This window comes from Myripristis murdjan, chromosome 7, assembly GCF_902150065.1.
Source record: "Myripristis murdjan chromosome 7, fMyrMur1.1, whole genome shotgun sequence".
Classification (NCBI taxonomy): Eukaryota; Metazoa; Chordata; class Actinopteri; order Holocentriformes; family Holocentridae; genus Myripristis; species Myripristis murdjan.
The window spans coordinates 30,511,935-30,633,830 of record NC_043986.1 but is presented as its reverse complement, the minus strand read 5'-3'; the positions used below and the strand labels follow the sequence as shown (position 1 = coordinate 30,633,830).

The 121,896-nt window shown below is 40.3% G+C and overlaps 1 protein-coding gene across 1 annotated transcript; it reads right to left on the bottom strand.

The window, feature by feature from the left end:
• Positions 1–777: 777 nt before the first annotated feature.
• Positions 778–67,992, bottom strand: ctnnbl1 (catenin, beta like 1). The gene is made up of 16 exons (XM_030056321.1): positions 67,807–67,992; positions 66,026–66,295; positions 64,125–64,231; positions 63,547–63,686; positions 62,584–62,681; positions 59,100–59,193; positions 53,940–54,031; positions 53,190–53,262; positions 50,819–50,877; positions 48,345–48,493; positions 43,748–43,929; positions 32,053–32,150; positions 29,068–29,148; positions 11,296–11,433; positions 10,746–10,818; positions 778–1,719 (listed from the first exon to the last, which is right to left on the bottom strand). The coding sequence occupies exons 1-16, from the start codon at positions 67,834–67,836 to the stop codon at positions 1,631–1,633; spliced, it is 1,773 nt and encodes a 590-aa protein (XP_029912181.1). The 5' UTR covers positions 67,837–67,992; the 3' UTR covers positions 778–1,630.
• Between the last annotated feature and the right edge of the window lie 53,904 nt (positions 67,993–121,896).

The following is a 121,896-nucleotide window of genomic DNA, read 5'->3' as shown; positions in this document are numbered from 1 at the left end:
CCTACTAGTGTTATTAGTAATGCTGAGGAGCCCATGGTGAAAAAGGCATGATAATTGACAAGCTAATGAAATTAGGTGGCTCAACATTGCTGGCAAAGGTGCTGGAACTTGCCTTGCACCTGTCTCCCAGATTGGAACTCCACTCTATTTCTAAATGTTGGAGAGATTGCTGCTCCACTGGCAGTCTGAGTGTCAGGCTGAAGCCAAACATCAGACTAAAAGGTAGGTAAACCAGGCTTATGCAGGTTTATCCTCCACTACATCTCCATACAGGCTTTCTAAAAAGTCCTCTTTCTGCCTGTCTGCATTGATCTGTATTCTCTCTCACACACCCTTAATTGGGAATGTTCTTTGCTCCTAAGCAAACGGACACCAAAGACGCAGTGAAGCATGGAGCTATACTAACCCCCCCAGTTACCAGACAGGGAGAATAGCACAGTAGGTTTGTTTGTGCATGCAGCATCGCCATAATAATACTCCACAGTTGATGCATGCGAGCAGCTTCACAAAGAATGACGGCTGAAGGTTGTGAGCTTGGGAGGCTGCTGGGATCCGGCTTTGGGTGGGTTACAGCCACCGATGAATAAACAAGGACCAAGTCTGCCTTTATGTGCGGATGCTCTCATTGAAAAGGGAGCCGCAGATAAAGGTTTGTTGTTCCCTGTCTGCACCTTTGTGGAACAGTAACCAACTGCAGGCATAATGAGATTCACATGCACAGACGGTTATCAACGAGTCTCGCCAATCTCAGTCCCTGAGCTGTGACATTAATCAAACAAACCAAACATCCAATCAGGATTTTATTACCAAATGTTTTATTAGAAAATATTTTACATGTAAATCCCAAACAAACAAACCACACAAAGTAGGAAAGTCAAGGGAGAGATATCCATGTTAAGTTTTCACGTCTGTCCACAGCTGTCTTTATCAGCGTACACCGAGACCCCCTTTACACCAGCTATTAACATGCGTCCAGTGTCATCAGATAGTAACTGGAAAGCACTTGACCACATACAGACAGCTTGAGGATGAAACTGATCCGAATGCCCAAACCACCTCGGGAGCTGGTAAAGGATGTATAGTGACCACACTGAACAGAAGTGGGAATTCAGATTCGTCTCCAGTTCTCATCCAACAAATACGTCAGCGGAAATATGTGGGAATTGGATCTCAAAGCAGACACTGCAGACACATGTCAATACTGAGTGTAAATGTAGTCTGGCTGAATCATATCTAGCTACAATGGATGCTGCAGACATCTGTTAATACCATGTGTAAAGTGGGTCGATCTCATCTTCGTTGGATCTGTGGTCATTGCTGAGAAAGTGGTAACCCTGACATTCTAAATCAAGCTCCAACCTCCTGTCCTTCAAACTCCACTTCTACTGCTCCAGACATTTTTTAGCTAAAACAAAGACAAGCACTGCCATCTGGATCTTTTAGTGGATCAAGGTCATGACAACAATGTTGCTTAGATCCATCTTAAATTTGTTCTCTCTGCAATGCAGGAGATAGAGGATAACTAGGGGGGTCAGGGAGTGCTGGCAGATTGTAATTGTTGGTCAATTCTCCCTCAATAAGTAATTGTGTGTGTGCATGTGTGTGTGTGTGTGTGTGTGTGTGTGTGTGATTAGAAGTTATCTAGAAGGTCCATGATTCTCTTCTGCTCAGCCTCTTTGAACTCCTCAGTCTTGCCATCTCCGATGCTCTCAGCGTACTCTGCAGGAGACAAAGAAAGGTTGGCAGATTAGTTGAGTTGACAGCGCAGGCTTGGCTGCTTGACTCTGAGGTTAGACAAACCATCTCAGGAGCAATAAGATCGCAAGTTCAATCAGCGTTGAATGGAAGGTGAACACGAATGGGAAATTCAAAAATGCTTTACATTTTGCATGCCATTTTAGGCTTATGCCTGACGGTCTCACCCAGAATGACTTACAATCACCGCAACAGCAGAGTAACCTTCAATTCCTAGATCACTGGATATTACTAAATAAAATATGAAGTAAAAGGGGAAGGACCTTTGTGCCCTTACAATATGAAATGGTCATGTAATAGTGAGGTGGAGCTGAGGAAAGAGACATCTGCACGATGTGTTGAAATATATACATAAACCCTGCTTCACCCTGCTTATTAAAAACGGTCGAGTAACTTGACCTTGACACAAAATCCTTTATTCTTGCTAAGGGCCAGTGTGGCTCACGGGGTAGAGAGGTCATCTGGTAATTGGAAGGTTCCTGGTTCCATCCCCAGCTCCTCCAGAGAGTGTGTTGAAGTGTCCTAGAGCAAGACACTGAACCTCTAACCGCTCCTGATGGGCAGCTTGGCACCTTGCATGGCAGTAGCCATCAGTGTGTGAACGTGTGTATGAATGGATGAATGTGAGGCAGACACTGTAAAGCACTTTCAGTAGTCAGTAGACTAGAAAAGCGCAATAGCAATGAAGTCCGTTTACCATTTTGAAGTCAAGACATAACACTGGAGGAGGGGAGAGAGACCTGTTCTTTTAAAACAATGTTTTACTTTGTTAACGAATGAAATAGCAGTTAAATTAAGCCAATTCTTTGTAATTCTAAAGACAGTGGTGAGATTAATGGCACTTATTTTAAGAACTGCTGCATTTAAAATATTTGTAAAAAAAAAAAAAAAAAATCTTAAAATTAAACAGAATTTGAATCTGAATAATGACTCAGTTTTTAGTCTTTCCATCATCGTGTTGTTCTGTACCTCAAACTACAAAATCATGCAGCCTTTCCTCTGACAAACAGGTTTGATTATCATGAAATCCCAGGGCAGCGACTGTATTTAAATGTGGTGTTATGTGTCCTCTGGCTGTGAACGGCAGCTGCACCAGGTGTATACTTCGCAGTGCAGGTGTACATGTGCATGTACTTGATTGTGTGTGTCTTCACATTAGACTGTTTTCTTCATCTTGTGCGACTGCCTCTCACACGAGGCCTCGGAGACCGTAGAATGGTCGATTTGTAAGTCTAATGTGCAGAAAGAGGAAAGTTGCAGCTGCCGCAGCCTTGGCAGAGTCCAGGCATTCGCTGTCTCTCAGCCTCTGAGGCAGGGATTACACATTAAACCCAGGGACCTTGAGATAGAAGATGAAAAAGACTAGTCTTCTCTGGGAAACACAGCACAGAGCAGAGAATGAAGGGGGCTTTTCTGACAACAGCCCGAGGCTCTGGGAGTAGGAAACATGGCTGTCAAAGACACTGGGGAGACTGATTTTTTTTTTATTTTTTTGGGTTGTTTGTTTTTGTGGGAGGGGGATGTTTTTGTGTTATTAGATAGTATACAGAGGAGTGACAGGAGCCATGGGAAGGACGAGAAACCTAAGAGCTGCTGGGTAGAAATCCTACCAGGGAGTTTATGCAGCATTTTTTGCCGGAAAGACAGACATGTGGACAAACACTCAGACTCACATTTTCATTTAAGACATTTAGCTGATACTTAATGTGAGTGACAAACAATAAACAAATTCCTAGATCAACATTACAGCCAGGGCTCAAAAGCACAACCAGCCATGATTCTGGTGGAGGTGCCTTGGCTGATAAAATCAACAGTATTACCAGGCGCTTAGCCAGGAAACTGCAGCTCATTTATACAATGCAAATCATTATTTTTGGCTTGTAAAAATAAACCAGTGAACTTGGAAATGTAAAATTCCCTGTACCTAAGTTTCAAACCTTTACTACAACCTTCCAGTACCAAGGATTGCAAGGGTCGAAGCCAAAGTGCCTAGACAACAGATGTAACTATCATTCCTGTGTGCCTAGAAATGTTAGTGCATAATAGATAAGTGTTAAAGCAGTGGTTCTCGACCTTTTGCAGGCCAGTGACCCCGGGTCCCCTTCAATTAAACTTTGTCTGCCCTGGATATTAATGTTCATTGGAATTCTGTAGTAATTTCGTATCATTAAAAATATGTCAATGAATGCCAGACAACAGACTTAATGTCATTAGTTTGGAATAAAATTAATTAGGAGGAGAAAAAAAGCCAAGCTATGTGGCTATTACAATTATATGGTCTTAATAGGTGGGGATTACCATATATTTAAGAGTTTCTGTTCTGTTACTGTTTTATGTATAAATATATATGAGTGTTAAACAAGTACTAACAAAACTGAAACTCATACTTCATTGAAAAATATTGAGAATATATGGTGACTTGAGTGAATTCAATCAGCCTGTTGCTGGAACAGAGTTTGGCAGGATAACCTAATGTAACTGGGGTGATTCTGACCTCTAGTGTTTTCAGCTTGGCATCCAATTGGGCCTTAAATGGAAAGGACAGTACTGAATGATCGACTATTAACATACTACTAGAGATAAGGATAGGAATGAAACCCTTCAGCTGTGTCACAACTAGAAAGCTTAACAGAGCAGAAACCTTAACAGAGAAACTGCAATAGCCTGTTATCCATCAGGCCAGGCCAACAAAATCCTTTTTCATACCAAACAGTAACGCCAAATATGCCTTCACTGGGGAAACACGATGCCATGAGAGCACCACTGCTGTCATCTACAGCACAAACGTATGCAATGCAGGTAGATGGAGTGAACACACACTGAGTTGTCTTTATTTTCACTGATTCTTCTCCAAGGCTTCTCAAAATTAATGCAAGTTACCATTTAATAGGGATGGGCAGCGTGCCTGGACAAGCACAAACTCAAGCCAGGCAGCACTTGAGTTTCACTTGAGCTTCAGGTCAAGCTGCAAAGCATCTTGGGGGAGGCACATGTGTGAATGCACCATGTGGAAAGTGATCGTGCTACTTTTTGTGTTAAGTTGTGCTTCTCAAACAAAACTTTGAGAATTGAGATTACTGGCACTGGGGAAAAAAGTCTTTCAGGATTCTAGGACAGTCATTACTTAAGTGAGTAACAAAAGTGTATTAAAGCCTGTCACTTAAAGGACAAGTTCAATTTTTTGGAACCAAGGCCTAATTTGCAGATTATCTGGCATCATCCTCAGACGTAGTGACATCTTTTCACCAGTTGCTTCAGAATTGATCCTGATATCGATGTGCTGTAGGCTTCCCCTCGGCAACAACAGCAGTCGATGGGGCAATCGTAAATGGCTTCGAAAAACGAAGATAATATTGCTTTTCTGAAACGGAGAGCTTGGTGTACAAACAGCAACACGTTTGCCAATGGCATCTTACACAGTCCCTAACAGGAAGTTACAACGGCTAGGCTAACAACAGGCTAGCCATGGAAACTGACACCTTGGAAAAGAGCTTGATCTCACCATGGTTCCTCGCCAAGAAAGAATAGGGGAAAACTCTGCACTGAACCCAACAAGAGACAATTTTCTGTGTGGCTTCAATTCTAGTTTATTAATGTTAATTTTTGTAGTTTGGTGATGCAAGAGGTTGCCTAAAAATACTGTCATTGGAGGCTACACTGCTGCAGCGCAGTCTGTATTATATGCACGGTGTCTACAGGTATCAGAGACTGCTTTTTACAGTGTCTTTTTCTTACTCAAATGAGCATTTCAGTAAAATAAGTTCTATGAATATAGCTCAGTGCAGATATATTTTAGGTAAGAATGTGGTATGTTATGAACTAGATGATTCAATGAACTATTTCCAAGTATGTGCCCTTTAAGTGGTGCTGTAATAGATACAGCAAGTACTTTTACTACATAACCTGTGACAGGGAAGTGTGGGGACTTCCTAGGATTTTTCACTACACTACTGACAGGGATTTATAAAGTGGGTTAGGTTAGTCTACAATATCTGTTTTCTTAACAGGTTAGTGCAGCAAGTCAGTATAAAGGCAGCGTTAATGTCAGAGGATTTAGTTTTATAACTTCTGAAATGCTGACCTATGGGGTACAACCTGGCTAACTTTGAAAAGACAGACAGATAAAATTAGATAAAATGTGCTAAAATGGTGACAAAACATATCTATATAGATGACAAAACTGGAACTGAAAAAAATAAAGTTAAAAATATTTCTGCCAGCACCCGTTGACGTTCTCTGAACCCCCTGCAGAGAAAAACACTAAGCTGAAGTCAAGAATTATGAGTCAAACTGAATGTCTTTTTTTTCTGCTATAAGATAGCAGCAAGATCAGGTGCGAGGGGAGCAGGAAAGTAGGGAGAGGAGTACGTGAAGGGTTTCTTAAAGAGACAAGTTTTCAGTTCATGCCAAAAGACAGGGACTGTGTCTGCAGCCCAAGGTGGGGTAGAAAGGTCATTCCACCATTGTGTAGGAAGGATGGGAAAGATTTGGGTGGGATGGACGATAGTCTGCAGCTATACGACTGCGGCTCCCACAGCAGCCTTGTATGCCAGCACCAGGGATTTGAATTTGATATGAGGCAACCACAGGCAGCAGATACAGGGGATGGAGGAACGGGGTATTATGGGCCAGATCTCCAGTGGGCTGGGGTTTCTGGACAGGCAGCTATAGGACTGAACTGAAAAAAAGGCAGAATTTTAAGGTTGAGTGGGAAAAGCAGGTGAATAGATATCAGACACACAGAGAGAGAGAGAGCGCTTCAATGAAAGCATGAAAATGCACAGGCTCTTTCATCGCAGCCTGTCATTGTACCTGTGTGTGTGCATGCCTCCATGTCTATAAATGGCAGTGCAGTCAGCCACACAGACAGAAAGGTCAGACATTCGGTGACTCTTCAACTCTCTGCAGAACCTCTTCTTTGGCATGCTGGTACTCTCTCCTGCTGTCACCACGGCAACGCGGCAGAGGACAATACTGTACTGAGCATCACCATTACTCAGGTCACTGAATGGGAATGATCCACTATGAGCACAAGGAGAATGATTTCCTGGGCCAGAGACACAATACATGACTTTTAAGACTATTATAGTGTTGATAGCCTATGAATGCATGTGTGTATGTGTGTGTATATGTAATATCCCTCCATGACAGAAAGGTGTCAAAAATCTGCCAATTGTCAATGGTGTGATGTCAAGCTTTTCATGTCCTCTGAAGTCGTAGGTATACCTCCAGCATCCACATTAACTTCACTGATTAATATGCATTATCCTATCTCTTTATGACTTTTTCCTTGACTTTTCTAATGTGCATTATCATTAGCAATGACTTACTTTGAATACTTTGCATCCGCAGAGCTCGTTCTTTACATGTAATTACAGATTTCAAGGTTTTTAATCATTTGTCTTATCAGCTCATGGGGGAAATGGCGTTAACAAGGATCTTAAGTTAGATTTTTGATAACAAAAGTAGCAGTGAGACTGTAATAGTGGCATAAATGTCAGTGATGGGGTGGTGATGGTGTACATGACACAGGTTCAATGTAGAACCAGTAAAAGTATTCAAAAATTCTTTTTATCTTTTTATTGTTATCTGTCTAACTTGTTAATCTTACTTTGTGGAATACACCTGTTTTCCAATGTTGTTGGGAAGAGCAACAAACTGTAACATGATCACTAGAGAACACACTCTCATCTGAAATGGGTCTATTAGTGTTCTTAAGATGCTTAATAGCATTCCTGAAATGACTCAAGTCCAGGAAAGTTACCCACAACCTCAAAAGTCTAAACTTTATCAGTAGCTGAGGAGATTTTACATGTTTGCCAACACAACACAAGAGGGAAGGAAAATAATTAAGGAGAAACATTTTGGTTTTTACAAGTCTATGAAAGGAAAACCAACGTTTGATTTCAAACATTTCATCAACCTACTTGAGCTCTTCACTGGGGAACAATTCACACTAGACCGTCACCACATTAGAGAGGGCCATGTTCTTTCCAGTGCTGCTAGCCGTTCCTTGCTGCAGGTCTGCTTCTCATTCAGCCAGCTAAAGCCATTAAGGTCAAGGCACCAAAGCCACTGCTGCGCTCTGCATCTATTTAACCTTTTTCTGCAGTCTCACATTGACCGGGTGGGGCGCTTTAAATGGGATAGGGCACCATAGTGCAGCCTAATGGAATAGGTGGGAGTGCACACTAATAGCCACACACACATATATGGTTACACACACACACAGACACACGCACACACACACACACACACACACACACACACACACACACACACACACACACACACACACACACACACACACACACACACACACACACACACACACACACACACACACACACACACACAGTTGATCTAGCTTTGCACAAAATCCCAGATGCACACATGGGTGCACAGTTACAGACAAAATACACAGACAAACAATTCATTATGCATAAACAAATTTTTAAAAAATCACGTCAAAATCATGCAAGGACAAGCACACACACGCACACACATTCTTAAAGTACTCATGGAAAGAACACATACACACATTAGAAAATGCACATAAATATGTAAAGAGTGTCATGTAAAAACAAGCACATGCACAGACAATATGCAGATAGAATCACAGAGGAAACAGCCAAACATGTGCTTGTGTGCATGCACACACTCTCCCAAAGGTATGTTAATATGTAAAATGTTGCACATGCAAATAACGGGCGAATGAAAGTGTACAAGCTCATGTGTGCATATGAAGATATGCTGAGAGACTCAGGACAAACGCTGTATGCTTACAAAATCATGTTAGTATGCAAAAAGCATCACGTAAAGAACACAGACGTGCAAGGACATGCACCCACACATATGCAAATGTGCAGACAGACTCATAGAAAAACACAAACAAAAGAAACACATTGGCACGCTCATGGACAAACTCCCCCCGACACACACACACACACGTGCGCGCACACACAGAACACAGTGATGTGAGGGAATTGCCACGCTGCTGGCACGGCCATGCGTGACGGATGGCTCTATCTACAGTACTACATGCCACTGAGAGCCAGAGGGTGTGTGAACAGAGCGTCGTCCTCTCGAGCTTTAGCTGACAACGATACAGGAAGGATGGATGTCACACTACAGATAAATAACACACCTGCAAGGTGCTTTAACACAGACAACTATCACAATAAGACAGAAAACGATCACTAGGAGGGGGAGAATGAATGAGTGACAGTCTGTGCTCCTCTGATAATGATGATGGGAATCACTTACGATGCAAATTTACATGCCAGAACACAGCTCTGTATGTTTTTCCATCTGAACACTGTTAATGAAGCATACAAGGACATTTTGTTCAACCTGTATTATTTTTTTTTCCTGCATTTTTTTTTTTTTATACGGTGTTCGCTATTTGTCTCATTCTTACCTGCATTCTCCTCAGTGCTTTTATGACCATCTGTTTTCCTCATGAGGATCAATACAGTTTCATGCAATCTAATCATCTGTCCTTGAGCAAGACAGTGAACCCCCAGCTGCTCCGCTTGACCACCTCAGTGGAAACCAGTGGAGTAATGGTGCGTGACCAGTACTGGCCAGTGTGAATGTGTCAATACAAGCCTGTCCACAATGACAACGAGAATGTAGCCACAACTCTTATTAAGATATTTTTAAAAAGAATACTCAATCAACAAATGGTGGAGAGGAATTACATTCTTCACATTATATGAAACAAGTTTGCCCAGGCCTTAAAAATGTGTTCAAAAGAACAAAGGAAGAATAACATTATTCACTGTACTTAATTATATTCCAACACGACTGTTTTGGCAGGCGAACAGGGGACGCTTGCTATCAAACAACACCACAGCCAGAGAGCAGCGATTATAACAGCATTTTCCCCTGAAATGTTCCTCACCGGGGTGAACAGCACTCTGACATAGGATTTGGCACTAAAAATTAAAACTAATATGAGTTCCTTTTGGTGGGGAAGCAAGAATAAAGCCCTCTTTTTTCTTGTAATATTCTCTGTTGGAAAAGTCCAACAACCAGTTGAACTGGGAGAGACTTCTGCAGGCACTTCTTCAACATATTAATGATGATGCTTTTTAATACATAAGTGGTGCTTAATGGTCTCCACTGCATGATACCTAAGGCTGTAACGATTCATTCATTGTCCTGATAAAGCAATTTCAAAGCATGCCGATTCAAACAACAAACAAATCGATCAGCTGAAGAACTGATAGATTGAATGGAGCTAATGTTGGCCTGATTGAGATAATGGGCTTTCAACTGATTCTTCATTCTTAGAAAAACACACCAAATTGGCAAAGGGTAAATATTATTAAGTGCAAGTTGCTTCACAAGCCCCATTTTCCGTTACGCCAAGTGCCAGCCACAATGTAACACGAATATTTTGTCATATTTCTAGCTCAGCCGAACCTAAAATCCGAAGTCTGGGAAAATTCTGGCTTCCACAAGAGAAACGTCAGCCTAGACAAAGGGTTGTGCAGCGTGTTGTAAAACAGAAATCATGTACTTTGGAGACACAGCAAATCTCTCAAGCCACAATACCTAGCCGCCACCAGCACTTTAGTGAAAAGTACATTCCCCAGATGTATGAAGACATTAAAGAAGAAGTGAAAAGATCTTTGTGAAGCTGACTGAGTGGCATCACAACTGACAGCTGCTCAGCGATGGAGGACGTTACGATTAGAGCTCCTTTCGTTTATAAAAACTGGATGATGCGGACTGTACTTCTGCAAACAAGAGTGCTGAATTCATTCATTCATTTCACTTGTTTTTAACATAATAAGAAAACAGGTGTTTTTTTAAATCATTGCACACTTTTAACTGTAAGGAAAAGTCAAAAGGTTCCTTAGTTGTCTCGATTCATCCGGTCATGGTTTATAAAGGCAAACTGTGAATCAAATCATTGTTAAGAAGATGAGTCATATCCCTGTATTTTGACAATGACTATATATAGTAAAGGAAGTTCTCACCTCTCATGATGTGGCGCACCACTTTGACGGAGCCGCCTCTCAGGTTGAGAATTTGATGGACTCTCTGCTGCAGCTAAACCCAAAGAGGCAGAAAGCAGAGGGTCAGGAGCAGAGCTGAGGTCTGTATCATTTGGGAGGCAGCAAAAGAACAAAAACATCTAAACTACTGGATGATGAGTTTTGAAGGGGGGGCTGCTAGTTTTCTGACCACTTCTGCAGAGAGCATGAGCTGAGCAAGGCCAGAGTGCACGTTCTCAAACAGCATGTACAAAGTCATCTGGTGTCCAAAATGAAACAGCAAAAGTATTAGTGGAGAGGGAACATTTCCGACGATAGCCAGCTCTGGTTGCAAACTGAGAGAGTGACTTGGCTTTGTGCAGCGCTCGTGTTGCTCTGAAAAAGCTGCAAACCACAGCGAGCAAGTCTGCCAGCAACCATCTGAACTGCTGTCTGCTGCTACGGCTTGTTTTGATCAAATGTCTTACAATAATTCATCTAAGAGAATGTTCCCTTTGTAAGCCAGTGTGTGTGTGTGTGTGTGTTGGTATACCTGTGATATCCCTGAGTTGCTGATCTCCACCATAATGTAGCAGATCAACTGCAGGACAAACAGACCGGCATCTAGGCGACGAAGATAGAATTCATCCTCCATGCTGTCATCTAGGATCTCCCCACGACGGACCATGTCCTGCACACACACACACACACACACACACGCAAAATGGGTTAGATTGGGTTATATGCTCTTATGCCTGAAAGGGGTCAAATAAATAACAATTTATTGCCTTTTTGAGGTCTCCACAAGTAGAGCCAAGAAATAAGAATTAAAAAACAGATTCAACAAACACATGCACACACACACACACACACACACACACACACACACACAAAGTCAAAGAGTAAGTTTAATTTAGGTGTTGTTTTTCAGGCTTTTCACAAATCCATTTTCTCCATTGACCAGACACACAAATCAATTGATTTCACGACTGAGCAGCAAAAGGGGGTCTCCGCTGTGGGCGCTCTCGCACATACACACACACAAACACGCACCTGCATAGTTATCCATCTTAACAACCCTGTCAGAATGCCAATAACACAGTGCTGCCAATACGCACCCAGCCCACATTAATCATCATTAGAGATTAAGAAGCAGACCTGAGGGGGAAAGAGGAATCTGGAGTGTGAGCCGCTGAAGTGGCAAAGAACCACGGACGCTGTGTTTAGTCATCACACTGTTTCATTTCTACGTGTGCATCGTGAAATATGCAACTATAATGTGGGTTCAGGCCAAACACAATGCCATATAGTTGCAGTGACAAAAATAACAAAAGGTATAAACTATTCATTCAAGATTGCTTAGATCATACCAAAATGTGCCTGTTTAGACGCTACCAGCTCACTGACTGAGTGGCATTTAGATTTAGAAAGATACTGAGGTTTTATCAAACACAAGACACTGGATAAAAGAGATATAGGGTGAGTTTTGCCTATATGATCCATAACAAAAATGTATTGATTATTGGAGTAGACTTGACCCTATTAAAGTGTTTTGTCTCTTTTAGGATTAAGATGACAGCCCACCCCGAAACAAAGTCAGTCGACAGTATTCCAACAGGCTTACCAACTCACATGTCAGTTTTGGACCGCTGCACACATATTTCAGAGTACAGAAACAATCTGATCTCTGCTTACTGAAATCGGACAAGCGCATCCACCTAAACCAGTTCTGGTTGAGCAATTTGCAGCTGCATTTATTTTTGTTTTCCCAGCTCCTAAGCCTTGTATTAATAAGCAGTGCTACAGCCTGGATCCCCATGTTGTCAGCAAATAGTTGTTGAATGAGGGGAAAGTCATTGCTGTAGAGGTCATGAAAAGGTTAAAAAACAAACAAAAAAACATAGTAAGAGGCATTCAGTGCCAGACATGACTGCACTTTGCTGCATGGCTGACAAAGCAACTAGTGATTCAAGCAAAGAGTTTATGTACCTTCTGTTGGAGGGCCTTATTTCATCAGACCAAAACAGAGGTAGGTTACAGGAATGAGCCACAGATATTTGGTTTCAGAGCTACTTTGGCTTTGTTAATCAGTGGATTTGTTTACAGTTATACTGACAAAAGGGATGGGCTTTTTGGAAAGGCTGAGATCTGTCCAAGGTTGGATCTCAAATAGTTTTTGTGACTGCCATTAGAGGCAAACTTTACATGCAGCTAGCTCATTCAACAACAGCTCTATACAAATCTGTAATTGCAAAGTGTTTCCTATGGCTTTAAAGGAGGCACATTATCAGCAGCCACTAGCCAAATGCTGGAAGATGTTGGCTATATATCGGGTAAATCTGAATGATCCACCAGCCTCTTGCCACAGCAAGTAATCGACCATCATCGAGCCGTTCTTTTCATCCTACAATCCAGTCAAAGGGGCTGGCCTGTGAAAAAGTTAAAGTGGAAGTTCACTGCAAAACTATGTTTGACCCCAAAACTATACACAAATTGTAGGTGATGGAGATTGTTTTGAATGGGCTAGACGCAAGTTTTAAAGCACATTATTTTTGTGATGTTGGCAATTCCTGATTTTTAGTTGATGTGAAACTAAACAGAAAAGGGGGTTAGTTGAGCAGGAAAGTTGGATCAGATGCTGCAGAAGTTAATTAGCTGCGGTTTCCTCTTGGACTCCAGGTTGTACTTGGTGGTGCTTATGTCAAAAAAGCTCAGCCATTCCTACGGAGATGGATTAATGTAATCTGTGTTGCCATGAACAGGACTGTGCACAGTCCTGGGTCTATGGACATTGCTCAAGCGATGTTATTCTGGTCCCTGGAGGAAAAATTGGAGCAAACTCTGACTACAACGCCCAGGGACAAAAGTGTGTTAGCTAGTGAGCATTTTTTTTTTTTTTAATTAATTGTCCTTATATTTGTCTGTAAACAGGAAATTTGGTATTTCCAACCAAACTCCAATGATTATGGAATTTTGTTACAAACTAGACACAAAATAAAATGGGCTCTGAAGTTAAAAGGTTTCAAATGTCCTGCCCTGACTGCTTCAATTACACCTCCAAGTCAGATGATGGACAAACACTGGTCTTCAAAATTCCTAATGCTGAGTTGGATTCCCTCTTGAACATTCATCTTGGCTCTCCCTTAAAAATCTTTGACCTGTGTGATCGTTTCACCTGGTTACTTAAGTTCATGAAAAGGGACTGATGACTTATATATGAATACGTTTAACCTACATACTGCAAATCTATTTCAGACGAGTTTTAATTATGAAATCATCATGTCTGGCATACTTGCTATGAACAGTGACCAGGGCTTTCACCTGGATTCCATTAACAATGGAAAGAGCAGTTGCCCTATTATAACAAATGCCGGGCACTATGCTGTACAGTAAATCAACAAAAAGGGCATCATTTCTAACGCTTCCTAATGAAAACAAATAGCTTTCTGTGCGGAGCTAAAGGGTACCACACATGACATTTACACCCAAATGATTTAATCTGAGAGAAAATTAAAACTTTCCAAAGAGCTTGTCCTCAAAGATCAATTACACTGTAAAACCCAATTATAGCTGTGAAGTTCAGCTCATTAACATGCCTCAATCAAAGGGCAGCTCCTGAGGACTAAAGTACAAGACTATTCTGGGAAAACAATTCCAGCTTAGGTTGCAGACTTGGGATGCAAACAACACATCCATTTTCATGACAATTGATCCTGAACGCAGAGCATCTTCCCGCTTTCATCGTGGGAGAAGAAAAGGCACGCATCTCCCCAGTAAGACTTCAGAACAAAGGCCTACTGTACAATGTCAACTGTAGCCTGTTAAAGATGCAAAACAATGCAGATAATTAAAACAAGAACCTTTTATAAAGCCACTGAATGTAGGCCATTTGTCTCTTCCCTGTCCTCTGGGTAAAACATTGCCCCAGAATCCTCTGCTTTTTTTTTTTTTTTTACAAAGCCAATAGTTATCGCATAGTAACATAGTCCCCAAGGCTTGGGCATGCTACTGTCACCCAAAGGCCATTAAAGATGCAAAGGAATATGACAAAAAAATAAATAAACAACTAGATAAAAAATCTTGAAACAAAGCCTTTTGAATGTAAACCGTGTTTCTTCTCCCTCTACAAGCAAAGAGATTAGTTTCCAGAACAGTTCTGCTTCTTGCTTAGAGAGGATATAGAAGCATGTGGCAAAGTTAAACAAGTCTCACATTCAAATTACAGCAGAGATACAGCGCCAAGACACAGGATGTTGGCCTAAAAGGCAAGTACAACACCGTACAATAATGACATGTATAGTATTTCCACCCCCGAGGATGAGGAAAAAACAGCATACACGCACAAAGTCTTTCTGTCAGTCTTTGCATTTCCACTCTCTGTATCACAGCATACGAGACTATTCCCTGTCATCCTCATTACCGCTCATGGCCAGCGCTGCAAAGCAGAGCTGGAGGCATTTTCTGAGAAGGCCTTGGACAACTCAATTACATCCAGAAGCCTCCATTACAGCCGTCAGGCTATCAACTGCAGGAGTACGGGACTTTCTATCCACCATACAGAACGCTGTGAATGCCGGTTTGCCTGTGATGTGTGTAAAGGCAAGATTAGTGGAAAAGTACTGGGCTGCAATGTGCGTCAGCAATCAGAAATTAATTTTGGATAATTCTGCAAGGTGTGAGATGATGCAAGGCAACACAGGAAAAATAAGCAGAGTCTATAAAATATTCACAAGATCTTCCTTAATATTGATTTTGTTTTGCTCCGGCACAATTCATGTCTCAATCATCTCGAGGCTTAAGGGTCCTTGCGTAACCCCTGTACTTCACTTCAGCTACTGTACATCTCTAGTTCATGACCGAAGAAGATTTAATTGGTTAATCAATAGAGGGTGAAATAGGTTAAATCAATAGGAGATAGGGGTTTTCACTTGGGATTCATGTGGTTGGCCTGTTTCATAAAACGCAGATATGTTCCTGAATCCTTATGTACTATATAACAATATGTAATGGTTTTCAGGGAATATACCTGCAGTTTGCGCATCCAACTGATTTCAGATGCAAAATGGCCTATGTGTGACCGTTTAATTCCCTGTCAAAGTCTGGACTGCAAATACCAAATTGGAGTCATCATTATCATATGACTCCACAGCTAAAGGCACAATGGTGTATGTATGTATATATATATATATATATATATATATATATATATATATATATATATATATATATATTCTTGCTGCACAAAGGCACTGTTCTTTTTTTCCACCAAGGATCAGTGTGTCCAAATGACAACAGAAAGGAACATGGGATGGGGTTCACTGTGAAGAAAAAAAAAGTTTTAAGTGCTTTTTACCTCCTCTGTCATGGTCAGTAGGGCAAAATTTTATAAAATGTTCACTACATTTGATTCCAAGTATTTATAAGTAACTCGACAATTACTGTCATTGTTGCACAGCTGAAAATTTACAGTGAAGACATAATTATAGGCTGACATGAATTCCATGACTGTAAAATGATGCCAATTTCAGATGATTTCCACTAGCATTGAGGCTATGTGGTACTGATTGATTGGATAACCAGAGGACAAAAAACATTTTTTTTTCTTGAATGGTTCAAGATTTCATTCATCTAAGGACAAAAAAAAAGTTTACTGACTTAACCAGTGTCTTGCCATTTTCATCAATGCACAGTAAAAAAAACAATTATTATCACTTAGCAAGCTGATTTTCTGGAGAAGTCCCATTGACAGGTCCCACTTAGCCAAGTTTTAGCACTCTATGTCGCCCCCTTGAGGTGGCTTCAAAAACATTCTTGTATGTGGAACTTTGGTCTTGGTTATCCTGCACTACATTACAGTCCATACTGGCACACATGGTTGTTCCTGCGCTTAATACAATCAATTACACTGGTACAGAGATTGCAGAGGTTGTTGGGTTTTACGGTCTTGTTTTTATTCTTCTCTTGTATGTTCTATTTTGTTTAAACATAATGCTCACTGCATTGCATTTGACTGTACAAGATATGCTAAATTAATAAAATCTGGTCTGGTTTGACACTATACTGCTAGCCAGTTAGCTACATTTTCTTCCGGGCAACCTACTGCTGCTAGCTTATCTCACAGAGCTCATCAGCCAGCTCAATAAAGATGACTGACAAGCATGGTGGGGCATGAACTGACTGACTTGACTGTGGGGAGGGCACGACTTGCTGCCTTAAGGTGAAAAGTCAAATATTGTAGCTTTAAGGCGATGCCCTTGTGCAGGAGTTTTGACACGGTGCTCAATATCTGGCACGGCGGCTCAATCCCTATGGCAACAAGTGGACTGGCGAGGGAGGAAAAGGAAGAATAACATTTTCAAAAGGAGGGCTCGGACAAGTCAGTTACTGTCAAGCTCCCTTGAGGGGGCAACCTAACTACAGCTGAGTGGGGGGAGGAAATGTTCAACACACCAACATGGCGATTCAAGCCAGGCTTTTGAAGGTGGTGGTGGAGGTGGTGAAGGGGGAGGAGGAGGAGGAGGAGCACGGTGGTCTGGACAGCGACAAGTGCATTAAATATTCATTTTAGTGAGCGGTGGAAGTGGACGTTTGGGATATTAAAATCCGACCCACTGTGGGCGGTATGGCAGTTTTCATTACAGAGGGAGAGTTTTGTCCACTCCTGAGTTTTGACACTGCGGCCAATATCTTGTGTGTGTGGCAGCTCAGTCCCTCTGGCAAACACTGGACAGTGGAGGAGGAGAAAGAATAACGTGTTGAAAGGGGGGATTGGACAAGTCAATTACTGCACCCTCAGGGGAGCCTGGCAGCCTGGCTACAGTACAGACCCAGTAATAAGCAGTGATTTTCAGTCTCATTCCCTTTACTGTACCTCCGCCACGCTGTGTGTGTATGTGTGTGTGTGTGTGTGTGTGTGTGAGAGCTTGTTTGTGTGGACCAACCTTTGAGAAATCACTGTTCTTGTGAGGACAATTCAGGCTGTAAGAACATTTTGGATGGTACTAACAAAGGAAAGAGGCTAATTTTGGTTTACTGGTCAAGGCTGGGAATAAGGTTAAAACTAGGTTTAGGTTTAGGCTAAGGTTAGAGTTAGAATTAGGTATAGGTCAAGTTAGTAATGGCTGAGATTAGAGAAAGGCTGTAGGGAATGAATGTAAGTCAATACAATGGCCCCACAAAGATAGCAATACCAATGTGTGTGTGTGTGTGTGTGCTTGTGCCTATGTATGTACATTTGTACACCTAAAAAATCAAGTGTGTATTTATGCGTGCATGTGTGTGCATGCTTGATTGAGTGTGTCTGTACACACAGGAATCCCTCTGTGGGTGTGCACTTTTGTGTGTATTTGCTTGTGTGTTTCTAAGTATATGAAAGAATAAGTGGATGTGTGTGTGAGAAATTGTGTGTATGTATGTGTGTGTGTGTGTGTGTGTGTGTGTGTGTGTGTGTGTGTGCATTTGAGAGAGATTGCGCGTGTGGATGCTGGTTGTTATTCCTGTGCTTTCCGCTGGGATGCTTAGATGCAGAATTAAAGTGATTTCTTTGTCAGCACTTTGCAAAAACCCGCTGTGCCTCTGTGCGTGCGTGCGTGTGTGTGTGTGTGTGTGTGTGTGTGTGTGTGTGGTACGTAATGCTCTTTATGAGGCTTAAGCAAACACTCCACCAGAAAGAGAGGTTAGACATCCTCATTATAAACAGAGATACAGCAGTTGATAATGAGGGAAACTTTGAGGGAAAAAAATGGTAACTTTGTGAGAGCCGGAGACAAAATGCTGATTTGAAGTTATGATAATCTCCCGGAAAAGCAGCCCTGTGCTTTGGGCGCACATCAATTAGAGTTTGTTCACAAAGTGGGGCAAAACAAAACAGCGTTATTTCCAGTAGGGAGGAGCTGCTTGCTACCGAGAGCTCTATATCATTCAGTCTCAAATGATGTTGACATAAACCCGACAGTACAGATCAACGGTGGAGGTGAAGGAAAGGTAAAGAAAGATATGCAGCTCAAGTTATTGCTTTACATAAACCTATAAAATATGAAAAATATGTCCTCTCACTCATTTTCAGAGAGACTCCTCATACACACATGTATGACAAATATGTGCTGGGAAGCCCTTAAAGGCTCTCTATTTTTCATCCCTTGCCAGGCCCATTCAATCCCTCGGTACACAACCAAAAAAAAAAAAAAAACAGACTGCAAACACACAGGTATGGCTAATAGTAATCTCTAACACACACACACACACACACACACACACACGATAGACTTGTCTGTACAATCTGCAGTAATTTACCTGCTGTGGTGTTCACACAACATTTGTTCCTTGGCCCATATGTTGAGGTCACCTCCCCTCATCTTGACTCCAGGTTTGCCCTTGGTTTATGTTGTTATGCTGATAACAGACATCTGATAACGGTTGGCTATCAGATCTCAACATCCGCCTCCATATATATATCCATAAATCCATAAAACCTTGTGTTTTGGGGCGGCTTCCTGTGCTCGGCTCAGATTACGTTCTCACTGCTGACAAACCGCATCGCAGCTTGGAGAGGGACTAAGATTTGTGTTTTCGGGCGCCTTGGTGCAGCTCTTTGATGCCCGAACGGCTCTGTTCTTATCTGGCCAAACAAACCAACACGAAAGAAGAAAATTCTGCAGAGTAAATATGAGTAAACCGCCGATGCTCGGTGTGAACGCGCGCTTAGTCTTTGTAAAAGTCAAAAGGGAAAGGGCTGGGAAAGCTAAGCCGAGCAGTCGAGGCTCACTGGCACAAACTAACCTTGGTGAGATGGAAGGAGTAATTACTTCTCAATGCTTATCAATTTCATGACAATTTAGGGACCGCTGTCGGCTCCACCGCTGCATCCCACCTTGAATAGACGAAACGAGGCAAGGCGGGAGGGGAGGGACGGCGATGGGGAAACTGGAAAGAAGGAATTACAATTTTGGGTGTCAAGAGAATGGGGTATGAGGGAGGTGGTAGGGGAGCGGAAACAGGGATAATGAGGAAATGGAGGAAAAGGTTAAAGCAAAATTGGACTTTGGTAGAGTTGTATAGTTAGCTGGGCACTATGAGTCCACATTGTGGAGAAATATCCTCATTTGTTGCTCCCCTGGGCTGCTAATCCACAAACTGTAGCCTACTTGTATCCCTCTCCTTGGTAAAACAGCTCACAAAACAACACTTAAAGCCCATAAATCATCACCAATAACCATCATGCCCCGGTGCCCTTATCTCCAGTATCTCTCCGTTCACTTCGATCGGTCAGCAAAACAGCTCCCAAAATATCATTTTTAGCGCATAAACAAATATAAACAAAGTGCATTATGCCAAAATAACAACACTAATTTGTGAGAGTTGTATCAAGTTGTTCCTTCCTGGTGCAAAGTCACTATGCGGAAGCTTGCTGCCTGCCAGATCTACTTTCCAATTTTAAACAGGAAAATAACGAGAAGAGAGGTGTAATTTCCCCAAGAAATGGAAATGGGTACTGGGACTTGGTTGTTACAGTGGCATAATACCTTTTGTTCACATTCATTCATATGCTAAAAGTGTTACCAATACAGTATTGTGGATTAGCAGCCCAAGGGAGCACAGAGCAGCTAAAGAGGATATTTCACCGCCATGTAGACTCATAATGTCCAGGTAACTACATGACCCAAGACTCTACCAACGTTCAATTTTAGTTTAATGGAGGGACAGAAGGACAAAAGAGCAAGTGAGGGATGTAAAGGTAGGAAAGAAGGAGGCACGTATGGGGTGGGAGGGGGTGAAAGAGCAATGACGAGCAGAAACGAAGTCAAGTAAAGACTTGCTTGTGTATTTGTGTGTGTGTGTGGGTGTGAGAGAGAGAGAGAGAGAGAGAGAGAGAGCGAGAGAGACAGAAAGGGTGGAAGACATTTTAGAGAAGAGGAAACTAAATATAGCGCAGCCAGGTGCAAAACCAATTCCAACTTAACAGCGTTTTCTTTTAAAACATCTACTGTCAGCAAGCCGAAACCAACCCATTTCTGTCGCACTCTGTATCTACAGTAAAGTAACGGGAGTACACACACACACGCACACACACACACACACACGTGCACATGCAACAAACAACTCTTTGGGTGCTACGAAAGTGCACTCAGGCATTTTACAGTATTGAGGTCAGCCTAAGCCATGTTTTGCTTAGCTTCATCAATCTCCAAGAGCTGTTACAAACAAGCTGAGAGCAGGAGGAAGGAGGGAGGGAAGGAGAAGGAGGTGGAAGGAGGAGAGAGGGACGGAGCTGAAGGAGGGAGTCGAAGGAAGGGATGTGGGAGTGGAGGAAAGAAGAGAAGCTGAGTGACAGACGGGAGGAGCAGGGTGAGGATGAGGGAGCCGGGGAGCCGAAGGAGTCAGGGGAAGTGAAAGAGACAGATGGAGGAGAAAGGAAGGAGAAAGCGAAAGAGGAAAAGAGGCTGGAAAGAATGGGAAAAGTAGGGATGAACGGGAGATGGAGGAGAGGGGACATGAAAAGTGAGGGGAGTCAAGGGAGAGAAAAGTAAGATTAAGGATGCACGAAGGAGAGGAGTTAGTAACAATGTGGAGGGGTGAGTAGAAGACAGAAAAACAGGGATGATAGAGAGGAGGAGAGAGCGAGTGAAAAAAGAGAGCGAGAAGGAAGGTAATAAAAATGAAAAAAGAGGGAAATGGCAACTGAGGGCTAGAAAGAGAATCAGAGAGAGAGAGAGAGAAAGCGAATCAGAGAGAGAGAGAGAGAAAGAGAGAGATACGAAGGTGGGAAGAAAATAAGCGGCTTATTAAAGGGACTGGGATGGAGACGCGGAGAGAAAGCAGCGGCAGCTTTTCCTCTGCTATCCTCCTGAGAAATCTGAGGATAATATGTTGCAGAGGAAAAACATTTTGCTTACCGCCCCTTAAAAAACAGCCTTAACTAGGGGAAAGCAAAAGGCCCGGCAGAGAGAGATAAAGCTGTGCTGCTGACTGCAGGCGATTCAGGCGAGGCGCTGGGCAACACTGGGCCGGCGTCTTCATCACCTCATTTAACAAAACATGCCACATTTGGTGGGAGCCTGGATCCACGCGGGCTAACGGCACCATGAGGCCATTTACAGTCTGGGCTGTTGTCGTGACCGGCTCAGAGGCCACGGCAAACAACGGGAGCACATACTAGAGGTTACAACAGAACTCATTTATTTCAAAGAAACCAAACTAAGAGCACGGTGGGCGCTGAACCTGGTGTGTGAGCAATTACTATAAAACTATAAAAAGTCAACCTCTCTAAACATCAAACTACCCAAAAACTAGGGCCGGGATTTTATTTATTTTTTTTCTTTTTAAATTCAGTTACAAATCTAATACAAATTAGCAAAAAATTTAATTAGAATTTAAAAAAAAAAAAAAAAAAGGAAAAACTTAATCCAAACTAAATTGCAATACATTGTAATACATTTACTTAAAACAGAAAATAAATTCATATAGATTTATTTTTACAATTTTATTTCTCCTATTTCTACATTAATTACAAGATTTACAAATTTTTTAAAAAATTCTTAACTTTGTCCAAAGCCACAAAATCAAATCAAATTGCAATACTTCGCAATGCTAATAACTGCATCATATCTGGGACTCCCTGCCTTTTCCCATTCCTACTGAACCTGTACGTCATCATTTTGTGATATTCAGTCATATTGCAGAGAACTTTTTCCGGGGACACTTTTTGTACTCGAATTTCATCAATCCAAGAGATGACATGAAAGTTGAAGGTAATCATCCACTTTAACAGGTTTAACAGACGAGTGTGTGACAGGTGTTGCGTAAGGCTGAACAATTAACTGCAATACTGAAATTGTGATATATGGCAAAATGTAACATCCAAATCATAAGAGTTGCAATTTTTTTTGATAGAGTAAACATTTAGGACAAAATGCCATTATAAATGAGGCCCTTGTCTATATAAATTGTATTCTTGTTTGGTATACACCTAGCAAAAAATGACATCATCATTTTAATTTTAATCATTTAAATTTTTTTGTTGTTTTCAGTGAAAAGAAATTGATGCAAAAATTACTATTCTTGATTTTAGTATTCTAAAATTGTACATCTTATTGCAAATGCAATATCTGTAAAAAATAATAATCAAAACATGCTTTTTTTTTTTTTTTAGCTTTCTGGGCAACAACTCAGTGTTTTGAAAATGCTCCAAAACACATGGCCTGAGTCCACATGGTGGTGAAACCTCCTCCTGAGTTGCTCTGTGCCAACCTGTGCTACTCACTTACAATACTGGATCGTAAAAAATAAGTCCCGGTGCCATTTTGTTTTCACGTAATAATTATTTGCTCAAATAGGCTACTATCAGGTCGTTTTTTTTCTGGCACAAAGTTACAATCCTGAAGTCTCCAGCAGACACAACCTGCTGGATCTACTTTCCAATTCAAATAGGAAAATAAAAAGAAAAAAGACATTTAATCCCCTTGGAAAATGGGTGCCAAGACTTTCTTTTTTTTTTTTTTTTTTTTTAAATAATAATCTGTTTTGTTGGTGTTTGTTTATGTGCTAAAAGTGTTATTTTGGGATCTGTTTTTCCAAACTATGGAAGTGAATGAAAAGACATGAATACAGTACTGTGGATTAGCAGACCAGGGGAGCGAGGCCGACTTCACATGGACTCCCAGGTAACACCCAGGTATCTAAAACCCCAAGTTCAATTTTGATTTTAATTGCTTTTCTGAGTGGTCGTTTGTGTTTTTTTTTTTTTTTTTTTTTTTACCAGATGCTGCTAGCTTTAGTTCCCCAGACTGAGAACCGTTCATCAGCTCTGATGAAAAATGCTTTGCTGTGTAACTGAAGCACCAGCACAGCAGAACACAGCACAAGAAATTATGTATTACTTTCTTCAATAATTAGATCCAGACCCTCGCTGGGTTCACACCGCGCTTGATCGCATTAAAAGACAAAGGGCTGCAGTGCATGTAGTCTGATCTGGGATAGCTGGGTTGCAGAAAGGCAGCGTTTTATCACTTGGCCGTCTCACACGCTCCCGTTTCACATTATGAGTCTGAACTGGAGACGGCTAACCGTGTGGCTTCAAAGATAGTGGCAACGCAGGCAAGATGTCTTATCGCCAGGTTATCACGAGGTCACACTTGGTCTGTCTGAGAGAGAGAGGTGACAGTGAGAGAGGGAGGGACAGAGTGAGAGAGAGGGGCTGAAGAGGAGAAAGAGAGGGAGGGAGAGAAAATGTCAAAGTGTCTGGCCTTTTCTCAGCATTCCCGCCACGATGTCTGTCTGAGGAATTAATCTTCTGTCATCTTCAGATAGGGATCTCACACATTGCTCTCTCTCACTCTATGTGCACGTCCCTCTCCTTCTTTCTCCCTCTCTCCTGCAACCCCTCTCTCCTGGATTCCCCTCTACTGCTCCGTCTGCCCTTCGTCTTTAAACTCCACTTCCTGTCCTGCTCTCAATCTTCGTCTGTCTTTTTCTCCGGCCTTCCTCCCTTTCTGAGGACAGGATGCTCTTTCTCTCACGCTCTCTCTCTCTGTCAAAGCTATTATCCCCTGCCTGGCCACTTATCTTCCATCTGTATCCCTCCATCGGTCTGTGTAGCCCACAGCTGAACACACTGACACACACACACACGTGCACACACACACTGCTCAACAGGGCTTTCACACACAGCTATCAAGCTTTTCATTCTTCTGTAAACTGTCATATTGTGATCAGCAGGAGTGGCATGTTTTTTTCGGTCTTTCCCCCATGGTTTTGGATGTACACTGTTTGGAAATATATGACAAAAAGCAGGATTTTAAAAAAAATTATTAACAACCCTTTCTAACAGGGATTATAGCTGATATTTTAACTTTCATAATGCCTTTTTTTTTTTTTTTTTTTTTTGCAGTGAGTTAAGTGTAGTAGCAAAACCAGTGGGACTGCACAGAATCTGTGTGTGCTTGTTGTTCCCCTGTTTCTGGGCAATTCTAATGTGAGGCTGCTGTTCTTTGTATTCCTGAGCAAATCCATAAGACCAGGACATGCTCTTCAGTCTGAAAACCTTGTATTGCCTAAAAACAAATGAAAGAAAAATGTGCCAGTGGGCTTAGATAATTTTTTTTTTCTTTTTTTCTTTTTTTTGTTTTAGTGGCACATTTGAATAATCCATGGGTAAAGAGAGAAAAAACACTGAAAGTGGGAGATAATTGCAAAATTCAAAACATTCTATTCTATTCTATTTTGTATTGGATCCAATCTAGTTTCATCCCCTCTTTTGTGTTAAATACAGTCATGTTCCTACAAAATTAATGCATTAAGACATAAAATGGGGAATTAATTTCATATACACATGATAAGTTTTAAGGAACTGAAAAAAAATATGTGGTTGAATACTGATAATTGGTATCAACTAATTCTTGATTGATCGGAAGCGAAATATCAGTGAAGCCACTGAACACAACAACTATTGGTTCTTTACATTTCTTATTCATTTTAATTATTTACACAGCTCTGAGCCATTTCCTTTATAGCCCAGCATGACATTTTCCAGCTGGAGTGTAGCAATCAACACTGTTTGTATTTGTTGACATTCTGTGGGTTTCAGACACAGCTGAGACCCAAAAAAAGAAAAAGAAAAAGAAAAATCATGGCAGAGAGGTTAAAATGTTCAAAAATGTGGCCGAACACTACTAAAGCAGATGGGGGAAAAAATGATTAATACGGAACAGACGGAGGTAATTTATGAAAAAACAAGGTGCAAGTTGCACATGAAACACCTGCAACTCCACTGTGGCTTTCATTTGACACCATGTGCACTTTGACTGACCGCCTCAGCAAACTTTCTGCTGCTGGATGTGATTCCTCAAATCTACCGGCTCGCCCTGTTCCAGCCGAGGTAACCTACATTAAAGAAAATCAGCGAGTCCCGTGTTGTGTAAGTTGCAGCTGCAGCCCTCACTTGCTTATGTGGTAGTGTGTAGAGTCAAACTGCCACAGAGGACTTCATGCTCAAATGCTGCCATCCACACATCTCAGGAAAAATGTCGATTGATTGGTGTTCATTTAGAGAGCCAACTCTGAACTCTTTTTTTTTTTTTTTTTTTTTTAAATCTTGGTCTTTTGACTAAAATGCATTTCAGTTTTAGTCACATTTTTGTGATTTGAATTTTGCTAGAGTTTTTGTTTTGAGTTTTAGTCTCGTTTTTGTTGACAAAAACTTCACTGGAAGTTTCAACCTAATTCCACTGTATCATTTTTCATGTTTTTCTGGATAAATTCCTCATTGTCTTATTTGTTAGTGACTTTTCTACATAGATTAATCCACTCTCCTTATCACAGCTGTTTGTATTTTGTATCTAGCTTTTGTTTTTGTACTGAATATCAACAGTAATGTTTTACTCTCTTTTGTGTTTGTTGTATTTAACTATGATAACATACAATGACATTTTTTTTTAAATTGTATTTCATCATAGTTTTTGAGAACAAAGGTCAATTTTTGTTTAGTTTTCATCTCGTTTTTGACCTGGCAAAAGTGTTGCTGACAAATACTTTCAGTTACAGTTTTAGTCAACAAAACTGACACTGTTTTGTCACTGTTACGTGTTAATCACAGCCAATTATAACATCAAGTGATACTTTTTGTAAGCAAAAATCTGCAGTTATGAAATCACAATAACAACAATACAAGCTTAAATTATACAATGATGTATGCAATCATTTTGTAAGAGTGGTTCACATTTTCCAAATGGTGGCCATCTCAGTTTTTGCCAAACAACCAGAGAGAACTACTTGTGTATAAACCATAAATATTATTTCTCATGTAAACAGCAAACACCTTGGTACATATCAGAAATCACTAATATATTTATACCTAGGGATGGGTGTTGAAGCATTACAGAAGATTACTACCTCATAGTCACACTCCATTACATCAGCACAGTAGAGTATTGATAAGAGTACTGATACGTAAGCAGCGTCAGTCCACAGTATTGATCAAGCTGGATTTGGATCAAGGTCTCATTTTCTGCAGTGGTTCTTTCACTCCATCATTCACGCTTGATAATTCCCTCATTTAATCAGCTGCTGTCCGATTATTACGGTATTGCTATCCTGAAGCTCTACTGGAGACGTGTGACACCGCTACAAGCCCCACCTTGTAGCGGCAGAGAGCTGCAGACAGAGAGAGCTCACCTCTCTGTCAAACATGCAGCCAGTCGGAATAATAAATGAGAGGGAGGGCAAGGGGTGAAGAGGAGCGCTATAAAGAGAGAGGAGGAGCAGAGGGATGGATGGAATGATGGGCAGGTAGAAGGAAAGGTGGGGCAGAGAGGAGAAGAGGATGGATGGAGGGGGCGTGACATACATAGATCTAACAATGCTGTCTGAGATGTGGCCAATAAGAGAGAGAGAGAGAGAGAGAGAGAGAGAGAGAGAGAGGAGATCATAGTGGACAAGTGACCCAGGAACAGACACAAGTGGAGTTAAAAACCTAGCAAAGCTAACCTGGTCAAGTCAGGGCTGAGACGCAAGTAGAGCTGAAAGAATCTCTCAATTAACTGATCAGTCTATCAACAGAAAATTATTTCTTCATGATTTTGATAAACAACTTACTGTTTTAGTCATTTATCAAGTACAGAATACCAAACGCATGTGGTAGTTACAGCTTCAGAAATGCAAACACTCTCTTCCTTTTCTTAGTTTTATATCATTACAAAATACAAGCAAACAATTTCTGCACACCTGTCGTCTTTGTGCGTGTAGAAAGCATGTGTAGGAACAAAAATAGACCAAATGTAGAAAGGAGGTCGTCCTGCACTCTGCTGGAACTTGCAAAACTTCCAGATTTTACCCACTGTTAGGCTGGCTGCTTCTATTTTGCCTCTGATTCAATATATTACTTGATTTTGATGAATAAGATTCAAATCATGTCCAGGTTCTTGGTAAACTACAGATAGTAGCGTCAGATTCAGACAGGTCTTTATATTAGCGCAAAGCAACTTCATTTGTTTTAGTATCTGCTGCCAATTGGCAGATGTACAGACCTTGTTTGAAAATTTGGCTATTGATAATTGATATTTAACACCCCCTTTTAAAAATCTCCCTTATTTTGGGTATGATCGTATTGCCAAACCTCTTTTGCTTGCTTTCTGAGAACATAAGTGTGAAACACCAGTGTGTCTGTCTGCAGGTTTCACCACATGAAAATTCATGATTTTTTAAGAGTGCTGAGGTGCCAGTAACAGTGAAATAGAAGGCCAATTTCCCAGTTGAAACATGAAATACTGTTCAGTTCAGCATTCAGATGGAAAACATTGCTACAAAATACTGTTCACCTTATGTCTAACAAGGAAACTAGTTCTATACAACAGGGGTGGAAGTAACTACATTTACTCATCTCACTAGAATTGAATAGCTTTTTTTGTGGACTGCAGTATTTTTGGGTTGTTTTTTTTTTTAAGCCAGAAATTTTACTTTTACTTAAGTATGTTAGCTATAATTTACAACCCACCCTCTACAGATTTCAAATTTTATATCTTGTCTGTAGGCATCAGAGCTTTTCACACTGAAAGGTCAGTCAGCAGAGATTAGAGGATGTACTTTTTTGTTGCATCTTTTTTCATTTCCAAATTTCTAATATAAAAGCGTAGTTTGGACTTTGCAATTCTAAAAGCATGCAAATATAAAGAAACAATCGCATCTAACAATGTTACTGTTTCTAAAAAATAACACTTTTACACTGAAGTACATTTTTAATGAGCTTCTTCTCCTTAAGTAGATTTTTTAAGTATACTTTGTTTTTTTGTATTTCTCATCTACCTCAGCAACATCTATCTGCAAAGTAACAATACTTCTACTTAAGCAGCAATTTCTATGACTTTTTTCCACCACTGCTGCATAGTAAAAACTTGCAGAAAACACATTTTAAAGACTACTTGGAAAATACAGGATTGCTCAGATTTCCTGCTGTCCTTTATCACAAACAGGGAAATGTAGTCATGCGCAGTGAATAGCAAGTATTCATTTCATAATAAAAAATAAAAAAACACAAATGGCCTTCACTGCATCGGCGATTTTGGGTTTGCATATTTGGTTTGCTGTACACCACAAACTGAAACGCACGACTCGCTATGTGCATGTGTGTTTAGTGTGAGAAAAGCAGCAGAAGCAGCTAACATGTACAGTGAACATCAACCATGGCATTTTGATGGCTAAAGCGTGTTCAAATATGTCAACACTTCCAGATCATTTGCTTTTACCCCCAAGACACGAGTGCAACTTCAAAAGGTAGAGGGGCAGGGGAGAGTGCGGTGATTGACAGCGGGATGGAGGGAAAAGGAGAAACGCTTACATGTTTCTCTCCTTCAATCCTCTTGTCAGCCTGCTGGACGGCATCCAGGTACTTAAAATGCAACTCCATCAGTCGATCGACCTGGAAAGAGAGAGAAAGAATAAGAAATTGAGAGAGGCAGACAGGGTGAGCGAGAAAGAAAGAGATGCAGCACGCAAGGAAGTGACGGTGAAAATGAGAGAAAAGAGGAGAGGAAAATAAGAGGGTACAAAGGAAAGATGACTGGAGGGGACATGTGCTTTTTGTGGGATACCTATACAACACCCAGACAATATGATTAATGCAATGCCAAAGCAGCGTGATGTGTATGCATCGTCCACATCCTCTCTGCTGCTCTGTTTGGGTTTGGTTCTCTCAGACATGACAGTCCTCAACGCGAACAGGAAGACTCTTTCAGCCGAGCACAAAGTCTGTATTTATTTTCTTCCCTCCCGGCATTCATTGATCCCTTTTCATCTAATTGCCGCCAAACTCTTCACCTGTTATGAGGTGGGCTTGTGAAGTGAGGAGAAAAGATGAGCAAATAAATGCTGGAAAAATACAGTTGTGTGTTGTGATATTTTCTCAAAGAAGATGCCAACAAACGTCCCTGGAAAATTAACAAATAACCGCAGGGAGAGGGAGCATCAGTGGCAAATAAGTGAGGCGGCAGGGTGGTTTAATAGTTCAAGGTTTCAGGCATGATCCCTAAGATAGGCAGTTTCTAAATCAAAAGCGTTGTTTGGTGCTGCAATAGCTTTAAGGAGACTCTGAACATAAAACACTTTGGAATTCAGTTTGAGGATTGTGACAGATCTGGTGAAAATGTTAATTTAAAGCAAAACTGAGCTTTGGTAGAGTGTTGGGTTATGTAATTAGCAGGTTGTTATATAAGTCCATCCTCACTGGTTGATCTGTGCTCATCTGGGCTGCTAATCCACAATACTGGATATCTAGCTCTCCATTCACTCTCATAATGTGGCAAAACAGCTCCCAAAATTACACTTTAAGCACATAAACAACACAAACAGGTTTTTTGTGTGTAATTACAATTATTTGTTAAAGTACTATCAGGTTGTTTCTTCCTGGTACAAGGTTACCATACAGACTTTTCCTGCAGACGATACCTGCCAGATGTAGTTTCCAATTAAAATGGGGAAATAACAAGAAAAAAAGACATTTGATTTCCTCAACAAATGGGTACTGGGATTTGTTTATGTGCTAAAAATATTATCTTAGGAGCTGTTTTGCCATGCTATAGAAGTGAATGGAGACAGACAAATACAGTATTACCAGCCAAGAGGAGTACAGAGCAGACATGTCATCACTATGTGAACTCATAAAGCTCAGGTTACTATACAATCCAAAACACTATCAGAGCTCAATTTTGCTTTAAGATGGCTAGATTCACTGAAAAAGTTAAATTCCCACTATAATGCATGCATGAAAAAAGAAAAACATAAATATGGAAGCCAGCCATACTACACCACTATGAATTTTGTTTGGGATCTGTATCTTTGGGATCATGATGGGCTGGGAAATTTAAGGGCCACATATAGAATGATAACACATTCATATATGTCTGTGCAGGAAAACAAGAAATCCTCCCACTAACAAAGACCAACGACATCAAAAGGACAGACATGAACCGTTGAGTCATAAAAACTTTGACTCATGTCTGAACAAACAAAGTTATTTAAAGCAAGCCTGGCAACTCTCTGTAACTCAACCAGAGCAGAATGCCAGACAGAGCAATCAATCACATAATTCAGGGTATCTGTCGCTTCCAGAGAGCTAAGTTTAGGACTTTTTTGTGGTGCTATCTGAGATTAGATTTTAACAACCAAAATAAAGATGCAAAAAAGCTGGCACAAACAGCCTCTGTCTTAACATAGCTAATGAAAACTATGCTGGGCTGTATATAAAAAAAGGGAAAAAAAGGACTGGAAGAAACTAAATGTTTAATAATGTCTAATAATGTCCAGTTGTATTTAATTAAGCAGATGACAAGACATCATTTTTTACAAATTGTATTAACCCTGTCAGATTGTGTTGAGAGACACAAATGTGGATCAAATTATGATCACAACTAGGGCTGTGAATGCTCAGCTTAACATCGGTTCACTTTGCTTTATTAGTTGGTGATTCAATTTAAGAACTATTTTTTGGAACAATTCAGTTTAATTTGAGCTGAAAAGTATTAGTAATAGTTTAGTCAAAATTGTTTATCGATTAATAAAGACATGCAATGTTGTATGAATGTTCTTCTCTCTGAAATATATATATACAAAAAAAAAAAAAATCAATCAACAAAATTACTTACTTTATTTATTCTATAAAAACAACTCCTAAGCACAAAACCTTCAATTCATAGTATTCTGTTTGACCATGGCACTTTTTTCCAAGCATCTTGATTGAATCGATTCAAAGCATTTCATACTGATTCAGGTCACAATCAAAGCAATTCATTCTATTTAATTCCTTTAGCAGAACTGATGAAACTTAATTGGCAGAATTGTTTACCAATGTGTTACTGCAGTAAACAAACTGGCACACCTCTAGAAAAGAGAACATATAAAGAAAATATAAACAACAACACTGCCGGTTGGTTTCCAATCATTTGGTGAAACTTTTGCTTTGTTTCATCTGCAATACTTTCCAACTAAACATCACAAAATGTTAAGAATATGTTCAAAACACTACAACATTTAGTTTAAATTTAATTTTAGTTTAAATTTAGTTTATTTGAATTTAAAATACAGTAATTAAAAATAAACCTGATGGTGAGAAAATTTTATCTTTAACAAATTTTTGAGGCCTTAAATACAGGCAATGTCACTTTGCTGACTTTGCTGGCTTTAAGGTGTTTAAGTGTGGGTATAATGTAAATACAGCAGCCAGATACTGACCACACCCAAACTTCCACTCTGCTGTTGTTTAGAAAGACAAGACATGCGTAAAAGGAAGAGAGAGGGGGAAAGAAGTAGGAAGATGATGAAGACAGACCTTCTCACAGTCGTTCTCAGTGAACTTATTGAGGAGTCTGGTCCTCTGTTGAGACTTGAGGTTTCTCAGCATGGAGGCAATGATGGAGCAGACGTGCTCTATGGAGAAAAGAAGAGACAAACAAAAAGAGGACAAGAAAATGAGCAACCTGTGGTTTCCCATCATTATCACAAGGTCAAAGGCCAAACATCTCCCATAGTTTAGTTTTATCATACATTTTGTATTTCTTCATGAGCCAACTTACACAAGGTTCTGGCTTGTCTGCCAATCCAGCCCAGATAAACACACATACAGGCCTCCTACACATCAGTGTTTCATGAAAGTGTTTATTGTGCTTCATGGCTTAGCAAAGAGCAGAAATTGGCAACACAACCCTTGGAAAGAAAACGGGTGGCTAAGGTTTTAGTGGCATGTTAGCTGCTGTTATGCTCCTCAACAAAAATAATGGAGAGCCAATTTGAAAAACCAGTCGCTGCAAAACTCATTCACACCCACGCCTGCAGCCGTCTGCAAGAACTAATCAATTAGGGGCTGATAATTTGCAATTACAGCATGCAACCAGCAAAGCATGGACACTGTTGCAGTGAGTGAGCAGAACAAAGAGAAGAAGAAAAACTGTTAATGAAATTTAGAAATCAATTTTCATTTAAATACAAGCTGTAACACATGCATAACAGTTGTGGCAGTAGCTGAATTACATTTCTCATGGTGATTCCTTTGTTGCAGTTCAGGGGCATAGCAGGAAAGAAGGCTAAAAACACCCCAAGTTAATTGACTACATTAGCAACAAAAGCTGGTTAGTCCAATTGAGTGCCCTTGTTAACCCGCTTCATGCTATGTAAGATATTTTCTCTACTCTAAAGACCCATTTACTAACAGGCAGCGCCAGCAGTGACAATCGCAGTATAATATTTCTCTAAAATATTGAATGAACAGCACACTGTACACAGGGGGAATGGAATATGATATTGTGCGATCTCTGGATATACAAAGGGGGAGAAAAAAATGTAATTGGACTTTATCAACAAGAGGTCAATATTCTCTCTCAACGAGGCTTTGCAGTTGCTAAGCAACAAGCGTGCAGGAATCAATCCCATTTCTGCTTTTTAAAAGGGGTCGTGTTTGCAGTCAGCTCCCTTTGTGCAATCCCCTACGACCTGCAGCATCCATACCCAGAAGACTTCAAGGCTGAGAACACTGAAGGCTAAAATATCTGGCAGCATCAAACCTGTCAGAATACATGCATTTTTATCCACAATGCTTTGGAAGACACAGTGGAAAGGCAGAAGAATGCAGTAAAACACTGATCTACAGTTAAAACAATTAACTGGAGTTGAGCTCAATGGAGGAAAAAAAAAAAAAAAAAATCCTACCAAACAGTGAAGCTACTAAGTACATGGATCTAAAGCACCTTGCTGGATGAATGAACTGATGATGATGATGCTCAGATGAAGCAGTAACAGCGAGGTAGCAGCACACAGGCACCATTTTGACAATGGACACACACTTTCTGCTAAAATAGCTTTCAGGTTTGACAACATGGGCAAAATCAAAAGAACCAATGCAATTTAAAGCTTATGTCACAGTTGGCGAAAGTACCCATCTAAATTTATTAAAAATGTTCATGAATCAAATGAAGTCCGACTCACTGACAAGTTAACTGATCAGTCGATTGATAGATTAATTGGTTGATTGTCTAAGTGGTATAACATGTAGTGTTTCAACTCTTGCTGTTTTGCTTCAAACTGTGAAACTAGTGGCACTTACAACACCTGCTATTTTTATTGGAGTCCAAGGTTCCCTTATTTTAATGTCACTACGTAGACAATCTTATTTCCTGTACACAATGACAAGGAGGCTAAATGCCATTTCCAAGAGGACGCTACTTTATCAACTTGACCTGAGTGGTAATTGATGTCGGCACCTCCACGCCCTGCTGGGGAGACTATCGATCGCCGGCTGTGGAATGTTCTCTCCAAAGACTTTAAAACTAAACAGCAAGCTCTCCGCTGAGATCTGGGAAGGGGAGGCTGACGTTTTGGGTACAAGATGGAGGACAAAGCTCAGTAAAACAGCTTTCTCATCTGTCTAAGGGGAAGGTGTCCAATCGATACTTCATTTAAATGTATAGCAGAGCATTTTAACACTTGATGTGCATTCAGAAAATATGAAAAAGAGCAATGATCATTTCAAGAATATTCTCCTTTCATGCTATTGTAGCATTACAAACAACCACTAAACCTCTCAGCGATCTGCTACAAAAAAAAAAAGAAAAAAAAAAAGAAATCATCAAATGAATTGGTATAGTTAATCAGCTACGACTGTGTGCAAAGTGGAACGTTCATTTGGTATTTGGTGTACAGCCTAACTTTTTTCTCATTATCTTGGTGGGAAAATGCTGACTGACCATATCAAACTGCATAATGTGAACCTTGCTGGGTTCAAGACTGCTGCATGAATGTCCGGTGCCCTTCCAAGTGAGCTAAAGCACCAGTGCTGCTGCCTCAGAAACTTAAAAGTGTTGCATTTATTTATGGGACTGACAAACTGAAGCCACTGACTAACACAATGATTTATACGAGTTTTGGATCACAGCTACAAAGTCAGAAATTTCCCTGAAATGGCCATTTAAGAAGCACCTTCACAAATACAATAGCTAGAATAGAGGAACAAACAAACATATGAGTGATGTGTGCTTATTTTTCAAGGATGAAGGATTATCTAAATAAAGTCTGATGATGAATAATTCTCAGTATTTTTTCCAAAACACAAGCTATTTCCAACAAATCATTAGTTAAACACAAAGGCTGTTATTTTTTTAAATTGCAGATTAATGCCCATGAATGGACTTCGCTGTCACCTGTCAAAGAAAACTCACTGAAAATGGTGGGACAAAGGACAATTAAGGGGATATGTATTTTTCTGCATTAACAACACAATGACTAAAAATTACAAAAATCCAATTGTATTTTTCCAAGGCCTATATGTCTCACCAATGTAGAAAGGCACATTGTCGAACAACTGAGTAAACTCAGGTGTGAGATTTTCTCAGAGGTTCTTGCGCATAAAATGTTGAAAACTGAATGTAACAAGGGTATAATGAAACATTTAAGTTAATGTCAATTTGGGTCAAGTCCAGCAGCTGATTATGTGTGCTGGCCTGGTTGTATGATCTTGCAAACCTTTAGTAGACAGTTCTGGGTATTCAGCAAGTTTAGGGTGCTTTGTAATTTCATCCAATGCCTGTTCTAGGAAATTGGATGTTAGCCTGTGTGCGGGTAAGGATAGCCCAAGGGTTAGATATGCAAACATGGGAATGGAACTACAGCTGAGAGCTAGGCATCTCCCAGATGCAGGGCTGATAGTGGAAAAAAATCCTGACCCTGAGCCCCCAGGGGCACGGAGTGTCCTGTTTTCAACATATATTTCAACAAGCCCAGCACCATTTAGTCTTAACGCCCTTATCGACATGTTTGCTGTCTTCCCCGGGCCTCATGAACCTGCGGTCCATCCTGTGAGTTGCAGTGCATCACTGTAGGCTAACGAGACTCACTTTTGACGGCATGTGGAGCGCCTGATTGTCAGCAACCAAGTCCCGCCCCCGCTCTACTTCTGATTGGCTAGAAGGCCTATTGTTAGTGTGGTTGAGAACGAAAGCTGCACTTCTACTGGATCCAGAGAAATGTCTGTTAGATAAATCTGGGCGAACCCCTTTTTTTTTTTTTCACAGTCACGCCGGAGATCCGGCACAGTGCCGGAATGCTATCAGCCCTGCAGATGTCATTGCCTTAAAGACAGATTAAACTCAAAAATGTATGTTAGTTCAAAACATCTATGAAGTTTGTATGTCTAAAATGCATAATTGAAGTGTTCTAAAGACAAATGATCTGGACACCCTAATGAGGTAGTGGTTACAAGTGGGAATATCAACTTTTACATGATAGCCAAGATGCCAAGATATGATCTTCTCACTCTTTGTTTAACCTTTGGGTATTACACATATACAAATATCAATCACAAATGCATGACACCACAAAGTAGCTCTGTACCACTTGGTTTCTTAAATAGTCAAAGCCAAAAAAAAAAATGTGTTGTTTCAGATCTATTTTCTTATTTTTGACTAAAAAAAAAGTACATAATGAGTTGTATCTATGACTGTAAAACCCAGAACCAGGAGCTTACATGTAACACATGAAGGCAGTGAGCCTCTTCCATCAGATCACTGCAGTGCCATAACTCTTTGAGTGCAGAAAATCTAGGAGATAATGAGGGAAATACTGGTCTTTTGGACCCACAGTGCAATAATTTTGCTTGAGAACTCTTAGAGTATGTTGCATGAGCTATTTGATTACTTTTATGGTAATTTTTTGATATTTTAGAACTCCAAAGAGCCAGTTCCTGGCTCTTCCAGTTTTTCTTTTGAGAAGACTAATACAGAGCAGCACTAGCAAACTTCCTGTGTGTTAAGTGAATATACAAACTTCTATTGTGCTTTGCGTGACATGAGGGTAAGAAGATAATGACCAAATTTTCATTTTTGGGTGAACTGTTCCTTAATGTATGCAAACCTTTCTTCATCTGTAACTATACTATTAAAGTAAACATGTTCTTAGTCAATTTGCCTTGTTCAATAACAGTTACATCCATAAATCAAGCATCATTCATGTCACAATTTCGTTGTATCTTGTATGCAATGACAGTAAAGGAATTCTTTTATTCTATTCTTAATATTCAAACAGAAATCATACATTCCATCAAGTCTTCAGCTCGAACAATGTATTTATGTACTAATAGTGAATGTGCACACATGCTGGTTCTCACAAAGCCCCTGCCAGTGATTCACCGTGTGCCTCACCCCTGCCTCCAGGGGATCTACAACTCCAAGTTAACATGCAAATAACCCCGAGTTCCCTGGATTGACAGCTGAAGGAAGTGCAGCGTAGTTGTGAATGGTAGACAAGTGCAGATAGGTGGCACTTCATTGAGGGTTAGATTGGGCATGGACTAACTGTACCCTGGGGAGAGCAATCAGCCTTCCAGCACCACAGGCTAGCCTGACAGGAGCTGTGGAGTCGACATTTGTCGTCTGATTGAGCAGAAATGTGTTCAGCGTCTGAACTCTCAGGAGGTGGCTGAGAGTGAAAAGTCAGGATAAATATTTAGCAGAGCACAGTGTCTACACCATCATGATGGTCAATAAAAAACACCCACCTTAACAAGTCATTAAATGTAGAATGGAGTATCATGATCTTATTTTTCTTGTATTTCCTAAACAAATCTTGAAATACAACATATCACTACACTACTATTGAGGTGGCATATTTGATTCAAGAAAACACACAATTAGTCTGAGGAGCAATATGACGTCTGTGCTGGATTAAATCACTTAAAATGGACAATATTTTGCCACATAATGAATTCAATGATGACCATTATGTCTCTTGAAACAATTCATAAAAGCTTTTCTAGTATGGCGTATAGTATGCAAAGCCCTTTGAGACATACTTGCAGAGGTGGACAACTCAAATAGCAGTAGTGTTTCCTTCCTAAAATATTACTGCAATAAAATAAGATGAGAAAAAATGTAATTAAATGTACTTTTTACTTACAATAAAAGTAAAAAGAAGCTAACTTCAAATGTGCTCAGTAAAATGTAGTTACTTTTTTAGAAAGATAACACTGTTACATTGTTTCCATTCATTTCTTAATGGATGCCAGACCAAAGTGAAAACTAGTTTATTTAACAGAAATTAATTAATTAATTGATTGATTGATTAATTAATTAATTAAATTATGAATAAAAAATTACAAAATAAAATGCAAAGTACAGCCTGTTACCATAACTGATGGCACAATTGGAGAAATTTCCAATTGCACAGTTTCTGAGGCCTATGGAGAGTCCAAAAAAATTGTACTTTGTATTGGACGTCATATAAAATATACTAAAGTGCCATTACTAGTGTTAATAGTATTATTAATATTACTATTATTCACATTTATCCCAAAAGGTAGTGTGTGACAATCTACAGGGCTATCTTTTGAAAACTGTCTCCTTTAGTCTCCAAAAACAGATAAACGTGACAACTAAAATCACTAAAATACTGATTTATCCTTTTTGACTACAGAGTGATGAATAAAGTATTTTAGAATGACACCCCTTCACATGCATCTAAATATACTACTGTATATTTCATTTAAAGATGCAAGTAGAGAGACTGCACATGATCAAACCCCATCAGAGGAAAGGCAAAACGTGAGGAAGATGTTAATTAGATGTGTCTTTACATAGGGATCTAACAGCAAATCTCTCCCTCTGAAATACACTAATAATAGGATTACACAGTATGATTATGACAACACAGATTACAATCAAACTTGTGTCATGTAAAATGCTACTGATCTCAATCTCTGCCGAAGGAGCTTGGTGCTGGGAGAAAGGGGGAGATGAAATGTGAGTGCCCTGTTTGATTCTCTGCTTCTGACTGAGATATGTGACAGGAGTTTCCTCATTACATGAAGATAATTTTGTTTCTCTGTTGCAGACACATTATCTTGTCTTTACCCACCGCATAGCCATGCTTTATCAATCAGTGTGTGTGATTTCCTGAGTAGACATACTGATAATAAAATGATTGCGAGGACCATTCAGCACTATGGTTGTTAAAATTAACTACAACAGCCGACGCTTGCCGGATCCCCTCCTTAGAAATGTGTGATTGCATTTTACAAGCAAAACAATGTACATTTCTGCGTTTTAACAATACCTTTGGGCTATATGACCCTAGTTATATTTAAAACTATTATCAGTTTTATCATTAATGTTAATATTAACAATAAAATACTCACAAATATTATCAATAACAGTAGTAATAGAAACAAATCTACAAACCTCTGAAATAAACAACTTTCTGTGAGGATACAGCTCATCACTGCAGGATCTGCATGCTTAGCTGGGAGAATAATACACACTGGCAGCAAAAGGATCTTTTTTTTTTTTTTTACAACTCTTTCAATGCTAATAGGTAAAGAAAAGTCATGGAAGATGGATGCAGCCGATTCTTGGAAACTAAGTGAAAATGCTTTCTAAATGTCATTAAAACTGACAAACTGTAGGCACCCCTGTCTAATGCCAGCCATTTACACTGAGACAGAAGGCTAGACGTAATCCTGGGTGAAAGCAATCTCAATCAAAGTCACATTTGCTAAGAGAGGTCAAAGGCATTTTCCTTAGCTACTTTTAGCTTTGTTACATGTTCTGGTCAAAACAGACCACATTACACAAATCATATCCATCTGATCTAAAACCGGACACTAGAATGTTGCAGCTCATCAATAGCCATGGATTTACTGCCAGATTCTTGGAGACAATTAAAAAGGTACCTTAGTTCAATGCATATTTACACAATAATATTTTCTATCTGGTACTGTGTTTATCATTATCTTGAAGTTAAGATTATGTTTTTCTTCATCTGACAACAAATTATTAGCTTTAAGCCATTTCAGGGTGCTGCTGACTTTTTAGTTAAATAAATAATAATAAAAAAAAAAAAAACAGTGGCATGTAGGTGTTTTTTCAATCTACCCAGTCGGAAATTTCAACTGAGACACCCCTGCAGTCAGATTTCCAACTCAGAAAGTCGGAAGAACCTCACCAACCCTGACCTCAAATCCAAAATGGACTTCTGTCTTATTTCTGTCTCATTAAATCAGTCGTACACACAGAACTGTCCAACTTCCATCTGTGGACATGCTGCTACAGGGTTTGTATCTACAATATACCGCGGCAGAACACGTTGTTATCAACTGGTGTTGCTTACAATGGCTAAACTGGCTAGAACTGGTTTTCTGGTTTGTTGTACCAGAATGCGGTCAACTTGGGCGTGACATCATTACCTCCTCCGACTTATGAGGTACATGGAGTGCAGCTTCACTAAGGCAGTAAGTCAGTTAGTATCATACCAGTTAGAAGGCATGCTCCCTTGCAATCCAGCAATAATAAAGCATGTTTGTCTTATCAGTTATCAGTTACTTAGCAGTGCCACAATTTGGGAGAGGGGGTGCTTTTAAAAGACGTGCCTTATTTGCAACAGATGTGCTCATGTTATGGTTTGAATGCAAGTCAGGACCTTTGTCATTTTGCATCTCCTCACTGAGCTTTCCCATCTGTTTCCACTGTGTGCTGTCTAATAGAGCAGAAGTGTCATAAAAAACACACTTTTTAAAAAGAGGTCTCTATCTGCCAGCAAGCCTCACTCATTTAAATATATTAGTGTATTCATGAGAAAATAAGGGTCGCGACTGGGGCATTAGAGCTGCACTCAAAGCCGTTTGCTTGGCATTCAAGGCATACAAACTACAAAGGCTTCTGCTCCTTCCCTCAGCCTCTCATTTGTGCCCTACCAAACAAACACCCACATGTGCATGCATGCGCACACACACACACACACACACACACACACACACACACACACACACACACACACACACAGTGTTGTTGATGGTGGGGCTGCAGACGGAGCTATGACTATTGTGCCTCTCCATGTAAATTAGTTGTTTACTTCTGTTCTCTCTCACACTCATTCGCATCATTAGCCACCTAAATATAGCCACCGGCTGCCACCAATTTCTATCATAAAATCTCATTTCACTGATAATGACAGGGTACATACACCAATAAACAGAGACCCCAAAACAAAGTGAGTGGCCACGCTGTGATGAGAATACTTGTGAGCTGCAAAGTCTCATTTGTTTTCTTTTTAACTCATTTTTTCTCTCCATTTACAATGTCCCTATTAATTAAGGCATTCTGCGAGCTAATATGGTCTTGCGATCCCTGGCTGTTGGGGCTGTGTCAGTTTCAGCAAGGATTTCACGGGGATCAATCTTCCCACCAAGGTTTATGATGGAGAGAGCAAGGGAATGAGAGCGAGCAAGCTGAAGATAGTGAGACGGAGAAGAGGTCTCTACCTCCTAATTACTTTCGTTTCAAGCAGCTGATAGTTAATTAATCTACAATGTTATTGTGTTATTCTTGAGAACCGCTCTTGATTCACGGCGTTTTCAATTAGCAGTCTTACAGGAAGGGGGGCCCCACTCAATAAGCCTTATGACAGACATCTCATTAAGCCTATGGCACACTGTAAGACAAATCAATAGCAACATGATGGGAAAACCCATATAGACTGCAATCATCGTCGGAAAGAACAGTAACATGAATTAATTATGGAGAAACGCTTGTGAAGATTGCAGCTACATCACTGCAAAATTATAGAGTAACTACTGTTGCTTCATTATACTCCATATGTTACTTTGAATAGAGTGGGAAAATTGTATGTTTAAGCATTGCTTATGTGGCTACTCTAATGTCTACGAGTTGACATGAACTCAGTTTGCCTCTGGGCATTTTATGGATTTAGAGGCTTACTCTGAAGCATTCAGACTCCAAGATGTGTATTTCAAATAAACATGATACATTGAGTAAATAAGACTGGAGCTGCAGTAAGGTTATTTTTGACTTTGATGGAGCGAGGCTAACAACTACCATAAACTTCCAGTCTTTATGCTAAGCTAACATGAAATGCTACCGATAGGAAGTGAACCACTGAATGTACAGAGGTGAAAATGGAATCCAACATCCTGCTTCAATCTGGGTAAGTTGGAAAAAGGGTATTTTGCCTAAGAGGTTGGCGTGCTCCTTTAAGCATAATGTGTTGACATGAAATCATGCACTGTCAGGCTACATGTTGAATTCAGAGTATTGCATTATGAGATACCTCATGGTAGTGTTAGTTAGCTTGAGATTTTCACAATATTTCTTCATGTTAACATCAGCCCCACTTATTAATGTTAGCTTGTACACTCAGAATTACTAGTAATGCATTCAGTGTTGATGTCACACAAAACACAGACGACTGTGACTGGACAGAAAGTGTTAATTCAGGATATCTATGTTATGTTGATCTGAAGATAGGAGGCACATGGTAAAATGTCTATGTGCAAGGCACGCAGACAGATCTAGACCATCCTGCCTATAATGAAAAAGACAAGAAAATAAAGAAAAGGGATAGTTTCAATTAGAATGACAAAATTATGTTTTAGGGTGGATTTTCACTTATCTTTTTTTTTTTTAAACAGCCTATCTTTTAAGTGAGTGTCTGGCTTGCCAGGGGCTTCAACACACAGGGGGAAAAGGTTTAAGTGTTAGGATGGGTTATCTCCCAGTCCTCTTCCTCCTGCTGCTTGAGGAGGTTAAAGGTTAATTCATCCAGCCCCTGGGTGAGACGGGACACAATGGAAGACAATTTGTTCACCTCCGGAGGGCTGAGAACCCCCACCGGACGTATCAAACTTAATTAGCACGGACAGAGAGAGAGAAGGTATTCCACTTGGTGGACCTTGCTAATCAAACAAGAGAAGGGGTTCTCTCTTTCCATGCACTTCCCATCTTGCTCTCTCTCTCTCTCTCTCTCTCTTGTTTGTACTTCCTATCTCTCACTTAGAGACAAGAAAGGTTCAAGAGCACAGGCAGGAAAATCAATCAAGATTGGATTGATAGTGTAAACTGACAGGCCGAAGAGGCAGCAAACCGTGATACATGAGCAGATTAGGATTGAGTGTGTCTGCAGGAAATGGGTGTAACTACACGCAGTGAAAAACTGGAAGCATGAGAGGAAAGGAATGGCAATTATTGTAATCACTTCAATTAGCACAATCATTTCACCAATCTATAGATTGCTGCTTGACAAATAACAGAACTGATGAAACCTGAAGGGCATGAGAAAAGTACTTTTCCCATTGTCAATCATCACTGACATCACCGTCACCAGCATTATAATCAAGTCTATGCACATACAGTAGAGGTGGAAGTAACTAATTAGATTTACTTATGTTATTTTAACTGAGTAGCTGTTTTGTGTACGTGTACTTTTTCAGCATTTTTTAAGTCAGTAATGTCACTTTTACCTAAGAACATTCTTGCTGAAGTAATAGTCACTACATTCTAAATCACAGTAAGTATAAATACAAGTACATTTTTACAGTAACAATTCTACTTAAAATATCAGCAAAGTAACAATACTTCTACTTGAGTCTCAATTTCTAGCACTCTTTCCACTACTGTAGATGAAATTAGATTAGATTTAATTACATCAGACAACTTGACTGTCCACCAAAGTACAATATTATCTTTGGCTCATCCGGCACCTAAACATCTCATATCATGCACTATAAACAGAGGAGCACCTCAAATTCAAAATACTGTACATGAGAAATGCCCAAGATAGTAGAACATCAAATGAATACCTGAGTCAGAAGAAGAGAAAAATCTATAGATTGAATAACTTGATTGCATGTGGAATAAATGAGCTTTTGCATATATTCTATTTTGCCAAAGGCATTTTATGTTCCAGAGTTAAGTTCCTTTAATTCACATGAGGTGCCAACTGCATTTTCTGCGAGCAGAATATCAAAAATCAGAGAAGTGTCAAAACTCTGTCATGAGTGAGCACTGATCATTTTTTTACAGACTGAAATCAATGGGCATGCTACTTTATATGTACAAAATCTGAAAAGAACAAACTGCAGCTACACTTTAAGGATTTCTAATTGTTTATCAAAACAAATGGCTTTCTCCAACATGTTTACTGTTGCATTGTTCTTGTTAAAAAAAAAAACAACAACAAAAAAACAGACTGACCTTCATGCTCCTTCTCTGACACACCAACTTTCTTCATCTTCTTGGGTGTCTTCATGAAAAGTGGGAAGATGGTTCTTAGGCCCAAGATGTCTACGAATTTATGGCAGTTATCTGTCCCCTCTGGTCCGATCATCCCATGGTCCAAGACCTTCAGAGCACTGGTGCGAGACATTTTCTTTTCTCTGAAGCAGAAGGAGGCAAGGAAACTGAGGTCAGAAATATAAATAAATACAAAAACAGACATAAAGGGCATTCATGTTCAAATGAACTGTTTTAAAAGGTCATCTGACAGGTACAGTTAGGATAGTTGCCATAAAACTGTTGATCTTTTGACTCTGGAGAGAAAATATATCAGCATTTCGTTGGTATAGGAATTTGTGCCAAACAGGGTGTTTTTTGCTAATGTTGCAATGAGCTCAAAGCTCAAATGAAGCAGAGTGCATGATCTATCATCTCTATTTACTCAAAAAGGGATTATGTGTAAGATACACAGATTGGTAGATTTTATTGGGCAGCATATAATGACATTAAGGCCAGAGGGGTATCAAAAATGCCACAAAAGTGAACCTAGTTATTCTGTATGAGCAAAGAGTCAGCGATGTTGACATTTTATGCTTTCCCAACATCAAAATCTAGGCATGATACAATGGACTAACAATGCCTGCTCTCTCTGCCACCACCGCCTCCTCTCAGGAAATGTAGCTGTCTGTCACAGTGTCACTTCCTCCATTCCCACCAATGACAGATGACAGTGTTTATCTCAGAGGAGGGACACATATTTCAGGCGGTTGAGTCTGGTCCTCCAGACAGACACATTATATATGATGGACGGCTGAAGTGGCCAGGAGGAGCAAAAGGCTGTGTGCTTTCTGAAGGGAAACTGTAACCAATTCAGTTTGTAGACAGCTGTCTTAACTCAGCGGCTTGGTGTCATGAACCACAGGGTCGTGAACCCAAATGGATCAAGGATCGATATCTAGCAGGTCCCAACATGACAAGACAAGTATGTTTTTGATGAGCCTGGGGTCCTTAATGAGAAAATCAGACAACAATGGACCCTGGGCTGAAAAGCTTAAGCACCTCTGCTCTAAAGAGGCTTGATACGTACGGCCCTGGCCAGCCAAGGACATGGGAGGGCAAGATGAGAAACACAAAAATGCAGTAAAACACTAGTCTCCAAACAGAAATTAATACTGAACAGACCCAGTACAAACAATCAGTCTTATATGTATATTAGTCTGCATTGCAAATTTAGATAGGAGATGCAACCTTGTTAAAATAAAACCAAAGCATTACACTCATAAACACTTCAATTTACTGTGGTATTGGGCATGGGTCAGCAAAAAATGGCATTCTGGCCTAGTCTGGCAAACATTTTACCGTGCTGGGAGTTCATGATGGCACCAGGTGTTACGGCTGTATGTGGCACAAGGCTGAAGTGGCCTGCTGGAATTGGTAATTAGGTGTTGATGGAAAACCATTAGCAGAGTTTCAGAGAGTGAGGTCAAATTTTGTGTTTCATTGCTTACTCCATCTGACAGTTACTTTGTGGCTCAAAAGTTCGACTGCGTCTTTGCCAGAAACAATGACACAGTGTGCCCTGTCTAGGCAAAAGCAAAGTTTTAGTACTGAAAGTCTGGTTTCTCTTGTTGAGTTTCAAATGATAACGTGGGATCTTGTAGCAAACAAACAGTCTTTGCTTTATTTCTTGAAAAAGTTAATAAATTATCCGACTTATTTTAAACCTGGGCCTTAAATTCCAACTTTTTGCAAAAATTATCACTGATTATGTTTAAAATTTGTGCACTCATTTCATTGTAGGGCTTTTCATACCACTGTCCACAAAACAGGACTAAAAAGCAATAAAAACATGGCCTTTCAACAACACATGAACATGAACAATAAATGTAACAACATTTCAAATATAACTGTTAACTTGGTTCTTTTTGGCACTGTTTCACATGAGGACAGGATTTCAATGCTAAATGTGCCCCTCAAAACAGTTTTTTTTTTTTTTTTTTTTTTATGTCATTTTACTCAAGAACAAACTCATGCCAGCCTCAAGTTTGCAGTCATAAAGAGGCCAATGGGTAGTCGTTAACACTACGTGAGTTTCAAATATTGCTTCTTGGGTTTGATTGTTGGAATCTGAACCGGTCCTCTGGGAGAGCAGTGGTCCCTGCAGCTGAGCAATACATGAAGTTCAATAGTGAAGTAACTGACATAATCAATCTTCATGATCACAAAAACTAGGAAAATAAGTTTTTGGGTTTAAAATAACCACAATAACCAGAATTACAGGATGCCCTAATGGCTCGCCGCATCAAGTGCATACCATGTAATACTAAGGCTAAACACTTTGGAACCATGGTTCTAAAATGGTTCTTTAAAACTCTAAAATTCAATAAAGAGCCATCTCAAGAACCACTTTAGGTAGTGCTTGATTACAACTTTGAAAAAAAAAAGGTATGTAGGAAGTGGTTCTTTTAAAAATTGTGGTCTGAAAGGTTCTTTGTGGAATCAGAAATGGCTCTCCTAAAGGACGCCTATAAATAACTAATGACGGTTGACACCCTTTTTTTTAATTCATGAAATGTGAATTAACATCTATTTCCATGTACCATTTCTCTTTTCTGTTCTTCTAAGAACCATTGCTGGCTCTTCACAGAACTGTTTTTATGGCTTTTTGAGGCACATTTGAACCATTAGAAAATGGTTCTTTGAAGACCCATTTCTGAAAGGCTCTTTGTGAAACCAGAAAGAGTTCTGCAATGGCAGCACTGCCAAGAACCATTTTCAGTTCCAACAGGCACCTATATTTTTTCTGTGATGCCCTTTCTTTATGCAGCTTTGATTGTATTGTGAATTCACATGTGTTGAATGTTGGTTTACTAACTTTTTTGTAAGTCACTGTGCTGCTTTGTCAGCCAATTCTCACTTAGATGGAAAAAAAAAAAAAAATCAATAAATTCAGTGGGATTTGGGCTATGAGATAAAACCTCCGTTAAGTAGAAAGTCAGCACTGTGTGCTAAGTAACTTGGTATTTAAGTTTGTGAGATGTACAGTACAATCCATAATGAACGAAACAACTGCTATCGCTGAGTGGTTACCAATATCTAAAACTGATTTGGTGTGTATTCTCTACACTCTATATTCTGTAGGTATGAGGCAGCACAAATTACATGTCATATTCTTAGGAATTCATAATCACTTTTCTACTAGAGTGGGAATCAACAACCTTCCCAAAGTTCCATCATGACTATAACACTCACAAAGATGATAAAACGTAACAATACAGAGGTTTCTCATTATATCTGAAAGCATCACACTCCCCTCTCCATAAGCCTGCTCATCCTCCCACTCCATTCTGTCTCTCTCTCTTTTGCTGTGTCTTTCTCCCTTTCCATGGTGGATGATTCAAAAGAAAAGGGTTTTTGCATTCCAATAATGAGATATCGATCCAGGCTTTAAATCCACCTGTCCACTGGCGTGATTATTGGAGCAGGGGTGCAGAAGCCGCGGAGGTTTCATAAATGCATGTAATGTGTCTTTATGACTCTTTAAGGTCACGTCTCCGCTGTGCTGTGCTCCAGCGACCGCTGATTGATTGGGCTGGCAGCCCAGCCAGGCAATAGAGTAGACGGACGTGCTGCTCTGTGTAACGCTACGCTGTGTTGTGCTGTGAGTGTTAAAATTTTCACAGTCCTGAAAGCATTGAAATGATCTCTAACTGAGCTGTAAGGACCAGATTGCATATCAAGAGATATACTGGGTTTTACAAAATATCTTCTCTTGTGAAAAAAATATGTTATTGTACTGTTGCACTTTGTACTGTCCATCTGTTTGCTGAAACTCTGGACTTTGTTGTGGCTTGTAAATGTTACATTAGGATTATATTTTATCCATAATGCAGGAGTTGCTCCAAACTGTGTAGTTCTGAACAAAGATCCCCATGGCACACTGAGGCAAAGCCAATTAGACCTAGTTATCAACTGTAATACTGCAACCCATAACATTTGACCATTTTACCATTGGTTGGTGACAAGGTTTCCATGGTCTCTGCCCATAAAAGTCAAATCTTAATAACTTGGAGATCACAAAATATGAGTGTCCCCTGTCATTTTTTACCCCTGTGAGTATACTATTCCAGGCACTGCATGTGTAATTGTGATATTTTGGACAGCAACTGGACGGTACCTTAATGTACCGTCCAGTGTATGTAGTATGTAGTGTATGTGGTGCAATAGCTTGACTCCATTGAAAATTTATGGACAACACAATGTGTCATTGTGAGCTTACTGTACAAAAGATACAATGTTGCAGTACCAATTCAAAAGGTAAAGTTTGTTTTTATTCCACCCCCAGGTTTCTTTGGGTTCTATGCTGTAGTAGCCCAAGGGTGCATGTCTTGTGAAATTGGAAGATTGTGGGGTGTTAGACCTCAAGTAGTATGTAATCCCCAAATCAAACTCACCATCAAGAATGTGTGCCTGCACAACACCAAGACAAGAAAAACAGCATAACTACAAAAAGCAGTTAATTGTGTCTTATTCAGTATTTTCAGCTAGAAAATTCTTAATATGCCAGCAGCTTCACCTGAGCATGAGATTCATGAGCTGAAGGCCCTCCCCCCTGAGGAAGCGGTCCCGATTGGCTGGCAACATGAGGCAGGAACACAGACTGTCAAACAGGTTCTCCATCATCTCCTGCTCCTCAGCTGTGGCTGGGTTGTGACGTTTAAACACCTGAAAGTGGACAGCAGGACAAAGGGGTGTTGAGAAAGGTTGCTGTTTTCATGAGCATGGGATCCTCTGCTGCTCAGCTACAGGTGATGGAGTACATTACTTGAATAGCTTGAGAATGTGAATACGACACGCCTTTTTCACGATTTAGTGCCAACCATACCAGACCAAAATTAAGGAAAAACAGAGAAAAAGATTGTGAAATTTGCACCAGCCAACAAATGGGAATCAACAAACTCTTATAGATACTTTGCCATCGACTGCTGTTTGGAGATCCTGTCCTGTAATTAAAAGATAATTTTGTCTTATAAAACCTGGAAACTGGCTGATGTAATTTGTGACACAGTAGCCACTGTGCCTAATGGACAAAAAAGTAGCCTCTTGCCCTGTCTAGAGCCAGATTTCCCTTTATGACAAGTTTAAAGTATCTGTCATATAAGCTCCGAAGTTAACTTGCTGCAATGTTACTCTGCCATTGATGGGAAATGTTTTCAATACGCAATGAGGGAGAAGAAACAGCGCAGAAGAAAAGTGCAGATATGAAACTGGTCGAATGTGAATACATGAATAAGATTAATCATGTTAAAGATAACAATAAAGCGCACTGTTTGGTTGGTGCAACACCTGAAATACTCATTTCATTGCTTCAACAGACATGATATGAACAAATACTAGACACTAGTGTTTCCCCAAAATTTCCTCCAGTCCTGTAAGTTTTTGTTACAGCTCTACTCTTGCACATCTAATCCAGTTAAGGGCTAGACACTTTCATGCCTGCCTTCTTCAGGTAGATCTCTTAATGGGATTGGGTATGCAATATTATTTCCCTCTTTACCATTCCGATGGCTTATTGGTGGGCCCGGCCAATTTACTGTCTTTCGGATGCTATACAGAGCTCAGTTTTAAAGCTAGAGTGAAGACACTGGTATCATATGAAAGTAGACAACCTAAGCAATCAATTGATCTCAAGTATGCAATGCTGGGTTGGCCAGCGGGCTAAATATTGCTGCAAAGTTTGGCTAAATTTTGGCAAATGATTAACTTGCATGGCTATTTTCAAAAGGGATCCTTGACCTTTGGCCTCAAGATATCGGAATGAAAATGGGTTCTGTAAGTACCAACAGGTCTCCCCTTTTGCAGACATGCCCGTCTTGTACTAATCTCATGCAGTTTGGTGCACAAACCATGTGAGTTTTTGCATGCAGCGCAAATGTGCTATTTTCACCTATTGTAAAATCATGTATTTGTGCATACCAGGGCCTAAACAGTCTTGGAATTGCATTAATTGGGTTTTATTGGAAAGCTGAGACTCTTGTGGATTCAATTTGCTCAGCTGTATTCATGTGTGATGATACTGTTTACCTTTTATTTCCCCCTGAAGATCCCATGTCCCCTCACTAAAAGGGATCTGAGAAAGGGCCATAATGGTAAGGGGTTAACCTGGGAGTGCCAGAAAGTGTGAAGTTCAAGGACTTGTTTCCTTTTCCACTTCATAGAGAACCAACTATGAAGGGTAGCAGGTGCCCCATCAAAGACCTAGTCTTAATCACGGCATTCAAAGTATTTTACTCTCTTACATCCATTACTGCAATTTGCAGTTTGCCATGTCTGGCCTTTTATTTTTGCAGTCCACTGGCTACTTTGTGCTAGCGTATCTTCACCTAAGTGTTGCCAAGTTACCACTTGGACCAATTAAGACGACAGCCCTGCTAGCTCCTCCTAAAGGTTAATACAACTCAGACTTTAGCATTACCTCCAAAGCAGGGACTAAACGACATTACAGGAACTTCACTTGCAACCACCAATGGAAATGCTTTTGGAGCCTGTGAAATATGCCTCACGGTACACCTCACCTTGGTAAGTTCTTGTAGTTGGAAAGGGCCAGTAGATTTAGACCAAAAAAGGGTTACACTCAAGGACACTTAAGGAATGGGTTGACAAAGACACAGATCAGCTGTCCATAAGTATATGGAGTGTGTTTACCAACTTTGTGTTACATTTTTTGTATGAAATGCCTGATATAGAAAAAAGAAGTACAAAATAAAGTTTTTGCCTTATTATGCTATTAATTATTCATCCTACCATGAAAATGGAAATACATCCATAGTTACCTCCTAAAAACTAGCCATAGGGATTTCTACAGTGGCCATTACTGTATATTACTTAGAAGATTAAACTTGAGTAAATGGTTGTGAAAATGTTCTTTTTGGACAATCTGCTAAGTTTCACAATTATGAGGAAGGCTCAAACAGATGAGGTGAATTAAAGAAGTAGGAACAGTACATCAGTCTAAAAATAGTGTAAAAGTAAAATCACATGAGGACTTACGGAGAGTTGCTGCAGTAACACATCAATGCCATCCATCTCTCCCAAAAGTTCTCTGGTGTCTGGGGAAGAGAGAGAGAGAGAAATAAAGAGGGAGGCAGACAGAGAGATAAAAAGGAATGATGACACAACGGGGAGATTAGATTGAGACAGTCGCAAAAAAAGGAGGCATTCAGGGAGGGGGAGTGGGACAGAAACAGAGTTGACACGGAGAGAAAAAGGTTAAGTGGCGAGATGAGGGAAAGCAAGAGAGAAAAAAGATAGAGGGAGGGGGAGGATAGAAATGAGCCGTGTGATGAGCATAAAACTGACAAACACAGCGGTTAAGGCCAACCTCTGGAGAGGCAGAATGAGAGGGAAAATGAGGACACTCCAAAAAAAAAATGTGCATCTTCACAAGTTATTTCATCTAGAATTGAGTGTTAAAATTGTATTTCTCGCAAAGCTGCAGTAAGCAATTTCGCATGTCAGCGTCCCTAAATGTCGAGAGGTAACTGAAAACACCCAGGAAGCACACCGCATACGCAGTCATGTTTACCATCCTGGCCAGTGTGCAACAGCTTTATATCATCACTTTGCTGAGTCCAGTTTTCTCTGGATGGACCACTTGCTTGCTGCTGCATAGCAGACAGTTTTATATTATTTTATCTCAAGTTCTAGTTTGTCACCTCCTCTGGGCTGAGAAGCATCCATGTCCAATAGCACAATTCAATTTGGTAAAAAACGTGACAGCTCTTCAGCATTTCCTTCTTTCCTGTTCCAGGTTCATTTTGTGATTTAGTATGATCAGTATTTTTGAATAAAACTCTTGTGTAGTGCAGCATTAATATTAATGGAAAAATTTGCCATGGGGTGGAATAGTTTTACTCATTTCAAGTGCAAATACACACCGTTTCAGGTTTCAGGAGTTAAGACACATGTTCTGTTGATATAGGCTTATGGTATAAACAAGAAAAGACAAAGATACCTATGGGCAACAGCTTTGTTTGGGTACATTACCATTAGCCACACAGGTCGGTAGATTTAATGCCACTCCTGAGGACAAATTTTGTGTGCTGTGTGAAACTGAGAACAAGGTATATTTCATGTTTTATTGTCCCGTTTATGATGACTTATGAACTGTATTTTATAATAAAAATGTCCTCCATATCTATTGATTTCATTTGATTATAAAAACCTTGAGTTGTGTTTCAGGAACGGAACCGTTATTTGCAGCAGATTTATTGGTCAAGTTTGGGAAAGGAGGCAAAGTGTTTTGTTTAAGACTGAGTTTGTGCAATAATCTGTTATTTTGTCATTAGGTTTTGTTTCACCATTGCAGCCACCTATTTGGTGTCTTCGAAGCCCATGTGGGTTGACCACTTCTGTGCGCATAACACACAATATTAAAAAAAACAATCAACCAATCATTTTCTATACAGTACTGTAGAGAGCCGCCTGTAATACTGTTAAGATATTGAGTCTTCATTGTAGAAAATTCCTAAAAGAAAAAAAAATGCATTCAAAATAAGTGCAGTAATCACTCTAGAAGTATTTTTAGTTGAAGATATTAAGAATAAATTTAAAACTAAACTACTTGTTGGGGCGGACTTTATTTTCCTGTGGTGGGAAGGTGGGATGGGAGAGGATTAATGGAGGCAGCGCTGGTTAGGAGGAGGAGAAAGAGAAGAAAATGAGATGAGACTCTCGTTGAATATCAATATTACTCTCACCATTAATGAGAAGCAGTCAAAGGACCTGTCAGTCCTGTGGTTATGTGAGGCCTTGCAGGGGTTTAGTTAGGGGGAGGAAGGAAAGGAGGAAGGGTGAGGGTGAAAAGGAGGGAGAGAAGAGAGAGAGAGGGATGGAGGAAGGAAAAACAGAGAGGGAGGAAAAGAGTATGGGAGGTAGGGTAAGGAGGTAAAGAGAGGGATGAGGAGAAGATAGAAAGTGGCAATGGAGAAAGGAGGGGAAAACGTAGGGAGGGCAAAAGAATACACCAAAAGAGAGGGAAGAGGGAGGAAGAGAGAAAACAGAGTGGCCAAGGAACCAGTGGAAGTGAGAGAAGGACTGAATATGAGGGAGAAGGAGACAGGGAAGGACGAAAGGGGAGCGGCAGAGGACAGAGGAATTAAGAGAGTAAGAGGAGGTGAAGGAAAGAGAGAGGGAGGTAGGAACATGAGAAAGGCTGAAGGGAAGGAAGGAAGCAAAGGACAGGCAGAGAAGGAGAAAGTGATGAAATGAATTAGAGGCATCAAGAGAAGGAGAGAAGAGGAGAGACGGCACAGTGGAGGCTTGGCGGTCTGTTTGAGAAGGCTGGGGGAAATGTGGAAGATAAACTAATATAATTTAGAACTGACAAAACAATTTATTGAAGCATCTGCTGCACACTTACTGTCATTGTTTTGCAGCAAGATGGCCAGGATTTCACTGCAGTACAGCTTGTTAGCATCAAACGGCATCTTTGCCTAAGAGAGGGGGGGAAGTGAAATGAGAGAAAATTCCAATTACCGCTCATCCTGTGAAACGCCATTTAGTTTACTCCGGGGTACTGAAAGCCACAATGTATTCTACAAGAACAACAACAACTAAAAAACTCAGCATGTTTTATCCATGAACAGAGATCCTGCCTCGCAGATGCTTTTAGTTCCTATGTTAATGTGAGTGCCTTAACTGACTAAATGATAACATGCAGGTTAAAATCCATTAGGTGTTTTAGTATACAGCAGAAACTCAAAAAAATCAAACCTCTCCAGACCTCTGAATGAACCAGCGTTAGGAACAGGAAATGAGTGCCCACATTTTAATGCATATTTATTCAAAAGTCCTCACTGACAGTTTGGCATGCAACTAAAATCACTTTAGCTGAAAAATAAGCATCACAAGGGACATTTCCGAACACATTTGCAATCACTTATATTCATGATGGCCAACAGAAAAATTTAGTCATTATGGAAATCAGTGATTTTATATGTAGCTACACTGCAGACATATCCATCTTGGCAAGTCAGTTAGTTAAAATCTTATCTTATATGATAAAATTTTAATACTTCAAGAGTTTAGGACACAATATCACAATTCCATTTCCAGGAATGTGAGCAATTAAAGGAAATAAAGTATAGGACATGGTCAGCCTGTTTCTCACCTTGATTCTTTTGAGCAGCCACTGCATGAGTCCCTGTTGTGCTGCCTCTGTGCACAGACCCGGCCTGAACTCTGCCATGTTCTCGATGATGGCTGATGGGAGGAAAGACACACAGTATCGCTAATGTTGAGAATGTGATAGAAAGAATGTGGTAAGGAGTATAACAGGCTGGCCTACTGGTACAGAGAATTCCCAATACTACTGGTTCAGTGGCGCACTTGTATTTTGACTGTGGATCAGGAACTCAATAATAAATGTGTGTAGCATTTTCAAAACCACACCAACTGGCACTACAGCATTCACCTGTACAGTCATTTGTTCATTTCTCACAGTATTTCACACAACACTAACAAGCTTTTTAGTGCTGTATTCGACTCAGAATTTATTCAGTCGAATCAGATTCAGTCGATCATTGCAACTTTTTTTTTTTTTTTAATTCATTTATAGTCTTTCTTGCAATCAGAAAATGCATTGGGGCAACTTTCAATGTTGATAGACCATGTTAATAATAATCAAAACAATTATAATCACAGATAATCAAACGCAACAGAGTCACAGAAACATATCTCAGCATTTAAAATGTAATTGCCAGACAATTTGACACACAGAATGAGACAGAATAATCAGACAGCACACTGGTATGTCTGGTTAAATGAAGCGCTAATAACTAAGTTCTTTATCTTTTAACCATGGAAAATGGTTTCCCCTGGAATTTTTTCTTACAGCAACATACAGTGAGCATATGTTAAACACCAGCTACACTACTTTATTACTATATAAATATTATAAGTAGCAGTGTGTGTGTGTGTGTGTGTGTGTGTATCTCTCACTTTGTCCTTGACCACATGTTGCTATTTGTTAATGTGTTCAGAGCAGTGGATCTTGACAGTTTACAATAGGTGACTTGAATCAATTGACGTTCAAGGGGCAGCCCTTGAGATTTTGATGAAATTTCCAAATGCCATGTTAATAACTGGGCACTTTCCTAAATGGACAAGCAACATAAATAAATAAATCGCAACTGAATAGCTTAAAGAAAAAAGTGCTCTTATCAGAATTCAGGCCTCCATTCTGCATATCGGTGCATGTTCCTCAGTAAGCAGGATGTCAGCACTGTTTCAACTGGATGATATTCTTTTTTTTAACCCTGATATGCTATCTGTCTAACGCTAATATATATATTTATAGACACTATGCAAACATGCAATTTAGAGGGAGGAGAATGGCAAAATGACAGTCATCTTTTTTAAAGAGGGTTCGTCTGCGGGGCAAAGTCCCAGATTGTTCTAATATTATCATTATAAAGCCGTCTCTGACACATGATATCTCTATCGGAGCAAACAGCAGCAGAAGGGGACAGAGAGGGAGAGGGAAGTGGGGGTGGATGGAGGGTATGATGGAGGGAAAGAGGAGGGAAAACAGAGAGAGAGAGGGGGAAAAAGGGGGAAGAGGAGGTGAGAGAAGAGGAAGGAGGGAAAGCTAAGGGAATGAGAGCATAGCAGATATACGTGGTGGGTAGAATTGGGAAGGCGGTATGGAAAGAAAACAAAAAAAAATAAAATCAAGAGAGAGGGAATGAGGATGACAGAGAAACAGCAAGAGAAAGAAAGAGGGAGGCAGGAATGGATGGATGGAGAGGGAGAGGGCGCTTGGGGAGAGAGAAGAAGGGCCTTTATCAGTGATTCAAACAGAGCAGACAGACAGCATCCTGGAGGACAGCAGGCTCAGAGCAGAGAGCAGCCAAGGCAGACAAAAGGCTTATTCAAGCTTGGAGAGCTCCCTTGATAACACACACAAACAGAAGCGCACACACACAAACTTGAATAAAAGATGCACAAGCACTGCTCCCTCGATATCACACACACACACACACACACACACAGAGCCAAATACACACACCTTAAAAAGCCCTCCCGACACTCAGCCTGAATCCGGCAACAAAAAAATCATCTAAATAGACTCATTCAACACAATAAGAGCTTAGAGGCGGAAAAGTCGGATTCATGTGAGGCTAAATAGGGGGACCAAGACTTCAGATAACCTACTATCTGCTGGCCTCTGCCCTTGTCCAAGCCATGACTCAATATTTAATTCTACAGAATCTCCACCACCAACACTGACTGGGATCCTCTTTGACTGGCTTTGAGGAGGCCTAAGAGGACCGCAGTCTTCATATCTTCATATTAAAAAATGAATAAATAAATCAATTCAATAGGGAGACTGTTTAAAAAGTTGCTTCTCATTTCCAAAACATTTAAATGAGACTTTGGAGGCTGCTTTTGGCTGTCACTGAAAATGTCGAGGATGCTTGGTAGCTCGGGGACATTGAGTTTAAGCTGAAAGAATACAAATATAAATTGGTATAATACAGATAGAAGGGGAAATAAGAAGTCTATGTTCTATGTGTTACATCAAAATAAAGTCTGTGGTGACTTTGTTCTCATTGAAGCAGGAAAGGCTCTCACCCTGGCACCTCATATCTCTTTAAGACTAAAACAGTTCTGTTTCTTGAACTGGTTCCATTTGAGATTATTGAGATGAGGATGCTAACTAGCAAACCGGCCCACATTTGCACAAGTTTGAAACAGTTACCACAGAGGTGTTTTGCCGGGTCGCTGCCCACTGACTGAATTCAGCCCTAGTCTGCTGGTTTGCTGGTCTATGACCAAGCACACTGCTGCAGAGTTCATAATATTCTTCCATATTATCACACTGGGTCCTTTCTGGAGTCTCTTTACAACTTCATTTTTTAACTTGTTGATAATTTGGTCCTGGGTTCTAATAAACCCCGCCTTGCCAACTGTTCAGCAATTTCAAGATATAATTTGCTCCCTTCCAGCTTGATGTCACGGTTCACTTCAGGTTTTACTTTTTTTTTTTTTGTTCTAACTGGGAACCAACTTTTCAGGTTCCAAAATTAGGTTTACAAACTGGAATGGAACCAGTTGCATGTAAAGGCCTATTAGATATTAGATACCAAAAACGTTCTCCGCAAGAATTCATTACTCAACTCATTCATTCAATATTTAGCTATTATTCAACTACTATTTTTTTTACCAGGTCTGTTCTTAAGTTATCCATGGAGAAGGAACAATGGCCTCTGCAGTAATTCTGTATGTGCTTTATGCTAGTGTCTGAGAGCTGCAGGCAGACATGTTGCAAAATTCAGTCTCTGCACCCACAGGGTACAATCAGACACTAGACATTTGTCCTAGACAGTTTGAATATGAATGAACCCGGAGAGCTGTGCAACCAGTACAAGTCTGTCTCGCAGTCCAGTCCTTTACTGGTGTTATTGCTGACTGCTGAATAAATGTGTGTCGAAGCCTGTCCCTATATCCAGCTTGAGTAAGTGCTGAGAAGTACAGGAAGAATAGCCAGAGCCCGAACTGATAATAAATCTGAAGACTAGCCCAAAGACCTAAAATACACAGCAGTGTAGTCCCAATACCAAAGTTTCTACCTGAATTGAAAATGATTTCATTTATACCTGTCTCATTTTCTCTGGATAAAAAGGTTGTATTCCCAAGGTCCTGAGGTGTACCTCCTCATCCCTCTGCTATTTTTAATTTATGATATCATAGATCAAGATACGAAAACAATAATCATGCAGAAATGTGAGCAAGCCTCAGATGACTTCACCCCAATAGTGGTTTGCACACAGTAACACAATGTAGATGGTGAAAATGGCTTTTAAATATTTTCCCACTGTGCTGGACATTATGCATGGAGATCAACAGCTAATGTCATAAATATTTAATTCTGCACCAAAAAATAACTGTCTCAAATAAACTCAAGGCATTCTGGCTGCTCAGTGGTCTAACATGCGTAATGTGTATACCGAAATCTAGGGCAGGAACTTTGTCACATCTATTACCCCCACCCACTTTTCAATTCCAATCTTTCTTGTCCTTTTCTACTTTGAAGTGTTATATGAAGGTGAAAACTCAAAAAAGTGACTAATCTTTGCAATGATGCCTTATAGCAATGCAATACTTTGCAAAGTTACTTATGTTACCATATATAACCTGGTTGGCTGTGCAGCAACTTTTGCACAAGGATATGTATAAGTCAGAGGGGTGTCTGTCTGTCTTTATAAGCAAAACAACTCCATATTTCACCTCCAGCAACAGTTTGTCAACCAGTTTAGGTGGACTGGGATTCAGTTCATGATATGATGGACTGTTTGACATGGTTGCCAAGTTTTCAGCTGTTTGACTCATTTGAATTTTGCGCTGACTGCTGCAGTCCACTGTCCCGAACCAGACTGCAACTCTGTCCATTCCAATCCCACTTCCTCTTGTGACTGTTCAAATCCAATCCAGTCCAACTTTTTCAACTGAAAATACTCTGGTCACCCTCACAGCGTCTGGCTGAAAACTCAGCACAGCCAGTGCATTGTCAGTGAGAGAAATACTGGTGGTAATGAGGTACCGCAGGTACAGGACATTGGAACCCAACTATGTGGCAAAAAACTCTTGGATCCATAACAAGTACAAAATTTCATACAAGACAATATTTTTAATAACTTTAAGGCTTTGAAAAGTAATATCCATGTCTCAACACTTCCACATTTTCCACCATTGGAGGTTTTTCAACCCAACTCTTATCGCTATATTTTGCAATGATGTGATGATGTTTGGAAAGGAACTGACACATAAAATGAAGAGGTCCATATGAGTGACATGGTGATTTCAAAGAAACACATGGTTGTTTTGGAACTCAACAAACATAACTCTTCACTCTGAGTTTTATTGTCCTGCAAAGTTCAGTTAAAACTGAACCTATGGGAGGACAAGAAAAAACTGGCTGAATTTTCAATTTCGGAGTAAACTACTGATCCAGGTTTCAATTTGTCACTTTTTGTAGGCCAAGAGGATTTCCCACCAGTGAGCATACACACAGCAGGATTTTATTTGGACAATTAACTGAACAAAACAATGAGAACTGTGCCCAAATTTCTGATATCCACTTAAGTCACATGCAGTGACTTAAGATTGGAATATGAGGTATTTTAAAGTTTTTAAAGCCTAAACAAATAGTTTATTTCCTTTAAATTGACTGCTGTTTGCTTTAGTCACACTTAAGCATCATTTTCACTTGGGTCACTACTTCACTTGCACCACTACTCTGAATTGGATGTGATGTACATCTTCTTACCCAGTGTGTTGTAGACACCATCAGCCTCCTCTTTCACCTGTTCGTCCAGCCGCTCCATATTCTGGACCAGCAAGGCCACCACCTGACCCTCCAACTACAGACACACAAGAAGTCAAGAGGAAAATATAGGCCAGTCAGGTGCGAGACACTTCAACCTTTTGTGATTGAGAACATCATGAACAAATTCCCCTAAAATTCGGGATATAGAGGACATGTTGGATATATAACATCTTTTTAATAAATTAAAAACTTTGGAAAAAGTAATTTCCATGTCTCAACTCTTCAACATTTTCCACCACTGGAAGCCTTTCCACCCAAGTCTTAACTTCATATTTTGCAACATGATGTGATGTTTGAAAATCGACTTGAAGAGGAACAGGTGAATGATATGGTGATTTCAAAGAATACACATAAAGATGTCCCTGAACATATCCCCAAGTCATGTATTGTGGGGTCATTGGTTGTTTCAGGTCTTGAAACATCCGATATCCTCTCCCAAGTGATCATGCCCATGAATTGCCTCTCTGAATCCATGAATGTTTACTTCAGAAAAAGAAACTTGGTTTTTGTCTGAGATTCTCAAACATGTCCACATGTTCATCAGTCAAATTGAAAGTGGAGACCCACAGCCCAGCAGAGTTAGTGGGGTGCTGACTGCCTGGATAAAAGTACTATTAGAGATGAAAGAAGACGGACAGTCGACACAGATTTATGAGCCTCAAGAGACCATCATGGATCACTTTGATTCATCTTATCAAGGCTACCACCTGGCCTTCTGTTACAAGGACGGAGGAGTTACAGCGAGGAATTACAGCGAGGAAAGGAGAAAAATGAATTCAACCAACCCTCCATGCCTTGCAACTACTTCCCCTGCCAGCTGCTGTAAAGAACAGGGTGGTCTATAGATGCTCCACAGCACAGAGGGCCAGTTTACACACAACATTCATGATGTTGAGACAGGTGGTCTCCTTTAGCAAACCATGCACATGCAGGTCTCTAAGCACAGCACATGATTTATCAAGTGGTACTTATGCATCAAAACATGACTAAACTTACACCTAGTCCTGATCACACATATGCACAAACTCCTGGTGGCATAAAAATGTAATAGTGGGCAAAATAGCTCTATGATACTACACCACAATTGAGCAGCCATTAGAAAAAAAATTGACATAACAATTAAGAACACAGCATTAATACTTTCATAGCATAGCTACAGGAGAACACTAATCACATGCCATGTAAGTGTAGCGTATCCAACTGTCCACCATGCCATCATATTTGGTTGATAATGCTTATTGAAATTGTTTGTTAATTTGCAGTGAGACTGAATACTGAATCATTTTTTCTTTACTTCTAGTTCCATTCTCATGTCTGGTGACACTGCATTAACAGCAATGGTCACATGCTGCTGGGCTACAATGTTTTTTTTTTTTATTCTTGGATAAAACATTTCCAAAGCTTCCAAATATAACATTTTTGTCCTGCTCCATTTCATTTTCAAGTACTGCCACCATACTTTCAGTAAAGTTCATCTTCTTGTGTTTTTTCATGTGCCCCATGCTCTCTGCACCATCTAACTCTACAATGGACTCATTAAGGGAAGTGTTGTTTCTCATATATGATCAGTTCGGGTTGGTTCCATATGTAAAATAATTTGCTATACATGAGCACAGCCATAAGTGGGATTTATCAGTGTTGGCTGCACAGAGCTGTGTGTATGCAGGTTACCAAGTTTCTTGTGGAACACATTTAAAACTTGTTCTCCACACACTTTGATAAATGAGGGCCCAGGTCTTTGACAATTGGCGCCTTTGTCTCTGCAATCCTTCTTCTCACTCCCTATCAATAAGCCATTAAAATGAATAGCAACAATATCTTTTACAAAACAATCTTTAAAAAAGATGTTCTCCTAGGTGTGTGCTCACACCATTCCACTTGTGGTTCAGTTTCAACCATATATTGTGTTGATAATGAACACTCTACTTCCAATATGTCTGAGGCCAGTGCAGTGTTTAGTTTCCATGGGTTTAAATAAATAAGATACATAGATGCATCCAATGTTGCCAGGCTTGGGTTTCTGTTTTTTGGTTTGTTTTGTTCTGTTCGGTCAATGGCCAAGAAAACACTGATTGCTGTGGCTTTTGCAATGGAGGCAAGTATCCTATGTAGCATCAAACCCCACTTTCTGATTGCTGCAATTGGTCAGTATAGGTTATCAAGATCTGTGCCATTCCACAACAATCACAGGTCTGATCCCCTCCAAATCAAGTACATCAATATGTCCATAAAACCATGTGCCTTGTTAAAATTCCATCTAAATAATAATATATTAGTTGAATGCCTAAAATGCAAAGTGTGAAGTCACGCTCGTCAAAGACCCTCATGGCATCAAAGAGGACCACTCAGTCATCGGGGGTGGCAGAGCAACTGCCAGTCTTGTTGACAAATGCCACTGGCATACCGCTTGGCGCATTTAAACAAACCCAGACTCCTTGATGAATGACTCTGGTGGTGGTGCGGTGGGTCAGGAGAGGCTGCTGCCACACAGCTCTTTCGTCTGTTATGGGCATATAAGCCCATCAAAGCCCATTGTAGTTTGACCTTTGTCTCTATGTCGCTCTAAATGTCAGCAAACATGATAGGGCACTAACAGCCGTCTGTGGTTCACCGACAGCCATGATGACGGAGAGAGAGTGGGGGAAAAAAGAGCGAAAATTAACAACTGCTGCCAACCAACATGGCTAAATGGTAAGGAAGCTTTAGATAACAGTTTGGGAAAAAAGGGCAGTGGATACGTTATAATTATAGGGATGACCTGACATTTTGAAACAGTTTTTTTTCCCCGTTAACCAAGCTTTGGTGGTGGTGTAACACTCGAGTTCAATTTTATGTTTCACACATTGGATAATAGCCACAAAACGCTTCACACAGGCAATGAAAAATATTTGCAAAGAAACCTAACAGCTTAAAGTAATGCTCATGAAAGCACAAGAACAAAAATTAGTTGGTACATTCTTGCTTCAGAGACAATACAGTATGTTTCAACAACATTTTGATAAAAAATAAAAATGAAAAGCACAGTTGTGTCATTTTCATTTTTGGGTCATTTTCAACATTTTCAACCAGGAAAGAGGAAAAATGCAGTGTATATTAATGATGTATACCTTTTTTTGAAACAGCTGGTGATTGTTAACATTCCTGACTAAAAGCAATGCCTCTTAGTCAGCTTATAGACACACATTGGATAGACCTGATTTCAAAAGCCTTTTGTCCAACAACCTTGCAAGAGTTTCATGAGGAAACAGACAAAACTCAAACTCTCTGTATGCCTTTCAGTCAAAAGAGCATCTTGCTGATTCAGGCCTCGCTTTTGATTCTCAAATGAAGGCTGAGGGATCGACCCTGTCTGGCTGGGTTAGGTGCCGGAGCCCAGAGCGACTGCATCAATAACATCACACAGTGGTGTGAATCAGGAACTCACCAGTGCGTCTATGAGTACCTCGGCGCCCTCCTCGCTCTCGTGGAGTGTGTCGATATCTGTCAGCTCCTGCAGCAGGTCCACGACAGCTATGGCGATATGTAGCACTGGCTAAAGAAAATAAGCTTGTGTCAATGAGTTGTTGCTGCTGCACCTCTACTGTTCCACTTGTCCATTTCTGCCAGTAAGGAAGACTTTAATCAGCGTTTCTTATGGCTTCTTGTTTTTTTAAATTTGTAACCCATTGTCTTTATAAAGTGTTGCTCTTTTAGTGTTCATTATTTATTTAGTGTTTATAAAGTGTTGCTCTCGTCCTTCCTTATTTCAATTTTCTTGTTTGGATGCATTCTTAAATTTATTCATGCTATGAGTGTCTAAAATTCTGTCCATGTGTTTTGTTTTGTTTGTTTTTTTTTTTTTCAAATAAATTATAATGACTCCAATAAAGCAAAGCTCCTCTACAGCTTCTGTGTATATTGCGTGTGTTTTGTTTATTACAGTACAGGGTTATTAGAGTTATTAAGAGTTGTTAGACTTTTTGTTGACCAAGGCAGTTTATCAGTGACTGTTTTAGTGTGCAGTGTCCACATCTTTTTTTTTTTTTTAAACACACCTGCCAGTGTCCTGAGAACTCAAAATAAATCACCTGTCAACAACAATTTTTACTTTGATTTGATTGGCTCCGGGTCAGAGAAAGTGAACGGTGGCCAGCAGGGACAAAGTTTGTGACCTGGCAAAAACCAAAGACTGTGTTTGACCAATGATTTTGTGCAAGGCGTGTGTTGATTTCAGACAGAAAGTGTGTGTGCATCAGTATCTGTGTAGATAATTTAGATTTAGATTTTCTTTATCTGATTTCAGAGAGAGGATTATGCTGGCCATTAATATGTTAGAGTACAAACTAAGAATGCAAGGACTAAAGTAGACAGTCCAAATCAATCCACTGATCAATCAGCAAAAGGATATCCGAGTTTTCGTGACTGAGGAGTCCGAGCAGGGAGTGGACGGCATTGAGCTCCACCAGGAGGTGGTAGAGGTCTGGCATGGTGGCGATCACGTGCATTTCCTGGATAATGTCGTTCAGATCCAGCTCTGTCTCCATGAACCTGGACCACAGAACAGCATCAAACAGTTTGGTTTAAAAAATGACTGTCGAAATAAATCACAATAGTAACGTACCATTTTAGCTCAAAAACCATAAAGTTTCTCCAGAGATATCGCAAGGTGCCTCAAGGACATAAGATCAATCATTGTTTGACAATCAATTACCAATTAAGACAAATGTAACTATTATTTTCTACTATTATTTCATTTTGTAATAGGATCAATAAAATTTCCCCCAACAGCAAAATATATGTACATTTGTCAAGAACTAGCATCAAGACAGCACCCATTGTTTCTAACCAGCACTACTCCAAAGAATGCTTATTAAGCTTTAATTCAGCTTAACTTGCTTTTCCATGAGACTGTTTAGAGAAAATGTGACATTAAGATGTCTTTAAATGTGACTAAATGATGAAAAAAAGTCTCATTAGTGAGCTCACTTCTCTGGGTTGTCCGGAAACTTAATCCTCAACTCCTGGTTTTTGTACGACCTTTTCTCAAAGGTCAGGATCATTTTCTTCACTGAGCTCTCATCCACCGGCTCCGCCTGTTTAATTAGCAAGAAGAGGGAAGGGCGGAAAGTGAAGAGGAAAAAAGGAGGAGAAAAAAATTGGGAAATGGTGAGCAAAAAAAATGGAGAGAAAATGCCTTTACTGAGCCTACAGCTGCAGCAGCAACAAACAGACCTCAGGGCCACACTGACTTTGTCGGCAGAGAGGAGTTGCCAGCAGTTACGAGCAGTAGGAAATGAAGTGAATTTCAGTGAAAAGGGAATACGTTTGACCCCCTGATGGCTTAAAAGCTTATTGGCCAGGTAATGACTGTGTATGAAATTACAATCATCTGACATTATGGAACATTAAGGCACTTTGCTCTGAGTAGCTCTTGACATGTTGAGTATTTAAAAAGGCGGCAGTGTGGGATGATAAGAACAAGGTAACAGAACAGAGTGAAGGTCTATGACAAGTGCAATTTTTGTAGTGCGTTACATAATAGGCTAACATTTCCAGTCTTTATTTCCAGAGACAGGCAGTCAGAAACTTTCACTCTTTTCTTCTCCCTCACCACATTCGCTGGAGGATCACCCTGGTTCAAAGCTTTCTCATGGATTTTTCTCTGCATCCATTGTCTCTCACCGCACGTATGCACACACACACACACACACACACACACACACACACACACACACACACACACACACACACACACACTTTCCTACCCAACAGTCCACCTACATCAGCCTCAGCTACACGTACACCTCAGTCCCAAAAACACTCACACAATTAGCGATGATAGCAAAACCAAAAGCTTTACAATCAGTGGGACATCACACCGATCCAAGGGACAAAAAAAGAGTGGATTTGCCAGCAAAAAAAGGACAGGATGTACACTGAATGCATAAATTATCTCTTTGTTCTTGAATATTGCATTTTAAGATTATTGTATGGCATATGAGACGAGCTATTTGTCAACAAAGCTCTCATTATTTCAGGGTTTTAAGTCCCATAAAATGACCTCAAGTGACCTCTACTTCCTGTAAACCAGAATATCTGAAATAGTGACATCACCCTGCACCCGTGGGTATAAATTAAAACTCAACCAATAAAACCTCCGCAAATCTTCAAACTTCCTCTCTCATCCACCTAGCCCTTAAAATAAAATTGTTTTTCTTTCCCAAACTGATATCCTGTTGGTTTACACTTATGAACAATCCTTCTGTGCACTATATCCTGCTTCAACAGGAAACATATCAAATCAAGTAAGTAAGGAAGTAAGACTCCATTTCATGGGGTCTTTGAGCAACACAATGGATTTTTTTTTTTTTTAATTTAAGAGAGGATACCTCCTGCCCTCAAGCTGTGGTTGATGTAACTTTCATCTGATCAGGCTGAAAGCAACAAAGCAGCTATGTTGCTTTTTGTTTTACCGGCTCACTATAACAGAAATTCTTACATCTGCAAAAGGTAAAAAGGAAAATAAATCAGGGATTAAATGAAACAGAGAATTTGCTTTAAGTTTTACTGAACCACAGCAGAAAAATGACGTAGCGTTTTTGTTTCACTGCTGTTGAATAGAAAAATGATCAATCCCATAGTACACTCAATACAAACACCATAGACAGATTGTCATCATCATCATCATCATCATCATCATCATCATCATCATCATCATATGGCTGTAGTGACAGCTTCAGTCAGTAGATGAAAACAATCATGCAGGAGGATTGAAATGTTTCAAAACACCGTCTTGAAACAGATCAACAGGTTCAAACTTGACATCCATCCATCCTCTTCATCCACCACCCAACCTGACCCAAACTTTCCCGTTTCCCTTCACCTACCTCTGGTTCCTCTTCATCCTGGTCCAAAAGTTTCTCCAGAACCTTCTTCTTGTCCCCTTTCGGCTCCTCTATATCCATCATCTCTCCTCCCCCTCCTCCTGCCACCTCCCGGAGTCTGGCCGGCTCCCTGCCACTCAGACCCTTCTGCTGTTTCCCTCCTCTGGAGTCCTCCTCCCCTCCCCCTCCCCCTCCTCCCCCTCCTCCTCCTCCTCCACCTCCTCCTCCTCCTCCACCATCCTCCTCTCTGGGACGCTTTGCTCCTCTGTCAGGCTGCAAGGTGAACAGGATGCAAAGTTGGACACGAAGACAGACAACAGCTGTTTATCATCTTGCACAACAGGTAATTACCTCAACTTATAAATGCATATGGAGGAACGTGTGAGCCTTGAAATAACTGAGATGTCGATTATTCAGAAGAGGGAGCAACTCATTTAGAGGAAGGTAGTCTCTCCATCATGTCTCAGCTAGCCTGGTGAAGATCTGAGTAGGGCTAAATATAAACACGCATCTTCATATTGCACTCATGAGCCTTCCTGTATACCTGATTAAAGAGTATGGTGAAAATAGTACAACAAAAACGTATAAAGGAATCATTCAATCAGGTTGTAACGTCAATGCAGAATTCTTACTTTGCCTTAACCTCTTGTCTATAAACTAAGCACAACAAACGTAGAATTTACTGTATTCATACTATGTGCATTGATTCAAGCAGGCGGATCCTAAATATGTTGAAACCTGAGCAAATTCCCTTGCTGTCTTTCAAAAACACCATAAAGGTGATGAGCAAATCAGCACGGACATCATAACAAAAGGCAATTACTGAAATATTAGAAGAAAAAAATACAACATTTAATTAAAATTACACACTTTAAATTCAAAAATTACCATGCAAACTGTCAAAATCTAAAGAAAATACAAGAAAGTTCCCCCCAGTGTAAAAAGAAAAGAAATTACGTGAATTTTGTTGGAAAAAAAAAAACTTTCAAAATAAAAGCTCTGCAGCCCACAGGCTCCTTGGAGGGTCAAAGGGTCATTTTAAGATATCTTCTAAAGTGTTGTAAAGATTGATGTGTCTGTCTGGCCTGCAAACACTCTGTCCTCTCTTGTATGGGGGAAAAAATTACCCCAAAAAGTCCAATATTGTCATATCAACTCTTATGACTGGCTCACCTGTTATTCCATAAACCAATGCACACCATATGAACCACTTCCAAAAGCGCAGGTTTCATGGAATAAAACCGCTTTTGGGTGAGCCACTTGTGTGCAGAATGTGTTGGTGAACTTTATACCGATTTATTAAAGATGTTTGGTCATGTTCTACGTGCTTATCAATGCGTCTGTCGTTACGCACGCCAGCATTAAATTACGCTAATTTTGATAGCAGCTGGTATTGTGTTTCCTCCAGTCTCCTGATGTGGAGCGTTTTTGTGTCTACTCATCTACCTCCAGATGTGTAGTAGTGTTTAATTCAACCTGCACTCACTGACGGGCTGTCGGTAACCTGTGAAACTAATGTTAGCTTACATGCCAGTTTCTGTTACACACACACACAGACTGACATTAGCTCCGGAGTAAACATTAAAGTGGTCTCTTTTCAAGTCGCACTGAGTATTAGCCGCACTGTGCTGGCAGGACACAGCTGAAACTGAGTTACCATCACCACTGAAAGCCGCCTGCTAGCGCTGCCGCTGCAACAACATGCAGCCCTATGAATGAAACTACCTCTAGTTAGCTAGCCTTCCTCAAGCTAGCAGCCTGACGAGCGGGATAAAACCGTGTACCTGGTAGCTCAGGAGCTCCCCAACATCCATGGCGTCCGCTCAGAAAATTTAAAGTCGAAAAACAGTTTTCGTCACGTTTCCAAAAGAAATTAAGGTAGCACTATGCGGTTAACGGCTAGCTGGCTGTTAGCGCCGCACTCCAAGATGCCTGCCGTAAAGCGTTTCGCTCACTGTCGCAGAGACACATTGTCGTAAACTGATTGAGGAGCTTGTGCCATGATTTCATGCGGAATTATAAAATGTGACACAAATTCAGTACTGCTGTTTAATTTTGAAACTCCATAGAATATGATATATATCCAACAGAGATTTTACTTATGGCGGCTATCAGCAGTAGTGGTGGTAATAGTAGTAAAAGTATTTCTTCAAACAATAAAAACTAAAGTGAAATGGGCAGACCTGTACTGTAAAGTAACTGAAACTAAACTGAATTGTAAAAAAAAAAAAAAAAAAAAAAAAAAAAAAGAAGAAGAAGAAGAAGAAAAGAAAGAAAGAAAAATTCAATAAAAATAAAGCTTAATGGAAAAATGTAAAACTGTAATAACTGGTCATAGTACATAGTAATAGTCATGTGAGCAAACTACTTTCTATGTGTCTATGTGTCTATGTGCACAACATAGCTTAGTCTGCAACTTTGATGAAATACTTGACATATTTATTTGAATTATTATTGAATTATTTAATTTTGCTGATTTACTTTACTTCGGCTGATATTTCTGCTGAACAAATATTGGCTATTAACTTGATTCATGCTTTTGATGAGGTGTAATAGATGGAGACTGTAAGATAAAAACTCATGAATAACAAAGGCATTACCCGCTGACTCTGCAACTCTGCAACATGTATTGATACTGAGAGCTGATGAACTGTGCTGTCATCAGTGTGGACGTTACAGATGTTATAAAGTCACTTTGAGCTCTGCAGCACGACTCAGAGAAGAAACTGGTGCTGCTGCACAGGCTATGTGTGTGTATATGTATGCACACACAAGTTTTGTATCTGTTTGCATGCTTTTATGCAATTTAGCGGATGAATAGGAGTACATTTTACATATTTGTACATACATACAGAAGCATGTAATGTGCAGAAAGCAACAATAACATTTCATTGAGGATGGCAGCTCCTGGGCTGGATGGTAATATGCAACCCTGTGAATGAAAGAGAAAAAAATATACATTATTTCCTCACCAGACCTGGCACAGGGATGCTTGTTGTCAAGGGCTCCGTTTTTTGTATTCATATGAGGAGGGCTTTATATTCCAAGCTGGTTACTGTGTTAGACAGGCAGAAAATCACATTTTCAATGAGCATCATTGAGAAACGTATTGTGGCGCATGGTGCAGAAGCCTCCATTGCCACCATAGTCTCTGGCCAGCGATCTGTGACAGCAGAGCAATAGAAACAACGTTCAAAAGGAAGGCCACTGCCTAGCAGTCAAGCTTGACAAACTGGCAAACACAAAGGAAAGAGCACTTGAGCAACAGAAAGAGAGAAACAGAGAGTGTGAAAGAGAATAAGAGGAAGCGGGAGCGAGAAAAAGAGAGGAATTTATATGGAAATCCAAAAGCTACCGGCAAGAGTCAAACCAAAAAAAAAAAAAAAAAAAAATTGGGATGAATACAAGTTCTTGATTGGGCTGAAGTAAGCAATCTCAAGAGGATTCTTCATGAGGAGAGTCTGGGTTGCAGGCTAAAAGTAAACTCTTATTACTGCAGAAACCTTTTATTTAATGACACTCATGCACAGTACACTAATATTCTGAGTGTATTTAATTAGATCAGCTCAGACCAAATTTCATCATATGCTGAGGGTGAACATATGTTCAAACCCCAAACCAGGACCATGAAGTGTGCTGCACTTTTATGCACGTTTATGCACATGCACATATATGCATTTATGCACACACCATAGGCATTTTCATCAGGAACACTTAAACATTTCAACATTTAACACACCTACCAAGCGCACCTTTCAACGCCATGGACGGTGTCTCAGCAGCTGAAAAACTGTTGTGTCCCCCCAAATCCACCAAAATAGTTGAAAACTATATAACAACACAAGTAAACACAAAATGCATTGGTGTAATATAATATATTTACTGATTGTCGGATACATTTTAAAACAAAACACAAGGTATTTGTCAGTGTGCACAAACGCAGAATGACTGTGACACATTCTCTCCAAGGTATTTTTTTGCAACTTCTTTGACCCTGGCACCATTAGATTCAGCAGAACAGTGAACATTTTGCCTATAACATGTCTAGGGGAGAGTGGGGTAATTTGTGCCAAGGGGCAAGTGCCACCCTTGTTATCTAGAAAACCATAGAGGAAGTTGGTCATGTGACCACATATTTTTGAAGAGGCATCCATTTCACTGATCCTGCAAAGAAGGGAGACACATGGCTTGAGAGGTAAGCACATTTAAGTTCAAAAAACATTTTTTTGCCCTCCAAAGTAAAATTTCTATGATCAAGGTTTTTTAATTGCTGTGTTTGAACAATCATAGAAAACTTTGAAAACAGTTCACACAGGTTTTAGTACTTTAGTAAGCTACACCATGAGTCTATACAGTTAGCATGATGTTAGCTCAAAACAGCTGGGGGATGCATTTTTTTCAAAATGGTGTGCTTGGGGTAATTTGTGCCAAAGGGCCTTGGGGTAATTTGTGCCAGTGGCACAACTTGTGATTATATACTATATATTACTTTCTTGTATTTTATTGTTATTGTACATTAGTTTCTTACCTTTGATCACTAAAACTATTCAGATTCAGATGAAGATGATTTTCAGGTGCTCATTTTGGAAGTTTTATTTTGTTCTGGGTATGTGTTCATGTGGCGCTAGGCCTTGTTATAGAAAAGTGGCCTGTGATCTTGTTAAAATAAGAAATAAATGTTAAATAAATAATTTTGTATTGAATCTGCTTTGCTTTTATATAGCATTATCATTTGTGAGATTAAAATGATCTGTTTTACTTCAATTATCAATGGCACAATTTACCCCAGTGTATTCTCTCTAATGGCACAATTTACCCTGCACCGGGGGCAAGTTGTGCCACAAAACCACTTTTTTTTTGAAAGCTATATTTCTCAAACAGTTTATATAAGATCCTAAGTGACTGTTCCCAGGGATGCACAACATCCTAAACTATATGTGCTATTTTAGTTGGAGGCATTACTGTAATCCCCTTGCTTTAAAGGCAGTTTAAGTAAAAATTGGCACTATTTACCCCACTCTCCCCTATATTTGTTTAAAAAAATAATAATAATAAATGTGGGAACAAAGACACCTATAAAGTGCTTGTGAAACATGCACACAAAAAAGATGTTTCTGTGAGGATTCACCTGCAAAATCTGTTGAGCATAGCAAAAAAAAAAAAAAAACAGGACAATTTGGTTGTGAATGTTGAAAACCTGGACATTTGAGTGTTTTACAGCCACCTGTCAGGACTCACTTGCTCACTCGGGACATGAAGCTTGAAACTGGGACAGTCCTAGACAAACCAGGACGTCTGGTCACCTTACATATGTTTAGTACATCTGGTCAAGATCAGTGCTGTGGAATTGTTGCAAAATCTACACATAGATTAAAATATGGTCAGCAGTGTATTCCACCAGCTATACATGCCTGCGTGCATTAACATACACACATGAGGTTAGCTGACCTTTCTTCTGAGAATGTCACTGCTTAAAACACAAGCTGTACCTATCTGCCCATCTGCGAGGATGCATGAACGCTGGATCCCTGTAGCCTGAGCTTGCATTTACAGGACAGCCCGACTGTCAGTGACTCTCGGCCACCGGCTTGTAAAAATGTCACAAAGCCCCAAAAACATTATGGTCATCTTATCCTGAATTGACAGCAGTTCATACTGCCATCAGCACAAGCACTGCTATTGTCCTGCAATGCGTTTTCAGTAAGCACGCTTGATCTTGACCCATGCTCCACACTTGGAGAAAAACGTCATCCAGTGAATTACAGCTCAATAAGAGGCAAAAATAAGACATCCTGTGTGACTCAGTGGATTGTGTGGCAGCGTGATGGTGTTGAAGCTTGTGGGTTCAGGCTCTGTCTTCACTCTTTGTACCAGGCTAATGGTTGGAGAGACTTTCTTGAAAGCATAAAATCTCATATTTGAGCAAGCTGCGGCTGGACCAGTGGTCATTTTTACATATTTCCGCTTGATAAATATTGTGAATTATTTAGTTGATTATGAGACATTTTAATGTTTCAGCTGCATGAAACTGAAAGCAAAATATGTCAACAGCAGGACTGCATGCCATTTTTTTCTGGCTTGGCTGTAAAGTCCAGGAATTGTATTGCATCTGGAAGACACGTCATAGTTTACACTGCAATAGCTTTTATAATGATAAAACGAGCAGTCAGATAGTTTATTCTGACCAAAAAGGAACCAGAATGGACATATCTTTGATTTAACATCAAATATCTTCTGTTTCATAGTGGAACTACTGAGGGTGAATGTGCTTCATTTTGAGTTTTCAAGTCGTTCTGGATTTATTTGCTCATTTTGGTATTTTTGTGCTGCTAGTCAGATATTCGAAGACAGGGAAGCAGGGAGGCATTTACTCTTTTTTTTTTTTTTTATAAATTTTTTTCTTCAAGTCGTTGACAACTTGTGAGTTTTTTCTCTCCTGTCAAGGCAAGCTGATCATTAACTTGGTGTTAACATGAAAGCTGCTAGTTCATCCTTTGAAACAGTACTGTCACATGGAAAATGCTCAAAGCATTTGGAAAACAGCCTCAGTCTGGTGGGTCAAACCATTTTATCAGTCAAATCTCTGTAGCTGCCGCCTTCAGTGTCAGTGGTCACATAAATCTGGATGTTGAGGTGTTCTGGCCTCACAAAACAAATTTACCCTGAGATGGACAATTAACTTCCTCAGTCATCACTGGCAGCATTTATTCACCCTTTTCTTTTTATTAACAGAATGAAGTCAACAGGGTAACAGTAGCCTAAATGTATCATCTCTGACAAATAATTAAATTTTGTCTGATTAGTGGTGTTTCAGATAGATTAACAAAACTCAAAACACTTCTTAGCGACACATCTCAATTTCAACAGGGGGAGACAAAAAAGGTGCAGATACAGTGTTGATGTTTTATTATAAACATGTAAAACAAAATCCATCACCAACCTTGAAATCAATCAGCTCTGATTCCCCCCCTCTTCTGGGGCCCCATTGAAGCCTCCATTATTACAAATCCTTTTTTGTTCTACACACTGATTAACACATTCCACAATCCCTGAAGGAGCCGAGAGCTTTTCATACACAACTGTCTGGTTAATGACATCGCCTCATCTCTCTCCCTGCAGACTTATGCTGGGGCGACACTGTAGGAGCATTTCCACCGAATCCTCCCCGTCTCCTTTGAAACGGAACAATACAATTTCACACAAGCTGTGAGGGCTGATTGCATTAAATCACATGAGGTCAGTGTGATTGTATCAAGTGGCGGAGGCTACCCTAAGCACGCTCAAACTCCAGGCGGTGATGCTGTTATTAAGCAAGTCAGAGATGGGGATGAAGTGAGAGGAAGAGAGGGAGAGAGAGAGAGAGAGAGTGAGAGAGAGAGAGAGAGAGAGAGAGAGAGAGAGAGAGACGGTGAGGACTGATTGCCTTCATTTTCCCCCTCGCTCAGTCAAGTGCTGCAATCAGATATTTGCTTCTCCCTCAGATATTAATACAGTTAAGCGTCCCACCAGCAGCGTCCTTCCAGCTCCCCCACCCTAAGTCTAATCAAGGCACTAATCAAGATGAAGGTACTGACTGAATACAGATTTCCCACACTGTGAAGCCTGGAGAGGTCGCTGAGGTCATGATTTATCTCCGTACTCTTCCCAGCAATGGAAGTTGGCACCGGAGCCTGGCAATGATATCTTGCTGTCAACTCCATACGCTCCTCACAAGTGTCACTGCCATGCGAATGATTTTGCATGTTTACCATATACTCTACAAAATGTCCAATTTCTGCTAGTCTTTTCTCAAAGCAAGCGATCGTATTTTAGACCTCTGATATCATTTATCCAGCTATTGGTTTCCATTCATTCCACTGCAATATGAAAATTAACTTTCAGAGACTTCAAACTTTCTTCAAAAGAGTGAAACGCTCCCTCCACCAGGGAAAATAGTCCCCAGGGAAACGTCTGCTCTGCGCAAATTATTAGTTCCCTGATTTATGCATGGTGACAACTTTGTTAGCCACAGAAACAATATTAAAAGATGGGTGCTTCAACCAAAAAAAACAAAATAAAGGCATTTTGATTATATGGTGCAGAATCTTTGCAAAATGGCTTGTTGCAGTGTAAAATGTGAGGAAACTGCAGTAAATGGGCCAAACATTCAAAATCACTTGTATTGTCCTCTGTCTGAATGGACCTGCCCTATCTATGCAAGATTTGCTGCTATGTTTAGGGTATAAGCTCCAGGAGCTCATATGAAACTGTTGCCATGGATACAATTATGTTTTCCATGCAGGTTTTGTCATCTGATCATGCCGGGATGTGTTAACTGGGCAGATGTGATCTTCCCTAATCGTATTTTGATGGCATTATGATTCAAGGAACCGCATGACATCCCAAGATGATAAAAGTCACAGTGAAAAGACAAGTGTAACCACAGTGTACACAGCGCTCTCTCAGCACTTCAATTTATGTGTGTCATGCTTTGTTTCTGTCCTGCTGCTTTGGTGTTTGAGCCAAAATACTTCAGCCGGTCCCGGCGACAGCAACAGCTCCTTGGTCAGTGAAGGAATGAAGGTAAACAGGATTCTGCCTGTGATTGTGATATAAAAGTTTTGGTATTCTGTATGTACCTGTAAATGCTCTGGTCAGGACATATGGGAAAGATGGCAGGCAGGTGTGATCTCAATAGGAGATACTGTTTCACCTCAGCTTGTGGATGGTAACTATGGTGTCACCAACACAAACACATTTGGTCGAGTGAAGGGAATCATTGCATTTAAAATGAAATGAACATAATGAAATACTTTCATGGCACTTAAAGTCATGCTGTCAGATGCAACATAGAACTAAACAAACACCAAGTCCCAAAAAAAAAAAAAAAAAAAAAAAAAAAATGCATAAGACAGAAAAAGGATTTTCCCAAGGGGGACATCATACCTAAAAAGATGAGGATGCTCTCTGATAAATTATATATATTTTTCCTATATATTTCTCTATGCGGTTATAAATGGGACATTGTTCTTGATTTATGTTTTGAAATTTGTTCATTTGCTATTCTGGGACTGTGATTGTTACGTTGTGAGTGAGATGCAATGTGGGACTTGACATGTAAAAAAGGAAAACTGGAAAAAAAAAAAAAAAAAAAAACTGTCTAAAGCATGTGCGATGTAAAACCACTACAGACGCTTTGATTATGATGAATTACATTATTCATGTGGGCCTGTCTAGTCAAACCCAGGTAAAAATGTGTCTTTTCTTATTTTATATTATTCTCAAGTTCTTTCTTCATCATCCTCCAAGACTGGAGAGCTTTTCAACCCTAAGAATGGTTCGTTGATGCTAGTGGAGCTATACTGATGCAGCTGAGGAGCCACTCAAATGGGTGTGGGAGGAATAAAAATCAAGATGCGTTCTGATTGGATTGCTCCACTCTTATATGTGAGAGTAGCTTTTAATCCTCAGAAACAATGCTGCTTTGAATCAGGAGAAATCAGCTGATAGGCGTCTCTCTACAAAGGATTTCAGATTCTCACAGTTTCATGATGTTTTCTACACCTGATGATGACTATGAAAAACATTTTAAAAAACCATCCCTTAAAAAAAAAAAAAAAAAAAACTACAGTAGGACATTAGTACTTGCAAATAGGTTTGCTCTACAACTCAATAAGTGCATGAGTATTAAGTTTGAAAAAAAAAAAAAGCTGATCAGAAGCCACTTACGTCTACAGAAAACTACAATCACGGCATCTCAGCTGCGTCTCAAACAAGTTCAAACGCATTAACGCTACAAAGTTGCCGCTTTCAAGCATCAAGATGTCCCGACGGCAATTCCCAAAAGACGTCATCATGGCACCCTCAACTACACAACGCTGTCGCAGCAAAGAGAGGCCTCAGTGTTTTAATTATCCTCCTGCTGTGGACAGGCTGGAGACTCACGCTCATATTGAAGGACATGAAGGGGAGCTAGAATTTTAAAATACATCCACCTCTGTCTTGGCTGAATAATTCTGAATCCTAATGAATCCAATATTCTCATTCCTGCTACTACTGCAGTTTGAATGTTAACAACAACAGCTCATTAACGGGCGCTGATTTGCATAAGTTGCTTAAGTAAAATAGCTTTTTTTTTTTGCATTGTATTAAGAGAATGCAAATGATAAAAAAAAAAAAAAAAGAAAGCAAGTAATGGCCAGATGGATGCTTGGTAGCATGGTGCTTTCTAGATAAGGGAGAACAAGGACAAGCACAAGCCTACTCCCCATAAAATGCTTTCAAGGCAGCCAGCGAGTATCTAATAGCTTTCCTCTCCATTATCTGGTACACGAACCTGACAGAGATAGAGGCTGGAGGCTGCTGCCATGCCGGCTGTAACATGGTGGAGAGACACTGATGGAGAAACAGAGAAAGAGAAAGAGAGAGAGAGAGAGGGAAAAAGAGAGAGAGAGGATGGCAGGATGTGGGAGAGAAAGAGAGTATAAAGATATATAAAGAGAAGCAGGACATATGTAGGAACAGAGTGTGGGAGGAGAGAGTAAGACGGAGAACAAGAGATGGAGAGGAGGTGGAGAGTGGCAGGCAGAGATAGAGGAGGGGGAAAGCAAATGAATTTCATCTCCATTATGAACATGATGGTTGCCGTGCGCTACAGTGGCCCACGCCTTCGGGTGATAGGGCCAGGGGCAGCTAATCTTGCACACACACACACAAAGGTGCACACACACACACACACACACACACACACACACACACACATCAGTGTTTCCCCAAGAATTCTATTCTTGTCGGGGTGGAAAAGCCCGTGAAACAGCATTTAGGCCATTTTGAGACAAGCTCTCCATTGACACTTTGAACCGCTTCAAAAGCTGCAGCTCATGCAACGCAATCCAAGTATTTTGTCGCCAAGGGAACGCTCAGAATCAGAATCACAAATACTTTATTGACCCCCGAGGGGAAATTGGGTCAGTTGCAGTTGCTCAATTTCTCAAGAGACGATTTAAATTGTAAGAAGTAGAAAATAGAAATAACAAATATAAAAATTTGTGCCTTAGAAATTTGCAAAAAAAAAAGTATATGCATCATGTATAAAGTTGTGAAAAAAAAAGCATATGCATTATCTCAAACTATATGCATTAATCCTACAAAATATCACAAACAAAATACAGAAATACAAATTTGAGCATATGTAAAAATAGTCTGCTTATATACACCACATATACACAGGGTTATTGCATCATTGAATTGTTGTCAAGTCCTACAGGTATAAATTGTTGCACAGTTAAATGGTTAAACAAGCAGTTCAATAATGTAGAGCTATGCAGTCTGTTAACCCAGGCTATCTGACCCTTAACGGGAGGCATTAGAAAGTCCGTTGACCACAGGTTCACTGTCAAATTATGTCCAATAAAAGTTCTATTTTGCCACTGACAGGTTCAGACTGTTATTATATAAGAGTCTGACAACATTATAGAAAGGATCATTACAGAGAAAGACATGTGTACTTCCTTAATGGAAGTCTAGCTCAAGGAGACATCTTGCTCTGAAATCCCAGGTGAGGTGAGTTGTTGCAAGAAGACAACAGAGAAGAGAGCTGGCTGGGAGGAACGTGTTGTTTTGGAGTACAGAAAGCATAGCTTAGTGTTATATAAGGGTTTTAAAAAATCCAATGGTTTATATTTGTGCATTGCTGCATTGTGGCAACAAAATGATGCGCCACCCTTTGCACAGCAGACTACTCTTGTTGGATAGGGACACACTGAAGTTGTGACTAGTTGTGCTGCAAATGGATCCAAACACTCCTGTCCGTACAGTGCACCTTGCAGACCATCGGCTCTTGACCGTTTTGACTGGGATTACAACTGCCAGCCAAAGAGGAGATCATATACCAAAGCACTTCTACAAAAAGAAAACTGCTCTCTGGGAGCAGAGAGACCTACTGCCGACAGAGTGGAGGTAGATGTAAAGAAAAATGTCTAGCTCTGTAGGGATCCTTACCATAGTGTTGTCACAAACTAATAATAACAGCCTGAACCTGTCACTGACAAAAACAAGCACTTTTAGTGGACGTAATTTGACAGATGAACCTGCCCCATGTGATTACATTGCAGCCTGCTTTGCAGCTCCCAGCTGAGGCGATCTTGCTCAATAATGGACCAATTTAAAAAATATTTGTCCCTATCAGTCATTTGGACCGCAAACTGTGGAAAAATAGTGCCCAAGTTGAAAAATACCAGAATTATCCTTTAAAGAAATCTGGCTGCATCAGCTGTGTTGACTTAATGATATGGAACTGAACCCCTTTAACTCTTTTTCCCTTAAGTTCCCCCTCAAGTAGCTTCAAAATAGTTTTTCCATGTTTTGGGACAATGTCACGTACATATTCTGTATCTGCCACAAAGCTTCAAACGCTGAACCTAAATTTATGGCTGCAGCATCACATCAAATAGAAAATATCTAGATGTCTTGTGCATCATTTTGTACACAGCAGCACATATTTTGGATCTTTGGAAACCTTGGAGTCCACACTGTAATTTCAAATAAGGGTCTTTGGGTTTTAACAGAGGTCATTCATGCAGCAATGATGCCTCCACACTGGGAAACATTGGGAAATGTTGGGAACCACTGGGAAATGATGGGCCACCGAGCAGTGACATTTTGTAGCCTTCTGTGTGGCATGTTAATAAAATATAAACCATTACAGAGGTGTGGGTGGGGGGTAATGAAAACAGATGTGAGAGGTCAGCATGGGCACTGAGCAAACAGCTGTGCGGTTGATGGTAAAAGATGCGTTTGTGCTACAGAGGGATAACACAGCGTTAATATTTAATCTTGCCCGGTTGATTGAGAGGTTTCAGCCATCAGTGTTTAGACACAAGCTGGTTTTACTATCCATGAGGACAACATCATGCAGCCATGTGTGTCTGAGCACGGGCGTGAGGACATGCAGACTTTTCACATGTGACATGAATTTGACAACACATGTGCAGCATTTGGAAAACACATTTCTATTTGCATATTGTCTGAATTTGCAGCACAGTTTCAAAATGCTGCACATGTGTCATGCAATTGAGTGTTGAATTTGCTTGTGTTTACTTGTTTGCATGTTGTGTGAATTTACTTTTCTAAATGAGGATGTTTTCATAATTTGCTTGTGTTTTGTGCATTTGTTTTCTTATGCACTGAGCTCTCAGGGCCCCTGTATCTTTCATACTAACGTACAATATCATCTTTTTGCATTGTTTATCTATATAAACTTGAGGTGAACATGTTCCAGTCAGTGAAAACCACAGTAAAGACGTGTTGTTTCATTCTAACCAGTTAAACGAAATCATATTAATGATATTAATAATGAATTCAGCCATGATTCATCCTCAAGGTCAAGTAGTAAATTTAAGCAGCAGTCTTGACAAGCTCTCTGTCAGGGACTGGATGACATGGATACCAATGTGATGTGAGGCCTTGTGTTTCAATATGAGATCCATCAGTCACCCTGTGCTGCACACACACACCTGTCTGAAATGCAAAGCATTTTGCATCCTAATAGAATGCTTAAATGCTCACTGTGTGCATTAAACCAGTGTGTGTATGAGAATGAACCATACACACAAGATATCAAAAATGCATCGTAATAGTTTTAATTATAACTTTGGCTTTAAGTTAGACAGGCATAAAAAGTGGTAGCCTGTCTTGCTCATGTTTCAAAGATGTCAAAACCTAATTCTAAAGTTTGTTCTTAAATATGCAAACTAATGACATGTGCAGCTGTTTCTACAATTAGTAGTGACTAAATGATGAGTTCATTCATAACATAAATGTTTCAGACTAATTCTTAATTCAGTAAACATCAGTAGGCCGAGTCAAGTTGGCCTGATTGCCATTTTAATTAGTATAACCTTTGAAAGTGCCAGTTCTTAACAGGCTTGTGCTCTAATTAGATTCTTCTTTTTCCTGGAGTTTCTTTACGAATGTGTTGGACTCAGGAGAAATCAGCCAACAGAACTTCAGATTTGAAGTTTCAGAGTTTTATGATGTTTTCTGCACCCAAATTCTGACAAAAAGAAACTGTAATTTTAATGAGAAATTGCGAATTTTATATTAGAATCCCTTTAAGAGCTGCTATGTCCCTTTTTAACCTTAAGTCTTTTGGTTTTTCCTCTTTGTTTTCATCATTTATGGTTACAAACGTGCTCTTTTCCTCTTCAGTCAGAGCTCGCCGGCGATACTGTTACTCACACCTCCTATGCACCGGCACGTCGAGATCAAACAGGCAGCAGGCAGCGACATACCAAGTCCAAAACTTGATTGGCAGCATGCTGGTGAATGGAGAACAAGCGAGACGAGCTGTTTACTGTCCGTCTGAAAGGACGTAAAGGACACAATCTGCATTTGAGTGATGGAAAGCAAAATCCAATTTCACTGTGTACACCGCGGACGCATTTTAATGTCAGGCGTAAGTGTACTCCAGCTAAATCATATCTGGGAGCATAACTGGATATGAGATGAATGTTAAAGGGGCGATAGGTGGGATTTTTCTTTACAGCCCCAAAGCACCGCATGATTAGAGTCTCTCTGCGGGGCTGTGATGGGGCTGTTCCCGGCATGATTCCGCTGGATTTCTGCTCTAATTAGCCGGCTTACTAATATGAAAGTTTGACTTTATTGTTTTGTGACAATTCCAGGCCTGCAGGGACGGGAGTGTGTGTGGTAGGAGGACACAGGTGTTTTATTGATGTTGTAATTCCCGCTGTTTGCCGGTAAAGTTCAATAAAGGTCGCAGATTGCTTACTGCCCCTTTAATGGCAGATGTACAGAGGGCTGCTGTCTAACTGTCTACATCTCTGTCATGCTGTTTGTGTGTGTGCCTCTCTCAGTCTCTCTCTCTCTCTCGCCCTCTCTCTCTCTCTGTCTCTGCAGCCTGTCCATGTAATTCCTACCCACAGTCCTCTGCAGCAGCGAGCCACGGGCGGTCGGCCTCTCTCTGCGTGAGTCTGATCCCCACCGCCTGTGAAGTCAAATGTTGACAGAGAATCACAAACCACATCAGAATACTAAAGAGGCCGGAGAGTGGCTTTATTAGAGAGGGAGAGAGCGGGAGACACAGCACACCCTTCTCTCTCTGTGTGTGTGTGTGTGTGTGTGTGTGTGTGTGTGTGTGTGTGCGTTCATTCATGAGTGCATGACCGTGCATGTGTCCTTATATTCATGTGCAGTGAAAAAAAAAAAAAAAGAACCTAAGCTTGGCAAGGGATTTCATTTTGTATCAACACTTAGCAGCTGCATTTTCAGTTAAAATTATTCGGCTCTACTTTCACTTGAATTTCAGTTTACCTCTTTCAGGAAATAATACTAAAACAAGAAATCTCAAAACTAAAATTACATTAGTATCATAGCGCTCCTGAAATATGCTTGTAAATACATTTTTTTTGCAGCATGTGCCCGATACAGTTTTGTGTCTGGCGGTGTGTTCATGTGTTTGTTTGCAGAAAGAGAGGAAGAGAGAGAGGAAGAGGCAGAGAGAGAGAGAGATGAAAGGCCAGTGTTGACTGTAGCGGCTGGCCCGCAACGGCTGTGTGCTTTCTGAAGGGTGCCTTGGCCTTTCATGCAAATGACCTTGCATCTCATCAGCGCTCCACGACACCCGAGTCAAAATAATGAATACAAGGCTGCACTGGTAGGGTGCGCTTGATTTAGCTTGTCAAGCACATTGAAGCTGTTGGAACGGAGCCACGCCGCATCATTTCCACGGGAGGCAGGCCTAATGAAGCGCACCTCAAGTGAAGAGATCCAATATTTGTGCACAAAGATTCTCAATTGTGCTGAGGGCTTTTTTTTCCTCTCCCCCGCATTAGTTTCAGTTTCAAATCTACAGTACAGCCACACTACTAATGTGACCAGCTAAGAATGCACTTTTGATACAAACATCACATTTGTGCACATATTTTCTTTTATTTACAAATCTGATCATGGTTAACACCTAAATATTCACACAGACTCTGAAAGCCACATTCACATCAGTGTGTTAGGGCTCAGTGAAGCCTTTATGGAAAATCATTCTGGTTTCCTGTACTATGATAACTATGATCACTATATTCCTGCCTGCACTCCTACCCATGACACTGGTATGGTACTATGGCACTAACTGATTTGACCAAAAAAAAAAAAAAAAAAAAAAAAATTCTAAGCGCTCAGTAAGTGATATTAATATTAAACTGCATTAAATATTTAAAATTAAAAGTAGGCAAAGATTATTTAATAAGAATGATGAAATAATCAAGATTTAATACACACTAACAATTCCTCTAAAATTGATCTGACCAAAATAATAATAAAAAAATATATATAGCTAATTTTAATAAGAAACATGGAATATTACTGTGGTTCTTCGGGGTACCTGTCCTAACCATAGTAACTGGAGTTTTAGGGGATTTTATGGTAGCTATGATTAATTGGTATTCATAATGAAGTAAAACAGTGGCTAAACCAAACCATGGTTGTATTTTCTGTCAAAAAAAAAAAAAAAAAAAAAAAAGTGACTTTATCATAGCGTAATGATCAGTTTGGATGGACCTCCAGTCACCAAAGCCACTAACATTAAGATCTTAACAGGACATGTTTCACAGCCACGGCCACTTCACTGACTGGAGCCTTTGGCCTCCTTGAACTTGGCTTTGAGGCTCTTGACTTTTCTGTTCTCTCGCGGCCCCGCTCTGTCATTTGTCTTACAATTGTTTCCAACGCTGACTGATTATGATCTGTCCCCTCTAGTTTTGTTTGAATGGAGGAATTTGTGACTTTGCTGTCTCTCCACTGGCTGCTTGAGCCGTGATCCTCCAAATTTTTCAGGTCAAGTTATGAGAACGGTGATGTCTTCTTTATGGACAGATATGAATGTGGCCCAAATCAGAGATGAAAAAATAAGTGTTGTGCTTGTCCTTGTGCTTTTTTTCCTGCTCATGCTGCACTGAAAGCATCAGATCTGAGTCACATTGGAGACAAAAAACCCCAAAAAAACGTTCGAATTGGGACAGATTTTGCTGCAGTGTAAACGTAAGCCACTATGGACTGTAGATGATGCACTTTGGCACATACTGCGAATATGCTTTTGCTCTCGACTGTAAATCCATAGATCTGCAAACTGCAAACATCTGCTAATCTCTAAATCTGTCATGAGTCAATAGAAGATTTGTTTCAAGCCAATAGGATTTCTTTATTGGCACAATGAAGATGCTCTATCTTTATCGGCGGTATGTCGTGTTTTCTCCATCTATTTGTTGTGTTATCCGTCTTTCTGTTGTTGTTTTTGTATTCTTATTTATATGCTGTTGTTTTTCCTCTTGTAGCGATCACACTCTCCCATGGGGACTGTCTAACTTTTATCTTATCTTTACCTTAATAAGCGTTGGGGTTGGGGTTATCAAAATCAATCAGACTGATTTAGTCGCTGCTATTATTTGTTATTAAAACTCCAACCCGAGGACAAGCCAGACACATTTCTGGCGGGAAGGGATGTCATCTGTTTCCTTCCTATGCGCCTCTTTTCCAGTGACATTCTCCCAAACTCCGAGAGTTTGTTTACTGACAGAAAACGCGTGGGTTTGAAAATGACTGAGTCATTGCTCTGCCCTGCTGATGAAGTGAGCAGATTGGAAATGGGAAGGTTAATGAGATTTTCACAAAGTGTCCGTCTAGCGGTTTGAACTCAGATTAAATTGACACACTCTGATTAAAATTAATTGACCTGTGAAATGAGTGTGTCCCTCAACAGTTAAGGATTGATGGATATCGCAGAGGGGTTGAGAGGGAAAAAGATAGCAGAGCAAAAAAAAAAAAAAAAAAGAAAAAGAAAGAAAAAAGGAAAATAGAGTTAGTTTGGATGGAAGCAGAGGTGAGATGTGGTAGGTGGCTGAGACAGCTCATATTCCTGTATAATTACTAAACAGAAGAGGGCAACTGACACACCCATGATGCACTCTGATTCATTTCTTTTCACCTGAGCCTCTAGAGGAGTTTGTTCTCTGCATGTCCTGCGTGTTGTCCTGCTGCATGAGGCTGCACTTTCATGTAAAAATAGTGGATATTCTCTGCGCTGTACATGGAAAAGTGGAAAAAGTGATAGCATTGTATATTTCTTCCAATTAGAAAAGAGAGAAAAATGCTGTGATGGGCCACGTCTGGTTGCTCAAATTGCAAAAAAAGTTGTTGACGGTGGCATTGCGCTTCACACCACTGACGACAAACCCACCCCCAAGATCCAAGCTGCAGCTGCATTGCATTCTGGTCTATTGAAGCCACTGTGGGTGCAGAAATAGGTACATCTGCATTTTCTATAATGCATTTCTCTGTCAGTGCAAAAGCCCTTGTTCTGTGATTTCAAGAGACTGACACCAAAACCTGACATGTTGCAGAATTCAGCTCCTCTGGGACAAATAAAGCTATTTGAATTGAACTGAATTGAACTTAAATTTTTAGATTCCCAAAACACATTCTGCTGTCAAACTCCATTGCAGCTGTGCTGGAAATAACTACACATGACCTTGTCTCACATGATATGTTTTGTTATCCACAGGGAGAAAAAAATACACAGCATGAACAAAGTAACAAAATGGACCCAGGGATGCACGGTGTTATGATGGGCTATGATGGCTTTACATTTGCCAAGATCAGCCACACAGGATTGTGGGCATGCATGTGTGATGGTGCCAATGAGTTGTGATGACTGGCCTGTTCTGTACTTTGCATTCCTGTTTTCTCCCTCAGAAGAAGCTGCAAACACAGTTTACTCAGTTTAACTGCTAGAAAATGTCTCATTGGTGTTGTTTCATTGGTGGAGACATACTGACAGTGTAAATACTGTACATAGCACCTGAAAGACCCCTCCAGTCATTAAGCTCCTAAAAATGGTCTCTTTTCATCAATATCACATATTCAGAAGTTTTTCCATGAAAAAAAAAACATCCCTTAGTACCTTAAATGTAATGCTAAACCTTAAAAATGCGCAGACTCTATGAATATGCAAATAACCCACCACCCTGCCTGCTTCTACATGGATGGTGGAAGTATTGTGCTGCAACAGCTGTGAACATGGTGCCATGTTTGAAAATCTAGCCATAACTTTTTTTTTCTTTTCTCTTGGTTGCCCTAATATTGTTCATGTGAAGCAGCTATTTGAGTTGATATGTCTGATGTTTTGAAAATAAAACACGACCAGCAGTCCGGCACCAGCACCATGACTACACCATGTTGGACTAGTGATGTAGCAAATCTAGGTGGCCCGGGGTACATCTGAATCTCAGATGTTATGGGCGTGCACGCACACACACACACACACACACACACACACACACACACACACACACACACACACACACACACACACACACACACACACACACACACACACACACACACACACACACCTACCTCCATCTTCAGTAGAGGATTGTGACAACACCTCAGATACAGGTAAATATAGTCAAGGTCAGACATTTTAGGGGACATACACATTAGAAGAACACATTTTTGAGTGGAAAGGGACTTTAAATATACACATTTATCCTGCAACATTCAGTCTATGGGAGGAGGAAACAGTTTTCTCTATTTATCATAGCAGCTCTATGAAGGAAATGCACCATTAGATGTGAACAGCTAATCCATATGAAAAGCTCCATTTAGTCATTGTGCAATATTAGCTGTGAAATCCAAATGGATGTAATTGGATCCTGTTCCAAAACGAGATAGCCGCCATTATAAAGTGATACTTCCTCTTTAAAAATGATTGATAGTGCAAGGTTAAAACTAGAGATGGTCCTATTTAAAAGATTGAATGCTTCGTTGACAGTGCTTAGTTGAGACTGGATCACCTACGTTTAGAGATGCACATAATGATTTTTCCCTCCCAAATGTGAATGCAGTGCATTTCCGATAAGAACTCATCATATAGATTAATCCTTCGCGATTCAATATGGAAGGAGGAGACTATCTTGCCTCTCATTAGTATACCAGCCCTATGACTTGAATCCCTGAGGTAAAACCCATTTTCACGCCCCGAATGGCCTTTCTCTACAAACAGTTGACTGTAGTTCACAGACTAAAGCATCGGGCTAATTCTCTTTCAATTCAAAGTGATGGAAACTCTAATTGAACAACCATTAAAATTGTAATGAGAGAGCCACTAGAGGGATTTACTGAACTGAGAAAGACCTGAGCATTTATTCTGTGAAGGGGAAACACTTTATCAAGCTGCTGATCAACTGCTGATCATAAAAAAACTCAATTCTTGATATATGACACATACCCAAAACTGCAATATCCAAAACTGTATATAAACCTGCTATATATTTACTCAAGAAATATTGCCACAAACAATATTGTCACAGTGAAGCACCGTGGCGAGACAGCAAGACTAAGGGTGCTACAAACCTTGTTGTGTGTAAGGAAATAAAAGTCAATGTTCCCGGCATTTGGCAAGGCCATGCCTCACAAACACAACAAGGATCTGGATGGTAGTTAGGACAGTCCAGTGAGCGGGCGTTCTAGCCACAGGGCTGTAACCGCTGTATGGCCAGATGGATTGCATTACAGCGGGAATGTCATGCTTGGAAAGGCTTTAGCACATGCTTCATAATGTGGCGAGGTGCTTGACTGGCTGAGGGTCAGGGCTAGTGTGAGGCCATTTACAGCACATGACATTTCTGCTGTTTCGGCCCGACTGCCGCGCCTCCGCTTTATTTTAGTGAGGGTGCCGTCTGGTTTATTATAAAAAAAAATGGGTGGACAACCCCAAAGGTGGAGCTCATCTGTCAGGCCACAAACTAGCTCTGAGACCTCTGTGTACCCAACCCCTTTAACCCTGTTTACCCTTTGAAAGCTGGATGGGTGTCAGATTTGCGGCGTTTAAAGGCTTTTGAAAGGTGGCTGTGCCTTTAACCCTTTAAAACCTGAGCAAACTGGATTGATGTCTTAAAAAAAAAAAAAAGAAAAAGAAAAAGAAATCACCTGAAAATTTGCAAAAAATTAGTAAAAGGTTAAAGGTTGAAAATTGGCTAAAACAAAAACAATCTATTCAAAAAGAAAAATACAGAAAAAAAACGATGGTTATACTTGTTATAATTATACATTTAAAGGTATATTGCAAGAATTTTTTAAAATTAATTTTCATGTCATTTTCTTGTTTTTCTTTCCTTTCTTTCTTTCTTTTTTTTGGGACACGGAGTATCATATTGGTTGTGTTGAACGCAGCTCTGTCCTTTCCGCCATGTGAAGTGCCCAGTTTGCACACATTACAAGTGTCTGCTGCACTGCCTTCGCTGTCCAATTCAAAATACTTCCAAACCTCATGTTTGCCCTGTGTTAGCCTACCACAGGGAGCTACCAGCTCAGCACTACTAACATTACCTGAACATTAGGCTTACTCTCCACCTGCTGTGAATTGTGAAATGTTTACGAAATAACATTACATTAAAAAAAAAAGAAAAAAAAACAAGATCACTTCCACCCCAATCAGTTGAAAATCATGTGATTGGCCCTGATTTCCGATCACATGATTGGATCGGGACATCACTAGTTCTCCCCCATGTTTCTGAAAGAAGTCAAATGAATTTGGTCAAGCTTCAAAAGATTAATGAGACAGTGAAACACCAAAGTCACTGGTACACTGACAAATTGAATTTTCTGGTATTCATAAAACCAACTGTTGACCTTCTAATCTTCGTTAGAAACATGCACTGTCAAATAAAATAACCCTGAAAACCTGAGCCCTTGTTGAAAATCAGAGTTTACTCATCATTGAATGAACATCCACACCACAACAATCTCTTTCTCTCTCTTTCTGGCATTATTTTTCTAGCATCTAGACATTATTTTCCCACAGCCCATCCTGCAGTGTGCCTCCTCCTACGCGCATCACTTTGTACAGTGTGGCAGCCTATAGCACTGCCTAGCTTCACCCTCCTGATCAAACTAAATCTTTTTACACTCCTTTTCAATTAATTCATACAATTGTTGACTTTAATACAGTCACACCACAGGAACCAGAGCTCAGCAACAGTTCTACTACATAACTGTTTCCATTATCCACTCCTATGCCACCATTACCCACCATGCAACTTGTTAATATGCAGATCACCTTTTTCCCCTAGCTTGGTGGTGACACTGCATGAAAGGAAACATAGCATGGAAATAAAATTACCATGCAAATAAGTGGGGGAAATGGCAACGCTGCTAGGAAGCTACAGTCTCTAACAAAGTAGCTTTTGTTGTCTGTGGAGTGCATTGCCAAGTTGGGATGAAACGACAAATCAATGTTTTCAACTCTGTCTGGGGTGGCATTCCTGTTAGGGTTCCTTTATTGCTTTACAGAGCGCATTTTATGGCTAAGCTGAAGCATCTTTTTAAGGATAAAAGGCTGTTTTGGTTTATCGGATGCTAAAATTGATCCCAGCGGATAAAACACAAGGAAAAGAGATAAGGGAAGGCAAAGAAGGTGTGAAAGTGTATATACAGTATATAACTCACAGATCATTTCCATCCCTTCTTTCCTCTCTCCCTCCATCTCTACCCATCCCTCCTTTCTCTTTCCATCCTTTCCTCCCTCTCCTTTCCTTCCAAGCTGTTCCTTCATCTTGATCCATCCTTTCCTTCCTTCCATCATCCATCCCCCCCCCTTATCTAAACTTCCCTTTTCCCTTGCCCATCTCTCTCTCCATCTCTCTCCATCCCTCCGTCTCTCTCTCTCTCTCTCTCTCTCCCTCTCTCTCCCTGAGGCCTGACTGATGGAGTATTGAGGCGAGGCAGACGGACGCCGGGTGAGGGATTGCCCCTGCCAGCCTCTGACACCAGGCCCCATTCAGGCCTGGGAAATGATCGATGTTAAATCTAATTTTAAACACCCCTAGTTTAACTGCAGCAGACAGACGGAGAGAGGAGGCCGGCGTCTGGCAACACAGCTGGGGGAACCCGATAAGACCTACGGTTCAAGTCTACCTATGTGTGTGTGTGTCTGTGTGTCTGTGTGTATGTGTGCATTGCCTTCTGAGTTGAAACAGCCGGAGGTGCAGAAGGACCTGTCCCATACTTAAAGGGGAGCTGGAGGGCGCTACTTTAGAGACAGGAAAGACGATTTCCATACACTTAATGCTAAATCCACCAAGAGGGCCCCAGTGGTACAACAGAGCCACCAATAACTGCAACTGTGCTGATATGGAGGCGCTCAGAGCGTGCAGACCCCCGTCATGGATGGGATTTAAGTTTGGGGTGGGGCAAGCGGCTTGGGGAAACAGCCTCAGTCCTCCAAAGTTGCTCGCAGGCTGTGCAGCTTTTCTTGAGAAAAAAAAAATGCCTTTAAAGTAAATACTCCTCCTGTGCCTTATTAACACTTGATTTATTATTTGTGCTGCTGTTTTTTTTTTTCATTTGTGGACATCATTTGTGTTGTGGACTTGTGTCATTTGCTTTCTGCCAAAACAACATCCACTGTAAAAACACATTTAGTTTGCAAATTGTCTCATTTCAAGAATTTAAATTAGTCGACATTATCTTCGTGCGGAGTGAGCTGCTCTATTTCACATCCTCACTTGTTTCAAGGAAATTGTTGTAAGTAAATTAAACTGCACTGAAGAAGAAAGAAAGTTATCTCAGGCCATGGGCAGATTTTTTTTCATATTTGTGGACTTCAGAATTTGTTAAGATGGACATTTTTTGCAGCGTGCAGAGCGCCTTGTGACAAACCTGCTTGTCAGCGCAGCAATAAGTAAGATTTCTGCTGCCCCCTAGCACAGAATGACCATAATATATCTGTGGGGCTTGATTGGGCTTTTGATCAATACCTGTGACTCAGCAGTTACTTCACCAACTGCTGTGATTTCTGCCTTTCAAAACTCACTTTCTGACCCCATACACTGTTTTGGAACAACAGCTCGCCACACACACTCAAGTTTCAAGATGCTGCCAGTCAGTTTCTTCATGATGGAGGATGACGCTACGAATGAGCACACAGCGTACCACCATGTTTCAGAAATGAAGGCTAAAAAAGGCTTTCATTTAGCATTTTTATTATTCCACTTCTCGGCATGGTGATAAAACACCTTTTCACCATCTCTGCTCTCATTAGATACTGCAGGTTAAATGTCTCTGTTGTGAAAATGTGTCAGGGGTGGGACTCAGGGCTTAGGTCAAGATTTGTATAGGAGGAAAGAAGTTCTATCAGTGCTGGCACAATGCCTACTGGTCACCCATAGCTGTCAGTAAAAGTCATAGATTATTTAATGCAAGCACTTTAGAAATGAATTTGACTTTGATTTTGGAACTGAGTACAACTAGCATTGTCTAGGAGTTTGTACAGTTGCTAATGAGACCAACTAGCAACCATCTTTGGGGAACTGATTTAATAATTTTGACACACAAAAACTAATGGTAAGACTTAAACAAAGTCACAAAACATTTGATTACTGAAGCTGTAAGTCTATGATTAGCCAGCACAGATGCTTGTTACTACCACCCTGGCTCACGGTACCATTAACAGGAAAACCCAACACATTTAACCACAGTTATGTCACCTAATGCTAATCAGCTGTTTTATTATTTAATAACATTGTGTAAAAGTCACCAACCTACCAGATAAGGCGACTTCCCAAACAGTTGATGCTCTTTTTAGTCTAAAGCTGCAAAGAGTCGATATATTGTGCTAATGTTCAGTAACTGGGTTTTCAATACTGCCCTCACCATCATGTGCACGACATGGAACACTCTAAACATGACAAAACATGATAAAACACTATGAAACAGACAGAGTGTTTCACCCAGAATTGAACTCTTGTCAGACTAGAAAAGCCTCTCCAAGATAATTCAGACTGGCATGGCACATGGTTTGAGATCCTTGATTTAGATCTTCATTGTGCCCGACTGGAGCCCAAGATGATGGTGATGATACTATGTTAATGCGCATTTGTGTGGAGTGCCATTAAAATATCATATACAGTCACCTCAGGTTACATGCGTCCCATGGCAACCAACATAAAAATGATCTATTCTACAATAAATATGTAATCAGTCAATGTCTATCCATCCATCTGATATCAAAGGTGGAAGATACTGTTTGGCTGATGTGGGATGTTTAATGATATGCCACTATCAACCCCATTTATCAGTCTAACCCCAAAGCCTGGTAGTCAACGACCCTGCCAATTTTAATTTTGTTACAAATAGTGCTGAATAATACACCAAGTGCCCCAGAGCAAGGGCACCTCACCTAATTCCATGTGTACGTATTCCAGACATGGCACTGAACACTGGCTAACCTTAGCCAAAGTGCTTTGGAGTGGCAAATGCTTTAGGGTCTAAAACGTAAAAAAAAAAAAAAAAGAAGAAGAAGAAGAAAAGAAAGAAAGAAAGAAAACACTCCATATATAAAGGTATGTGTCAGTGGTCTCATCGCCCAGTTCATCACTATCCAAAATGGCAATTAGGTTGGATTTCCAATTACAGACCACAGCAATAAAATAAAACTCAGTTGTGTGTAAAAACTCAACCCACCTATTTAATTTGATGAGTTTACAAACTAAGTTTTCAAACTGGCAATTCGTTAAAAATGGAGCAGCTCCAGGTTGGGGCAGAGATTAGAGTTTTGGCTGCATTTTGAGAGGAACAGCTCGTTTCACCAACTCGTGACTGAACTGGGCAAGATCAGCAGCGTCACACAATAACACCATCCACCTGAAAAAAATGCAGGTCCAAAAAGTCATGTCTTCAAGAATGCAGAAAAATTAGGAAAAGAATTTAGCCTTGAACTGAGTCCACATGGTGGTGAAACATCCTCATTAGTTACTCCATGCTCCCCTGGGCTGCTGTTCCAGAATGCTGTATTTTGTGTTTCCATTCACTTCCATTGTGGCAAAATAGCTGCCAAAATAATACTTTTGCCCATAAACAAATGCCAACAAAATGGATTATGCCAGAATTTAAAAAAAAAAAAAAAAAAAAAATTCTGGTACCCACTTTCTGAGGAAATTAAATGGCTCTTTTATTTTTTTGAATTGGAACTTAAATCTGCCATGTAGCATCTATAGGAAACTTACTGCATAGTAATGAAACTGTCTGATTTCCAAATTGTAATAAAACAAAAAACAAACAAACAAACAAACAAACAAACAAAACAAAACAAAACAAAAAAAAAAAGGAACTGGGATTTTGTTGCGTTTTACTCCACCTTGTTCACACAGAGCAACTAAACAGGATAATACATGACCATATGGACTAATAACACCCAGGTAACTATACAACCCAAAATACCACCAAAGTTCAGTTTTATTTTAAAATTCAAGTAAGTACAAAAAAAAAAAAAAAAAAAAAAAAAATATATATATATATATATATATATATATATATATATATATATATATATATATATATATATATATATATATAGATAGATAGATAGATAGATAGATAGATAGATAGATAGATAGATACACACAGGTGTAGGGATCATTTTTTTTACACCCACACTGACATTGCACTGGAGGTTGGATTTCTGCGTGCCACCTTGTATGCAGGAGTAATTTTGTTCTTACCTTAAGTCAAAAGATTTAAGGTAAGAACAAAAATGAGAGTCACAGGTTTTTCTTATGACAACAGTGAAGTGAATTCTGGTTTTGGGGTGTATTTTCCCTTACAGGCTGGTGTAGCTCAGCCTGATGATGATTTATGGCTGGCTGGGCGAGCTGATTAAATCACTGAACAGAACGCCAGGTAGCATTACCACGGCCATCACCGCTCTATATGGCCGTCGCATGGCAACCACTACATTTCTATCTGCCTGTCTGTCGTTTAAACTGCCTGACTGTCGCTCATACTTTCCCACCTTTTCTCTCACTCTCTCCCCCACTCACGGTCTCTTTTCCCTTCTCTACAGTCATGCACTGAGGGCCTGATGGTTGAAAAAAGAGACAGATAGACAGACAGAGAGAGAGAGAGAGAGAGAGAGAGAGAGAGAGAGAGAGAGAGAGAGAGAAATGAATCTAATTAATCTTCACAGATAAAGCTCTAAAAACCTAGACATTAAAAATGTAATTTTACACAGACCAACATGTGAGAGCAAAGATTTGCATATTACAGTACAATGCAATACAGCACAATACAGTGCAATGCAACACATTGGAAAGCACAGGAAGGAGCGCAAAGAACAGATTTCCTTTCTTTTTTTTTTGACTCTTACATCTTACATGTGTGTCTTGTTCTCTGACAGAAGTTCATGCATTTGCAATAAGAGAATCAGCCTCTTGCAGAAGCATTGCAGGGTAAGTGTTGCATGTGCTGAATATTTCCTACTTCCACCATGTTGCTGTGCCAACCCTCCAGGTCGTTTTATTGATCCCCGCATTTCATCAGTGAATCAGAGTTACAATTAAGATTTATGCTGTAATTCCACAACTGATAAGCACGTCTGCTGGGAGGCAGTGCAGCTCACTATAGGGAAAGCATTCCTGATATCCTGCACTGTATGTGTATAACACAGGGCGCACACCTACTGTAAATGTGCTGTCATGTCGCACACTTAATATACTGGTTAAGCAGCCTCCCAGCAGCCCCAGCAGTTGATGGCCTCTAAATTGTTGATCAGTGGCTTGGCACAGGCAGGGTAAATTGATTCCAGGAGAATCCTCCAGGACCGAGGCTGTCTCTACAAAGGCCAGATATACAGCCATGCATCAGAATGAGATGGAGAGGAGCAGGGTGGAGAGAGGCTGCGTGCGAGAGAGAGAGAGAGAGAGAGAGAGAGAGAAAGAGACTGGTTGAAAGACAGTAGAGAATGTCAATGATTGTGTGTGTGTGTGTGTGTGTGTGTGTGTGTGTTAGAAAGGAGATATGCACAGGAGACAGGAGTAGAGAGTGTGAGAGAGAGATGGAGAGAAAGGGTGACAGTGGAGAGAATGAGAGCAATTTTGTGTGTTTGTGTGTGTGCGCATGTGTGTGTGTGTGTGTGTGTGTGTGTGTGTGTGTGTGTGTGTGTGTGTGTGTGTGTGTCTGTGCCAGAAACAGCATGCCAGCAAGAGAGGGAAAGAAACATGGGAGAGGTAAGAGTAAACATGTCATCATACTGCACAAATGTTGCAGTGCCCCTTTGGGCCAATCAGTAACAAATATGCCACCTTGGTTTGACCTGTATTTATAGCACCACCCCCCTTGATCCAATCACTGTGATTTTGACAATGCTGGAACACAGTGGTGAGATGCACCATTTCCCCAAAGTCTGCCACAATCCGATCTGCGGTGTCTGAGATATCATGTGCCAGATGGACGAATGAATGAACACATGAACAGAGCGTGATCCATAGTGCCCAGAAACAAATAGGGAGAGAGAGAGAGAGAGAGAGAGAGAGAGAGAGAGAGAGAGAGAGAGAGAGAGAAAGTGAACAGAAGTCTGCTTCTGCTGCTGTGGCACATAAACAATGTGACATCAAGGCTTCTCACTTTGCCAGGCCCTTGCAGCCAAAGGCTTTTCTGTGGCGTTTCTCAGTGTTTCTTGGCTCTTCTCTCCTGCCACGAACACTTTAGCTGGCGCGGCGCCGGCGCGGCTCGGTGCGGCGCCTCAGGGGCCAAAACAGGCATTGGCTTGAGATGCCATTGAGGAAGTCCTGGCACTTGATAGCCTCTCTGTTTCCCCCTACTGGCCGGCTGCAGGATAACGCGTTCCCCTCCACCTCTCAAGTCAGTGGAACCAAAGCCTATCCTTTATGTAGAAATACAGCCCATGCATATTTTTCCAACAAGTAGCTATAATTTCAGTTCTTGTAAGGTCTTAGAGTGATTCCTAGTTATCTAGATATTTCTGTGAATATAAAATGGATGTCAGTGTATGTCAAGCAACATCAGCTGCAGCTCTGGGTTTACATGTGGATGTGCTTAATGGCCATGTAAGGCAATATGGCTTTTACATTTTTACAGTTAGAAGGAACGAGGCCATAAAAAGCCACTAATGTCACTAAATAAAATTCAGTTGGGTTTCTTAGTAGTTAGTAGTATGCATTCGTGTGCACTCTTGTGCAGTAGACCACTGAAGTGTTTGGGAGCTTCCACTTCGATTACCTTGCCAGAAGCCATTGGGATACAAAAATTACTGCTTCAAACTTATTCCATGGCCATCACTGACTGCTTTGGATTTAGCATTGATATCTTTATTTTATTTAATTTATTTTTTTTTTATGTGATGTTGAACAAGTTTTGAGATGCAATGAAAAAAAATCGAGGAGGTAGAGAGGTTGTCTGGTAACTGAAGGGTTCCTCGTTTGATCCTCAGCTCCTCCAGAGAGTGTGTTGAAGTGTCCTTGAGCAAGACACTGAACCCCTAACCGCTCCTAATGGGCAGCTATAGAAATGCAGTCTGTTTTCTGTCACCTACCTTTGCATTGCACTGATGTTAATGTGCTGTGACATGTTTCTGGTCCTAGTTTGGTCCAAATACGTATATATATATATTTTTTGAAAAGTCAATAATAAATGTAACAGATCTACCATGTGGTCTTTCTCATGTCTTGGTTTAACATACTAACATTACATAAGACAAAATTACTGCAAACAGGAAAAAAAAAAAAAAAAAAAAAAAATGAAGGAACTGGATGTGCCCACTTTGGTGGTCTATATCTAATGCCAGAAGTATGATTCAAAAACAAGAGAACACAGACGAGGGAGGATAGATCTAATCCCACAAGTTTATTTTGCAGCCAAGTATGCATCAGATGGTGACTTGGCCTGAGCTTCATTGCGACATCACATCCAAAAAGAGCTATAGTGTTGAGTAAAGAGTTGGTTCAAAATGACGGGAAAGTGGACAGCTGTGCATCTCGGGCACCGAGCCTATCTCAAACTTTGAGGAAGTACGTTTGTTTGATTGTTAAATTATTGAGAAGGTTGTTCTCTCAGGACTATAACTTGAGGAGTATCAGCTTGGTATTGTTGTAGGCTATAGCACGTAAAAATCCAACTTCCTGGGTTCCAAACCATCCAGTGCAATGTTGGTGAGTAATGTCTTCATCTACTGCAGCATCTTCCCTTCTCCAACACTAATATGATGTCTTTTCTTCTTCCCAGTGATTGCAAGAAATATTACTCCGGTCTCAGTATGGTAATGCCCTGCCTCAGGTGTTATTTACTGCTCTGTCATTGTGAACATGCAGAGAGGGGTGAGAGACAATGAGACAGACAGAGAAATAGATTCATTCTGTAGATAAACAGATGAGAGCTTCCTATGAAACTCTTAGACGCTGAGTCGAATCCATCTCGGCTCTAACCCCCTCCTGCTTCAGATGCACCCCCCTACAAAAACCAATCACGACAAAACACTCCAATTAAAAACCACTGAGGAGGGGGAATTCACTCATTACCTCGTAAAGTTTTGGAACAAAACAGAAACCAAATTCATCAAGCAAAAGTTTCAAATGTTATTTCTGCCCAGCCGGTGTAATTTATCACATTTAGGGAAGCTGTCACGAGCTAAGTGGATTCCCAGTAATTGTTGCTGGCCCACTTCTAACCAGAACCGACTAAACCAGCTCATCGGGGAGAGACCTGTGAAATGGAGGGTAGCGATCTCTTTATCGCTGGGTGGAGAATTGAAGGTGGCAATCTCTTTTTCTCTTAACTCGTCTGTCTTTTCTCCACAGTTTTTTTTTAATTCCCCCGCTCCCTCACTCTCATTCCCAGCTCTCTGCCCTGTATGTAAAGCAGATGTGTTGCTATCAATTAGGTTGTTTCCAATGTGCTCAAATAAGTCATTAGATGCAGTGAATTCTGCCTAAATGCATCATCCTCAAATGAATTGTGGAAATCACCGCGCTGCGAGCCGCTTTCCATTTTTCATTATTTCCCCTTTGCGGTGCTTTTGATGCATGCTCAATGCAGTTTAATTCTAGTATCTTTACAACTAATCTCACCACGCCGACTTAATGAGAGATTCTTCCGCGCCAAGATCCTTCACTTCTTTTGAAGTGAGTGTGACTGCGTTGGTATTCTGAAGGCAGAAACTTCATTTCTGAGGTTCCTGTTAAGTCTCACAGCTTTGTTGTTATAGTTCACAGAGAATCAGGGTGTTTGCAGTGCTCTGAGGAAACTGATGAACCCAGAGTGTTTGGCCATGTTCAAACAGAAAGGGGCTGCAGAAAGGCAACTGCCCCGACTAGAAATGAAACACAGACACTCAGGTGTGAGACAGAAAAGGTAATAACAATGGAAAGACCAAGAGTCCATACAGTGAATACACCCACTCTTTCTTTATTCTACTATTTTTTGTTTTTAATTTGTATTGTTCAGAACCTTTCTTGAGATTGGACTGTTTACAGTTTATAGCAACTATATGTGTATTTATCTCAATCTATATTGGATGTGCATACTGTGTCTTTATTTACAGCCTTGACTAAACCCTGCATAATGGCGTTTAGAGTGTGATTAAAACAAAGAGAGCTAGGCCCTCATTTGTTCCAGTCGCTATCAATAGACTCGACTCCTACATGAAGTAGCAACAACATCAACCCAAGTAACCAGAATAAAATACCATTTTAGGTTTCTGCAAACCAACAAATACACTGAAATGTCAGGATATCAGAGTCAAACATACATGCCAACAATTAAACTGAAAGTATGGTTGAAAAACTGAGCACTTGGGTCAGATGAGTGATGGTCCTCTTCAACACTTTTACTTCTTCAGTAGCTCTGTAGAATAACTCAAGCTGGTATGACCCAAAATCTGTACTTCACCTGCTTTTCTACCTTTTATTAACTCTACCTACTGTAGCGCTGCGGTCACAATCCCTCCTTCCAGTCAAAATGAACTTTCTCCAGTCAACATGAATCTTTTACAACTTTAAAACTTCCCATTTAACATTTGATTTATATAATGATGTCTTGGATGATGTCTAAAAAAATAATAAAGTATATTTAATAAAATGAATACATAATTTAGTTACATGCCATGAGTACTGTCTGAATAACTTCATATTTCAATGAAATCATTTTCCCCAATAGCCAATGTGGTGGAGCGTCGACATCACGTCACTGTTAATGTTTGTGCACGCAAAAACACTAACATAAGCTTGTTGACTACTTTAGCCACTTTCGCTGGCTTAGTTAGCCACCAAGGCTACTTGGTTAAGGTTAGGAAAGGGTCATGGTTAACATTATGAAATGAAACATGACATTTCAATGTATCCTTGGTTTGCATAAACGTAAAATGCCAACATTTCTCTATGGCAACTGGGCTGATAATATGGAGATCTGGTTGCAAAGTCCTCTACATTTAATTGCTGTATTTATACCACACAAAAGCACTTTGAATGTTGCATATTCCAGATTTGATATATAGTTGTAACCTCCTGCGGTCCTACCTTGTGATGATAACTTTTGCGTCTTATTTTTTAGTGTAAGATGTTTTTTTGTCCTCTCAGTATGTCATCGTCACCGATTGACTGATCCTCCTTCAGAGCAGTTTTCACATTTTAGTCAAATTAAAATGTCAATCTCATTACAGTAAGTTAAAAACTGCATGGTGGGTCAGATAATTTTGCTTGTTTTCATTGGAGATTCGCCTTTTTCAAGAATTTTCCCGAATTAGGGGCTTCACAGATTGAACGTAACATCACAAATGTGCCATTTCGTTTTCTGTGAGGCGATATCTGGGAGTGGATTCCCATGAAACTTTACTGGAGCTGAAATCTGTACAACTTTTGGGAGATATCACTTTTGGAGCTGAGAAAAAAAGGATTAAAAAAGGATTTTCAAATACTGGCTCCTCACCTGCATGCTATCCGCTCAGGGCTTTGAGTCACAGTATCTCAAAATGACACAGATCACTCCACCACCAGCAAAATAGTGCCACTTGTTTCAAAAAAAAAAATTCTTGAAACAAACTGATTTGCATTGGCAGTAGGTGGAACCATCTTACCCCGTGAGCAATGTTGTTGTTGTTTTTTATTTTTTGGGGAAAAAACGAAATTAATCGCAGTACAATTAATTCTTGCAGTGTCAAGGCTTTTTATCTAATCTGCTTCTGCCTTGGATCCATCTTTTCCACATAACCAAGCAATATTTTTATGGGAAAATGAACAGCTCAGCTCCCTCAGCAGACGGCTTGACTCTTTAACCTTTCTGTCATGCCTACAGCGTTAGTGTCTCTGTTGACGAGGTGGGTGTTGCTGTGACTGGAATATATTTTTTTTTGATTGGTGTTGTTATCAGTGGTTTGAGCCCTCGGTGTCTGCAGTATGTGCAGTCATTACACTGGCAACCTCTCAGCTGATGCTCAAGATGTTAACAGGTCAAACATTACAGCTGATTGAATTTGAAAAAAACGTACAGTGCGCAGACTGTGAGGGCAGAGGTAAAACAGAAAGAGAGGAAGGAAGAAAAAAGCGGCGTTTAGCAACATATAGCTGACAAAGAAGCGACTTCATGACGCCACGATAACCTATAAAGCATAAAAGGATAGGAAACTATAGTATGGAATTTTTCACTAACATGTTTTTATTGTCAGCACTGGGTACAGAGAACATGAAACTGAGACTCTGAAGTTCTTGTCTTGAGTTTAATATGTTTGAGTGGAGCGATGCTGTCAGAGCAGAGCCTCATTTTTTATTCCTGTCCCTCTTCTGGCCGTGACGCCCTCCATAGGTTCATCAAATGCTCTTAACCTGTTAGACCTGGACTATGAAGACAGTAGTTCTCAAGGTTAATGCTAATGAGAAAATATTTCTTAAATTGGGTTTACCATTCATATGATGCTAAGAGGCTGACATACATAGATACATATATAATTCAGCTTTTGAGACCTATGACCTTCCAGATAGAGTTGGATGGAGGATCTGGCCCCCAGCACTGTGACATGAAGAACGCTACTGGTTTACATCTCTTCTGTTGTCATGAGATTGACATTACTGTATGGAGAGTAACATATGGCCAATAAAGGAGGGAGGGAATGAATGATTAGTTGGATGATTGGTGGAATGAATGGATGAAGTAGTGAATGAATGAATGAATGAATGAATGAGTGAGTGAATGAATGTAGCGTCTCTCTGTATCTCAGCTTTTGTTAGCAGTAGAGGGCTGCACTACATTTTACTCTCTGTAATGTTTTTTCTGCTGGGGAGTCATTATAGCAAATGACCTCAAAATTAACATTTAGGATGCTAGAGAGAGAAAGGGAAAGGCAGTGAGAGAGAGAGAGAGAGAGAGAGAGAGAGAGAGAGAGAGAGAGAGAGTGAGAGAGAGAGAGGGGGGAGTGTTAGGGCGCCCTGTCTCTGGGAACTGGGAAAACTACAAAGCTTGTCCAGGGGCTGGAATTACTGTCAGACACACACACACACACACACAGACACACGCACACACACACACACACACACACACACAGCCCTCAGACCAGGTCATTACATGCCAGGGATCCATGACAACTTTTCAGCCAGCTGATGTTTAAGAGAGATAGATGAACCTAAGGCTTATCAGGAGAACAGATGTCCCTCAGAGAACTACAGGGAATTACACCGGGCCCACAACCACCATTATTCCTGACCCATCCCCCCCAAGCACACACACCCCTGTTGAGGATGTTATGGATTGACCCTGATGGGCGCTGCCTCCACCACTGCGAATCCAGACTGTGAACGCAATCATTTGAATACCTTTTTATTTGAATCTTCTCCGAACATCACTATCGATTTCGGTGAGGCCCATCAGAGATGAGAATCAAGCGAGACAGTGCACTCGCAAGCTGCAGGACCTCTCTGCCACGAGTTCTGGGAAAAGATGGCAGACCTCAGTGCTCAAAATGAACAGGGCTGGATGTGCTTTTTTCTTCTACTAATAAAACTATGAGTCTTATTTGTTTGAGCGGCGCCGCACAACCACACCACTCGCTGTTGTGGCTGGACTCCCTGTGCGACCCTCCAGCACAGTCCAATAATGCCATCCCACATAAATATCCTTTTTCAAAATGAGAACTCGCAGCACAGTCAAATACATCCTGAAATTGTCCGCTGAAACAAAAGGTTGCAAACTGTTTTCTAACAGGGTTTATAAAGCATTTATGATAAAACAGTGTTTTAAAAATGCGCACAGTTCTGCTGCCGGCTCGGCTTCGTAATGTAACCTACAACTGCATGACCTGCTCCCTCTGCTGTGGCACAGAAGATTACAAATGTTTGGTGCACAGAACTTGAAGTGGAGTAGAACGGACATTTTTCCATGGTCATATTGTGCTGTTGCTGCTTGCTGAACGTAGTAAATAAATGTGGACAACTGGAAAGCGGAGGGTGGTCTGGTGCAACGGCCACAGCGCTTTGCAACAGCAACGATTCACATAAAAAGAGCTGCCACTCTGAGCATCCCGCTTTGTTGATTTGAATGGGACTCTACTCTAATTTCAGCTTCTGTGGTTTGACATGTACTGAGATCAGTGTAAAAAAACAGTTCTAAATATATTAATGAAACTGCACTGTGAGGTTTCTGTTATCAAACATTGGTTTCTGAGAGTCTGGAAACAGTTGCTATACTGGATTGCATTGAAGGCTAGTAGGAATCAAAGTGGTGGTTTTCCTGCCAGATAAGCTGGTAGTGAGGATGTGTTATGCATGCTTCGATTTGATGGAAATCAGCAATTTAATACAGCATGGGTTGGAAAATACCAAACCTATCCTTAAAAGCACTAAGCCGAAAAACGGGCAAAGATGCAAGTGATTGCTGCTTTTAAACTCGGTCCAGGTTTGGGAAAAATTCAAGTGAGGAAAAAAATCAGCAAGACTAGCTGCAGACTTTATTTCATTTCGTGAATGTATTAAAGGACGAATAATCACTGAATCGTGTTTTATGAGCTGTGAACATGGTTATGTAGCCCCTGCATAGTGAGCAGCATTCATCATGTACTTAATTTCAACATTTTTTTTTTTTTTTTTTTCCAAATTTTATCCTTGTATCCACTTTTTAGAGGCTGAAAATCATTGTTGCTCCGCTCTCCATGGCGTAATCTACAGTTGGGGAAAATAGGAAATAAGCTCAAGAAAAACTTCAATCATGCTGGAATTGTCTTTTAAGAAGTCATGTTACAGTGGGGTGGTTTATATGTGGCAAATGCAGTTTGACTTTCAGCCATAGCAATATTCTAAAATGATCCTTTTAGGTCTTAAAAGCAGCCTAATAGAGCCATAAAACCAATAGACAGATAGATATAGCAAGGAAAACTATCGGAATTTAAGTTTCATATAAAAGTCCCATCACGCTCATACTTCACATTATACACTATGGTATAAAAAAGTTTTATTTCCAATCACATATATGGCCCTTTCTAAATCACGCTGATAAAGAGAGGAGGGTTGGCTTTCAGTGGACCCAATATAGTTTGATTTACCTGCAGCCGTTTTAAAAGGGAGCACAATATTCCCCCTAATGTGAATTGAAAAGCACTGGAGGAGAAAATCATTTCATCACTCTATCTGTGATGGTGTCAGCAGTGGGAACGAGAATTGACTAATGCGTTGTGCGTGTGTGTGTGTGTGTGTGTGTGTGTGTGTTCGCTCGCGGCAGACGATTCAGTGGATCCACAGAGGATAAATGATTACCTCTGTTAAGATGGAGCTTTGAGCAGAGGGGACGTTGTGATGCTGGGATATTGAGGCCCTATGTGAATCCTATTGACCACGGTGCATCACCATCCACACGGTCTGCAGTCACACACACCTGCTGCACACACACTGGCTGCACAGTGCAGCAGAAATACCTTCTTAATATTGAGCTCTCCCTTTTTTAGTCGCACGTGTTTTTCATGGTCCTCGGGGCTTTAAAATCCTTTCAGAGCTTGTCCCCGACTGCATCTCCTCCTGCTGTTTGCTGGGTTGAGGGGTCACAGTGCTCACCTGGGATCATTGTGTGTTATTACCACAAGTACGCACTGTTTAGATGCTTCCTCGCTGTGGATGAGCACAAATTGCTCTCAGGGAGTGAGGGTGGTGTTATTATCATTGTAGGTCAAAAGGAACAGAAAATAATTTTTAGCTTTTGTTTAAATCTGGTTGGAGTAAAAAATGGCTGAGGTCTGGTACCCCAGAAAGGTCAAAATAAATGCAAAGAATTATTTGTAGTAACCTGGGCTGCAAAAAAAAAAAAAAAAAAAAAAAAAAAAAGTCCATCTCACCAAGTCAGTTAATCTGGAATTAAGTCTTAAAAATGAATAATTAAGTCTTTAAAGAGGTGAAAAGGTGAACCAGAAGGATTAGAGGGTAACCGTGCTCCATCAGTGTATTTTTATGCATATTCTGAAGTATTAGAAAAAGTTGACGGACACAGAAAAATTAAAAAAGAACGTTTACTGACAAGGGAAGGAGTGATTTTGGGCTGAACTTTTCAGGATAGCTCGTAATGTAGTTGATGGAAACCTGCATTAACTCATGATTTCTTTTATCAAATTTTTGAAGAGCTTAAAATATGCAAAACACTTTGGACACCCGGCTATTTTCAGTTGTCTCTAGTGCATCTTATTTCAGCAATTCATCAAGATGTTTTCACGTTTCTATACGATTTCACTTCTGTTGTTCACTTCATGAAGCAGAGAGGTTTAGTTCAGCAACAGGTGTTCTTTAAATTACAGAGCAGGTGACTGGATCAACCACAGCAAACATTATATGTCACAACGGCACAGCAAAACAAACTGCAGCAACTGTGATGGTTAAAATGAGCATTTACATCAGTAAGCATATTCCATGTTAGTCAGCACTGCTGGTACACAAATCTTATGTGAGGAAAATCTACTCTTAAGATACACTCTGTCACATAACTTCAGACGCTGGTGTCTGTTATTCAATTCGACGTAGCGTAGATTCTTGCTGTTGTCATCAACAAAGCCACGCCCAGAGCTCCTCAAAGTCAAAGACACTGATTGGTCAGGCCGTTTTGTGAAGTTATGCAATGCAACTCTCAAACAAGGCGAAACTGCATTTGAAAAGGGGTTCTTTCTCAGTATACTTGCAAACTTTTATGGTTTATTGCAGGGTATGGTCCTCCTGATTGATATGTTGAAGATATCTGATGCTGCAGGCGTCGAAAAATCTTTTGCTGATGGCCGGCTGTCATAGACTGTCACTTTTTGTTGGTGGAGGTTTGCAAAAAATCAAGGTACAATCAAGTTCTGCACTGAAAGCAGTACAGGCTTCAAGGGCTTCTCTGGTACATCTCAGCTCGTTCTGCTTGTCAATCAGGACTTGCATGCAAGTAACACACACACACACACTCACACTCACATAGAGGCACGCACAAGCTATTTGCAAATTTCTGATATAAATGCAAGAACGGATGCCTTCCTCATAGTCCATATGTGTGCCCTGCACTCTCATCTCAGAAAGTACCTCAGGGATGATCATTTCAAAAGGCCTTGACCAAACAAGATACTCAGTGTGTCTCACTACTGATGTTACTATAGTAACCCAGTGCTCTGCAGTGTGTGCGTGTATATAGATCTGTCTAGGTATCTGCAGATGTGTGTGTGTGTGTGTGTGTGTGTGTGTGTGTGTGTGTGTGCTGGTTTGAGCATGTGTCTGTACGGTTGTGTGTGTATGGGTGTATATGTGCACCTTTGTGCCTGCTTTTGTGTGTGTGTGTGTGTGTGTGTGTGTGCATGTGAGTATTGCTACTGAAACCACTGCTGGAGCCCCTGTTGTGAATGGAGACCTCACTATGAGTCATCATAGAGAGAAAAGTTACTGTTTTCTGTTTCCTGGTGTTATTATTAGAGTGGGATCAGTGGGAGTTGTGTGTGTGTGTCTGTCTGTGTGTGTGATTATGTGAAGTTGGAGTGTGTGTGTGCAAGGGCATCCACTCCAGTACAGATGGTAGCCATTGTCCAAAATCACAGATGTTATTGCATACACAGAGAGTGTTTTGATGCAGCTCAATAGCTACAACTTAAGTGAAGGGTGTGCTTGAGGTGGGGGGATATGGAGAGGAAAGAGGGAAGAGAGGGAGGGAGGACATGGAAATGTGAAGCTGAAACCACCTCCATCTCATTGGCTCTTAATGCAAAATAAAATCTCCCAATCATTTTAATAGAGCAACAGTGCTGTCTGAACAGAGAGGTACTTGATGTATGTTTATCTACAGTGATGGATCAGTTTGCTCAGAGCTGATTGGCATGACAGTAAAAAGTGGTAAAAGTGTGTTTGGTTAGGAAGAAAAAAAACCATAAAGTGGCTGTGTCCATATTTCCGTTAAAAATAAGGTGAATAGACGCAGAGACACTGTGATTATAAAAGGAGACTAGGAACTTGATTGCCATTAGTCAGGCCTTGTTCACACTGCAGGCAAATCAGATCTTTAAGACAGACTGTCCGCACTGTGATTTGCAAGTGCAAAGAAATCTTATTGGAATCACATTTCAAACCACCTCCGGATGTAGTTTGAAATGCGATTTACAAAAAATGCATTCAATGCGTTTTTTTTTTTTTTTTTTTTTTTTTTTTTTTTTTTTTTTTTATTGCTGTCCAGACTTTCTAAACTCAATCTGGATACAATCTGAGTATGACACAAAACTTATTTGGCAGTCTGAACCTGAGCCTTGGACCTAAATTAAATGGAACCTTAATGAACCACACTGTCCAAACTTTTTACACTTTTCTCTTGGCCAGGTCTCTTTTGAAAAAGAGATTTTTAACCCCAGTGAGACTCATCTGGTCAAATAAAGGTTAAAAAAAAAAAAAAAAAAAGATAAAATAAAACATGAATCAGCATAGGAATTTGTGTGAAAGAATAATCATATATCAATAGTAATTAGTGTCTTTAAAAAATAAAATTGCAATGTCCGTCATTTAATATCATTAATACTCGTTATTACCTGCATGTTTCTTCTGTTATAGTGCTTCAAATAGTGAGCAAGACTAGCAAACTATTTTTTTTTTTTATACTTTATTGTGTCAGGAAATTCAGACATTACATCCAGATCTTATCATTTTATACAGATTTCATGTATCCTTTTTTTTTTGTTGTTGTTCTTAAAGGACCAAACATCAACACTCTTTTTTTTGTGTACATTTGTGCTTTTATACCCTTCACCCACACAAAAAATAAATAATAATAAAATAAATTAAAAATAACTGCAAATCCATTGCCTCCTTCATGTACTCACATACAAACAATTATAACTACAATAATAATAATAATAATAATAATAATAATAATAATAATAAATTCAGTATAAAATAAAAGTATAAAAAAATCAGCCCTGAAACTCATTTTTTGAGGAATTTAAACTGCTCTTTTCTTGTTATTTTCCCATTTTAATAAGGAAGTAGATCCAGCAGTTAGTGTCTGCAGGAACCCTCTGCTTAGTAACAACCAAAAACCAAGAACCAACCATAAATGTTTTTACAAATAATTATGTATACTCATTTTTTAGTGGATACAAGAGTTTGTTGTTGTATTTTTTTTTATAGCCATAATCCGTTTTGTTGGCATTTGTGTGAAAAAAAAAAAAAGTGATATTTCGGGACCTGTTTTGCTGCCATATGGAGGCAAATACAATTACAGTGTTTCTTATTAGCAACCCAGGGGAGCACAGAGCCACTAGTGAGGATATTTCAGCACCATGTGGACTCATGTAAACCTAACCCCACATAACCCAACACTCTGCCAAAGTTCAGTTTTGCTTAAAGTATCTTTGAGTGTTTTAACACTTCGCTAACACCTCATTCCTCACCTTACGTGTCACCGCAGCACCCTCCTCAAGATTTACCAATCACTAACACCCCGACGGTCACAAGACTCCATACAATCACGGCATGTTGAAGCTGATTTTCTGATGTATAAACTACACCTGCATGGCCACTGAACTGTCAGGTCCCCGCGGAAACTGTTCACCGTGAGCCGCTGGAGGTGACAGAGAGGACGAGAGAGAGACGGACACAAGGTAACACATACAACAGATAAAGGTGAGTGAAGTGACATTTTTGCATGTATGAGAAATATCAGTGATGTAATTGCTTTCTCACTTGTGCATGTAGAACATATTTCTTCGCCTCGGCCTCGGCCTGTGAAGCAATCAATCATTGTCTGCGTGTCATCACGCTGAATGTGGCATATATTAATTCATCAAACGGGCATGTGGAGAAGATGGATGCACATTATGTTCTTACTCATATAAATTCGCCTTTTTAATATGTGTACCCAAACCTGCCTTTGTGTCTTCATCAGTGTGCTTAATGCATTGCTTATAGCTTTACCCGCAATTCACAGTGAAACCCACCTGGCTGATGAGTCGCTGTGGCTTGTGAGCACGACCAGAGGCTCTGAATAATCCATGTAGTGTCCTGCAGCTCATACTGTAAGTCATAAACACAAAAATCCTGTATTCCTCAATACTTTGCTACCACCTTCCATGGTGTTTCTTGAAGAGTCGCATAGCTAGTTAGCAATGAGAAAAATCAAGAAAAAGCAACTCATTAAAATGACCTCAGAGATTTCAATCAACCCTAGCGATGGTGCAAACAGTTCGGAGGCGCTTTTTTCATGTCGTTTTTCAAAAACTGTATTGAACTGGGAAGCTTTGAATGGCTGTAATCAACTTCTCATTTATGTTGCGGTTGCCAGGCTGTTGCCAGGCTGTTGTGCACGAGATGAAATCACATCAGAGGGGGACGCAAGGAAAATCCGAATTATGATTGGCTCTTAACGGCCGGTGACTGTGGAACATTGATTCAGTCCGGTTGTCTTGGCTGACACGCGTGTTGGCCGGCCACACGTGAGCCCGGTTTCCCTCTGTGGCAAAGAAATTCATTTCTACCAGAGTTTGGTGTGTGTCTGTGTGTGTCTGTGTGTGTGTTTGTCTGCCTCTGGCTGCATCTCCCACCCAAAGCAGCAGTGAGGTGACTCTATCCATTACCAGGGAACAAGCATCCTGCCCAGCCATCATGTGTAGCCCCAAGCCTGCAGACGCTCAGTCGACCTGTCTGGACTCTAGAGGCAACAAGAAATGGTGATCTGAGGGAACGTTTGGTCACAAAGACCTTTGATCAGCCATTGTGCAAAGTGAAAAGTGTTAACACTTTAATCTGACCTTTGTGATAACGCTCACAATATCACAGTAAACAATTTTAGACTGCCCACCAATCATAATCAGCATGCACAGGCACACACCAGAGCAAAGTCAGTAAACACTGGACACACAGCAGTGACATTATTGTTGCTTTACCCTTTCAGAGGAAGTCTTCCTCTACTAATATAGGTACACAATACCACTGTCAAATTATTATTATTTTTTTAAACTTTAATTTTTCTCAGAATTTCAAGTTAATAGTGATTAACTGTATTTTTAATATCACATTAAATATTGTGCTGTTTTCAGGTATAGCAGTTCTCGGAATGGCGTGATTAGGAGGAAAATTACACAAAGGAAAAAATGTGCTTCATTGTGTTTTATATATGTTCATTTAAGTCCAAAGAACTGCAAAGATGACCCAAGTCACAGTGGTGTGCTCTTTTTTTTTTTTTTTTTTTATGTTAATTTTACATTACATTACCTTACTATATCTGATTGTTTTTATATGCCTAAACCAAACCATTCCCTAACCTTAACCAAGTGGTTTTTATGCCTAAACCCAACTGTTTTTTTTTTTTTTTTTTTTTTAACCCTAACCAAAATGGAACTGGCTAAATTGCTGCCTGACATGATATACAAGTTATGGTGATTAGAAACATATTTGTGATATATCAGAAGCAAACATTATCCGTGACAAATATATGTATGTATATATATATATATATATCTCAAAATATAATTTAGAATGTAGTTTAGTTGTATGGGGATGTAGGGTTGGAGGTTGGATATGGTAACACTATATGCTACTGATTAAGCCACATTCTGCCATCCATACCTGAATACATTTCCACTTGACTGCACATAGAAGGAAAAATTAACCTCATTAAATTAAATTCCACTTGACAATTTAACGCTTTAATCGATTGGTTCAGTAGTATTTTAAAGTGTGAACCAACACCAGCAGAAAACATCTACTGCACTGCCCTCTAGTGGCTGAAACGTTCAGGCATGTTGCACATGTTGCATCAGTGATGTAGCAGCCGGTGTTTTGCTGTTGACAGCTGCAGCACGCCTGAAAGTTTTAAACCGTAGAGTAGAGGGCAGAGCAGCAGATGTTTTCAGCCTCCTGAGTTCCATTCAGTATCACAGTGAAGTCCGTTTTCTCCTTTGCCACAATCTAAAATAGTCACAGTCTGAGAGTCAGCTTCACATGCTTCACAGCTCGTACATGTTATTACACTGTCTTCCTGAAAATGACCTATTTTTGCACCAAATTAGAACATATTTTTAAGACTGCATTGCTCACATAATTACACTACCTATGTTTCAAAGCATATGCAGTATTGTAATGCATCCTGTATCATTAATGTCCCCATAGCCATTACCAGCCCCAGAAATAGCAGCAGGCCTTGGCAGGTACAGTATAGTAAGCAGAGAGGCTGCTGAACAATGCAGACTGAGGAAGAGAGAATTCTGTCAGTGCTGGAGAGAGCATTGGGATGGGCTTTGGCTATTTTTGGGAGGATTTTATTTTGTATAGTGGCCAGTTTGGACACAGTGAGCGATTTGAAAAGGGGACGGAGAGGGGCGGTATCTTGTGTTTTTTGTCAGACAAATTACCAAATGCCTTCCCATGGCTAACGATGGATTTTAGGGAAGCTGAGAGAGCTAGAGTTTGCCTGCCATCCAACATGGGATGGAGAGATAGATAGCTGGCTGGCTGCCTGACTGAGTGAATGGAGGGATAAATAGATGATAGGTGGGTAGGTAGGTCTGTGGGTGGATGGTGGGACGGATGAAAGCTCCGTCTTTGAGGATAAATTTAACCATTGCAAGTCATTTGGGGAAATAGTTGTCAAATTGTGTTTTTTCTGAATGATTCTCTTGTGACTTTCTCCTCACAATGACTCAGTATTTTTTGAAGAACTACAAAAACAACGGCTGCAGTTTGCATTTATTTAATGGTCTTCTAAATTTTAAGCAGAGGTGATTGCTGTTATTTTTATTTTGCTGTTATTTTTGTGACTGCAAAAACCTAATCAAACACACCACAGAGGTTTCTGTTTTTAAATGCCCAACTCACAACTGGAATATAAGCTACCCTGTGGTGCCACCGTCACTCAGCGACTAAATTCAAATTGATTTTATTGTATCTGAGGCATTTTCATGCATGCATACGTGCACACACGCACGTCCACACACAAACACTCACACCATCGTCTCCCACATCAATCATAATACTTCTCAGACAAGCCTTATATGTCTCTGTTTGTGTCACTAGGGGGAGAGCTGAGGTGGCAAATGATGACATTATGTATGTACAGCCCAGCCCACATGATAAACGATCCGGTGAAGGAACACAGTGCTGCACAGTCGAAAGATAACCTCGTATCTCCTGGAGGAGACACAGACAACTGGCAGCGATGCTGTAACTGAAACTGACTCCTTTTAAGTTTGCATTCATTAGCCGACACAAATGTTTTTCCTGAGCATCCATCATGTTATTTACATCTTAATTATCGATACAAGTAAAACACCGAAACATGAAGCAAATGAAATAAAATGAATGAAAATGAATTGCAACATCATTTGCTCCAAGGTGAGTTTTTAATTTCTCTTTTCTTTTTCAAATGTGAGAGAGTGATGTAATCATCTGATCTGACAAACTAGTAAATAAAAGGGGGCCTAAAGCAAAAAAGGTGAATAGATTATTTTCTGCAAATAAAATGGAAAAGCCTATGAAAAACAGTAAAAACTGGTTTAATTGGGTTTACCCTCCACTACATATTTGTGAGTATGAATACACAAAAGAAAAAGCATCAGTCCTAAACCAGAAACCAGAGATCTGACCTGGTTTTTGTATCGGGTAGCCTACATAAACACAGTGCTTTCTGCAGCTGTGCTTCATGGGATGGTACAGGAGGACAGGATGAGATTAATCTGACTGCGCTCTGCTGTAAAGCCTGTGCGGTTGGGTCACAAATCTCTCAGCAGCCACAGCTGGCTCCATAATGGAGGATAATGAAGAACTGGAAGCATAATGCCAAAATATTTAACAAAGTGGTTAGAGGGGAAAAAACAAAACTGAAAACAATTGAAGTGTGAGAACAGTCTGATAACGAAGATTTTTTTCCCCCAGATGTAGCTGTGACATGGCAAACGGTCCTGTTTTTAGTCCTAGTTGTTCTGCTTGTCCAACTTCTTGGGGATATTTTCTTCAAATAAAATTTGATTTTCACACACATATTAGATAAATTCAAGATTATTTATACAGCCCATAACACATCACTTGAATAAGGCAGAACAGTCGCTGCACTGTTTGTCATGGTCATTTGGCAAGTTTAAAAAAAAAAAAAAAAGTAGAGAACCTGCAATACTGTAGTTACATTGCAATATTAACTATACCAAAAAATGTGCTTCTCCTCTTAGCTCCACCAGTCAACATTTGCAAATGATCAAAGCAATCCTAGCTGGTAAATGCTCAACAATACCTACCTATAACCTCTTAAATGCTACTAATTGTTGTAATTTAGCCCGACTTTAGCAAAGAAGACAATTCTTCATTATCTTTACAATTAAATCAGCTATAATGATAACAAACTATAACCACCTCAACTGACTTGTGCAAAGATGTCAAAACCTTGGCTCTAACCTACTTAAAAAAGACAGCAGCAACTTGTAACAGACCACCACCTTGTTTACCTCGGCACCTTGCCTAAATTACAACTTAATTACAGGCATCAGTTTATATGGACGTTAGCCCAACAGTACCATGGCAACAATATACATTAAAACAGCCAGCCTGGAACGATGATTGAATGGGAATGACCCTTCTGCACCACTTAAGTTCTGTGGTCCATAATCACAAGCATGCCTCAAAGTACTTTACATAGCACACCATAACATTTGTATAGTGCATCATATTGCATGCTACATCATTCAGACATGGGCAGTTTTAGAGTCTCCAGTTCACCTGACCTTCATGTCTTTGGACCAGATGCAAACCCCATGCAGACACAAACCCATGCCAACTCAACAAAGGAGCAGAGCCAGCGGCTGAACCCCGGACCTTCTTGCTGTGACTGGGCTGTGCAACCTCTGAGCCACCATGCTGCCAGAGATGATGCCACCCCCACCTTCCTCCCATCATCAAACTGCCTCAAGCTATTCATTTCGAAGCTTCAAAATACTCTCAACAGCTATAAGGCAGTGCTGACATTATTTGAAGCCATTTCTCTGTGTTCATAACCTTTTTTTGACCTTGCTCACAGGATTGAAATGGGGGGGAAATTAAAAGCACTGGAGCATCCTCGCCAATCAAATGCACAAAGGAAAGGACAAACATCAGCTGCTGAATGAAGTAAATTACTCCAAAACAAAACCAATTGCTTCCCTTAAATTTGCATAACCTCAAAATGAACCATCTCCCCCTGTATCTTATTTTCCTTTTCCACCTCCTTTGTTTGTAAGTGTATCAACTTTCATTCTCTTTGGTAAAATGACTTTTGGCAGAAAATTAAACTTCATATTTTCTCTGTCTTCCTCTCTGTTTCTCCCCCTTGCTTTTTTCCCATCCTCTTGCTAGTATTGGGATGCGTGCAGCGTGAAATTAAAGCCAATACATTTCTGACTCCAAAATAAATGTGCTCCTCTGATGAGGTTGGAGTCGGTCCAAGGCTCTCCGATGAAAACACTTTTTACACTTATTTTCCTTCATGGTGGAATTATCCACTGTGTATTAGTGTTCGGCACACATGACTCCTTCCCATGAAAATGTGTCCACCATACCTTAAAGAGCTCAGCAGGGTTTTTCTTTGGCAATTTATTCATTTTCAAGTTGTTGTTCCAGTATGCACATCAGCAGTGACTTGGCCAATCCTTGTATCTTGGAAATTTTCATGAAGGAAGAATACTCTGTGGACTTGCCCATGCATTTCTGAAGGTATACATTCATTTCATAGGGTGTTTATCCATATTTCTACATTTCTTTCTTGTGGAAAGTTAAACAATGTTTGCTGAACTATGATTTTACTTTGGGTCAACCACTGGTTTTCTGCAGTATTACCACCATTTAATCATAGATACCATAAAATACCTTAAAAAAAAAAAAAAAAAAAAAAAAAAAAAAAAAAAGGATTAGGACAGTTAACATAAAATATTGTAAAAGCATGGTAGTACCATGGTTAAAAGTATTATTCTTAATCATAGTTACCATTAAGTACCTTGGTAAAACTGTGGTTACTACATAAATACTACAGGAAACTTCCATGATTTTTGTAAGGATAAGAGAATTAAATTTCCCAAAGTACACATTTTCCTCATAAATATCTGTTTGCAAAGCTATTCTTGCATGGATATTACTTAATTATCAAGGAATGCGCCAAATATGAGGACAAAACATATTCCATGTTTTGTAGCCAAACAAACAAAAATCACAAATGCAGTATGTTAGCTATATGTTTGCATGATAACTTACAAGTTCTACAGGTTATTACTATAAATACAGCATTCATTCAATATAATTTCTTGGACCTTGTTAGTGACCGGCAGCTGTGTTTTGAGTTAGCTGTAAATGGAAACTGGTAGCCTGAGTGATGACTAGGTTAAGGGAATTACAGTAGTTCAGCCTGGATGAAATGAGTGCATGAATGAGTCTTTCTAGACTGGAGGGTGTTAGGAAATGCCTACATTTGGAGATGGTTGGAGATGTCTGTTAAAATTTAGATCACCTTCAAATTATTGGAATGTGGTCTAATGTAGGTGGAAAGGTTATTGAGGGTATGGCAAACAAGAGTGTTATAATGTGCCAAAAGAGTGCCAAAGAGTAGGATCTCTGTCTTGTCCTCATTTAACTGAGGGAAATAATGAACCAAGCAGTCTTTAATATCTTGGAGACAGTTTTGTAATTGAGTTATATCAGCGTGATATGGGGAATTTATGTGCAGGTAGAGCTGAATGTCATCTGCATAACAACGAAAAGAGATATTATAAGTTTGGATCGTTCTTCTCAAAAGAGGAATGTAAAGACAGAAAAGAAGTGTACTTAACACTGAGCCCTGTGGAACCCCACATGAAATATTTGCAGGGGTGGAGGATGAAAGGCTGTGGCTCCACCACATTTTTGAATTGAAGGTCTGAGCCAAAATAATCACAACACATTAACACAAGCCTTGTGAGTGTGAAGTGTATCCATAATTTGAAACCCCAAAATACATTTTGTCCACTGTAACTTTTGGTTTTGTACAACTAAGCTGCTGTGGGCCTGGGGGCAGCAGCGATCCTGTTTGTTTACACAGCAAGTTTGAGCTCTCAACACACCCTCTAGTGGTCAGAAATCGCTTAATGCAACTTTATTGTGAAAAAAAACTGGAGGAAACAAATTTTTGAGAGAGTCATGGAATTGTTATACAAAGTATTAGCCATGATATAAATTTAATGATACAATTGTGGTAGAAATAGTGATTTGTGGGTGCCATTGTGTAGAGTGCGTACCACTGAGATCTTCAAATTTGGCCCGGGCCCTTTGCTGCATGTCATCCCCTCTCTCTGCCCTGTCTTCCCTGTCTGTCTGCACTGTGCCTGCCTAATAAAGCAGAAATGGCCAAAAAATAATCTAAAAAAAAAAAGAAATAGTGAAGAGTGGTTGAGGTAAAATGTGTCACTACAGGTCAACTGCTCAACAGAGTAGGACCTTCTCCACAGACACAAGCTTTCCAATGTCAGCTGCAATGCAAAATGCAGTGAATTTAATGGGTGAATGACAAGCTTAATGATCATTGTGTGAACAGGTTTGGCATTGGACTGAATGTAATAAATGTTTATGTGTAAAGGTTCTGTGTCATGGCTTTATGCTGTGATGATACAGTACGTGCAGAGATGATTGATTTGCAGTTTCAGTGAGCTAAGTAATGATGTGATATCTGAACGCTATGAAAGCTGAGACTACATTTCCGGTATTAAATTATAAGTATTGAGTTTCCAGCATTGCTCCCTCTGCACCAGCTTTACTAATCAATCAAGCTTTGATGATACCAACTTGCAAAGCAGCAGTCCAATAGTGCTACATCCTGGTTGAATGATGACAACAACTGGCAATAAAATGAACTTAAAGGAAATGAGAAATACACAGTATTAAAGAACCGATTACAGAGAACAGCATACAGCACAGCTCTCTATCTAAAGGCTCTGGTGCACAGAGGGCATTTTGAAAGTTTTGACAAGAATTATAGCCACTACTGCTTCATTTATTATCTTGTTCCTTATTGCCCCCAATGGTATTGTTATTGTCCAGCGGGCAAATAACCATTCCTGAGTTTTAGCATCTCCCAGTCACTCAGAAATCACTCATGTTGGCTATCATCATCCTTAGAAACTGTCGGAGAGCCAAGGCCATATTTAAAATTTGAGTTTATTTCCCCTTTAATCTTTGATGATTATAACTCACGCAGCAGCGCTCCAGTACTCCTGTGGTGATTATTCATTCGCTGGCCCATTTCTCTCTTGGCTGTGGTTGCTCCCAGTCCAGTCATATTAATCAGCCGCTGCTCTAATTGACTGATTAAAACCTAACGTGTCTCCAGGAGCCAAAATGGCTGACTGACTTATTAAGGTATGACACATATTCTAGTAACAAAATGGCTGACTGGAAACCAATTTAACAAGTTTTAAATGTATCATAACAGTTTTTTCCCCTTTCAAATAAGCAGGGTTGCTAGCCAAATGAGGAGACACTAGTGTAGCACTTGTAACAGGTTTGTGTATTAACCTTAAAACCACACTCAGACTGCTGTTTATTTTAATTCTCAGCCACTGGGATGCAGAAAATGAAGTTATATGTCACAAAGTCAAGTCAATATTCTCAGTAGTTTAGCTTTTGATGAAGAGGAGGGCATAACCCTATAAAGTTCAACAGTTTTGGCTCCACCCATATCACTGGCATTAGAGAATGTCAAACCTTGGCCAGTCAGCATGATCGATCTGCTGCTCAGTAAGCCTTTGTATGAAAGACAGTATTGAGCCACTGAGTCATATTCCGATCAGCATGTGAGGACGCATTACATGACTCCATGGCAACGGAACATCACCTGAGGGATGGAAATGGGAAGAAAAGGAGATGTGGCAATTATCTGCGGGAATGACAGAGAGGAGTCCATGATTTTTTTTTTTGTAACATGCCTATTTAAGCTGAGTAATTTTAAGGGATGTTGCCAAATTCCAAGGGATTCAATGCGTTGCCACCCAGGGGTTGCCAGGTGCCAACAGCACATTCAGATTCTATTAGTTGAAGGGACTCGCGCATTAGCCTGGAAACATTAGTGCCATGGGCTAACATGCCAGTAAAAATTCTATTCTTGTCCATTATATTTTATTATATTCTGTTCTGTTCTATATATGTAGCCAACATCTCTGTCCTGTCAAGAAAAGTCACAGTATCAGCTTACTTATCCAGTATTTTGTACCAGAATCTTAAAATTTTTACCATTTTCAGGGTAAAAACCTTACCACTGAACAGCAGCATCCCCCTGAATTTTATTATTTTCAGAGTGACAGAACTGAGGAAATCATGGGATACTAAACCCTCCATTGTAAGCCAGACTAATGACATTCATGTAAGTGGTTTGGCAATTGGCCGGTGATGCAGGTCTCAGTGCAACTTTTAGACCGGCACTCTTAAAGCTGTTGAGTGAATAAAGTCGGAACCTCCATCACATCTGCAGTGCCTGGCACTGAATGACCAGGGTCCAAATTTTAATAAAACTCAATTGGCCTGATACATCAACAAACCAATATACTGGTCTAACCTTGATGATCTCAGATCTACAGTTTGTAGCTCTAAATATCTAACTTTTTAAGGAATTAAGGAAAACTTATTTTCTAACACCTGCAGATTTTGATTCTTCTTTAAAGTAACTTAAATTACATTTATATAGGAATTAATACAATTAGCTGATCCTTGGCTCATAAAATGTCCTCTACAAGTGGAGAACAAATGCAAAATTGTTGTCTCGCAAAAATTCCTGCAAAACAGTAACATCTGTCCTCACTTTTTAACAAGCAAATGAATTGACAAATGAATAATTTAGTTTCTATCAGCAGGTTTTACTGCATTTTGTTGTCCTTGCATACATGCCAAAGATTTATAGTCTAAAAATTATGCAGCTTAAAGCATAAGGTGACACAGAAAAGCATCCCATCTTCCTCAAACTCAAACTAGATTTATTTGTCAAATTCTTCTTCTTCTTCTTCTTCTAGGTCCTGAACTCAAAAATCCAAATGTAACTTCCCAGGCTGCCAACATGCAAAACTGCATTGGTTATTTTTGATGTGCTGGTGTTCTAACTGTGGGTTGCATTATTCTTACATCTATGCAGTTGTTGCAATCTATGTTTATATACTGTGTCATATTTATTTTTTGTTTCAATGACCCATTTTCCTCACAGGAAAGTGTCACCTCATATACTTAAATGAATTTGTGACTGTGGGCATGAGTAAGGGAGGGAATAGATGAACAAACAAATAACCAATCTATTTTTCATGTCAAATCATAGAATGACTGCCTCCAAGGCTCAGCTCATCTCAAAAGTTAAATGAAAAATATACTAAATAATTTAATTACAAATAATATATCATCTCTTACTCTAAAACCGTGACTAATGAATGCATAATATTAGGCACCCAGTAGCAGTGTAGGCCTGACTCACTTTAGGCCCTGAACCATCGCTAAAGACATTAGGCCTGACAGGATTATTTCAGAGATAGATTCCGTTTTAATCAATTTCCCAAGTTTCTTGTTTGAAGTCAAATTCCCTCCGGCTGTACCATCCCCTCTTCACTTCACTGTATCTTAAATGGTGAGTTGGGACCCAACATGACCTATCGCTATCCGACAAAATTAGCAATATGTTTTCATGAGCCTCGGTCCCAAGATGAGCCTAAATTTGTCATTTTGGAGTCCCAGGCTGAAAAATAAGGCCTGCATTAGAGGGAAAATATGTTATCAGTAGGCTGCCAAGCGCCTGTGCAACAACCTGCTGGGGCCAATTCATTTATATTAGGTTGCCCCCATAGACAGCAATGGTAAGAGATTCTCTATGGGAAAATACAGTGAACGGGACATCCATCTGCACAGAGCTAATGAGGCCGCGCTGGGTTACCGGGTATTGGTTATATTGGAACACACACATACTTAGGCACATACTCACACATGTAAACAGACTTCCACACAGGCATGCACACTCACACACACACACACACACACACACACACACACACACACACACACACACACACACAGTTCCATTGTATGCCACCTTGCAGCTGTACTGAAACCCAAACTAATCAATGGTGAAAGACAGGACAGCCGGACAGCCTCTTCGCCAAACAAACAGCCCCGCTGACCGATGTGAGCTACATCACAGTGCTGCATTAGCCACCGCTGCTAATGAGCTATTACAGCACTGACCTGTGGGACAAACTCATTACCAGGTGACAATAGACGCTAGACAGTAGCTAGATTCATTATCATAATTATCAGCGCCGCCTTTTCTGGAAATCACTGGGCTTGTGTTTGAGGTGTGTGTGTGTGTGTGTGTGTGCATCTGACTGTGTATTCGCAAAATATAGGGCCAGAGAGACAGTCACACACTGTCATAGTGTGTATGTGTGTGTGTGTGTGTGTGTGTGTGAGTTCCTGTACATAGCTACATAGTGAGGAGCAGAACACATTTTTAACCAACAGAGTGGGTATATTTTTAGGAAGAGAGGACATTCTGGCTTATTGATTTAGGTTAGAATTAGGTTTAGTTTAAAGGAATACTTCACCCATAGTGCATAGTTTTTGAAGTAGCTACTTTCTGCGTGCTGCATTCAACCTCTGATGAAGAAAGTTTTACTCGCAAGCCTTCATGGTAAACTTGCATTCCAAAAAACGCCGGCCATCTCTGAGCCACTGGGGGGAAAAAAGGGTCAATAATTGAATGATTTTAAAACAGGAAAACGTGGTCAACAGTTCAGTTCAGCCTAATGGAGTCTCCTCATCCTCTTGGTCTTTATGTGCTGCAACAGATTGTCCTGTCAGATACGTTCTGTGTATTGTCTGTAGTTATTATGGGGTTGTTGGAAGATAGGGCCTGTGGTGAGGGTCCTGTGTGGACAACAAAAAGGACGGTGACTGTTGGTTGTTAGGGATTTATTATTAGGGAAACGTTTAGATTCACTGCTTTGTAAGTCCTGTTCCTGAAGCACAGTGCGTTAAACTCTGGAGTTAATGCAAGGCCCAAACGCCCATATACATTGAGAGGTACAAGTCCCCCCCAATGTTCAGGCACTCCAAAAATGTCCCCCCCCCAAAAAAAATATTGCTGGAATATATTAGCAATTCAATGTTCAGGCATTCCCAAAATGTCTGTCCCCCCCAATGCTGAAATGGTGGTTTTGGCCCTGAGTTAATGTGAGTCCATGTGTCAGCTCCTGATGCCCGGTACTGGGTGACAGAGACAGTCTTATGGACACACACCCTCACCTTTTGTCTTGCAACAGCATGAGACTCCAATTATGCTTCTAAAAATATATGTAGAGTGGTGTGTTTTTTTTAAGTCAGAGTTTGGTTAAGGTTAGGGTCAGGGTCTAAAATTCTGCTCTAAAATGGTTAAGATTAGGGTTTGGGTTAGTTTGGGCCTGGTTTAAGAATAATGTAGGGACTGAGTTTGGTTGGTGTTAGGGCCAGATTGCGGTTATGATCCAATGTGTTATTTTAGTCCTATTTTAAAATGGTTAAGATTAGGGTTTGGATTAGTTGGGGACTATTTGAGAACAAAAACGGGGAAATCAAACAATTTTACCGTTTTATCTTTTAGTGTACACAAGCTAGTTCTAGTTTTTTTTTTTTTAATTTTTGTTTTGAGGTGTCTCCTATAACTTTTGAGCAGGGAACTGTGAAATAAAGGGGTGTTTCACCCACTTAGGCTCTATTCAGTAAGGCTTTGGCTCAGGGATACGTTTGGTGTAGTTTGTTAAGATCAGGGAAAGGCTGCAGGGAATGAATGGAAGTCATTATGATGTCCTCACAAAGATAGAAAAATAACTCTGTGTGTGTGTGTGTGTGTGTGTGCGTGTGCGCGTGCGTGTGTGTGCATGAAAGCAAGAGCACAAGACAGAGAGAGTGAGACAAGCTGTTATAGACCATTACAATACCGTGAAAAATTATCTCCTTGCCTGTGTGCTAGCTCGGAGCATTTTTGACTGGGAGTCTCTCATATTTTATCCGGCGTAATGAGGAGGCCTGTACTTTCAAATAACATTTGGACGAGTCCATATTGCCCCGTAGAGCCTTGAATGAGTCCCCACCCCCTCCTCCTCCACCCCTCTTCCTTTTACAATCACAGGCTATAGCGCGGGCCCTAAATCTAATGAATAGGCCCATAACAAATCCTGTCTAGGTTTGCCCACATGAGTTAGAGGATGGACGGCCACTTCAGGGCTTTGCAGCTGTTCCATCTGCTCCGTCGAATCCATCAAATGCCTATCTATCAATCTGCCCGCTTCCTCTCCGCTCCCCCCCTTCTCTTCTTGTCTTGCAGCGGGAAAGTTTAGAAACTTTCACTTTTCTGCCGCAAGACGAGAGAGAGAAAGAGGGGGGGGGGGGGGGGGGGGGGGGGGGGGGGGGGGGGGGGGGGGGGGCGGCATCATGCTCATTAGCCCAAAATGTAACACGATACTCATTATTTGTTATTTATTTCCAGAGCAATGATGTTACTTTACTTATCTCTCCCCGGGAGTGATAATTTGCTTCGCTACTCGTTATGTTACTTTGCCGTTACGCCCCTAAAATTGGTGATTGGGTCTCCTCTTCCTCTCAGAAATGTGAATAACTCCGTTTCCTCTCTTGTGAAGGATCAGGGAGCCAAACAGCGCTGATGTCCCGTGTTTTTTATTGTTGTTTCACGGGAGAGAAAATCAAAGCTGTGGCCAAACTTTCCCCCCTCGGAGGAAGTCAACTTCAATACCATTTCTCATTTAAGGCAGCGCAGTGTGAGAGGACACCGGCTAATTATGAGGGAAATGAACGGTGGCGATGTGGATAGTTTTTGGATAATTCATCTTCAATCTGATTTTTTTTTTAGAAGGCGTGACAACAAAAGTAATGACTTGTTGTGGGTTTTTTTTATCATTGCGGAAATTGGAAAAGTGATGGAGGAGGGAGGATAAGATGAAGGGGCGAAGAGAGGGAACGGGATGAGGGCCAACTGGAAGGGAGGGAGAGGGAAAGATGGAGGAAGAGGTGAAGAAAGAAAGAGAGGGGGGAAATGATGCAGAGGAGGAGGAGAAAAGAGGGCGGCTGGGCGTGAGAGGAGGCGATGAGGACCGAGAAGGAAGGAGGCGAGGGCGGATGAAGAGGAGGAGAGAGGAAGAGGTGACGCGGACCAAGGAGGGAGGGGTGAGAAGAGGATGCTGGCAAGAAGAAAAAGTGATGGAGACCAAAGTGGAAGGAGGAAGGGAGGGATGGAGAGAGGGATGGATGGAGGGAGGGAGGGCGAGACGGGGAGCCATTAATAATTTATGATAGCCTCGGCTTTTCAAAGCAGCCCAGTGGTCCCGCTCCCTGCTTTCCCCTGACGTTTAATTTGTCTGAAAATCAGCGAGCGTGGAGTCTGATTATCGTCTCCGTCTGCCAACGCCTCTGCCTCAATCTCCCCGACATCGAGGTGAGATCACAAGCTGTTCGGTACACACACACAAGTGTCAGCCCCATATCCTTTAGGTTAAAAAAAATCCCGCGTGGTAAGTGGCGTTTGCACAGGAACATAGTGTCGACTCATCAAGCACCTCTGATGCTCGCACGAGG

Excerpts from the sequence above, each read along its gene's own strand:
- ctnnbl1 (XM_030056321.1), bottom strand. The coding sequence starts at position 67,836 with ATGGATGTTGGGGAGCTCCTGAGCTACCAG. Across the intron at positions 64,232-66,025 it reads AGGATGAAGAGGAACCAGAG|GCGGAGCCGGTGGATGAGAG; the intron begins GTAGGTGAAGGG and ends CTAATTAAACAG. Across the intron at positions 10,819-11,295 it reads GCAACTCAGGGATATCACAG|CTGCAGCAGAGAGTCCATCA; the intron begins GTATACCAACAC and ends CTTTGGGTTTAG.